Source organism: Sus scrofa, chromosome 13 (genome assembly GCF_000003025.6).
Source record: "Sus scrofa isolate TJ Tabasco breed Duroc chromosome 13, Sscrofa11.1, whole genome shotgun sequence".
Taxonomy (NCBI): Eukaryota; Metazoa; Chordata; class Mammalia; order Artiodactyla; family Suidae; genus Sus; species Sus scrofa.
In genome coordinates, this window is record NC_010455.5 from 140,836,818 (window position 1) to 140,965,534 (window position 128,717).

At 44.0% G+C, this 128,717-nt stretch overlaps 1 protein-coding gene across 2 annotated transcripts; it reads right to left on the reverse strand.

The window, feature by feature from the left end:
- On the reverse strand, positions 261–111,687 carry ARHGAP31 (Rho GTPase activating protein 31). Of its 2 annotated transcripts, none has more exons than XM_021070330.1 (12): positions 110,830–111,687; positions 47,147–47,249; positions 44,414–44,558; positions 34,179–34,261; positions 32,874–32,981; positions 31,779–31,921; positions 26,695–26,893; positions 24,170–24,294; positions 17,266–17,328; positions 14,608–15,183; positions 10,359–10,639; positions 261–7,212 (listed from the first exon to the last, which is right to left on the reverse strand). In XM_021070330.1, exons 1-12 carry the CDS (start codon positions 110,927–110,929, stop codon positions 4,777–4,779), a joined length of 4,362 nt encoding a protein of 1,453 aa, XP_020925989.1. In that variant the 5' UTR covers positions 110,930–111,687; the 3' UTR covers positions 261–4,776. The 2 variants fall into 2 exon arrangements, with proteins under 2 accessions (XP_020925989.1, XP_020925988.1); XM_021070329.1 differs by having other exon boundaries at positions 10,329–10,639; positions 110,830–111,686.

Below are 128,717 nucleotides of genomic sequence, written 5' to 3' on the forward strand. Positions count from 1 at the left end.
GTATAATATCCATTGATTTATATTGGGTATCTTGGGTGGGATGTTTGATTGCAACAGTAAGAGAGAAGTTGCAAATATTTGACAGTTATTAAGATGTAACAAAAACAAGAAAGCTTTGCTGAAGCAAACCTGGAGGAAATAAAAAATGACATCAAACAGAACAAACTAGAACAATGAGCCTGAATACATATAATCCACTTTTCCTATTATTGGTTTTGATGACCCCCGTGTCCTCTAGTTCATAGTGCCATCATGAGCATTATATTTCATATCATTTATTAGAGTACATTTTAAAGCATACAATCTGTTTTTACACTTAAATGTCTCTATGGATAGGTTTAATATTTATGCTTTTTTAATCAATAGAAAAACATTTTGATTATATCTTTGGAAACATATTTTGTCAAGGTCAACAAACAGCTGAAATCATGTAGCTTTCTAATAGATCCCTTTGAGAAAGTGCTTTACCTTGCGGTAATATAAGCCAGGAAGTACTATGGCATTAAGTTAATGCAAAGCATTGTGATTCACCCAGTAAAACACATGGCTATGTACTTCATGGATTTCTTATACCTAACTACATCCTCCATCCTCATAGAATTGATCCCTGTGTTATTCATGAACTTCAATGCTACTACATGATTTACTGTATCCCAAGCAATCAGTGGTGGCTCCAATTTTACACTTTCTGGGCTGAACCTGATCTTATGCAGTCACCCTTCTTCCGTCTATTCCTCTCCATGCCTGGAAAGGTGCCTGCTCCCTCTACAGGCTCGACTTTGCTAGGAGAGGTGTTGACAAAGTTTCTTTGTCACTCCACATTTTGAAACTGACCTTCCTGCTGGAAATGCCGTAAATCATACTCCTAGCAACAAGAAAGAGTCTGTTGTCCTCATATAGGACAATCTGTGATAGAATGTGGCCCTAATCAATCCTGGAGAGAATTGGACCCACCCTGAAGGTCTCCGATTCCAATCCTGGACAAACGAATCTTATGTCTCCCAGTAGCTCTTCAGGCAGAAGACAAGGCCTTGTGTAGGCAAATGACTATCCCACTCAACTTTAGTCAAGTGCAATTATGTGCTAAATAGTAGACATGAAAGTAACAATTTACGTTGACTTCATCATCAGCAGGAGTTAACCCATTTTGTGATGATGGTGTCTAAAACCCCCTCTCAAGGAGTATGGAAACTTGATATTACCTGGCTCATCTGCAGAGATCCAACAGGACTTCACAACCAAACCAAAAGGCCATAGGAAACCTCAGAACTATTTATTCTTAGTTTCCACTCTCTGATTTTTTAAGTGACAAAACCAAAATTCTCAACACCTGAATGTCTTTCTAGCACCTTCTACTGGATTTTTAATTGTGTTTAATTTGATTAAAGTCAGTGGGTAACTTGAACACTATCAGCAATCATATTAATAGATGCTAAGTTGCTACCTGTTTTACCTCTCTGCTGTGATTTGGCAACTTAATGGTTCTAAATCTTGCTCCTGGTTGCTTATAGGCTGTTTCATTTGCTGCCATCCTGCTCTCCTTTTTCATTAGACTCTTCAAAAACTTCAGAGTTCTAAGGTACCCAAGTGCAGTGTCTCTAAGTTCTTGATAAATATTGTCTATTGAGGAGGATGTTTACATTTTTAATCTCCCCACAATCCAGAATTTTGAGTTGGCCAATATTTTGAATTTTACGACTTAGATTAGGCCAATAGTGTCTTGATCAGGTTTTTGGTCAGGCCTCTTCATATTCCATTTGAACTAAAGAATAAAGACCAAATTCCCTCTACCTGGTACATTTTGGCAAAAAAGGAAAAAAAAGAAAGCTTGCCAATAAATATAGATTATTATCTTCTTAAGCAACCGTTAACACTGAAAGAAATATTAGAATATGCATACATTGTACTTCAACATTTAAAATTAGGCACCCCCATTCTGAGGACTGATAGCTGATTTGAAGGCACCCTTTGAGAAGATGATTCTGTAGCCCTCTCTAGGGCACCATGTGGAACCTCCTGTAAAAAGCAGCACCTCCTTTCTCCTTACCCTCGATGGAAACAGGCAGCCTGATTCCCATCCAGCCATTCTCAGGGAGTTCATTTTTCAATCCCAAGTGGATGGCCAAATAGGCAATCTCAGGAGATTTGAGGGGATCAATTTTGGAGGAAAAATGTAATGAGTTTTCCTTGTCATGCAATGGAATTTCACCACTGCCAGGCTAGCCCCAGCTCACAGGAAGTTTACGAATAGGGTCCACACTTTAGCAGCAGGACACTGACCAAGAAGGTGAGTCAGCTTCCAAGGCCTTCTGGGTTGATCATCTGGGAAAACTCAGAGTAGGAATTATCTCCAGACAGTTTTCATCTCATGATGACATACACACACACACACACACACACACACACACACTCCTGAAGATGATTCTACGAATGAAAGATGGCAGAGTCAAGGAACATGGCAGCCATTTAATAAATCTACACAGGCGCCTCAAGTTCAACTCACTTGTTTATGTAAATGGTGGCTTCTTAGTCTATCCCCAAATAAAAATATACCCTCTAAGTGTTACAAACAAAAATTTAAAATAATCATAAAATAGTTTAAATATTTCATTACTCGGCTCAGAGTTCTGATGGTGAAGCAAAGTGCGGTTCCCTTCCTCTCTCACATTCTCACTGGAACACTGTCTTTATCAAAGCATAGACAGCACAGTGTACTGAGATTGACTTAAAGCCTATCTGCCACATTTGCTGATAAGGCAGGAATGTACTTTTCAAATCTCCCAAAAGCAGCCTTCCTCATCTGGCACCACTATATTTCTTCACCTTGCTTCCATAGAGGGAAAAACTCTATACCCTAGGACTTTTCTTATGGGTTTACATCTCATTGGCTGTTGGTCCAATGTCTTGCTCATCGAATGAGAATGCAAAAAACACTGACCAAAGGCCTATTAACTCTTCCCTTGCTCACTCATCTCAGTGCCATCTGAAAGCAGAACTCATCAGCTGGCCTGCCAATTGTTTCTGCCATAGACACTGGCTTAAATGGTACAGGACAAAATTTCAAAACTTTACAAGGCTTATCAGGGAAGAAGGGAGAGAGGAATACGTATCCGTTGCAGGGCATCACCTTCTAATTTCTCACTGGAGGAGGTAACTTCAGTTCAGCCCTTACCCAGCCCAGCATCAGCCCTGGTTGTGAGATCTGCCCAGAGTTAACTGCTAGCCCTTCAAGAAATTTCTGCAGTGATTGAGCTTTTGGACAGTTTAGCTAGCCTTGAACCTCAGAAGAGGCACATTAGGGGCTAAAAATAGATCCTGTCTTTCTGTTTCTCAAACAAGACAGTTATCTTAGAAAGTTTGAAAGTGTTGATACCTGGATCGGTTTTGCCTTGAGAAGGGCTTCTGTGAAGCCCTTTTTGGAAGAGCACCAAAAATCTGCCAACAAGTTGTGTTACTTCTCCTTCCTCTCTCCAGCTGAAAAGAACCATCTGAAGTTCTAAATAACTGAAATAAAACCAGATTGGTTTATTGCATCTGCTTGCATATAGATAAAAGAAGAGCAGGTCTGAGTGCCTGGGGTGGGTGGTGGATGAAGGGGATTAAGGAAGGGAGAGGCGAGCTTCAAGTCTGCTCTTGAGCAATGGAGGGCGGGGGAGGAAGGAAGGCAGCCCCTGGCTAAAACGAAATACATTTTCAAGAAAGGCAGCTCTCACCAAGAAGGAGTGATGGCCACCCTGCAAGGGCTCTTTCCTCTAATGGTAAGGCTCCCTCCTTCTCCTGTACTCTGGTCCCAGCTTAGTGTGAATGGAGCGTGAAGCTGAGCTAGAGATGTTTTCTGCTAATACACCACTGATTTCAAACACTTCAAGTCTGGAGTATAGTTCTGCCTAAATATGAGGCTTTTCTCTACGATGACATCCTGTCCTTGAACGCTGATGTTAGAAGGAGAGCAGATCAGTTCACCGCTGCATACCTAACTGAAGATTGAGCACATCTAAGTGAGGTAACCCTTAGCTCAGCTCCTATCCTCTCTGGCTACCGGATTTATAAAGCAAAGGGCAGGACAATGGCAGAGTCTCAAATTAATAAAAGCCAGAGCCAGAAGGTCTTCTTGGGTTGTGCCAGTCTCAGAGTAGAGATTCTGATTTTCTATGCTGGTACATGGTGCCATCTGGGACGGGTCAGCAGGGAGTTCAGGGAAAGAGCCTGGGTAAATTCACCCACTGGATATCTAAGTGTACGTTAGTTTGCATTTCCAAATCTGCTTCTATTCTGGATAGTATGCTTTTACAAAGCTTATCAGAAAACTGGTCTAAAAGAACACATACTTTAGAGAGCATTAAAAAGCATGAAGTAAATAGGAGGTCTTCAAACCTCAATAGCAACATTTTCCAACACAGGCATAGGATTTCTCTCTTTCGAAATAGATTACCACATCCAGCTCTCACGGTAGTAGATCATGGCACTGGGGGAATGACGCAACTCATAAGCCCCAGGTATCACTGGAGGCCAGCATCTCATCCTTTTCCCTCACCTGACCTTTCCCTGCCTGCTCATATAGGCTTATTTGTGTTTCATCTTTTGGTCCTTTACTTGACCTCTCTTCTGGCAAATGGCCTAATTAATACATGGTCAAAAGGCAGAAGAAAGAGAAGAGGCCCAAATAAGACCAAACTTGGATAACCTCTGCCTGGAAAAAGGCAAGTTGCCCCTATAATAACTTCCAGATGAATCATGAATTTTTTTTTTTTTCAGACACCAGTAGGTGAGCTGCTGTCATTCTATTTGCCTCCCACTTCTTGCATCCAGAATCACTGATCTCCGCTGGGGCTGGTAAAAACAGCTGGTTGAGGTCTCTAGTCTCTGGCCATTCTTAGGGATGGTCATTTTATTCCTAAGTGTAACCCCTTCTGGTGTGACCCATGTGTTTTCTGCCAACTCTCCACAAAGAAGCCCAGGGGAAATTGTCTGAGTGGGACTTCTGATAGGGGACAGCAGGACCTTGGAATCTGTCCCTGTAGATGAGGTGGGCGGGTGGTCCATAATGGGGAAAGGAGGACTGAATAAGATTAGGCTCTGAGGTCTTCCTGGTCTTGACCTGTGGAAAGGCTTAGAACTCCCTGACGGGCGCTCGATTTTTGAAGAAAGAAGGTTGTCTCCGGATGGCTCTGTCTCTGATGTGCGCTTTCGACATTGCACGACTGCATCCTGGGAGGAGAGCAGGTTGGGCAAATCTGGTTCTGGAGAAAGAGTGGGTCCCTCGCACATGTGAGGTGCGGTGGAGTCCAGAGGTGAGGACTCGAGGGGTCCTATATCTTGCTTTGGTTTCTCTTCCTGGGGGCTTTCCAAGGAGGAGAGAGAATCATCTTTGGCACGTTTCTGAGAGGTCCCACCAGTTGAACCGGGTTCCTCTTGGCTCCTCTCAAGAGGCTGAGCTCCATTCTCCTCTGAGCTCTGGGAGGGCAGGGGCTGTGGGATCTGGGTGTACTGAATTTTGGGTGGGATGACCGGGACGGCCCTGGCCTGGCACATTTTGACCATGAAGGAGGTTCTCACAGCTGACACACTCACAGGAGCTGAGTTACGGCGGCCTGTCAGGGCATGAGTGACAATGTCCAGGTCCTGAGACTCTTGGGAATATACCCTCCAGGGGTCTACTTTACAGTGCGATGGGGTCATCCACGTGACCTCTGGGTCTCCTGGCTCAGAGAACTGCATTTCAGGTGAACCAAAGGAGGCCACATTCTCAAACCGGAATAGGTCAGTGATAGGAACGGCAGAGTCCAAGTTGAGAGAAGAAGGCCTATTTTTCCCCTTTGGGGGCCCACATTCAGTGCTCTTCAGCACTAACTTTGGGGGATGCTCTCCAGGTGAGATGCTGTCCTGCATGCCAGGCGAATACTCCCTGCTGCTCTCTGGCCCAGGAACACTGTCTTGCTCAAGTTGAGGGTTGTGGTGCCCCAGGTGTGGCCCCAGTTCCTCTCCCTCTACTAGGCTGACAGGGCTGGTTTCTGCTGATTTGGGCGGCAAACCACCTGGTCCCTTCTGGTTGGGAGGATCCTCTGTCCTTTTCAGGCCAGAGAACTCTTGAAAGGATCTCACAGCTTTCTCATCCCATCCAGTAACATCTCTGCTGGGTGCCAAGGGCTGCAGAGGTTCGGAATTCCTCTCTGCTTCAAGATTATCACAACTGCTGGAGGAGGGACCCTCAAGAGTCCACTGGCTCTTAACCATGATTTTGCTGTCTAGAGAATGGCTCTGGCGAAGGCTGGGCCTGTGGGAAAGCCTCTTCTCCAATCGGTGGCCCTGGGAGCCCTGCATCTGTGCCTCCTGCACATCTTTCAGGGTAGGGGAGTGCAGGGGACTTGTCACCCACTGGGGCTCCTCCCAGGGCTCCACCATCTCCAGGCCATGCTGGGCAATGTCTGTCACAGTGTCGTCTTCATCACAGTCTGAGGGCTCCTGTACTGAGTGGGTTACATCCCCTTCTCCTTGTACAGAAATCTCAACCTCCCTGGTTGGGCTTGGATAGCTAGAGCCTTTACCTTCAGGAGCAGTAATCTTTGAATTTTGCTTTTCATTCTGTTCTGGAGAGGCCTCCTCTTCCTGACAGAGATTGGGGATCCCAGGGCTGCCTTTGGACTTCAGCTGGTCTGTATATGGATTTGTTCTCAAATTCTCAGATGAATCTTCTCTCTCAGGGCTACCCATCAATAGCTGGACTAGAGGTGCCTCCTCCATAGGAGTTGGAGGGGGAGGAGAAGGCGGGAGCAAAGGAGACAGATTCCCTGGGCCTCCCCCCTCCATCTTTGCTTGTGGAGAAGCCATCTCAAATGTAACTATTTCCAGAGGAGTCAGGCTAGCAGGGTCTGGGCGCAGGCCCTTCTCCAGCTCGCATCTCTGGAGGATGCTGGTTGTCTCTACCCTTTCTCTATTGGCTGCTGCAGAGATTCCTTGTGTGCTCTGATTGGTTGGATTCTTAGTGCACTCCTCCAGAGGGGCTGAGATTGGAGCTGGGGCAGAGCCACAAGGTAAGCTCCTGGGAGACTCTGGGGAAGCAAAAGGCACGGGACTAGATTCGAGAATAGGCTGAGTTGGGCTGATCTTAAGAGCTGGTGGTGGCAACGAGGAGAGTTCCTCCTCAGATTCAATAATTTTCAGCTCCTGTTGTATCTCAGGCCATATCAGGACATTGGCCAGATCGTCTTCATCCTAAAAAATATCAAGAAACTGATTACTTAGAACCAAAGACTCTTGGTGCTGACATGTAGACTATTTCCCAGGGAGAGTGAAGGGACTGGAACAGTGCCCAGCCACACCCCCTCGCTTACAAAGGAAGAAGCATTAATAATAACTGTGGATATTTATTTATGCTTAGCATGTGCCATAACATGTTTAACTGTATTTTCTTAACTTTCCCAAGAACCCTAAAAGATAAATACTACTGGAATTACTCCCGTTTTAGAGATGAGATTTATGTTGAAACAGATTAAACAATTTACCCAAGTCACACAGTAGCAGCTCAGGATTCTAATCCAATTCAATCTACCTCAGAACATAAGCATGGAATCTTTGTGTACTGCTATCTTATAAAGCAAATCAATCTCTGATCTCATATAACCTTAGGCTGACCCGATGGCTCACAAGAATGAGATCCTCCCAGTAGAATGAAAATGTTAACTCTTGCCCTGACACCTGCTTTCCAAATAGATAAATATAGCTCCCCCCTTATAACCAAAGAAATACATATTCCATATGGGAAAAAGATTTAATGCATATTGAAAGAAAGAAGAATGAAAAATAGCAAAATGCAACACTCCTACTACCCACAATAACCGCCGATAATGTGATGGGTGCCTCCTCCTGCATCTTGTTTGCTGTTCTTGTCTCACCTCAAGTCCAGCTTTTCTTTGTCCTTGGCTCCTCCCTTTCCCTACACAAAGCCCAAAGCTGTAGACAGGAAAGGGATGAAGGGAGGCCTGGTCAGGGCCAGGGAAGCAAATTTCAGTTCCTTTCCTTTCTCGTCTGAAAGCCTTATTCTGTCCCAAGGAGAAGTCGTTTGGGGAGGCATTTCTCTCCTGGCGTGGGGGAGGGATGTGGGGGGTGAGGGTGGGGAGGGCCTTCTTGAGAGGTCTAACCTGCTACCAGCCTGCCATCACTTCTCTCCTGGCTTTGATCACACGTCATTTCATATTACAGTTAACTGGATGCCAGTCTTGCCTCTCCCAACAGACTGTGAGTTCCTTAATCAGGAACTGTGTTCATCTGTCTTTGATTCCTCAAGGCCAAAAGATGCCTGGTATACTGCGAATAATTGCAAAATAAGGATCTGTGAATTAAAACGGATTCATTGTTTTCTTTTGACTTATTTCTTTCTGATAACTCTCCAGGAATAGGATTACTTCGTTAGAGAGCAGGGGCGTTTTTGAGATCTGATTCCCCTTTTGCATTTATCTGTGTACACTTCTCTTTCGCCTACTCGACTGTGCCCTCCTTCAGGGCAGAGGCATCTCTTTACTCTCTGCAGCACCTACATGATTGATCTCTTGCTAAGAAACACTACATTTAGATGAATAAGTCAACATTGAAACTTCCGTCCACCCCACTCACTCTGCCATTTCAGTAAGTGGACTGTAGTGCATGTTTTGTTTAGATCAGATGTCCTCGATTCTTCCTTACTCCTTATCCAGTCCTTCACCAAGTCCTACTTGGCTGTTCACATAGCTCTTAAAGTCTTCCATTTCTATCCCCAGTGCCCACACCCTAGTCTAAACCACCATCTTTTCCTCATCTGGTCTGCTAAAGACTAGCCTTCTAAGTGGCATCTCCACCTCCTCTCTTGCCCTTCTCCAAGCTATTCTCCTCATAGAATAGAATTATTTTTTAAAAGATAATATTCTGTACAGATTAGAAGTTTCCATTGTCCTTAGGTTAAGCTTCAAATCCCTTCCAAGCATCCCTGCCTGATGTGGCTCCTGCTTCACTCTTAGCCTCACTTGCTCTAGTCCATGTTCCCATTCTCTAGCCTTGTTCCTTATCTCAGATTCATGGCCCCTCTTACTCTTTCTGCCTGGGAGTGTCTCCCTTTCTACTCTTCTCCCTACCCCTTTCTCCTAGCTGAGTTCTCCACCTAAATATCTGTTCTTCAGAGAAGACTTCCCTGACCCTTCTGACCCACCTCCTCCCTCTGACTAGGGTGGGCCCCCCTCCTATATGCTCCCATAGAACCCCTACTTCCATATCAGCCTAGAAAAGACTTGTTTAATGATCTTTCACCTCCTAAGCTGTCAGCTCCAAGAAGACAGGGACGGTGACCATCTTGTACACTGCAGTGATCTCAGTGCTCAGCAGAGGGTCCGACACAAAGCAGGTGTTTCATACATGTTTATAAATGAATGAATGAATGAATGGATGCCTTTACTTGTTCCCATGAATCCAGCCTGGTTCTCCTAGCATTAACTTTATCTGCTTCTCAAAGCAATGTCATCATACTCGATCCCTCCCAGAATTCAAGGCCCACAATAATCTTTGCATCATTCTCCTTCTACAAATACAAACAAATCTTACAGGAACCCTTAGTCAGCTCTCCCAGGGCCACTGTGGTGTCCCAGCACTGCTCTAACTCTAGTCCATATGACTTTTGTGCATGTCCCAGAGACCAAGTTCCTGGAAACAAGTTAAAAGGCAAAGAATTTCCTTTTCCCCTCTGGCAACTCCTCTGGGTCAAAGAGCTGTTTCCCAAATGCAAGACCCCTCCCTGGATGTCCCCAGAAAACCTCCTCACAGCTTCATCTTAAGCAAGGATACCGCCCCCCTGAAGTCTTGGCAAATCCTAGTTCTAAAAAGTGGAAAAGGTTTAGTATGCTCTGGCATCATGTTTTCAGTTCTCCAGAAGCCACAGGAGAAAGGAATCCATCCTGGAAATCTTACAGAAGATTTCACAAACAAGCATAGGCAACTGTCTGTTCAGGATATCTGAGAGAAGAGAGCTGTCCCCACGAATGATCATCATGTTTGGGACCGGGGCATGACAGTCAGGTTTTGTGCTGCTTCAAGGATTGAATGGCCTTACGTTCCCAGGACATGTTACTGGTTTATGGTGATTTCAGGTCAGAAATATTTGGAGTTGAGTCTGTCCTAGGGAATCTGAGGTGCATGGTTCCTTCCTATCACCACAGGATCCCTGAAAACTTCACCACAAAAAACCCAGATCTGGCCAGAAGGCTATGCCCTGAAGTCCCTTTGATGGAAACTGGCTCTTCAAACAAACAACAGCAACCAAAAACTTTAAAATGTGCCAAGAACCCTTAGGAAAAAGAGGACCCTACTGGCTGGACAAGGCAGTGAGGCCATCTTACCATCTCATGGAGAAGCACTGCTTCAGCTCTGGCCCTGGTGTTCTCCTGCAGAGCACTGGACTCCACCTGGCCAGGCGCTTCATCCTCCTCTGCTGCTGCCTTCTCTGCATCCAGCTTCTCCAGTTCACCTGCATGGTGAGAGCCTAGGGAGCCTTCTGAGGCTTTCTTCTCCTCCAGTTGGGCACCCAGCTCCAGGGGAAGGCCTTTGCTACATTCCACTGTTCTCCCTGCATCTGGTCCTGGCTTGCTGTTCTCAAGAGCCGTCTTCTTAGGTACAGATGCTGCAATGAGGATGAGAGTTATCAGATGACGGAGACTCCATGTCAAGAGAGGTCAGTCCCAGCAGTCATTGTCCTGGACTAGTTCTTCTTCACAAGGATGGAGGGCATTCTCCCAGCTCACTGCTCCCTCACATTCTTTACCCTTCCCTCCTACCAATGGTCTGTTCTCAGATCCCTGAGTCTTAGACTGTCGGAGATGAGAAGGATCTGGCAAATTATCTAGTCCAGTGGTTCCCACCTGGGGACTATTTTCTCCTCCCCTCTCCAGGGGACACTTGGCAATGTCTGGAGACAATTTTGGTTGTCATAGCCAGGTGTGGGGAGTGGCTACCAGCGTCTAGGGGGTGGAAGCCAGGAATGCTTCTAAATAAACGCCAAAGCACAAGACAAAGAATTACCCAGTCCAAACTGTCAACACTGTTGAGGCTGAGAAACCCTGATCTAATCGAGTCTTTTGCTTGTTGCCTAAGAAATCTGTTATTACACCAAGCTGCAAAGATGTATTATGATTATGACTGCAGCTTCCTTGTGACTCTTCCCAGGGATGATCTACACATCAATTTGGATATATCTTTTTTTTTTTTTTTTGTCTTTTTGTCTTTTCTAGGGCTGCTCCACGGCATATGGAGGTTCCCAGGCTAGGGGTCCAATCAGAGCTGCAGCCGCCACCCTACACCAGAGCCACAGCAACATGGGATCTGAGCCATGTCTGCAACCCACACCACAGCTCACGGCAACCTTAACCCACTGAGCAAGGCCAGGGATTGAACCCGCAACTTCGTGGTTCCTAGTCGGATTCGTTAACCACTGAGCCATGACGGGAACTCCCAATTTGGATATATCTTTATATCTAAAGTGATCAAGCTCTGATCTGAAACATTTACCAAGACAGTAGAGAGGGAGGAAGACCCCACATTTGACCCCTACTGCCTTGCGTGAAGAAGGTCTTAGGTAACTGTATATGGTTGTTTCCACAGTGCAGGAGGAAGAAAATGTCATAAGAAAAAAAAAATCTTAAAAGAAAAAGCTCCAAGGCAGAAAACTAAAAACACAAGGCAGATAGTTGAGATAGGATGCCTTCTATGGGCAAAGAAACCGTCCCCCACAGGGACACAGGAGTTTGAGGAAATGGTGCGGGGCCTACAAAGCTATGGGCTCAATTGTGCAGATGCAGCTTAGTGCATCAATCCATCTCCTAAAGATGGACATTTGGATTGCTTCCTGTCTTTTGCTATGACAAATAATCCCATATTTGTATTTGTGCAGCTACTTATTTAGGATAAATTATTGGAAGTGAAACCTTTGGGTAGAAGGGTAATGCATCAGTCTTTTTTTTTTTTTTTTTTTTTTTTTTTTGCTTTTGCTTTTTTTTTAGGGTGGCACCTGAGGCTTATGGAGGTTCTCAGGCGAGGGGTCTAATCAGAGCTACAGTTTGCTGGCCTACACCACAGCTGCAGCAACGCCAGATCCCAGCTGCATCTGTGACCTACACCACAGCTCACGGCAACACCAGATCCTTAGCCCACTGAGTGAGGCCAGGGATCAAACCCGCAACCTCATGGTTCCTGGTCAGATTCGTTTCCGCTGTGCCACGACAGGAACTCCATCAGTAATTTTTTTTAACTTATTTTTTTTCCCCCCTAATTTACTAAGATCTCCTCTAGTTGGCTGTTTGGGAGTATCTCTTTTTTGCAAAGCTCAGGGTCTTCCATTCGTTGACTGTGACCATGACTGTGGACTCTTAAAGTGAAAGTGGAGGAAGGGCCTGCACTAAATGTGAGCTTGCTCAGATCACTCACTGTCCTGTTCCAAGCCCTCCTCACGCTGGATCAGCCACACATCCGCTCTTCTCCTACTGCTCACCTGTGAGACACAGAGCAGACACACTGCCCCTGACAGGCCTTACACTCCTCTGCTCTGGTCCTTTCTGAGGCTCGAATCTAACTCATTCTTCAAGGCATACACCTAATAACATCTCCTTTGGAGCCTCCCCAGTCCACAGTCTCCTCCCTTCCACTTACCCCAGCACCCACTGTTAACACCCGGGCAGTACCATGCCATCAGGTTACCATTTTCTTTTTTTTTTTCTTTATTATGATTGATTGAATGATCCTTTTTCTTTTCATTTAGCGTGAACAATAATCTAACGGTCAACACTTTAGTTGTAGTGCAGTACTTCCCTGATATCTCTTACTTTTGGGGGTACCGTGGAATTTCGCTTAGTTTGGCCAAAAGCAAAAGAATGGGCTTGAGCAGAGTAATTAAAAATATGAATCAAGTAACCTGGAAAATTGTCTTTAGATCTTTTTCTTTTACTTATTGCTACTGGACAAAAGAAAGAAAATCAGAGCTGCAGCTTCTGGCCTACGCCACAGCTTGTAGCAACGCAGGATCCTGAATCCACTGAGGCCAGGGATTGAACACGCATCCTCACAGACATTATGTTGGGTTCATAACCTGCTAAGCCACAGTGGGAACTCTGCTGCTTCTTTTTGATATCCTTGAAGTCCCTTCTGCACACCCCTGTCATGATACTTTGGGTACCTATCCTCTCCCTCATTCAAAAAGCCTGAATAGGCTACTTCCACAGGTTGACCCTGTGCACAGGGTGGGTGCAGAGTTTCAGTTTCCCTTCCTAGTTTGTGAGCTTGCTGGGGGAAGGGATCGTGCCTTAACAATCTATGTAAGTCCACAGCCCATAGCAAGCATGTGAGGGAGAAGGGCAGAGTGCTTAAAAACGTGGATTTTTTTAAATCTGGATTCAAATCCTGGCTTTTACACTTCCTTACTAGGAGTCCTCCCTCACGTTAACAGATTCCTCTCTAAGCGAATGGAGATAATAGTAACTACCCATGGTAGGTGTGAGGAGAAATGAGATAATACATGGAGAACACTTAGGACAGTGCCTGATACCATGATAGGTGAGCCAAAAAAGTTAGCTAACAGTAATGGAAATAAGAATATTCTTTTTTTCCTAAATTTTCGTTTTTTTCTTTTTCCCTTTCTCTTTTCTTTCTTTTTTCTTTTTCGTTTCTTTTCTTTTTTTTTTTTCTTTTTTGGCCCCCCTGCAGCATATGGAGTTCCTGGGCCAGGGATCAGATCCCAGTCACAGTTGCAACCCATATGGCAGCAGCAACCAGATCCTTTAACCCACTGTTCTGATTGGGGATCAACCTGTGTCCTGGGGCTGCAGAGATCCTGCTGCACCACAGCAAGAACTCTGAAACAGAAATATTCTTAAACCACAATGAGCATTCATTGGTTTGTGTATCAGCCTTCCTTTCTTCAGAGGTTCTCATTACTTCCCTTTTGTGTGGCTCAAGTTGTTGGTTCTCACTCCAGGGACCACCCAGAGACTCAAGCTTATTAGTCTGGCACCAGTGATTGGTCCAAGGCTGGGCATGTGACCTGAACAGGCCCAATCAGAGTCCTCCCTGTATTTAATATAAGAAGACTGGGAGAAAGATGTTCTTTCTCGTTGCTAGGGTTGCTAGCCACATTCTCTACAGCTGTTAAGTAGAAAAGTGGGACGGATGGAGAGATTGAGACTGGAAGAGTTGAATCCCCAATTCCAGCTCTGCATTCCATTCTTTGAGCTTTCCCTCCTGCCTTCTCACTACGTGAGTAAATAAAATAATAGTAAAGTGTAAAGTAACATTTTTTGAGTACTTACTATGTATTAGACCTTGTGCTGAGAGCCTTAAACCTGTATTAACTAATTTAATATTCCCAAGAGACTTATGAGAAAGGTGTGAATCATTAACATTATTCCCATTTTACAGATCAAGAGGCTGAGGCATGGAGTGGTTATGCTAACTTGCTGAAGACTGTCCAGCCAATGACTGAGCCTGGACTTGGTACCCAGGCAGTCTTAACCACTTCACCACATTGTCTTACAAACTCTGCTTAAGTAAGTTTAACTCTGGCTTTTCTCTTGCAATGGAAAGACACCCTCTCCCCTGTCTCACCTGTAGAAGTCTCAGCTCCCAGTGGCTTCTCTTCTTCAGGCCAGTCTCCACTATCTGAACCCTGGAAAGAAAACTCTTCTAGGCTGGAAAGGGACTGTAGCTCCTTTGGAGGTGTTCTGCACGGGGTGCTGTTGGTGCTGATAACGGCCGACACACGGAGCGGCACGGACACAGCAAAGGGCTTGGAGATGTTCAGGGCCTTGCGCTGGTGACGGGGAGAGGGCTCCATCTGAAAGAGGCTGCTGGTAAAGACAGATTTGCTGGGGCTGTCGTTTGAGGTGTAGAACATACCCAGCATCTTCGGGGCTGTTTGCTCACTCTCGGGATCCTCGATGGGCCGGAATACCTTCAGCTGCTCCGGTGGCGGCCGGGCCTGAGAGCCCTGCATCTGACTTCGGTCATTGCTCACGTCAAAGCCCCCCTCCGCCCCCGCTGGCATCCCCTCCTGGCCCCATTCGCTCTCCTGCTTGCTGAGGTCACACGAGCTGCCAGTGCTAGTTGAATGCATTTTCACCGCTGGAATGAAAAATCCACCAGTGGTGACTGTTCGATTGAAATTTCCTTTGGTTTCTTTCCCTGGTGAAAAAGCAAACAAACATGGTCAGCAGCCTGGGCACACACACCTCACAGCCTTCTGGTAAGAATACCTGAATTCACACTATTCACAAGACTTGAATCTTGGAAAGGCACATAGCATGCTAATTAGGGCACAGCCATGCTAATAAAAATAACATCTGGTTGACAAGAGGAAGCATCTTCTTATGTGCACAGAATTCTGTTATGATGCCCTCATTTGCTGTTGAATCATACATATTTGTTTTAAGCTTTGCAGGTAAAGCAGTTTCCAAAAGAAAGTCCCTGCTAAAATTGCTAAACAGGGCAGCCATCCACCAAGCTTAATATTAAATGTAGATCGAGAAAAAATTAAAAGACAATGGGAGATGGTAGGAAAATGTTTCCTCAAAATGAAGAAGACCAATGGGCTGAAATAACAGAATCATGTTTCATTTTCAAACTTTTGAACTTCTTGTTTTAAGTCTTCTCTGGCAGATGGACCCAAACAGGGGTTTGATTTCCTAGCAAGGAAATAAATGCTGTTCTCAGCTAGACCTTTCCGCCTTTTTCCAGGCTTCCTCCTGCTGATTCAGAGGATGAGAAACTAGAAATGTAAATTAACTAAATGTTAGAAAGCCCAGTTATGAGGAGTGAGTTCCTGACTGACTTAGAAGTGTAGGCAAAGAAGAGAAAAATCTGCATGGGAAATAAATAAACTGAAGAGACTATGACTGAATTGCTGGGGATCTGGAAAATAATTCCCAACTAAGCATGAAGTTCTATGCCTTGGGTAACATTAGGTTTAAAGTTCTTGGCCCATTCTGTAGAAGTGTCATTATCTCTTAACACATGAGGAAACTGAAGCTTGAGAGACTCGATAACCTGCCCAATGCCCACAGAAGTGGTGACCTAGCTTCTGAAATATTAAATCCTGCAAAACTGGGCAAGGTCTGCCCCTGTGAGGTTTCAAAACCAAGCACATTGGTGAATATAAAGGTGAGAAAATGTTAAGAAGATCGAGTTAGCTTTAAAAAGACCTCACTGAATCTTCTACAAGTTTAGAATTATTTTTTGGAAGTTGTCCTGAAGATTTTCCTGCATTGTTTCAGGCTGCCTCACTTATCAAGGAACAAAATATCCTGTATTAAAGGAACTAGAAAGTCGTGGGATAAATATGAGGGACTTTAAATAGTCTGCTGTTAGGAATGCCCCATGTCTTTCTTTTTTTTTTTTTTTTTGTCTTTTTGCCATTTCTTGGGCTGCTCCTGCAGCATATGGAGGTTTCCAGGCTAGGGGTCGAATTGGAGCTGTAGCTGCCAGCCTACGCCAGAGCCACAGCAACTCGGGATCCGAGCAACCTACACCACAGCTCACGGCAAAGCCGGATTGTTAACCCACTGAGCAAGGGCAGGGACCGAACCCGCGACCTCATGGTTCCTAGTCGGATTCGTTAACCACTGCACCATGACGGGAACTCTCCCCATGTCTTATAAGTTGTAGCAGTGCTCATTGGCTGCTTAACAAAAACAGCAGAGAGGGCCACAGACAAGACAGCCCTTAAGGCTGGAGCTGTAAGAACTGACATGGTGAGGTGCACCTAGCAAGCACTATACACACATCTACTCCAACAAGCAATGATCAGCTCATGCCAGGCTGGTGCCCACCCATGAAGGTTTATTGATGAATGAGGAGTGGATCTACCAACTCAAAATCATGACCTGACAAACACAAATGAAGCTAATTCCCCATGGAAACACTTAAATTCACAGGTCTATGCCCCAGGGGGAGCCTCTTCTGCTTTAGTTTTCAGGTAGCGACCTTTTACCTCGTTAGGGTTTGAATGTAAAGAGGCTGCCATCTCCAGCTGTGGTTGATGGAAGGCTTGGAGAAAGATACCTCAGGGAGGGGCTATTGCCAGGGCTAGGTGAACCCCTGATGTTCAGGAGGGGTCAGAGAGGGATTTGGCTTGGGGGATTGTGCGAGACCGTGACAGGAGGTGAGCAGGTTCTGTGGTTGATGAAAGTGAGTCTGCTGTGGGAGCGCCTGTCTCTGGTCTCCCCACGTTGTAATCCCCAGTCCCGCCTCCAACTCTAAAAATCTCACCTTCCACAGGCACTGAGCACAGCGAGTCCATGCTTTTGGCTGGTCGGATAGTAGCCTTTTCCACTACAGACAAAAGAAAAAAATATTCCTGGTGAATGCACCTTAGGAGGAAGTGTTTAGAACAATAGTTCAAGCCATAAGTACAAAAGAGAAATTTCTTTAGGAAAGTTTTTCAAGTGTTTCTACTTTTCCCCTTTGGAAAACATTCCCCATTCCAATTTAGATGTTCCTACTTTCTTGAAGGGACTGCCCTCATAAAAATAGGGTATTTATCGGGTCATTGCTTGGCGAGGGTTCAATCCCTGGCCCAGGAGCTTCTGCATGCTGTGGACATAGCCAAAAATATATGTGTGTGTGTGTGTGTGTGGCATTTATAGATCAAAGGTTTATTCACATTTTACAGATAAAGATAAACTGCAATTTTGCCACATGGCTATTAGCAAATGAGGAGTCCTGAGTTCAATTTTATTGTACAGAAAAGATTCAAAGATTCATCTACAGGGTAGAATCCATGGAGCTCCAGGCAGCCCCTCCTATTTGGCTGGCCAGAAAGCAGTGTTCTTGGCTGCAGCTACATCTCTCAACACTGGGGAATTTGGTATGACAGGTGAGAGGGCCCAGGCTGACTTTTCTCTCTCTATCCCAGGAGTCACCTTCCTCCCACAGGCAGCTCTGCTCCTTGAGGTCTTCACACTGGTTGCTCCCTCAAGGCTCTCACCCACCAACCTCACTCTGGAGCAGATCCCAACCAAACCTTTTTTGAGCACCTGCTATGTGCCTGGCAGGTTCTAGGCATCTTTGTAAGCCTCCTAAGCAGGTTTTCAGAGGAGTGTGGTTTAATAAATAAAATGTTATTATTCCAGGCACAGGATTAAGCACTTTCACAAACATCATGTCTTTTCAGGAAGCCAACTTGGCTGGAAGGTAAGCTGTGGTGAGGATTAAGTTAACCCAGATTGAGTAAATGCTCAAGAAGAAGTAACTATGTTAATTGCTGTGATGTTATTCAGGATAAACTAGAGTTCAGCAACAAGGGGGAACCTAGGAGATGGTTCTAAAAGAAGCACTGAGTTAATTGGCTCTAACTCACATTGGACCCTAACATTGGGCCCTAACTCGCACTTGTTTTGGCCCTCTTTTAAAGTGCCCCCCTTATTCTTTTCTTTTTCTTTTTTTCTTTTTTAGGGCCACACCTGTGGCATATGGAGGTTCCCAGGCTAGGGGTTGAATCAGAGCTGCAGCCACCAGCCTAGGCCACAGCCACGCCAGATCTGAGCCACGTTTGCGACCTGCACCAGAGCTCACAACAATGCTGGATCCTTAACCCCCTGAGTGACACCAGGGATCCTCATGGATACCAGTTGGGTTCATGACCACTGAGCCACAATGAGAACTCCCAGTTCCCCATTTTTTCTTTCTTTCTCCACGCCCTGCTCCTTCTGAGAGGCTCTCAATCAGCCCCTTTGCCTCCCTGTTTTGGGGCTTCTGGGGCCCACTAGGCTATGGAAGGACACAGCAATATTCATCCAAAGCCCTGACAATGACAGGATCACCTTCCACCTCCTTCCATATGTAAGCCAGAATTCCCATCCTTAGAAGATCTACTATTCCCACAAACATACAGACTTCTAAAACAGCCTGGCCAGCATCCCTTCATTCATATATTCTGAGAGGAGACTCTGCCTTTGTTTTCCAGAAGCTGCATTTCTGGACTTCCTCTGGGTTTCCTGTATCAGCCTTTAGGGGTAGAGAACAGGTGACCCTAAATGTCGAGGAAGATGGACCATAGTTCTGCCTGCAGGGTCATCAGTATTCACCAGCTCCTGGTGGCCCTGGTGGCCCTGGTGGCCACAGCAGCTGCTTTTGGGAATAGCCCCCAGGAATTCCCTGGCTCCTTTTCTGGAGAGTAACTAAGCACTCAGGGCTCCTTGGCTTGTGACTATATGGGTGTCCCTTGGTACTCATGGGGGATTGGTTCCAGGACCTACACGGATACCAAAATCCACAGATGCTCAAGATCCTTATATAAAATGGTGTATGTACTACAGCCGGCCTTCCCTAACCATGGATTCTGCATTTGTGGAGATGGAGGGCTAACTGTATTTAGGTTATATTTTCCTGTCTGAGATCTTGGCCTCATGGAAATGCATCCACCAGTTTTATCTGAGTCCTTGAGGCTCCTCTTATTTATTTACTTATTTATTTATTGGTCTTTAGGCCCTCACCCACAGCATGTGGAAGTTCCCAGGCTAGGGGTCGAGTCGGAGCTACAGCTGTTGGCTTACACCCCAATCACAGCAACATCAGATCCGAGCCACATCTGCGACCTACACACAGCTCACGGTAACACCAGATCCCCAACCCACTGAGCGAGGCCAGGGATCAAACTGGCAACCTTGTGGTTCCTAGTGAGATTCCTTTCCGCTGTGCCACAACAGGAACTCCGAGGTTACTCTTTTAGATCATCTCTGTGGTTTTATTTCCCTGCTCAAAGGAGTTCACTTTGGAGGGTTCCCTAGAATCTTTCTGTTTGATAACATACAAATTCCAGTACACGAGTCTCTGGGAGACTTCAAAGTTTACAGATCTCGATTTAGTCAATACCCAAGTCTTTCTTACCTTTAGTATTTCTATTTCTGTTCCATTTTCTAAACATGAAATATCCCTTCACCTGAGCCACAACTGGAACTCTTAGTTCCCCCTTTTTTCTTTCAGCTGCCTCCCCCCTTGCTCCCCAACCCCCCAATACTGTTGATGGCGAATCAATTTTTTTTTTTTTTTCTGTTTACAGCCATACCTGTGGCATGTGGAAGGCCAGGAGCTGAATCGGAGCTGGAGCTGCATTGGCAGGCCTATGCCACAGCCACAGCAACACTGGATCCAAGCCACATCTGCTATCTATGCCACAGCTTGCAGCAAGGCAGGATCCTTAACCCACTGAGTGAGGCCAGGGATTGAAACCTGCATCCTACAGACACTGTGTCAAGTTGTTAACCCACTGAACCAAAATGGGAACTCCAGGCTTTTAAATGCTCTTCATTATGGAGGGTTTTTTTTTTTTTAAGATTTAAAAAATTATTTAAATATATTAACCCACCGACTTCCTTTTTTCACATGCGTGTTTCAACAAATAGCAAGCCCGTGTGCCACTTACAGTGACCATGCTGGTGAATTATGGCCATAAGGTTCCCTCTGCCCCTCAGTCTTTAGTTTCTAGGGTTCCAGCAACCCTCTTCTGGTGAAAGTGGCCACTCAGGCAATATTAAGGCCACAGAGAGCCACTTATATTGACACTGATAGTTCTTTATCACCCCTGAGTACCATCAAAATTCAGCCAGTTGGATGATCTGATTAGCTTGTACATGAGATATGAGACCAGTGGTTTTTAACCCAGGCTGCATATCAGAATTCCCTGGGGGAGCTTTTAAAACTGATACTCTGACTTCACCAGAGCACTCCTGAGGCAGAGCTGCTGTGGGTGTGAACCACACTGTGGGTGATTCTGAGGTGCCGCTGAGCTGAGAGGTCTGGCCACAGATATCCTGTGCATTCTGTGAGTTTACCACCATTTGACCCAGCACCTTAGGCTTCTTCCTTTTGAAAACTACTTGGGGGTGGAAATCTTCCTAAGTCAAGATCAAAGCAAATCATTTATTCTATTTTTACTCACTTGTTTTGTTCTATTGTTTCAACTTTTCGTTTCTTGGCGAACCTCTTTGTGCCACCGATTCTGTAACTGCAGTTCTCTCTGATGTGCTTCAGCAAATCTATTCTTAGAACAGGAGTTTCTTGCCAGGTACTCCTCCTTTTAAATTCTCCTTGGAGGATCCTAATTTCTGATTTGTATCTGATCTATCATACCTATAGCGACCTGCCCTCTTCACCTGGGCTATCTTTCCATTTTGTGAAAGACATGTTTCCCCACATAATGAATATTACAGATGCCCCCCCAGAATCCATTTCCCTTCCCCCTTCTCACAGAGCCCTTGTGCTTCCTGGGGGCATCTGACTGTAATCCCGTTCCTCACAGCAGGGTTGGCTCAGGAACCCAGGCCTAAGCCCATCAGCACAAGGCACTCCCTTGGCCATAGTGATTGATCTATGTGACTCTTCAAAGGCTGATACTGGAGCAGGGGGAGGTGGACAGACACTTAATGGGGCTTTCTGGGACTTTCTGGGAAAGAAGGGTCCCTGCCCTTAAGAGCAAACTACCAGAAATGATGTTCTTTCTCCCTCTGGACATAGTGATAGTCAAAGACAAAGCCTAGAACTACTATAACCACTTTGTTGCAGCAAAGGAAGCCAGGCTGGGGATAAAGCTGATTCACCAAAAACAGCATAGCTTGGGAAAACTTAGGAAAAAGGAGACAGAGCCACTGTATTAAACCACCCCTGAAGCCTCCCTACATCTGGCTGTTCCAATAAATTCCCTCATTGCATAAGCTAATTGAGTTTGGTTTGCTATTATTTACAGCCCAAATTTCTGTAACTGCTATACCCTGTGACATCCCTCATTATTCCAATAGGCAAACACGATTTCTAATATCTGTGCTTTATGATCCTTGGTATACAATTGTCATAGGGGTTGAGTAAGGCTTTTAAAAATATTATCTCATTTTCTCCTATAGGCATTAGCTTTTTTTCCCCAAATCTTTATTATTAAGAATGTCAAATATTCAGAAAAGTTGAAGACCTCTAAACCTACCACCTAGATTGACATTTTGCCAAAGATTCACTTTATCTATTTCTACCTATGTACCTATGTTTTGCTGTATCATTTGAAAGAGAATTTTAGTACTTTGACAATTCATCCTTAAATACTTCAACTTTAGTATATGTCTCCTAAGAACCATCAGCACATTATGAAAATTTACTATTCTTATATATCATCCAAAATCCAATCTATTTGTCCCCAAATTATCTTCTGTAGTCCTTTTTTTTTTTAAAAAACTAGGATTCAGTCAATATTTGCTCATTGCATTTGTACATTTACCTTTTACTACTTCTCTTCATAACTACTGCCTCATTCTTTTTTAGGGCCTCACCCATGGCATATGGAAATTCCTAGACTAGGGGTCGAATTGGAACTACAGCCACCAGCCTATGTCACAGCCACAGCAATGCAGAATCTGAGCCATATCTGTGCCCTATACCGAAGCTCACAGCAATGCTAGATCCCCAACCCACTGAGTGAGGCCAGGGATTGAACACTCATCCTCATGGATACTAGTCAGATTCGTTTCTGCTGTGCCACAACAGGAACTCCCCTACTGCCTCATTTTTTTTTTTTTTTTTTTTTTTTTTTTTTGTCTTTTTAGCTATTTCTTGGGCCGCTCCGGCGGCATATGGAGGTTCCCAGGCTAGGGGTCGAATCGGAGCTGTAGCCACCAGCCTATGCCAGAGCCACAGCAACGAGGGATCCAAGCCGCGTCTGCAACCTACACCACAGCTCACGGCAACGCCAGATCGTTAACCCACTGAGCAAGGGCAGGGACCGAACCCGCAACCTCATGGTTCCTAGTCGGATTCGTTAACCACTGCACCATGACGGGAACTCCCTGCCTCATTTTTTAAAAATCATGCTTTCAATCTATAACCTCAAAGTCATTATGATACATTTTTTTTGGCTTCTGTTTCTGACACCACATTCAGCAGGATTGGTTATATTCCCTATTATATAGTGGTTCCCTCCTGTATCAATTCCTATTTACTACTCAGATATCATTCCCACAGGGCAGCAACCCTGTTTAAAAATCATGACCTTGATCCTGGGGGGAAAGAAACAGATCTTTCACACAGCAGAGTTCAATGAATAAGATTCAAATTCATGGATGAAACTACCAGGGGAAAAAAGGGCATTTGCATAGTCTGAAACTATCTCCCACAAGATAACTTATTAATTGCAGAGGAAAAAACAGTAACTTTACAGGGACCAACCTTGTAGATGACACTTTAACCAAGTGATCAAAGTTAACAACACCAAGGATAAAACAGTGACCTCACATGCCCTGCCCACTCCCCACCACGATGCACTGAGTCAGGCACAGAATTCATAACCTGAATCTAACCATGAGGAAACATCAGACAACTCCAAACTGAGGTAGAGTCTGCAAAATAAATGGCCAAACGCTTCCAAAGTGTTACGGTCAGGAAGACTGAGCAACTGTCCTAAGTTGGAGGATTAAGGAGGCATGACATCTAAATGCCATGCGGGTTCCTGGATTGGATCCTAGGCCGGACAAAGGACATTAGTAGAACAACTGGCCAAATATAATTAAGGTCTGTAAATTATTTAATAGTATTATATCAACATTCGTTTTATGGTTTTGACCATTGTATTACAGTTATCAATATGTTAACATTTTGGGGAACTGTGTGAAGGTTTATGGGTTCTCTGTGTGTATTTTTGTAAATTTAAAATTATTTTCCGACTAGGAACCCCAATGGCGAGTTAAGGATCCGGCATTGCTGTGAGCTGTGGTGTAGGTTGCAGATGCGGCTTGGACCCCACGTTGCTATGGCTGTGGTGTAGGCTGGCAGCTGCAGCTCCAATTCAACCCCTAGCCTGGGAACCTCCATATGCCATGGGTGTGGCCCTAAGAAGACAAAAAGACAAAAAAACAAAAAACAAAAAACAAAAAAACTCTTTTAAAAAACCAAAAAGACTCTTTAGTAAATTTATAAATTACTCTTTCAGGGTTAGTGAGTTTGATGTAATCAAACCAAAGACTTAAGAAACAGAACTGAAAAAAATAATAGGGAAATTCCTTTATGGTATAGCAGGATCCTGGCGTAGGTTGCAACTACAACTTGAGTCTGATTCCATATGCCACAGGTGCAGCCAAAAAAAAATAGGTTGTGCATATGTATATATCTTATAAACATAACTGCTGTTGATTCTTACCTGAGAGCCTCTGTCCTCTCACAAATACACTCCCATTTCTGCTCAGCTTTGATTTGGAGTCTGATCCAGAACGTCCCAGGTTAAATATTGATTTCCATTTCTTTGACTTACTGGAGAGCTTTCTTCTAAAAGAGCCAAACCATAGGGGTTAATTTGGTAACTGGACATCTCAATGGGACTGGTTTTTTTGGTTTTTTGTTTTTTTGGTTTTTTTGGTCTGTGTCTTTGACATGTGGAAGTTTCCTGGGCCAGGGATCAAACCTGTGCCACAGCAGCAACCTCAAGCAGTAAACAGTGAAGGCCTCTGCACTACAAGGGAACACCATCAATGGGACTTTTAAATTGAGAAGGAACACTCCAAACATGTTCTTAGTTATGAACAGCTCTGACATGGCAAGAAATTTCTCTCTAGGAGTTCCTGTGGTGGCGCAGCGGAAAGGAATCCGACTAGGGACCATGAGGTTGCGTGTTGGATCCCTGGCCCTGCTCAGTGGGTTAAGGATCTGGCATTGCCATGAGCTGTGATGTAGGTTGCAGATGTGGCTCAGATCTGGCATTGCTGTGGCTGTGGTGTAGGCTGGAAGCTGTAGCTCCAATTCGACCCCTAATCTGGGAACCTCCATATGCCGCAGGTGAGGCCCTGAAAAGACAAAAGCCAAAAACAAAAAGAAAGAAATTCCTTTCTAAAATCCAAGTTGAGCCTGATGCTCACCCTGTCTGGGGATGCCACTGGTGAATCAGCATGAAGGACCATATTCCCCAGAGAAAGGGGCAAAGATGTTCTATTACAGGCGGGGTGAGGGCTAACAGAGGCAGGGGTCAGTGGGAGACTCAGAGATCACAGACTACCACAGTTCTGGGAATTCCAGTAGGAATTCTGGGAAGTACTTTAGTCCCTGGTTTTCAAAGACACCTAGCCCTTACAGGAGCAAACAGTGAAAGCCAGAGACCTCAGTCCTGTTATGCTCCCTGCACTGCTGCCACACTGCTGGGACCTCATAGGGGAGGAGAGGGCTGGTGAAGGCCTTTTTGGACTGAAAAGGGGGTGGGTAAGAAAGCTGCATGGAAGAAAGCCTGGCCTCGGAGAGTTATAGGCTGCTGGGTGTGGTCAGCGGTCATTGCAGAGAAAGGCAGAGGGCAGTCACTGTTTTTCTGGCTTTGTCTCTCATTTCCCTGATGAGGCAGGGTTGAGTGCTAGATTGGGCCCAGAGGGCCTGGTGCCACCAGAGGTCACCACAATGGCCTTGTCTGGCTCTGGCTCACCCAGCCATCAGACTTCATAAAGTTTGGGATGAAACTGCAACTTGTAGGTACCACAAATGCAGGGTTCTCACAGAACATCCAGATCTCAAGCCCAGCATGTTTTCACGATTCCTCTGAGATAGATCTGCAGTGTTTAGTGGTTTCTTTAGGATCTGGTCTGATGTTTTCAAGCCCTTGGCCTTCGGTGGATTTTATAAGATCGAATACCTTGAGGTATAGTGCACCCCGGATGTAGATGAAAGCTCAGGGAAAATGCACTTGATGGTCCTTCCGAGGGACTCTTCTCCCTGATCCCTGGAAGTCTTGTTCTCCAGGGATTTATGGGGAGGAGCAGTGGGGCTCAGTATTGAGAGAGCGCCATCCCTGCACTCCAGGAAATGGAGGGGTATTTCGCCAGGTGAGTTCCAGGTGCCTTTCCCAGAGCACGCAGTGTGGCAGGTGCCCCCTACAGCTGTGCAATGTGGCAGTGCCCTTTCTCCCTCCTGAGAGGGAACCAGCCACGCCACCATGGGGAAGACTCTGACAAGGGGTCTGTTTCCACACCCCCTTTCACGGACCAAACAGCAGGATGACACTCTTCAGTGAAAAGATTGCTGATCAGCCCTTCCACCTACTATCTGCCTAGAATTTAGGACTCCTGCTTCAGTCACTGCCTCCTTTTCACAGTGGGTTGGGATGGGGAGGTAGGAGGGGAAGAGGGGTGTATGCAGACCAGGGTTACAACAGAGGGAGTGAGAAGGAGAAAGGAGGAAGGAAGGACTCTGACAGGTAAGAGAAGAGGAACAGAAGCAGGGATGCATGTCCCCAAGTGCCACGTGCTCAGAGCTCTCAGTCAGAGTGGCGCTCTCTGTCACCTTGTCTTCTATCCATCTCTGTGCCTTGTGTCATGTCCCATGGAGGAGTGGGTCAAGTTTTGTTTTTAGCAAATTTCCTCTTGAAAATGCCAAGCCTATTTTTGCCTAAACTAAGGATTAAGGGATTTTAATTATGATTCTTAACACCTATGAGCCCTACCTCCACCATGGTACAGGGTGGGGGGGTCTCTAGCGGGAGATGAAGGTCTTGATGACTTTGGGGCAGTGAGTGAAGGCATCAGTGACTGTTATGGAGACAGCTCCCTTCTCTTCTGGGAGGCTTCGTTACACCCCAACCCAGGCCACACACCCTGTCCATGCTGCCATCACAGCCCAGAAACCCTATCACTTCTTCCTCTATCCCTCACCATCCACATATCTCCCAGAAATTGAAAGTAGGCCACTTACTTGTTGTCTGGTAACTCAAGGACAGTGTGGAAGAGGGTGCCCATGGGAGGGACAATCTCAGGCAGGCTATTCTCTCTTCTTTCCTTCCGAGCAGGATGGTTAGTGGCCAGGCTCCGGGCCTGAGCTTCCTCCAGACTCACCAACTTCATGGGCAGCGAGAGGGCTGGCAAGGTCAGGCTCTTCATGATGGGCCGGTTTTCTGTAAAGGGGGAGAAGATCCCATTGAGTTCATGGAAGGAGGCCTATGTTCCAGGTCCAGCCAGAACCCCCATCCATAGCCCCTCTATTCCTGACTTCCTGTCAGGGGCTTCTCTTGGGCATGGTGGGGTCTGGGACAAAGGCTGCCCACAAGAATATGACAGCCGTCCTGGCCAGACCGGCCAGAGGGCACACAGGCGCTTCCAAAGGTAGCGGGCACTTCCTATACTTTTCAGAGATGGACCATTCATTCATCCATTCATTCACACAAAAAGCATATTGAGCATGTACTGTGGGCCTAAGTAATAGCAGTGGGTATTTACTCCTGGAAACTGCCTAGTGCTTTGGTCAGGTGGGAATGTGTGCTGAGCCACAGAGGTAGCCGCACTCAGCTATGGTACACCAAGAGACTATATACCACTCTACTTGTGTTATGTGTAATAAAAAACATACAACACCAGAGAAATTACAAAGTATATAATAAAACCAATGGAAAAAAAATTCTAACAGTCTCTTCCAACAGCCATACATTGGTGCTTTGGTCTTTGGCACCTCCTAGGGTGGGGCGCCCACTTTGGAGGCTGTGTTGCCTCTCGCTACAAGGGCTGACTTTCTACAAGGCAGTGAGCTCCTTTCCACCTCAGAGCTCTTACACAACCAGGTCTCCATGCTTGGAACATTCGTCCCCCAGATCCTCATATGGCTGGATCCCTTCGTCGTTCAGGCCTCAGGTCAAAGATCACTTCCTCAGAGACCATGTCCACTCTGTACCAAAATTATACCCCAAGTCACTGACCATTGCATTACCCTGCTGTACTTTCTTCACAGCATTTATTGTCTTTGAAGTGATAATTAATTAATTAACTAATTAATCTTTTTAGGGCTGCACCCTAGGCATATGGACATTCCCAGGCTAGGGTTCGAATCGGAGCTGCAGCTGCTGGCCTACACCACAGCTCATGGCAACACTGGATCCTTAATCCACTGAGCAGAGCCCAGGGATTGAACCTGAATCCTAATGGCTATTCGTCAGGTTCGTTAAAACACTGAGCCACAATGGGAACTCCGATAATGTATTTATTTGAAAACTCATTTATTGTTTGTCTTTCCAACCAGGCCATAGCTCTCTGCAGGGCAGGGCCTTTGCCGTTTGGAGCACTGATGTATCCCCAGCATCTGAACAGTGCCCAGAACCACACAGGAGGTGCTCAATACATATTTATGGCTTAATAAACCTTGGGTATATCCCAGTCTCTCTGGCCTCATTGCTCTCATTTATCAATTAAAGGTGTTGGATTCTATAACTTCTAAGATCTTTTCAATTTAAAATAGAACCCTATTTCTAAATCTCAAATTCCAGAGGGTATGGCTTATTCCCTTTTGCGTAAACATTAAGTATGGGACCAAAGTCAATAAAAATTCACAACAAGAACATTTAAAAGCACTGAATGGTAAAAATTGGAGGCAATCAAGAGTTAAAGGCTCATGAGGAAACTGGATTTCAATATGTAGGATACAAGCTGATTCAGGCAATGGTCATAAAGGGAACAGGCATTTCCAGGTTGGAATTAGGAACATCCTTAACACTAACAGTTACGAATGGAATTTGCTGTCAAGAAGAACATTTCCCCAAAGTCATTAATTCTTCACAATGGTTTATTTATCGTTTTTCCTCACAGAGGAAGCACAAGGTAAGGAAAACAGCACAGGCTGGAAGATTTAGGTTCAATGTTCTGCCTACCAGTGACCAGCTTGTGGCTCTGGGCAGTTACTAAGCTTTTCTGGTTCTCTGGTTCTTAATGTATAAAATAAGGTTGATAACAACTTTATGACAGTTGTTGTGATAAGTCAATGAGATGATGTATGTGGAGTGCCTGCCAAAGGTCTGGGCACAGAATAAGTCCCCACTAAATTGTTGGTTGCCTCAAAATGATGAGTGAATGAATGTATATTATTTCTCATTTACTTTCAGAAAAGATTTATATAGCTACCATAAAAAATACATCTGTAATGGGAGAGTTAAAGATAAAAGAAATATCAGCCACTCCTAGGCATATAGCCAAGAGTATTAAAAACACATTCACATGAAAACCTATACATGAATGTTCACAGCAATATTAATTAGTCACGACAACCCAAAAATAGAAACAATCCAATTGTCCATCAACTGGTGAATGGATAAAATGTGGTATATCCATACAATAGAATATTATCCAGCCATAAAAAAATGAAATGCCAACACATGAAAACATATGCTAAGTGAAAGGAGTCAGTCACCAAAGACCACATGTTATATGATTTCACTTATATGAAATGTGCAGAAGAGGCAAATACACAGAAACAGAAGGCAGATTAATGGCTGCCAGAGTCTGGGGGAGGGAAAGACATGGACTGACTGTTTAATGGGTGTGGGGTTTCTTTTTTGGAATGATGACAATATTCTGGAATTAGATAGTGGTGGTGGCTGCACAATTCTGTGAATACACTAAAAACCACTGAAATGTACACTTTAAAATGATTAAAGCAGTGAATTTTATGGTATGTGAATTCTAAGTCAAAAAAAATTTTTTTAAAGAAAGATCATAAACCACACAGAGGACAGGATAGGGGTGGGAACAATTATACAAGAAATCGAAATTTGAGATTAATTTCAGTTGAATACTCTGATGGCTAATTGACTTTCCCAAGTATTTTAGCTGAACTGGAAAAGAACACTTTGATCAGCTAACACAAATATCTTGCAGATTTGGTTCTCCCACATTACGGGTTCTCCAAGTGTGGACCCTGACCAGCAGCAGCAGCATCACCGGGAAACTTGTTAGAAATAAAATTTTCAGGAGTTCCCGTCATGGCTCAGTGGTTAAAGAATCTGACTACAAATGACAAGGTTGCAGATTCGATCCCTGGCCTCGCTCAGTGGGTTAAGGATCTGGCATTGCCGGGAGCTGAGATGTAGGCTGGCGGCTGCAGCTCCAATTGGACTCCTAGCCTGGGAACCTCCATATGCCATGGGTGCGGCCCTAGAAAAGACAAAAACAAAAAGAAAACCCCCTTTGGAGTTCCCATCGTGGCTCAGTGGTTAATGAATCCAACTAGGAACCATGAGGTTGCAGGTTCGATCCTGGCCTCGCTCAGTGGGTTAAGGATCCGGCGTTGCCGTGAGCTGTGCTGTAGGTTGCAGACACGGCTTGGATCCCGGGTTGCTGTGGCTCTGGCATAGGCCAGCGGCTACAGCTCTGATTAGACCCCTAGCCTGGGAACCTCCATATGCCGTGGGAGTGGCCCTAGAAAAGACAAAAAAAAAAGAAAAGAAAAAAAAAAAGAAAATTTTCAGCAGCACCGCAGACATGCTGAATCAGAAACTCCGGGGATGAAGTCTAGTGATCTGTGTCCAGGTTATGTGACATACACTAATGTTGGAAAACCACTCTTAAACAAATGGCAGTTAACCAGGCTCCTTGACAGCTGGATTTTTTATTTTTACAAATTAGGCTCATATGAGTTCAAGGTGCATAAACGAATTCATCCTTAGGGTTAACTATGTTATTGTGAGGACTAAAACATCACATCTTTCTTCTCACTACCTCCAGCCTGAAATAGCTGTATTTTTCTCACATTGTGGCTACTTCGGGTTTCAGTGCTAGCTAGTACACGCCCACAGGCACACAACCACACACTCATTGTTGTATGCCTAGTGCCTAGTGCAGGGCAGAACAAAGTAAGCACTCAATAAATTCTTAGGAAGAGAAGGCATTCTGAATATACATGTGAGTATGAGCAGAACGCCTCTTGACTCATTCACTTAAGACTTCTCGGGAGTTCCTGCTGTGGCTCAGGGGGTTAACAACCCGACTAGTATCCATGAGGATGGAGTCTGATCACTGGCCTCACTCAGTGGGTTAAGGATCCTGCATTGCCACAATTTGTGGCATAGGTCTTGGATACGGCTCAAATCTGGCATTGCAGTGGGTGTGATGTAGGCTGGCAGCAGCAGCTCCGATTGGACCCCTAGTCTGGGAACTTCCATATGCCACAGTGTGGCTCTACAAAGCAAAAAAAAAAAAAAAAAAAGACTTCTGAAATATCATACTGAAAGTAAAGACGAAATTTAATAATTAAAGATAAGAATATCACCAGTGCCTCTAGATATAATAGTAGGATGAGTTTAAGAACTCACTAAGGGAGTTCCCTTTGTGGCTCAGTGGAAATGAATCTGACTACGCATCCATGAGGATGCAGGTTCAATCCCTGACCTCACTCAGTTGGTTAAGCATCCGGAGTTGCCACGAGCTGTGGTGTAGGTCACAGACTCAGTTCAGATCTGACGTTGCTGTGGCTGTGGTGTAGGCCAGCATCTATGGCTCCAATTCGAACCCTAGCCTGGGAACCTCCAAATGCTGCAGGTGCACCCCTAAAAAAAGACAAAAAAGAGAACTCACTAAGGAGTTCCTTGGGGTCCTAGTGGTTAAGGATCTGTCGTTGTCACTGCTGTGGCTCAAGTTTGATCCGTGGCCAGGGAAATTTCACATGCTGCGGGCATAGCCAAAAACAAAAAAACAAAACAAAAAACCCACAACCAAAAAACCACACCTCATTCAAATCTGAATGCTATTGAGTTCACCACATTCATGGGATAGGCCATGTCTGCAACTTGTCAGAAACATGCTACAGCCACAAGAAAACACATCACACTTGTGCTGTATAGGTACACTTATAAGAATGAACAATCCCCAGACACTGACATGCAGTGTAGTCAGCACACACACACACACAGAGAGCTGACAACTGGAACTAGAATCCAGCCCACCCTAACTTACTCTGGGGCCCTGTGACTAAGGCAAGGAAGGAGGGTAGGCGGGCATGGTGTATGCCAGGAAGAGCCATACCATCGTTATCCAGAGACCCAGGTGAGCCGTTGTTAAAGATTTGATCTACATGATTCAGTATGAATTCAATCACCACCTGCTGAACCCGGACTGCAAGGAAGGCTGCATCTCCATTGCAACCAGTGGCTTCAATTTCTTTGGACCTGAACCATGAAAGAAACACATTCAGTGAATGAGTCTGTGCTACCACCTGAAGCCTAAGGGGGAGTCAGCAGGCCTTTTGTATAAACTCCAGCTCCTTAAGGACTACAGTTTTTTAATCTGTAGAGTATTTTAAATATTTAAGATACATTAAAGGGACTTTTCAAAGGCTGTGAAGCCCAGCACACTGGACATAATGCAAAGGGTTGCCAGGAATTATCCACTGCCAGACTGCAAACACTCTATTAGTGATATACAGGAACTGATTTTTTTTTTTTCTTTAGAGCATCCCCTTCCACCTCAACCCAATTATTCTAAGGGCAGGTCATTATTTATGGAGTTATATGAAGCAGTTCATTCAGGTTATGGTCAGCTGGGAACCCACCAAAACCAACAAAAGCCAAGGAGCCCCAATGACCAAGAAAGTCCTTTTCAGGAAATTATAATATAGACCCATAACATTGGCCACATCTCAGTTGCAGCCAGAAAATACCTCTGGGTTCCAGAATTTCCAAGATTAGCAGGCAAAGGCTATTTAAAAATCACCTTGAGGAGTTCCCGTCGTGGCCCAGTGGTTAACGAATCTGACTAGGAACCATGAGGTTGCGGGTTTGATCCCTGGCCTTGCTCAGTGGGTTAAGGATCCCGTGCTGTGAGCTGTGATGTAGGTGGCAGATGTGGCTTGGATCTGGCATTGTTGTGGCTCTGGCGTAGGCCAGCATCTACAGCTCTGATTCGACCCCTAGCCTGGGAACTTCCATATGCCATGGGAAACGCCCTAGAAATGGCAAAAAAGACCCCCCCCCCCAAAAAAAAAAATCACCTTGAATTCCCATGTGTGCCAGATAACCACTAAGCCAAAGGTTTGTCTTCAAGGTGTTTCACTTTTGAAGAATCTAGTCTTTGTTTGAACTGGGGACTGGGGTGGTGAGAAGGTCAGGGGTTGGTGGTTACCTGAGGAGATTTGGCGCCCACACCAGGGCCAGGTTCCTGGCATGCATGTTGGTCTTGCTGCTGAAGGAGGCGATGTGGGCCAGGTGTCGAATCAGGTATTCCAAGGTCCTGTAATGGTTCATTTAAAAAACCAACCGACCAAAATCCAAAGAAACAAACAAAAAACAAAGGAAGAAACATCAGAGCCTGTGTGAAGCCTGACATCTGGAGATAATATCTAAGTTTGAATTTAAGAGACTCTGAATGTTTCTATCTCATGAATTTTGGAGGACTATCAAGAAGATGTCAAGATGGATGAGGAGTGATTTTCTTGGCTCTGGATGTGCTAGCTACGGGTGGGGAAGAGACCATCACAATAGAAATCAGCTGAGGCCCTTGAGGCACCAGCCAGGGACAGAACTGGGACTCACAGCACTGGAGCCTGTGCCTCCTTCACCAGGCAGCATCTCCACCACGCTGTCTGAAAGCTCATCTCAGCTCCCACTGTAATTCTTCTAGCTGCAGGTACCTTGGTGCTTGTTAGGGAGTTCACTTCATGGGTGAATGATGTCTATTACCGCCGGGAAGTTCTTTCTTGTTCCACATCAAAATTTGCCCCCTTGTAAAAGATGGGCAGGAAGTTCCCTTGTGGCTCAGCGGAAAAGAATCCAACTAGCATCCATGAAGATTCGGGTTCGATCCCTGGCATCCTCAGTGGATCCTTAGTGGGTTGGGGATCTGACATTGCTGTGGCTGTGGCATAGGCCAGCAGCTGCAGCTCTGATTCAGCCCCTGGCCTGGGAATTTCCATATGCTGTGCATGTGGCCCCCAAAAGCAAAAACATGGGCAGGCTTAGAGAACAGTGGGAAAGGTGGTACAATTTAGGGTAAAACTGTGAGTATGAAATGAAAGGATGAGGGGATGTAAGGGATACCACTGATGAGCATGTAGAGACTGGTCAACCAAATGCCCGAGAGCAACACTCAAACCCTATTTAAAAACCATCTTGCTTTCCATAGATTCAGTTATGCTGTGAACTTGAGTAAGAATCTAGAATATCTCTTTGAGGCTGGCTTGTGTGATCAGAATGATTTCTTGTGGGGCTCTGAGGGGTGTCCCAAAAGTAACTTGGACATGGGCTGCCCTTTTCCGCCAATGTCTCTGGTCAGGCATCAACTCACTCTGATAAAGTGACCTGTTCACTCACCTCAAAATGCCCCGGGAAGGTCACTGTCCACTGATTTGTTCCCTCTTATGCTGCCAGCTTGTGTCTATGGTATTACATCACATTGAGAGGCTGAGTTGTTTCCACCAAGGATTCTTACCTGTAATGGGATGGGGGGAGCTCCTGGATAACATTTTGGATTCGGGCCAATTGGCCTTCTTCTGGGCAATGCGACACCGCCTCCTGCGGAGAGGAAATGCAGCAGCCTGGTGAGTGCTCCAGAAGGTGGCCACCCGTGTCTGCGGGTTTCATACAGGTTCCTGGTACTCCAGCCTCCCAACCATGACTAGAGGTCAACCTTCCAACAGGCAAGATCTTCTAGGAAAACGGCTAAAATTTGAGGGTTCACGATGGGAAGCGCATAATAGTATGGCACATGGGGTCTCTGTGCAACCTCAGATGGTGGGTAAGTAGGTATCTGGTAAAGAATAGGTGGAATCTGGGGTGTGTCCTGTGTAACAGAGTCACAGAGACTCCCACGGGGAGAAACAGAGACAGGGAGATGGAGTGAGATGGAGATGACAGGGTGGCCCCGCTTTTACTCAGCCAGCTGTCTTTTGGGGTGTAAAAGCCCCTCCCTACCCAGCCTGAGGCTATTCCTTGACACACACACCCCCCCGCCCCCCGCCCCTCCGCAGCCTGATGTTGATGCTAGGAAGAAGGGAAGACCTAAGGACGTGCCCTCTCAGCAGGATAAGAGCTTTGCCTCTGAGATCTAATGACCTTGTTCTCCCAAGGCTGGGAGAGCCTCATAAGGCGAGTGAAGGAAGAGAGTTCCAGAGGAAGGAGGGGTGGAGGAAAGTGGCATGGACCCTCCCACAGTCTATTCGGCACAGGGGGAGCGAAGGAGGCTTCTCTTCCTCTGCAAAACTAGGATGAGCGTGGCAAAGCTTCACATACACCCCTGCCCCAAGCCTCCTGCTCTTCCCCTACTTTATAAAAATGTGTCTGGGGAATAAAGGTGTAGATCAATTTAATAGCCCTCATGGAAAGTTCCTTTAATGTTTTAGGAAGCTGTTAGTCATCTTTGTTCCAAGAGGCTGGGCAGGCTCACCCCTGATGCCTGCAGTTCCACTTGGGACTGGTGTTTATTTCATTATTCACAGCCTCTCCCCATCACACCCCAATCCTATTTGCAAGCTCTCTAGATCTTCATTTTTCTCCCGGAGGGGTCGGCTCACTGCAAAGCTATTTTTCGCTCTCTTTATATTCCCCTATTAGAAGAGAAGAACTCATCGCTGGGGAATTAAGGGAAGGGAGTGGAAAATTTGCCTACCCCAATTTTTGGCCTGAAAGAGAATTTCATTCAACGTTGGCTAAGCCAATCCTTTATTTGTTTCATTTTTTTAAAGTTTTATGGAAGTATAGCTGATTTACAATGTTGTGATAATTTCTGCTGCACAACAAAGTGATTCAGTTATACGTATACACACAACTATTCTTTTTCAGATTCTTTTCCCATATAGATTATCACCGAATATTGGGTAGAGTTTCCTGTGCCACACAGCAGGTCCCTGTTGACCATCCATTCCATATATAATAGTGTACACATACCAAGCCAATCTTGCTAATGGTTAAATCTTAAAAGACCTAGGTTGAATATTTGTTCTCTTCCAATTAGTATCAGTAAGACCAGCTTCCTTCCCTTTGAGGAGTCTGGCGAAGGCTGGACTCTGGGGTCCAGGCTCTTGTTTCCTCTGTTTACCTGACACTGCCTCAGCCCCTGTAGCTCAAGTCCTGCAGTCTAGGCAGCTCCATCACGAGGATGGACAAACAACCTGTGGCTCTCCTTTCCAACTGCACTCCAGGCACAACTCAGTTTTTACCCTTTATTTTGTATTAATTATTTTAAAATTATTATAAATCTACTTTTTCATTTTTAATTATTTTAAGCTATTAGATTAAAAAGTAATCCATGCACATGACTTTTAAAATGCAACGCAGTCAAAGGAATACCGAGAAGAAAATTAGCTTTCCCTCCAACTGCAGGCCATCAGTCTCCAGAGATAAGCACTGTTGTCTTCCAGACAGTTGTAGCTACCTGTCTGTCACACCCATGGTGGCAAGCATGACTACATGACATGGCCCATCTGCAAACTGCCTGTCTCCTATCATTTCCTCCTGGCTGCTCCCCATGGGCCAGGCTGGCCTCTATGTGTTCTCTCAGGCATGTTCAGCATGCCCTTGACTAGGGCCTTTGCCCCTGCTATTTCTTCTTGGTACCCTCTTCCACCAGGTATTTGCACTCTTTGTTCCCTCACTTCATCCTTGTCTCTGTTCAAATATCACCTCAGAGAGTGATCTTTGACTATCCTACCAAAAAAAAGCAGTTCCCATCATTCCCTGTCCTTTGCCTTGCATTTTCTTCACAGTACTTATCAACAGGTCGCATTATAGAGCTATACTTTATATTTATCATCTATTTCCTTCATTACAGTATAAGTTTCATGACAGCTAGGATTTTATCTGTCTTGCTTACCATTAAATTCCTATCCCTTGGAAATGTGCCTGCCTGATATACATAGTAGGTGATCAATAGACCTTGGTTGAATGAAACAAATGAATGAGTCCATGTTTTGCTTTGCATCTGAAAATGCCCAACATTCCCATTTTGACCACACTTCCAGGACAGTACCATGCAAGGACCCTACCTCCACCCTGAGGAACACCAGCTTTGCTGAGGCAGCTCCCCTCAACTTTGCGCTCCTGGTAGGGTGACCAAGCAGCCTGGTTTGCCCGAGATTGAGTTTCTAGGACACAGGGCTTTTCAGAGCTAAAAGTGGGGGAGTCCCTGGCACACCAGGACAGCTGATCACTGCCCCCTTGGCAGCCACCTTGAGCCCAAAGCCCATTAGCTCTGCCTGTTGCCACACACCAGTGACCCATCTCCAGTGACCCTTCAAATGATGTGTGTAGGTCAGCCAACCTACTAGCAAATGTTGACGAGGTGACAGTCACATTCCCCTGTAGCTGGAGAGCAGAGAAAGGAAGCACAATAATGAATAAAATTAACACTGTTTCTGTCCTCAGTGAGCTTACAGTTTAATGAGGGAGACTGAAACATAAAGACATGATTTCAACATAAAATTTAATACCTCAATACCTTCCTTAAAGCCCTTACATAAGCCACTTTTTTGTATCTTGGGTATAATAATTTTAGCTGAATCAATCTGACCCAAATTGAATTTTTCCTAAGATAAATTTTTTTTTCCTGATAAAAATTAAAATGTAGGATAGTAGGCTAAATTGTTATTCCCAAAGAGATCAGGTCCCAATTTCCAGAACCTGGAAATGTTACCTTATTTGGAAAAAGGGTCTTTACAGGCGTGATTAAGGCTTTTGAAATGAGGAGAGTCTCGTGAATTATTCAGGTGGGCCCTAAATCCAATCACAGGTATCCTTAAAAGAGAGAGGCAGAGGGCTATTTGATACAGACGAAAGAGGAGAAGGCAGTGTGACCACGGAGTCAGAGACAGGAGTGATGTGGCCACAAGCCAAAGGGTGCCAGCAGCCACCTGAGGCTGGAGGAGGCAAGGAACACCTTTTCTCTAGAGTTTCTGCAGGGAGCATGGCCCTGCTGACACCTTGATTTCAGCCCAGGGAAACTGATTTCAGACATCTAGACTCTAGAACTGTAAGAGCATAACTTTGTTGTTTAAGCAATAAAGTTTGCAGTAATTTGTTACAGCAGCCACATGAAACTAATATATATGTACTCAACGTTAAAATGTGAAATCTGAAGGAAATAAAAATCATTTGCTATCCTACCACCCAGGCATAACTACTATTAACCTACTCCCATGTGAGGCATAAAAGAAGCGATTTGCCCAGGCTTCACAGCACCAAATACAAACATTGGTGTAATTTCCTATTTAGTTGCATGTACTGCTTTTCTCCATTTAACTTTCTATTGTGGCCAGCATATAGACTTCAGAAATATGACTTTCCATGGCTACACAGGATTGAAACCAATAGATTCATTATCATTTATTTAACCCATCCCTTACTGTTAGACATGTAAGACTCCCCCAATTTTGTAATTGTAATGTAGCAGGGAAGTATTTCTAAATCAATCATTCATACGCAATCTGATTATCTTAAAATGAAATCCTAGAAATAGAGTTACTATATTAAAAAAATGAGCATTTAAGGATTCTTGATAATTTCAAATGACTTTAGAATTACCAATTTACACTATCAATACAAAGCCATGAAAGAACCAGTGTCACAACAGGCTCATCAGCATGAAACACTAACATTAAAAAAGTGTTTAATATGTAAAAATATTTTTCTAATACACAGTTATTTATTGATTGATTTATTTGGCCATGCCCAAGGCATGTGGAAGTTCTTAGGCTAGGGATCAAACCTGTGCCACAGCAGCAACCCGAGCTGCTGCAGTGGCAATGCCGGATCCTTAACTCACTGTGCTACAAGGGAACTTCCCATACATTTTAAATAATTATATTTCATCTAAAAATTGTCTGTTGAGGTTTTTTGCTCATTTGTTTAGAAGGGTGCTATGTGTGTTTTACTTTTTTATTTTATTTTATTTTTTTGTCTTTTTAGGGCAACACCTGCGGCATATGGAGGTTTCCAGGCTAAGAGTTGAATCGGAGCTGTAGCCGCTGGCCTATGCCACAGCCATAGCCATGCCAGATCCGAGCTGTGTCTGCGACCTACACCAGAGCTCACAGCAACACCGGATCCTTAATCCACTGAGCAAGGCCAGGGATCAAACCTGCAACCTCATGGTTCCCAGTCGAATTTATTCACCACTGAGCCATGATGAGAACTCCTGTGTGTTTTACTTTTTATTGATAGATAGGAGTTGTATATAATTAAATAATGTTAATTTCCTGTATCTTTATTGTAAATGTTTTCCACAGTTGGTCATTTGCCTTTTAATTTTGTTAATGTATTTTTTTAATATAGAAAGGATAATCTGTATGTAGTTTAGTTGTTAAATTTCATTCTTAGTTGTTTGCTTTTATTCTTAGAAGGCCAGTCTTCATCCTGAAATCTGCTAAATGGTAAAAAATGTAACTTGAGGAGTTCCCGTCATGGCGCAGTGGTTAATGAATCCGACTAGGAACCATGAGGTTTCGGGTTCGGTCCCTGCCCTTGCTCAGTGGGTTAACGATCCAGCATTGCCATGAGCTGTGCTGTAGGTTGCAGACGCAGCTCGGATCCCGCGTTGCTGTGGCTCTGGCGTAGGCCGGTGGCTACAGCTCCGATTCAACCCCTAGCCTGGGAGCCTCCATATGCCGCGGGAGTGGCCCAAGAAATAGCAACAACAGCAACAACAACAACAAAAAGACAAAAGACAAAAAAAAAAAAAAAAAAAAAAAATGTAACTTGACTTTCCCCTTTCCTGATAGCTAGCCAATTTTCCAACACTATTTATTGAATTTTTTGTTCATTTGTTTAGGATGATTTCTTTATTTCATATTAAGTTATTAAATACATGAGCCTATTTAAGAGCTGTTAGTCTATTTTATTTATTTATTTATTAACTTGCTTTTTGGGGCCACACCAGCAGCATATGGAGGTTCCCAGGGTAGGGGTCCAATTGGAGCTACAGCTCCCAGCCTACACCACAGGCACAGCAATGTAGGATCCGAGCCATGGCTGCAACCTACACCACAGCTCACTGCAATGCCAGATCCTTAACCCACCAAGCAAGGCCAGGGATTGAACCCGCAACCTCATCATTCCTGGTTGGAACTGTTTCCACTGTGCCATGACGGGAACTCCTATTAAGTCCATTTTAAAATAGTGAAGGAGTTCCCATCATGGCTCAGCAGAAATGAATATGACTAGCATCCATGAGGACGCAGGTTCAATCCCTGGCCTTGCTTAGTGGTTTAAGGATCCGGCGTTGTCATGAGCTGTGGTGTAGGTGGCAGAGGTGGCTCAGATTCTGCATTGCTGTGGCTGTGCTGTGGGCCAGCAGCCACAGCTCCAATTCAACCCCTAGCCTGGGAACATATGCTGTGGGTGTGGCCCTAAAAAGGCAGAAATAAAAGGGTAGTAGTTATGAGAGTATTAAATCTTCACTTCCATTTACTAGCTCTACAACACCAGCAAGAGTCACTCTGAGCTTCAATTTACCTATCTAAAAGAGATATTAAACCTACTTCATAGAGTAATTTTGAGGATTGAATTAAATAATATTTGCAATAAATTTATCATATACTAAGCACCCAATAAGTGGTAGATATCATTATCATTACACTAATTTTTTTGTATTTCTGGGAGTTCCTCTCATGGCACAGCAGAAACGATCTGACTAGGAACCATGAGGTTGCAGGTTCGATCCCTGGCCTCTATCAGTGGCTTAAGGATGCAGCATTGCTGTGAGCTGTGGTGTAGGCCAGTGGCTACAGCTCTGATTCAACCCCTAGCCTGGGAACCTCCATATGCCACATGTTCGGCCCTAAAAAGACAAAACAAAACAAAAAAAGACAAAAAAAAAGAAGTTTCTGAAGTTTCTAGACAAGAAATCCCATCAACCCCCAACTATCACAGAATCAAATATAGTTAAAATAAATTAGACTCAATCAATTGTTTAACATGATGACATTCTAGTCTTACTCAAGGATGAAACTACCGCACTGATAAGAAGATTAAAACTATATATAAAACAAACAATAAAATCATAGGCACAAATTAAAACAATAAGATACATTTTTGGTTGATTGAAATTGGCAAACACTTTAACAGACTGAAAGTAACCAGTGTTGGCAAGGCTGCAGGAAAAAGGGCATTCTTGTCACTCTGGAGAACAATTTGGCAACATGTAACAAAATTTTATTTTATTATTTTATTTTATTTTATTTTATTTTATTTTATTTTATTTTATTTATTTTTTTGTCTTTTTGTCTTTTTAGGGCCATACCTGCAGCATATGGAAGTTCCCAGGCTAGGGGTCGAATCAGAGCTACAGCTGCTGGCCTATGCCACAGCCACAGATCTGAGCCACATCTGTGACCTACACCACAGCTCACAGCAATGTTGGATCCTTAACCCATGCAGCAGGGCCACGGATTGAACCCACAGCCTCATGGATACTAGTTGGATTTGTACCTCTGAGCCATGATGGGAACTCCTGACAAAATTTTAAATAAGAACTTTTTGCTCAATAAATCTACTTCTGTGGTTTTTTTCCCTTAAGGATATAAACAAAAGTATAAAGATATATGTACAAACATGTTTATACTATACTTCTATTTATAAAGGCAAAGTGTTAAGAAACAAAAAGCCTTGGGAGTTCCTGTTGTGGCTCATCAGAAACAAATCTGACTAGTGTTCATGAGGATGCAGGCTCAATCCTTGGCCTCGCTGAGTAGGTTAAGAATCTGGTGTTGGAGTTCCCGTCGTGGCGCAGTGGTTAACGAATCTGACTAGGAACCATGAGGTTGTGGGTTCGGTCCCTGCCCTTGCTCAGTGGGTTAAAGATCCGGCGTTGCTGTGAGCTGTGGTGTAGGTTGCAGACTCGGCTTGGATACCGCGTTGCTGTGGCTCTGGCTAGGCCAGTGGCTACAGCTTTGATTCGACCCCTAGCCTGGGAACCTCCATATACCGCAGGAGCGGCCCAAAGAAATAGCAAAAAGCCAAAAAAAAAAAAAAAAAAAAAAAAGAATCCGGTGTTGCAGTGAGCTGTGGTGTAGGTCTTAGACTAGGCTTGGATCCCTCATTGCTGTAGCTGTGGTATAGGCCCGCAGCTGTAGCTGCATTTTGACCTCTGGCCTGGGAACTTCACTATGCCGCAGGTGCAGCCTGAAAAAGCAAAAAACCCAAAACAAAACGTTGTGGATATGAGAGACTACTCTGCAAAAGTAGTGTCTTTCTCATGGAAAGATGGTCACATTGTTGAATTAACAGCATTGCAACATATCAGTACATAGTATTGAGGAGCAAAAGTGGGGAGAAAGAAAGGGAACGACAGAGACAGATCTGTAAGGATGTCTCCTGAAATTTTAATAGCAGATATGCGCGGATGTGATATTTCAGGTGATTTATACTTTCGCCTTTATACTCTTCCAGATTGCTTTAATTTTTTTTTTTTTTTTTTTTTTTTGCTTTTTTAGGGCCACATCTGTGGCAATACGGAGGTTCCCAGGCTAGGGGGTCAAATCAGAGCTACAACTGCTGACCTACGCCAGGGCCACAGCAATGCCAGATCTGAGCCACGTCTGCAACCTACACCACAGCTCATGGCAATGCCGGATCCTTAACCCACTGAGTGAGGACAGGGATGGAACCTTCAACCTCATGTTTACTAGTTGGATTTGTTTCCCCTGAACCACAACGGGAACTCCTTTAATGATGTTTTAACATGCAGTTGTCTATCTGCTTTTTCCAGTTATCATTATGAGTATTTCCCCGTATCACTGAAAACTCCTAAATATGTTTTAATGATCCACACTCAATTTTTAAGAAGCACTCATTTATTCCTACATAATTTCAAATTGAAGAACATTTATATACTCAAAACAGGCCAACTACAGGAGCCATGAGAAAGATTTACTCCTTTGGTTAGTGCCTAGGTTTGGTCCTTAACTCCTTCATAATTTTAATTTCAAACACCCCCTCTGACCTCCCTATTCCAACAGTCTACTGACCTCACTGAGAGAAATAATCCATTGATCTACTTTTTCACCTGTCTTATGCCCCATTTCTCTTCTTATTCAGACAAAATTCTATAGTCAGTTATTTCAATCACTTCTTTGCAAACACTCTCATCTCCCTCTCCTTCTTTTTCAAGCTGAGTCTAAACTTCAACCCAACTCTTCACCTACTCAGTACCTCCACCCCTGCAGCCAAATGCTCAAGCCCTATTTTTTTCAAGCCCTATTTTTAAAAATATTTTCATTCTTTTTTTTATTACTCAATGAATTTTATTACATTTATAGTTGTACAATGATCATCACAACCAAATTTTATAGCATTTCCATCCCAAACACTCAGTGCATCCCCCCACCCCCCAACCTGTCTCCTTGGAAACCATAAGTTTTTCAAAGTCTGTGAGTCAGTATCTGTTCTGCAAACAAGTTCATTGTGTCCTTGTTTTAGATTCCACATGTAAGTGATAGCATTTGATGTTGGTGTCTCATTGTCTGACTAACTTCACTTAGCATGATGTTGCTGCAAATGCCGTTATTTCTTTCCTTTTAATGGCTAATATTCCATTGTGTATATGTACCACATCTTTATCCACTCCTCTGTCAATGGGCATTTAGGTTGTTTCCATGTCTTGGCTATTGTATAGAGTGTTCGAGCCCTATTTTTAATGCTATCTCATTTATTCTGCTTTCTCCTCTTCCTTTGGTAACCATGCAGCTGCTATTTAGGTGTTCTGTTCTTGCTCATCCATCCTCTTTCACCAACCCAGCTCACTGGCCTATCCTGTACTCCCTCTTGACTGCTTTTCCCAGAATCTTTTCTCTTTCTAGATTTCTTTTTCTTTCTTTTCTTTTTGATTTCTAGGGCCACACCTTCAGCATATGGAAGTTCCCTAGGAGTCCCATCGGAGCTGTAGCTGCCGGCCTATGCTACAGCCACAGCAATGCCAGATCCAAGCTGCATCTTCAGCCTACACCACAGCTCACAGCAACACCAGATCCTTAACTCACTGAGCAAAGAGTCCAGGGATCGAACCCTCATCCTCATGGATACTAGTCGGATTTATTTCCATTGCGCCACAACGGGAACTCCCTTTCCCTGGATTTCTGACTACTATTGCGTGTTCTCTCTCCCTTCTTTATCTGCCCACTTCTTTACCCAACCCCAACAAGAAACAAAAGGAATAGTCTGAAATGAATTAGTTGTGGGGGTAGCATCTGGAGCCTCAGGTTCCTGTCCTGCTTGGGGACAGAGTGACCTTGGGCCAGTCATTTCATTTCCTGGTTCTTAGTTTCCTCTCTATGTAACAATGCACATTTGCACATTTGCTTACATAAATATGGAACTGACCTAACTTAGCTCTTTTTTTTTTTTTTTTTTTTTTTGCTGCAGGAACTCCTGGGCCAGGGATTGAAACTGTACCACAACTGTAACCAGAGTCACAACAGTGACAATGCCAAATCCATAACCCTCTAAGTCATGGGGGAACTCCTAACCCAGTTCTTCAAACACACATGATTCTGAAAATCAAAGAAAGGAACAATTTAGCAAATGCTCCCACTACCCTACTTTCCTCACTATACCATCCTATTTCCATCACCAAGATAATGGCAACCATCTGGTGAGTATTTCGATTTACTGCTAAAACTTTCCTTGGCCCATCCACGCGTCCCGCCCAGTAATGGAAATGGAAATCCACACACTCACCGTGAATTTCTCATAGAGCTCATACGTCAGGAGGGGGTTGGGCAGCTCCCGAAAGTAGAGCTTGCAGAGGGAGCCCACACAGTGGATGTCCTGGAGGTACACTTCCCTTGTCAGATTTGGACATTGATCTGAGCCGAACTCTTGCCTGAAACAACACAGACGGAGACATAACAATCCCAGGAACATGTGTTTCATGTCAGCAGCTACTTGGCTGCTTAGGGGGTAAAAATACCCTAAACTGCTGATCTGACCAAGTCACAAGGAATCTATAGGAAGATTTCCACTTTAAGATTCAGTCTTCCAGATTCAGAAGCTGCTGTCATTAGAAAGATATAATCCCATTTACAAATGGATTTCTCATGACATTATGTCTATATTCTCAATTATGAACAGTGGGGAAATAAAATTTTTTTTCCAAAAACCCTGTCAAGATTTCAGTTTTCCCAAAATATTGTTTTAAATGAACTTCTCTCTCTCGGAGGAGAGGCCAAAACCAGAGTGAGTCGAATTGTTATCATTTATATCCACATGTTCATGTCAGCAGACTTGTTTTATCTGGAGACTTAAACCCAAGGTTTGAGAACTTCAGTCAACTCTCTCTTTGATGCTGAATGGAAACATCTAGGCTGCCTGATAGTGACTCCCCCAGGACAGATGAGCTTTATGAATATTTTCTTCAACAATCTATAGTGGGGTGTTTGGGCACATTGTCACATTCTAGGCCTTGTCTTTTTTTTTTTTTTTGTCTTTTTAGGGCCACAACCATGGCATATGGATGTTTCCTGGCTAGGGCATCGAATCAGAGCTGCAGCTGCTGGCCTAACCACAGCCACAGCAATGCCATATCTGAGCCACATTTGTGACCTACACCACAGCTCATGGTAATGTCGAATCCTTAACCCATTGAGCGAGGCCAGGGATCAAACCTGCATCCTAATGGATACTAGTCAGGTTCGTTACAACTGACCCACAGGAACTCCTAGGCCTTGTTTCTAATTTAAAAAATATTTCCTAATAAGTTTACATGAATATATTACCTCAAATAATATACACTTATGAGTTAAAAATCTATTCAAAAGATGATATATCTGAGCTTTAATACCAAAGAGAGATTAGGTTTCTTGAGAGTCTTCATTTGGCCAAACAAGTAGTGACAAAGTCAACCAGAGTCTGGGAGGCAGCATCTTGAAACAGCTGGCTGCCCATTCTCTTGGAGTCTGGTTCTGCCCCTTTAATAAAGGGAAGGGAAATCCCTGATGCTGCCAGAACCTGAAACGAACTGAGTGAGGCCTTGAAAAGAAAGCCATGCAATGGCCTCATAAATTTATAGGCATGTGTTTTTTTTACAAGAGCAGAACAAAAACAATCTAGAGCTTATTCATTTTGTTAGCCAAAAATTTCCCTTGTCAAGGCTAAGGTCAATCCTTAAATGAAAAAGAATTGGCCATTGTCCAAGTGTCCTTCCATGATACCAGCTACCGTGTAGTATTATTTCAGAGCTAGGAGTATACCATTAAAAATGCTAGCTGTTGAAACTCAGAAAAATGTCACATAAGTAAATTAGTGAAATTTTATAAGCACATACACAGATCTGTTAAAATCTAAGGTTGCAATAAACCAGTTTTTTTTTTTTTTTTTTTTTCTTTTTAACAGCTATCACTGCTCCAGGAGTGAAAATAACGTTTTGTTCCTTTGGTATAGCTTCATGACAACTGGGATTTGAGGGGGAGGGGTATAGTAATCTTGTAACAAGAATGTTTTATTGTCTTAAAAGGCTACATTATAGCTAAATGTATAATAAGTATATTAAAATAACAATAAATTATGTACTTGTGGTATTAAAGAACAATATTCAAAATACCTAAACCTATTGTTTCAGTCACAAATGGTATATATTTTATACATAATGTATATATTCTATACATACACTAAATACATATATTCCTTTTATTCTATATATATAATACATATAAAATACACACATATCTGTGTTTTGTATGAAGATTATTGGCCTCTTAATTTAATGTGATAGAAATTTCTTCCAAAAAAATTCTAGGATACATTATACAACTATTTACAATAAATCCATAAATTGGAAATAGTTCCTCTATGAATAATTTCTTTTTTTTGACCACGCATGTAGAAGTTCCTGGGCCAGGGATTGAACCTGTGACACAGTTTCAACTTGTGCCACAGCTGCTGCAATGCCAGATCCTTAACTCACTGCTCTACAAGTGAACTTCCAATAATTTTTAAAACACAGGCATCAGTTAAAGAACTTCTGACTTCTCAATCAGATGAAATATCAAATGTTGACTGTGTGCCAGTAGAAAAAGTCACGTTGATCTCCAACTTCTGAATACCATGTACGCTTGGTATTCAGGGGATACCAAGCTTTGAGTAGGCAAGTGAATAATAATAAATCATTTTTCCCAACTTGTAATTTAAATCATTTGAGTTCAATTGAATCCACCCAAGAAGGATAAATCTGGTGCAAGACAAACAGATTAAAAGCCCTCAGGAGCTTATGTTGGAAAGAATTACATCAGACTGGGGAGCTTCCTGATTAGATTAAGAACAGTTAGGCATCTGAAAACATCAGCACTTGATCTTCTGCCCTGCCATCCTTCCCTCAATCCCTTCAGTTTTTAATACTCCCAACATCTGCAGATAGAAGTGTGGACAGGAGAAGGATCCTGGAAGAATTCTTTGGGGGGTTATTCTTTGGCTTACCTTAGCCGTTGTATGTTTGAGGTGACTCCGGAAAGCCGATAAATTCCATCCACGATGCCGTGAGTCTCTATAAATTCTGCACAGCTCTTCAATACATATGGAACTATGTAAAGGAAAAGAAAAAACAATGAAGTATTTGATATAAGTCTGACTGTCTTTTAAAGATAGCCTGTTAAAAATTCAGGTAACTTCAAAGAGAAATGAGCATGGAACACATACAAGTTACAAGTGGAAACAATTACTTGTAAGTGGTAGATGATGTTCTTTGGTATTTAAAAAAAAAAAAACATAGGGCTTTGTTAAAGTTTAGAAAACTCAAGTGTTTTAAGAATTAGGTTTTTTTTTTTTTTTTTTTAAGAATTTGAAAAATATGCAAACACTTAGATTTGAAACCAGCAGTGACCTTGGAAATCTCACAACTCCATCTCCTGGTTTCACTGGTTTTCCCAGTGTGGCCTCCTGACCAGCAGCATCAGCATCTCCTGGGAACATGTTGGGAATGCAAATTCCCAGGTCCCACTCCAAACCCAAGAATCAGAAATTATGCAGGTGGGGCCCAGCAGTCTGTGGTTTTAAAACACAGGTGACTGCTGTATGATCAGATTAGAGAATTGGTGCCTAGGGGCAGGTAAATTTATTTACCTCACTCAAGAGTACTTGCTGCTTATGAAAAGTAATTAACACATGGAAAAACGCTCATGATATAGGTAGATAAGAGAAAAAACAAGGCACAAAATCAAATCGACATTGTGAATTCAGCTATGTTAAAAAAAATTGCAAAGGAAAAAATGACTGGGAGAATATCTGCCAGATTGTTAAAGGTGATTTAAAGGTTAAAGTTGTTTATTTTATTTTTTTATTTTTGGCTACCCCGAGGCATATGGAATTCCTGAGCCAGGGATCAGACCCAAGCCACAGCGGCACCCCACTGAGAAGCCAGAGCCTTACCTCAGTGTGCTGGGCTGGGGATTGAACCTGTGACCCAGTGCTCCAGAGATGCCACTGGGAACTCCTAAAGTGCTTTTTTTTTTTTTTTTTTTTAATGTGAGAACCACCCCTAACCACACACACCACCAAATGGGTCAAACCAGTCATTGATTGAATGGGCCATATAAAAGGGACCAACATGGCCTCTTGAATTCCTACCACTCCAGAAGTCCAGTGCCTGGATAGAAGAGTCTGGCTATGCTGTTCTCTTCTCAGGGCTGACCTTGATGAGCTCAGCCAGCTCAGCGACCCAGAATGGCAAACATAGGCCTTTTGGATGGCATGGAGAGAGTGGCAAGTCACCTCATACACTGGTCCTTGGACAGATCCATCTGAGGTCCCTCTGTGAGAGTGTAGTGGATGGTATGGAACTACAAAGCCTTGGGGCTGAAGCCTTCAGGCATGGAGGTGGTATAGAAACTCCATGAGCTGGGGCTTGGGTTAGCACCATGCTCATTCCCCCAAAATATACCCAGTCTGTTAATGCCTTAAACTAGACAAATGCCAGTCCGTTAATGCTCAATGCACATGATCATACCTGCACACAATTCCAACCTGGACTGGACCTTTACATGGGTGGACACTAGGTGTTCAGACTCAACACTCTTCCTGGATTCTCCACTACAATACTCTGAATAACTCCCGCATCATTTCCTTCAACTACTATCATTTTACTGCGTAAAATTCATCATAATTAAAATATTCCACCCACCTCTCAAAGGCTGTGAATCCCTAGAGTTGTTCCCCTCCAGGACACATCCATATTTTGCCTCTGTATTACATGACCAAATCGTGAGAGGCTTCTTAGCTGAGGTGGACAGAGGGCAGGGAGTGGACTTGGGATTGGAAATACTGAGGCCAGAGACCACAGAGGTGGAACTACTCCCTGTGAGTGAATTCAGGGTAGGAGCAGGGTGTGGTGGAGGGGGGGATGTGAGAGTGGACATGGGTCCAGAACTCCCGCCTGGCTTCAACCAGAAGATCTATGCTTCGATCTGATTTATAAAATATGCTTTGTAGTGAGATTCTTGTCTCCCACCCTCATGCCTCTAAATAAATTTAATAAATAAATAAGCAAACAGTGCTCCAATGCTTTAAAAAGTTGTTTTGTTTAAAGAAAAATCCCTGATGTGCACAATAGGTTGACTCTTTCTCCACCACACCAAGCTGTTGTGCTATCACCTGCCACATGTGGCTATGGTTGGGAACACAGCTTTGGACACTAAGCTGCCTTTGCAACCTTGGGCAAAATGTACAATACTTCTGTTTCTTAGTTTCCACATCTGTAAGATGAGGATAACATGATATTAATTTCATAGCTAGGATTGAAGTTAATACCTGCAAACACTTAGCACAGACACTGCTATGTAATAAGCATTCTACAATGACCATTACTATTTCTATTGAAAGCTTTTCTAGGATGTAAAATTAAAATCTGTGAGATGCAAGCTCCGCAAAAACAATTTGCCACCTCCCATCTGATGGACTATTGGGGTAGAGTTGACCAAGCTTTTAGCAGTCAATACTCACCTCCACTATTCAGAATGTTTTTTTTTTTTTGGTCCATGCCCATGGCATATGGAAGTTCCCAGGCCAGGGATTAAACCTGTGCCACGGTTGCGATGTGGGCCCCTGCAGTGATGAGGCCAGATCTTTAACCCACTCTCCAGGAACTCTCCAGAATGGCTTTTGTGTTCTCTAGTTCACTGTTTCTATTTGAAGGTAAGTTTGCTTGCCCGAGGTCTCTTTTCTATGCATTGAGGCATACCTTCATAATACAAAGGCAGCCGGACCCAAATCAGTGTACAGATTTTGTTAGAAGTTCTGGAACTATGTTTGATCTTGATGCATTTTGAAATGTGCATCTATACCAGGGTATATGGCTGTTGTGCTGCCCAGGGCACAGGTGGCCTTAAGAGCTTGGCGCATTCCCAAGAGGGACTCAAAGACAAAAGCCTCTGCCTCAAAGAGACTTTATAAAGAGACTTTATAAAGAACACTCCACACAACGGGGCAGTGCAGGGTCACTCATCTGTCCTACCCTGAACTCAGAGAGTGACCTCCCAGGACCGTGGCTCTCAGCTGTAGCACCTCAGACTCCATTTGCTTTAAAGGTGCGGGAAACACACTCCCGGATGGAGCCTCTGCCATAAATTTACTCTGGCTTTGGTACAGAGGCCCTAGAACCTCTCGTCCACAGCTCTGTTTAAACAGGAGGTAATATTAAAACAACCTAAGGGAAAAGGCCATGGTCCCAGTCCCAGAGAAGTGTTAGCTTTCCTGGAGTCTCATCTTTGGCCAAGATGGAAGACATGGGAATTCTCCATCATATGCAGTAAATGGGAAAAGAATCACTTGATCTCTGTAATCACCCAGCTCTGGACCCAGACCAGTGGTTCTCAAATTGTGGTCCCCAGATGAGTTCCAGTAGCAGCAGCTGCTTCCAGGTGATTCTGAGGCTGAAGTTCAAGAACCACTGGTCTGGAGCAGAGCTTCTCCTACTTTCATGTGGATGTAAAGCCCTGCAGTCTTATCAACATGCAGATTCCAATGGGAGAGTGGGGGTCAAGAATTTGCATTTTTAACAAGTTCCCAGGTGATATAGATACAGCTAGTCTGCAGCCCACACTTACGGTAGCCAGGCTCTAAAGGTAATACTGGCTGGTGGTGTTAAGAGTTTAGTCTCAAAGGTCAGAATTCTTCAGGCTATTGTCCCTGGGGTCCAACTAAATAGGGGACACTCTAGGATTCTGGACAGGATAGAGGCTAGATACAAAATAGCTGAGTATTTGTAGATGGAAAGAAAGCTTCCATTGTGTATTTAGGCATGGGAAGTAGTGCTGCTGGAGGTCGGAGTCACAGAGCTAGTTCTGTGGGATTTATCATAGACCCAAAGAACTTCAAGTCTCCTCCTACAGAGGTACACACAGTTGCTGATTATGATATAACATTATAACTTCTTTGGATTGTTGCACTGATGGTTCTCTAAGTCCCTCTTTTGTTTTGTTTTCCCTGGATCAGCGATCTTAAACGTTAAATTTTAATCTGAGCAAAAAATAAATCTTGATGTGGTCTCTGATGGAAAAGAAAACTTCTCCTTTGATTTACAATTTACATATTATGAAACATTTTAAAGTTCATTGGTTCATTTACTCCAACCTGGTACCAAAAGACATTTTCTATTTATAAATAACATGGGGGTTCATTTTTCCCTCAATTCCTAACCTCTTTGAGGGTTTAAGGGCAGAAAAGACCAGCAGTCAAATTTTCTCTGCATCCCTCAGAAGTAATGGCTGCTAAGCTGCCCCAGTTCCCCATGTGGCCAGGATCTGATCAGATCTGGAGATTGAAACTGGAACAAGCACAGTTTTATTTGGTCAGTTATGTGGTCATGGCAGCTGCCTTCTTTCACTGAACGAAGTGCATTTGTGCTCTAGGGAAATATGGCACTCCTCCCTCCCCATTCTGGATTTTTGTTAAGGTCTTATATTGTTCAAATTTCACCCCCTCTTTGAGTTCAGAACTCATGAACTGATATAAAATGGTCTCCAACATACACTGTTAAGCAAAAAGAATGAGGTGCAGACCAGTGTAATAATATGCTAGCATTTGTTTTTTGTTTTTTTTTAAAGAGAGAATAAAAGAACAGCTATAAATTCCCTTGTGTATGCATTAAACATCTATGGAAGGATGCATAAGAAGGTGGTAACCAAGAGTTCCTGCAGTGCGGCAGTGAGTTAATGATCTGGCTTGTCCCTGTGGAGGTACCAGTTGGATTCCCAGCCAGGCACAGTGGGTTAAGGTTGCTGCAGCTGTGGTGTAGGTCGCAGTTCTGGGCTCAGAGTCTATCCCTGGTCTGGAAACTTCCATATGCCGCAGGTGCAGCTGAAGAAAGGAAAGGGAAAAAAAGAAAAGAAAGGAAAGTGGTAAATTTAGTTGCCTACAGGAAAAGGAATGAGGAAGCTGGGGCCGAGGTATGAGTGAGAGGCAGGCTCCTCATTATATACTCTTTTATATTTTTGAATTTTGAACTATAAAAATGTATTAACTTTCCCCCCAATTTTTTTATTAAAAAATCCAATTCAACAAATACTCATTGCAAACCTGCTCTTATCTAGCACTAGGTGCAAGGTGTTGTCTGTATCTATGTCATCTCCATCATTATGCCGTGAGCTCTTTAGGGACACTGAGGACAGTACTATCGCATTCATCTAGAATAGCCTTGAAAACACAACCACTTGAAACGTCTTGCTGAACAGGAGATTGGTCATCACTTTCCATATGGGATTTCAGTGCTCCATGGAGATCTGGGTCCTTCAAAGAAAACACTTTCTATGTCTCAGGCAACACATGAGGTGCTTTTTTTTCTCTTTTAACGGCATTCTCTATTCTATAATTATAGCCAACCCATGAAAGAGGTAAAATTCCCCATTTTGAGAATGTGAAAGCTGGTTCTCAGAGAGGTTAGGTAAGTTGCTCAACAACACACAGCTAGTAAATGCCAGAGTTGGGATCCAAACCTGCATGACTCCAAAGTCCATGCTTTTTTCATGGTACCACACTGAGGAGGAATAGAAAAAGCCCCAACCTACACCTGCCTGACTCACACCTTCCTGTTCAGGAGGGCAGGTCCCATGAATTGGTGGCCATGTATGGAGGCACTACTTAAGGAAAGCTGTTTGGTGCCTTGCTCCAGACTATCCAAATGCCTGAAATTCCACCACTGCAGTTCCTGCTTTATGGTGGTGATGGCTTTTAGGGGTTCAACACCTAGTAGTTAAACACCTATTTTTAAATTTCTTTTGAAAAAGTTATAGAAGCAATATACATTAAGAAAAGAAAAATGAAAAACACTTCCTGACTTCAAGCTATACTATAGAGCTATAGTAAACAAAACAGTATGGTACTTGCATAAAAACAGATAGAGGAGTTCCCGTCGTGGCTCAGCAGAAATGAAGATAACTAGTATCCATGAGAATGCAGGTTCAATCCCTGGCCTCGATCAGTGGGTTAAGGATTTGGCATTGCCTTAAGCTGTGATGTAGGTCACAGATGTAACTCAGATCCTGAGTTGCTGTGGCTGTGGTGCAGGCCAGCAACTACAATTCCAATTTGACCCCTAGCCTAGGAACTTCCATATGCCATGGGTTTGGCCCTAAAAAGACAGACAAACAAACCAACCCAGACAAAGAGAGCAATGAAAAAAAATCAAGAGCCCAGGAGTTCCCTTGTGGCACAAGGGGTTAAGGACTGCTATCACTCTGATAGCTGCTGTGGCACAGGTTTGATTCCTGGCTGGGGAACTTATGCATGCTGTGAGTATGGCCAGAAAAAAAAAATCAAGAGTCCAGATATAAACCCAAGAATATGTAGTCAATTGTATTTGATAAGAAAGCCAGGAATTCCCAATGGAGAAAAGATAGTCTGGAAAACTGGTGCTGGGAAAATTGAATATTCACACATAAAAGAATAAAACCAAATCCGTATCATATACTCTCATAATTATTAACTTGAAATGGATTAAAGACTTAAATATGACCATGGAACTCCTAGATGAAGACATGGGAAAAAAATCCTTGACATGGGTCTTGGCAATGATTACAACAAAATAAAAAACAAACAGGCAGGACTATATCAACGAAAAGGCTTCTGCACAGCAAAAGAAACAATCAACAAAGTGAAAAGACAACCTATGGAATGGGAAAAAATATTTGTAAACCATATATCTGATAAGAGGGTTAATATCCAAAATATATAAAGAATTCATTCAACCTACTAGGAAAAAACCAAATAATCCAATTTAAAAATGGGCAAAAGATCTGAATAGGTATCTTTCCAAAGAAGATAAACAAAGGACCAACAGGTACATGCAAAAATGTTCAATATCACTTGTCATCAGGAAAATACAAATCAAAACCACAATGAGATATCACCTCATGCCTGTTAGATCATCAGAAAGTTAAGAGATAACAAATGCTGGGTGAGGATGTGGAAAAAAGGGAACCCTTGTACACTGTTAGTGGGATTATAATCTGGTGTAGCCACTATGTAAAACAATCTGGATCCTTGAAGAATTTAAAATAAAACTGCTCTATGATCAGCAGTTACACTTCTGGGAATATATACAAAAGAAACAAAACCACTAACTTGAAAAGATATCTGCACCTCCATGTACATAGCAACGTTATTTACAATAGTCAAGACATAGAAATAACACGTGTCCATCAACAGATGAGTTGGTAAAGAAATTGTGGCATTGGTATACAAATGAATAATAGTCAGCCATAAAAAATAAGGAAATCCTGCCATTTTCAACAAGACAGATGGAACTTAAGGCACTATGCTAAGTGAAATAAGTCAGACAAAGACAAATACTTTATGACTTCACTACAGGTTGAATTAAAAAAAATTGAAATTCATAGAAAACGAGATCAGATTTTTGGTTACCAGAGGTGGGGATGGGAGAGGTGGGGAGCAGGAACTGGAGAAAAGCAGTCAAAAGTTACAAACTTTCGGTTACAAGATAAAGTACTAGAGCAATAATATACAGCATGATGATTATAGTTACTGTTCTACATTAGATGTGAAAATTGCTAAGAGAGTAAATTCTGAGTTCTCATTACAAAGAAATTTTTTTCTTTCTCTTTTTATTGTATCTATATGAGTTGATAGATGCTAACTAAACTTATGGAAATCACTTCACAATATATGTCAAACCATTATGCTATACACCTTAAACTTATACAGTGAAGTATGTTAATTATATGTCAATAAAACTGGAGGAAAAAGAGTAGAAAATACACAAAAATGAAGAGGAGAGTGACTGTCTCCCTTTTATACCGCCCTTCCCAATACCCTAAATGATAAAAAAGACAAACACTGAAAAATTAATGGCATGTTTTTGCTTTTCTATAGTCTTAATTTTGCTTTTCTGAATTTTCTGACTAGGTCACAGCTCAGATTTGATCCCTGGCCTTAGAATGTCCATATGCCACAGGTGGAGCCAAAAGTTTTGGAGTACTGTGGCACAGCAGGTTAAGCATCTGGTGTTGTCACTGCAGCAGCTTGTGTCACGGCTGTGGCATGGATTAATTCCCTGGTCCAGAAACTTCCACATGACACTTGCACAGACAAAAAATTAAAAAAATAAATAAATAAACAAACAAGTGTCCAGAGGACCTTCTAAAGTGAGTGATGCAATTTCTTTTTTTAATTTAATTTTTATTTTATATTGGAATGTAATCAATTTACAATGTTATGTTAGTTTCAGGTGTACAGCAAAATGATTCAGTTATACATATACATACATCCATTCTTTTTCAGATTCTTTTTCCATATAGGTGATTATAGAATATTGAGTAGAGTTCCCTGTGCTATCCAGTAGGTCTTTGTGGATTATCTATTTATATATAGTAGTGTGTATATGTTAATCCCAAGCTCCTAACTTATCCCTCTCCCCACCTTTCCCCAAGGCAATTTTTATATGTTTGTTGAAGTCCTTTCCAGTGACTCTGTGAGGTAGAAGTATTTGTCTGCCTAACCTGCTGGCCTGGTGTGGCCATGGACTAGCTCTGCTCCACTGCTGGGCAAGGCTCCTAATGGCAGACTGCATCCCGAAGTGCCCTCCCCTCCTCACTTCCAGGGTCTCAGATGCCAAGTCAAATCTGCTCTTTCCTGGAGAAGTGCCCAGGTCTTCCTTTAGTCCATACCTGGACCCATCCCAGCTGAGCCCTTAAGTCTCTGCTATCAATACACCCACTCCCTCTGAATGACAATGATTCTCCTATCAAAACAGATGTACTGAGGATCTATCCAGCCCAAGGGCCAACAAGGTGAATAAGACCTTTGCCCTCAAGAAGCCAAGAACAATTACTGTGCACCTAACTATGGGCCAGCTCCTGAGCTCTACACTTTCATGCATTATTTGTCCCCAATGCAATCCTCACAACCACTTTCTGAGGAAGCTATTTACCCTTGTTTTATAAATGAAGAAACTGAAGCTCATAGGTATTAAGTAACTTGGCTAGTATGAAAAGATCAAGCAAAATATGTTAAGGGTCCTCGAGAGGCACAAAAATTTGATAGAAGTTCTAAAAAGATTACACAATGACGGGGAAGTCAGGCAGAGCTCTTAAGTGTTGAAAAAGAACAGGAAATTGTGTGCATTACAGAGCTGACAATATGACAATATAAAAGAGACCTCAGAGAGGGCTGAGGCAGGACCCTCACCCCAGGGCCTCACGATGTGGTGAGATCAGTGGATAAAGAAGGACCTATGAAAATCAACTATCCTTCAAAAAAACTTAAAAAAAGACATATGAGGCTATGCAATAAGAACTCTGACACTGGTTCCTAGGGGTGATTTGAGGTGCTATGTATAATATGATACAACACGATGCAACATTAATGGTGATACACGCAGAAAACTCAGGTAAGCTTCTGGTGTATAATAAGCACTTTGTAAATAAACATCACCCACTTTCGGATGGAGCTGGAGCAGGGAATGGTATAAACCAGGTGGGAAGACATGAAATAATGTGGTGAATTCCAGGAATGCTGACTAGCCTAGTCCGGTGAAAGAGGAGGTAAATTCAGGTAAATTGGGGGCATTTTAAAGACAGCCTAGGAAGATTACCTTCTATCTTGAGTTCCACTGCCAGATAGATCTCTGTAAAACACTATGATAAAGCTCCCCTACTCCAACACACTCATTATTCAAACCAGGCAGCAGGGGTAACCCTGGAATTCTTCCCTTCAAGGGACCAGACCATTGAGAAAGGTGGTGGTGGTGGGGTGTTGATAATGTGAAGGAAAAGACTTGCCACAGACATATCACTCCAACAACAACAACAACAACAAAAAAAAAAAACAAAAAAAAAAACAGTGTCCCTTCAGGGTCAGTGTGGAGGACTTTTGCTGAGGATGAACGGGGTTCGTGGGACGGCTCACTCTCTTTCATCCTAAAATTTGTTTGAGGAAGGCTAGTGCCTTTCTGATTCAGAAATGAAAGGCTGGTTGTGGGCAGTGAAACATCACCAGTTAATGAGCAAGTAGAAACAGCCTGGGAGGGACTGTCACAGGGGCCTCTGGGGTGTGCTTTTGGTTTGGGGGAGGGGATGCTTGTGACCACGAGGAAGGGTGGAGCCCCAGTAGAGAAAACTGGTGGGGTGTGATGAGGCTACACCAAGAACAAACCTAAGGAGAGCTCCCCTGCACCCTGCCCCCCCCGCCCCCACCCCCGCCCTCACGGCCTTGGCCTTAGAAGCTGGTCCTGTTAACCTTGTGCACAGGAGCTGTGCAGAAATTTCCTCTTTGCTGAGAGAATGTCCATTTTATCCCTTGCTGAAAATGGAGGCTGCTAGGCTTTGCCTAATTTATGAAGACTTTTTCGGCTCCTCCTTCCTACTGTCTGATTTGATTCTCAGGGGAGTTGTGGGGCAGACATCACTCACTTCAGAAGGCTGCTTGCGGCTGCCAGAAAGATCCTTCAGTCATGTCCCAGAACACTCCCAGGCCCAGCTGTGAGCTTCAATTTCCTTCTCAGTGCCAAAAAATTGTTCAAATCCTCAATTTAACTTCACAAAGACCATAGTCAGCTTGGGTCACCTGATCAAGATTTTATTTCCTAGACTAGCTGCCCCTCTCTTTCTTGCCACCTGCTCCTTGAGGTGCTAAGGATGGAGGCTCTCCTGCAGCAATGGATAAAGAGGATGGCCACATCTGCCTCCAGAGAGAGTCCCAGAAGGAAAAGGGATGGATTTTCGCAGGTTAATGAGAGAGAAACAGGGAAATGCAACCAGTTCCTTGAATTGTATGCTTCACTAACAACAATCATCTTAAGAATGAGAACAATGTGAATTTTTTTCTTGTCTGAGTGTGTCCAGGACACTTTTTTTTTTTTCCGCACACCTTAGTAGGTGGTCATGAGATGCACTAACCAAATGCCAGGTGAGGTCTCATGCTTAATGATCATTATTCATTTAAGTCTCACAATTCTGAGATATAGACTTTACTATTCCTGTTTTAAAGATGGAAAACTAAGGTAAGGTTGGATAGCTTGTCCAAACCTCTAGTGGCAAAGCTGGGGTGCAGTGATAAGTCTGTCTGAATTCAAGTCCATGTTCTTTCCAGTACTTTGTATAGGCATAACCTCCACACCAGGGGAACCCAGACACAGACCAGAAAGCACCAGAAAGTGGAGGTGACATGTCTAAGAGCAACTTGATGAGAGAGAAGGACAAGGAATTAAGAAACCTGGGTTCTAGTCCTGACTCCAGCTACTAGATTGGAGACCTTTGAGGAGAGTAACTGTTCTCTTTGAATTGCCCCCCAGGCATCTCTCAAGTATTAGGTGCTGGGAACACAGCAGTTAAAGCAACAGGAACCAGTTCTATGTCCTTGAGCAAAAAACAGCTACTCCCAGCCTCAGACTTTCATCTGCACTGGGTTCAAGTTCTGGATCTAGATGATTGCTATGTTCCTTCCAGGTCTAATATCCTGTGACCTGTGAACTTCCTGGATGAAGCTGGGGAGCAGCTGGACTAGAAATTAGGAAGGCAGATCTGACTTCTACCTACAGCCTTCAGGTCCTCACTCCTACTTGTTCTAGGGCAAACCATTAGTGTTATTTTTTTGTTAGTTTTGGTTTTGTTCCCCGCCCACTGACCCATCTGCATGGATTTTCTTTTTAAGTACGGTTGACTTATAATGTTGTGTTAGTTTCAGGTGTATAACACAGTGATTCAGTTACACACACACACATATATATCTTTTACATATTTGTATAACTGTGTATATAACATTATATATATTTATATATATTCTTTTTATATATAGTCTTTATATATATACATATTCTTTCTCAGACTCTTTTCCCATATAGGTTACTACAGAATATTGAGTAGATTTCCCTGAACTATACAGCAGGTCCTTGTTGGTCATCTATTTTACGTACAGTAGTCTGTATATATTAATCCCAAACTCCTAATTCATCCCTCCCCCCACCTCTCCCCTTTGGTAACCACAATTTGTTTTCTATGTCCGTGGGTCTGTTTGTTTTTGTTTCTTATTTGTATTGTTAATGACTGCCTAACTTGCCTCACCCATATGAACAGAAATTTGTGTTAAATAAATATCAACTTCAATCTCGGGAGGTTTACACGTATCTCCTTTGGTATGGCTGGACTCCTATTAACCTCAGCGCTATTTTTATTATTATACAGGCTGAAGTCCTCCAGGGACTTGGCTTGAAATGGTGTAGAGTTCATCTGAAGGTCCCCCAGACCGACGGGACCATGCCCTGAGAGCGAGAAATACCTTCTCTTGCTTATTGTACCTTCTGGTTTCCCAGGAGGCTCAGCTTCCTAATGGTTTCCAGACCTATGGCACCATGGGTTCTTTTCCTTTCTGTATTTTGCGAATGAAAGATAGGCAGCATTTAAAAAAAACAACTTCATCGTTGGCCTGCTAGCCTAAGCGAAGAACAGCCAGGTAGTGCTTATCGGCTCCTCCCTGCACAGCCCCCTCCCAGCATCCTTTCATTTCCTGCCCAATATTCCTGAGCCACAGGCAGCCATTGTTTCCAGAACCGCTTTGCTTGGAAGCCTGGGTACCTCGGCCTCCCAGAGCTTCCTGTTGTTACAAGGCCTCTCTTTCCTGCTGAAAACAACGGCACTTCCCTGCATATGTAACCCTTTTGGGGCAACACATTTCTTCCATGAAGTTGTTCAGTGATTGCAAATACTGGATGCTCATTAAATTTGTCTTATTTAACAGCTCTTCTTTTTCTTATTATACAAGTACTGCAAGTAGAAAAAGTTTTATTTCTTTATTTTGGGGGCTGTGCCCAAAGCATGGGGAAGCTCTCACTTCTGGGGAAACTGTGAAAGAGATCCTCTCTTAAAAGTTTATTTAAAGATTTTGGCAGGAGCGCTTGGAGCGAGTGAACATGAAGGGGTTGGGGAGGTGGCAAAGAGGTGACATTGCTGGGATTTTTAGGACTAGGAGTTTCCTCAATCCATCTCCCTGCTGGCTGTCAGAATGTGCTTTCAAAGATAGAGATGTGAGGAGTTCCCTTTGTGGTGTAGTGGAAACGAACTAGGAACCATGAGGTTGTAGGTTCGATTCCTGGCCTCACTCAGTGGGTTGAGGATCCGGTGTTGCCCTGAGCTGTGGTGTAGGATGCAGAAGAGGCTCAGATGTGGTGTTGCTGTGGCTGTGGCATAGGCTGGTGGCTACAGCTCCGATTAGACCCCTAGCCTGGGAACTTCCATATGCTGCAAGCGTGGCCCTAAAAAGCAAAAAAAAAAAAAAAAAAAAAAAAAAAAAAAAAGACAGAGATGTGATTGTGTTTGTTCCTAGCCAAGAGGGAAGAGTGAGAAGCACAGCCAGCAGGGCACACTCTGTTCTTGGTGACCCCTCCCCCAACACTACCCTCTCCAGTCACATCAACCTCCCCCACTGTTCCCTGCACCCCACTCCCCAGGCCTTTGCACTTTCTTCCCTCTGACTGAGATGCGCCCCCACCCAGATGCCCCAGCGTCCCTCAGAACACTTCTGTAGAGCCTTCCCTGTAACCTCAAATAGAATAAATGGACAAGAGCAGGGCACCAAAGCTCTGCTGTATCATCTAGAATTCTGGACATTATTTTATGATGCAAGTCAAGATAGTTTGATTTCTAAGACTTTCTGCTTTGGGGCCTCCGGGAACATAGTTGAGGGAGAGGATGTATTTTGGAGACTAACACTCCTCCCTTCTCCAACTTTCTCTCTAAATGTCTGACATCCCCTGCAAAAGACAAGCTTCTGCAGGGACCACACCTTTACCTTTACAGGAAGTGTATTTTCTTTTCTTTCCTTTTTAGGGCTGCACCTGTGGCATGTGGAGAGGTTTCCAGGCTAGGGCTCCAGTCAGAGCTGCAGCTACTAGCCATAGCCACGCTGGATCTGAGCCACGTCTGCAACCCACACCACAGCTCATGGCAACGCCGGATCCTTAACCCACTGAGCAAGGCCAGGGATCGAACCCACAACCTCATGGTTCCTAGTCGGATTCTTTACTGCTGCGCCAGGATGGGAACTCCGGGAGTGTATTAACCTTTATGTAAAATCAGGCAAATTTGGTAGCGATCTGCAGTTTGTTAAAACAACGAGGGATGGTATTATCCTGAGATTTTGCAGCCCATGATTTACTCAGTATTCTCTGAATGTCTCCTACAAAGAACCAGCTTCATTTAGAGGCCAGATACTGTAATCCCCAGAACCTGGTCACTCCTCTCCTTACTCACCACCATTAGAACCCACGTCTCGTTCTGTCTTTAGAAGTGAGACTCACCAGACACGTTTAGGACTAAGGCTAAATGATGAAAATGGCACAAAGGCTTACTGCCAAAGTTCCGGGCACTTTCTTAGAGGAGGAAGCAATCATAAATAACATCCAAAGAATGTAGATAACTAGCATTCCCACTGTGGCCCAGTGGGTTAAGAATCTGACTGCAGACACTTGGATCACTGCAGATGTGCGGGTTCCATTCCCGGCCTGCCGCAATGGGTTAAAGGATCACGCAATGCCACAGCTGTGGCTCAGATTCAGTCTCGGGCCCCAGGGACTCCCATGTGCCTCGGGTGTGGAAAAAAAAAAAAAAAGAGAGAGAGAGAAAAAAGAACATAGATAATTAGTAAAGAAAGTGCTAGTTTACCACATAGACACCATTATTTCTAGAGTTAGACCAGTCAGGTATCAAATAGCTCTCTATGATTTTAACTTTTATTCTCCTCACCTTTTCCTTTACAGCCTCAGGACTGGAACTTTCTGTTGGTTGCTTTTTGCTATAGAAAATGCCAGTGGTCAGATCCGATACAAGGGTAGCCTAAGAATGGGCAGCTTTTAAATGTAAAGGTTTGGATTCTGATCCCTTTTCTTGGGTACACAGAAGGCGTCAGGAAAGGAGTCAGGGATACCCCCAGGGTTTTCTAGGCACCAGAGCCCATGCTGGGAGTTGCAGCCTAGAATGGAGATGGATCCTCTACCCAAACTTGCACACAAAGAAGCCACTGTAAAGCTTCCATGAAGAAAATAATGGCAAGAAATTGGTGTTTTAAAAGATCTGTGAGTATCAGTACAGTGAGGAGAATCTAAAGGCAGGGAAAACTTCTAGGAGACAAGCCAGGAACAGGGTGACTCACCTCCAGGTCACCTCCTCTGGGAAGCCATCCCTGATGCCCAAAAGGAATGAGTTCTTTTTACATAGTCTTAGAGTAACCTGTACAACACAATTCACACCTGATTGAGTAGATTTTGTTTTTGTACGTCTGCTTGTTTTCTTTTTTTTTCTTTTAGGGCCTCACCCTTGGCATATGGAAGTTCCCAGGCTAGGGGTTGAATTGGAGCTACAGCTGCAGGCCACAGCCACCGTCACGGCCACACTGGATCCGACATACGCCTTTGACCTACACCACAGCTCACGGCAATGCTGGATCCTTAGCCCACTGAGAGTGGCCAGAGATTGAACCCGAGTCTTCATGGATGCTAGTGGGGTTCATTACTGCTGAGCTATGACAGGAACTCCCTAACCATCTACTTCTTTTCTATCCCATAAATTCCAAGACAAGCTATGTCTCTCTGACCCAGCTTCTAAGAGCCACCCATGATCTCAGCTTTCAGTCTAGTAACTGTCCTCAAGCAGCACACAGAACAAGGCAGAGCACACGCTTGTACAGATGATGAAGAGAAAGGCTGGGCCAGGTGTGTGAGCATCAGCTGGACCTTATGCAGGCCATGGCGAGATGACATTTTCCTAGCAAGGATCAGACTGGATGTCAAGCGCACAGTGGTCCCAGGGCTTTTTTCCTTTCTAACTCGGCACTTATTTTCTCCTTCCCAGCCATCCCATCTCCCTCTGCTCCATACTCCATTCCTGCTTTCCACCGGTTGGTCAATGGGAAGCCTGGAACTTTGGAAGGTCAGAGCTGGAAGGGACCTTAAGATCATCTGGTTGAACCTGCCTGCCAGGAACCTGAGGCTCTAGGAAGTTTGGGGACTTATCCAAGGTCACTCAGCTGGATAGCGGTAAAGCCTTAGAGTTAGAAGGAGACTGAGAAAAGGGTACGGGAGTGTTGAAAAGTGATTAGGATTTCCTTTCTTTCCAGTTTTGAGGATTAGGGTTTAAGAGCCTGATAGGCCTCTCCCTGGCCCAGACTAACACTTTGGTGTCAGGAGTAATTTAGGGTATTTAAGCCTCGGCACACCCTTAGCAGTCAAGTCAAATTAAGTATGTTTACTGCATCTGCATGTGTAAAACACAGTGCCAGATTTGGGGGATTCAAAGAAGTGTCTTATACTTAAAAGATGCTGCCCATGACCTCAGCTTACAGTCCAGTTAGCTCAATTACATGCAGTTAAATTGTGGGTAGAACAAAAATGTCAGGAAGAGCCCTTTCTTGTTCATTCTCCAAACGACTCCAGGCAGAGTCAGTTGGGTTTAATGATATCTTTCTGGAGAGAGAGGAAAGGGAGTCGACTGCCAGAGGCTGTCTTTCCTCTTCTATACCTTTGCTTTCTCTTCTTACAAAAGTTAAGTAGCTGATCCTCCCCCTCAGAGGAGGGGTTTGTTTATTGTTTTTAAAACTCCCTGATTTCTGTTTAAAGAGGGAGGGTGTGGGTTTGCAATGGCTTAACTTCCCCGAAGAGAGATGGAATAGCAGGCTTTGAGGGTTCACTCAGAGCAGTGTGGCAGGTGTGGCCTGGGGACACAGAGCAAAGCAAGCCTGAGCCGGTTGGGGAGATGGGGCACCTGACTGGGAGGATCGGCTCCACATGCAGGATGGAGCAGCCCGGGAGCCACAGGCCCAGGTCCTCCTGGGTGAATGGAGCCTTCCTGCCAGGGCTGTTTCACTCCTCTCTGGACCCCTTGAACCCTCACCAGGCCCTGCACGGTGAAGATTCTGACTCCATGTGCTGCCAAATGGATTGGGCCAAGGCCTATACTAGGTTGCACCTGCACAACAGCAGATTGGTGGCTGTCCAGAGATGCTGCTATCTATCTGGTCCCAGACAGAAGCAGAGGAAAGTGAAGGATATTCTCCTAAGTCCCCTTCTGAGTTGCCAGAGAAAATACAGACCATCTGGTTAAATCTGAATTTCAGAAAACAACGAATCGTTTATTAGTGCAACTTTGTCCCTAGTATTGCATGGGACATATATTAAAACATGATTTGCGATTTACCTGAAATTCAAATTTAGTAGAGTGTCTTGTATGTTTATTTGCTAAATAGGGCATCTTTCTTCTTCTTTTTTTTTTTAAAACAAAATTTTAGAATCTTTAATTCTAGGGCCTTTGGAAAGGGTATTGTTAGCTGCTTATTCCAGTGGATTTTGTATCTTCCATTGTGAACCCAGGACTGTGAAATGACTTCTATTCTGTTGGGTTATTAAGACAAAAAATGAAATAATAGCACACACACACACAAAACCAAGATGTAAAGCTACTAAGTTAATTGTTCGCTGCAAAAAAAAAAAAAAAAAAAAAAAAAAGAAAGAAAAGAAAAGGAAAACAATTCTTTTTTTAACCCACACTTGGCCTTTGTGTAAGCTTTTTTTTTTTTTTTTGGTCTTTTTAGGGCCACATCTGTAGCATATGGAGGTTCTGAGTGAGGCTAGGGCTCCAATCAAGAGCTGCAGCAGCTGGCTTACACCACAGCCACAGCAACGCTGGATCTGAGCTGTGTCTTCGATCTATACCACAGCTCACAGCAATGCCAGATCCTTAACCCACTGAGTGAGTCCAGGGATTGAACCTGCGTCCTCATGGATACTAGTCAGATTCGTTTCCACTGAACCATGACGGGAATGCCTCTGCAACCTTATTTCTGAGTTCATCTCCTACTCTTGCTGTACTTTCCCCCACAGCAATGTTCCCTTTAAGCTTCATCCTCATAAAGCCACACCCACAAATCATCCCAGGCTCCTATTCACCCTATTGACCAACATCAGGCCTACCCATGGGACACCTGATTCATCTCCCTCCAACAGGAGGAGGAACTGAGAGAGGAGTGGGGCAGTCCCAGGTATGCATGTGTCAGGATGTCAGACCCCTTTCTGGGCCAGAGGCATCTGGATGTCCAGAAGTGTCCATGGGCTTCCCATAAGTTTGTCTTCTAAGACTGCCTCTGCATGGTCCCACCTTTTAGGAAGCAAGAGTTCCTTCTCCCTGGCTACCAAGTCTGTTTCTAATTGTACCAGTGTGAAGATGGGTGAGGACATTTTTGCAGCACTCTTAGATAAGGATGGAGCAAAATACTAAGGTATTTCTGAGTTTAGGAAGTATGAATTTTTGGAAGGCTGCCTCCCTCATTTCTCCTTTTTCCTTAGAATATTTTTTAAGGACTTAGTATCCCCTAGGTATTACTTAATTTAATCCATACAACCCTCTAAGGCACGTACAACTACCCTCACTTTACAGATGAAAAATCAGGGACTGAGAGTTTATTCCCTTGCTGAACATCATTCGGTGTACAGGTGGTGGAGCCAGTATTTAAGATGAGTCTCTCTGATTCTGAACCCCGCTCTTAAATAGCTTACTACTGGAGTTCCCTTGTGGTGCAATGGGTTAAAGTTCCCACATCATCACTGCAGCAGCTTGGGTCGCTGATGTGGTGCAGATTCGATTCCGGGTCTGGGAACTTCTGCATGCTGTGGGCAAGGCCAAAAAAAAAAAGGCCTACTGCCATGTTGTTGTTGTTTTTGGAATATACGCTGGCACTAACTTAGTGCTCAATCACTATTTGCCCAAGGAACGCTTGACTGAATATCTAAATGAACATACCTAGAGCTGATGAGCCACACTTATCTCTGTAGACTCACTGGACAGTGATCATCAGGAGAATGATTTGTCCTGATGTATCTCTACATTTTTGATTTTGAAAATTCATCAAAGTATAATTTGTGATGAAGTATTTCATGATTACTAATCTCATTACAATATTTGGTGTATTTGTTTTGAGGATGTTTTGTTTGTGGGTCCAGAGTTCCACAGACCTTGATGCTCCTAGTTATAGTTTGCATTTATTACAGTGTTTGGGGGGAACATAATCCCAGTGTAATTCAGGAGGCGGCTGGCTTTTTGAGAAATCATCCTTGTGGGATTCTCAAATCATAGCCTCTGGCTCGTCACTGCCTTTTTAAGAACTTTACTGAAACATGCTCTGACCTTCAATTTTATGTGAACCAGCAGTAACCAATGGTCTCTGCATAGCTCTGAGTATTCTATTGAGAAATTTATTTTTTCTTTTGATCTTGAGGTACATTTGGTATTAATTTTTTTCTTGGTATGTTTCCATTTACACACGAATGACCTCAGTCTGTTTTTAGCAGAGCATTGTTACAGCTGGATGAAGATACAGGGCTTATTAACAGAAAAAAAAATCCTTGAAGCTGCTGGCCTAGGATAGAACCACTTTTTAGTCATAGCACACATTCTGTTACACACACACACACACACACACACACACACACACTGAGTCATAGGACATCAGGCTGTGAAACTTAGAGGGACCTTCCTTTGAGGAATGTGACAATGCATCTAGAAAAGTAAAACAACCATCATCATAAGAAAAAAAAGTGGTGGGGACCTAGTTGGGTAGAAGCTGTGATATGCAGTCTGGTATGGTTTAGATCAACATTCCAGGAGTGCCCAGAACTTCTAAGTCTTATGTGATGAATAAAGCACATCTGGGAGACCCCTCAGTGGTAGCAGGAATGTCTTGTGCACAGATTTCTGGTTGTTACATAACATCAGTGATGGGTTTTTCAATCAAGATATGTGCTTGGAAAAGCATTAGCATACTTAAGAGAAGAGCAAGATAGAATAATAAATATGGTGTTGTCTCAGATATTCTTGGCCATATGGTCAACAGAATTAAACTGCAGAAAGAGAGTCACCTAAACTTCTCCTGGAGACTGCAGCCTTAGCTTGTGTGTGAGAACACCCACACTCACACTGAGAACTCGGGTGGATACCTCACGTCTGTGGGTTTTGATTTGACCCAGCAGTAACCAGAGCCACCCTGAAGGTGAGAATCATCATTCTCATTTCCACAGGAGGAAACTGAGTATCCAAGAAAGAGGTCCCTTGTCACATCACATAGCTGGTAAGTGGCCCAGACTCTGTCTAGTCCACGTAGCTGTTGGTATTCACCTGTTGAAGAGGTCAAATGGTACCAGTTTTTTTTTTTTTTTTTTTCTTTTGTATTTTTTTTTTTTTTTAGGGCTGCACTCGCGGCATATGGAGGTACCCAGGCTAGGGGTCTAATCAGAGCTACAGCTGCCAGCCTATGCCACAGCCACAGCCACGCCAGATCCAAGCCTCGTCTGTGACCTACACCACAGCTCATGGCAGTGCCGGATCCTTAACCCCCTGAGTGAGGTCAGGGATCAAACCCGAAAACTTATGGTTCCTAATCAGATTCATTTCCACTGAGCCATGACAGGAACTCTGGTGCCAGTTTTTATAGACACTTCAGTTACCCCTACGTTAAGTAGTCACTAAATCCTACTGGAATTATATGCCGCATTTGGGAAAGATATCTCTGGAGACCTTTGTGGAGTTCCAAATTTGGAGATACGATTAGAGTACTGAATTTATATGATAAAATGAGAATAACTTCCAATAGCATGTGGAAGTTCCCGGGCCAGGGATTGAACCTGCACCACAGCAGTAACCAGAGCCACAGCAGTGACAAGGTTGGATCCTCTCCTGTGCTTTTTTTTTTCCCCTTTTTTCATCAATTTTTTTCTTTTTCTTTTTTTTTTAGGGCTGTCCCCGTGCATATGGAGGTTCCCAGGCTAGGGGTCGAATCAGAGCTACAGCTGCTGGCCTACACCACAGCCACAGCAACTCGGGATCGGAATCACATCTGCTTATGCATCTGTCCATCCTCTTCAATGAAATGTCTGCTCATGTCTCTGGTATATATTCTAATTGGATTGTTCGGGGTTTTTTTTCAATTGCCAAAGTTTGAAAGTTTATATATTCTATACACTCATCCTTTGTTGGGTACATGATTTGCAAATATTTTCTCCTCCCCTGTAGCTTGTTTTTACTTCTTAACCATGATCTTTTGTAGATCAAAAGTTTTAAATTTTGATGAGGTCCAATTTGTTGATTTTTACCTTTCATGGCTCTTGCTTTTGGTGTGACGCCCAAGAACTCTTTGCCTAGTCTCAGATCCCAAAGAGTTGATTTTTTTCCCCCAAAAGTTTCATAGTTTTGCATTTTATGTGTAAGTCCATGATCCTTTTTGATCTAACTTTTGTGAAAGGTTTAGATAGAGGCTCATTTTTTGGCCAGTGGATATCCAATTGCTCCAGCACCATTTTCTGCATTGCCTTTGCACCTTTGTCAAAAATCAGTTGGGTATAATCATGTGGGGCTATTAGTGGGTTCTCTCTTCTGTTCTGTTAGTCTCTGTGTCTATCCCTTTGCTCATGTCCCACTCCCTTTATACTATAGCTATGTGCTAGGCCTTATTGTCTTCCCATTTTCCTCTGCTTTTTCAAGATTTGTCTTGCTACGTTAGGGACTATGTCATTCCATATAAATTTTAGAATAATCTTGTCTTTGTCTATTTAAAAAAAACCTTGCTGGGATTTTGAAAGGAAATGCATTAATCCTATAGATCAATGTAGGGAGAAATTAATATCTTTCCTATGGTGATTTTATAAGAACCTTTTGATTTGTTACTTCTCCATTCCTGTAACCACCACCCAAAGGAGGATATCATTACTTCATGCTTGAATTACTTGACCAGCCTTATAACCCTCCTTTGGATTGTGGTCCTCTGTTGTCCCCATTCATACTGCATCTTGCTCCTGAGGTAATGGACCTCAAGCTTTCCTTCACAAAGTTCTTGTCTGAGAGTCTCAAATGGCTTTCTACTCCAGACTCAGGCCCAGGTTTACCCTCTCTGCAAACTCCCCAAACTTCCATCTCATTCATTCTTGATATATCCGGTAATTCTTGACTTTGCCCCTTTCCCTATTCCTAGAACTTAGCCAGGAATTCCTTCCACACTGCCAAGCTTATCTGTTTCCATTTTCTTCCACCAATTCAAGCTTACTCCACCAAGAAACAGTCCCTAAATAACTTGGTCATCTTGTGTGGCACATCCAGCACATCGAATATCCAGAACAGATCATTTTTTTTTTTTTTTCGCCACACCTGCGTCATGTGGAACTTCCCAGGCTGGGATCAAACCCACACCACAGCAGTGACCCAAGATACTGCAGTGACAATGCTGTATCCTTAACCCACTGTGCCAGAAGAGAACTCCAAGAACAGATCATTTTTAATGCCATCTTCCTTTATATAATGGAAAATTATTTTCAGTGATAAGCCTGTAATAGTAATATAGCTATTATTGCTATTTTCTTATTTTGTTCTCCAGTTTTATTTTTAAAAATTTTTAATTTTATTTTTTATTAAAGTATAGTTGATTTACAATGTTTCCTCACTTTCTGTTGTACAGCAAAGTGACCCAATCACACACAGTTCCCTGCGATGTACAGTAGGACGCAATTGCCCGTCCATTCCAAATGTAACAGTTTGTATCCACCAATTCCAAACTCCCTATCCATCTCACTTACTCCCCCCTCCTCCTTTGTTCTTTAGCTTAAACCAATTTACTTGAAAAGGAAAATAATATTTCTATATAAATATATTTAAATTCAATAAGATATTTCATGCATGAATTAAAATTTGCACTTATGAAACAAAAACATTATACCTTGCAGTTTATACTCTATTTCACTATTTAAAATTTTGACCACAATTAAAAACCTCAAGTGCTCATACAAATGACTTAAGTTTTGTTTCCTCCTATTTGCAATCATTGTGCTATTGTTGTTTATTTGACATCTACTGTTTAAATGCAGGAATGGGTAGAAGCACAGGGGGAGGGAGACACAAACTGCACCTGAAACAAGCTCAAACTATTCAAACCAGTATGAACTATTAAAATGAACACTTGTAGTTGAGTCCGCATGTTTAAGGGGATGGCTGTACAAGTGGGAGGTCTCTAAGGCAATGCCCAGGGAGAATACAATGTTTATTAAAGGATAAGTATTAACAATGTATTAACATACTACATACTTTTTGCATATATATTATTCAACTCACAGTCCCTCAAAATGTCAAATGTAGAATGACCACATGACCCAGCAATTCTACTCCAAAGTATATATACCCAAGAGAAATCAAAACATACATCTGCACAAAACCTTGTACATGAATGTTCACAGCACCATTATTCCTGGTAGCCAAAAAAGTGGAAACAATCCAAACGTCCATTAACTGATGGATGGATAAATACATGGTGGCACGTCCACACAAAGGAATAGTATTGACAATAAAAAGGAATGAAGTACTAGTTAGTACATGCTACAACAGGCATGGACCTTGAAAACATTCAGTTAAAAATTAAATAAACCTTTATATAGTTAAGTGAGTCTTCTGTAGACTTTTTGCTTAGAAATCACTGTTTTTAAACTCAATCCCAGGATCTAGAGTCCCTGTGCAGTTGACCGACACAACGCACCCTCGACTGATGAACCATGAACAATCAATAGATAGAAACATTGGCTGCTATTTCCAAACCCCAAAGTAGTAAGAGCCCCTGTTCCCCTGGCTTTGGAGACTGGCCCTGAGGTCCTCTCACCCCCCGGCCATGGCTCATCGCCTCTGCTCCTCAGCATCTGGATCCCCAGGCAGCATGGCAACCACATACTGCCCTTCTCCTGACTGAGCCCCCAAACCATGTGGGAGCCTGTGTGTTCTTCTCATCCAGCCCCCTTTCCTCCTGGATTCCTCTTCTTCCACTCATAGTGCCACCAGCTCTTCCTCAGGAAGACACATTTCCCCAGAGGCTCCTGGACCTGCCCACTACTCAACCTGGCTCTAAAGAATTCTTGTCTCCACTTTGAAGGTCAGAGTTAGGGTTCTTGGAAACCTGACTTGCCCCCTGGCAGTGTCATAAGTGGTGGTCAGTCCTTATCGTATTATAAGTACTATTTTTAAAGGACTTTCACCTACATTGTCTCCTGTGATTCTTGTGGGTTTTGGAGGCTATACATTTTCTAGCCCCTAGAACAATTCCTAGACATTTTCTCAATTTTGATGATAAAACAGAGGCTCACAGAGGTTAAGAAACTTGTCCCAAATCACACAGCCAGTAAGTGAAGTAACTATGATAGAAACTTATGGTTTCTGCTTCCTATTCCAGTTCAGTATTACATAGAGAAGTAAACCACAATGAAATTACAGTCTACATAGACTTTTGTTGGTTGGTCTTGGAGCCTGACCACCATTTTAGACCTTTTTTTTTTTTTCATGAGAAAATGCATTTCAAATTCCAAGCACTCAAGGTACAAATGTTTCTCTGGAACATAACTCATTTTTAATTTGGGGGCTGACTCTGTCATCCCTCAGCCAAAGTTCCATTTTTATTGATTCCATTATTACACTGGTCAGGACCCAAAGGGAGGAATTAAGAAGAAAGTCTTTGAGGTCAGGCTAGGATCCACACTTATTAAATATCACCTCAAGCAAATTATTTAGCCTTTTTGAGCTTCAGTTTCCCTCTCTGTAAAATGAAGGTAACATCAAACACAAGGGATTATCATAAGAATTAAGTGAATAGGCAGGCATGTAAAGTGTCTGGTGCGGTGCCTGGCACAGAACCCATCTGCAATAAAAGCGTAATGTTGTTTTAAGGGGGGAGTCAGCCTGACTATAACCTGGGATATGTCCCCGTTGGCCAGGGGGGCCCTTGTTCACCTGTTGTGCAGGTGAAATTATTAATGGTGCCCCCTTCCATTCTTTTTTTTTTTCTTTTTAGGACCACACACATGGCATAAGGAGGTTCCCAGGCTGGGGTCAAATCAGAGCTGTAGCCACTGGCCTATGCCATAGCCACAGCAATGGAGGATCTGAGCCCGTCTGCAACCTACACCATAGCTCACGGCAAGTCCAGATCCTTAACCCATGAAGCAAGGCCAGGGATCGAACCTGCATCCTCATGGATGCTAGTCAGATTCCTTAACCGCTGAGCCACGACAGGAACACCCCTCTTCCACTCTTAGTTATCCCAATATGGATGATAAATTATTTGGTCACCTTACCTGCAAATGGCTGGCTGGCAGGGCACAGGAATGGTGACTTAAGGGGATCACACAGCCCTCAGGCTGCAGCTCCCTAATTATAGGAAAATCTGGCCTTTGTCAAGAACATCTCACTAGGGAGCTGAGAGCTACTGTTTGGATGTTTCCAGAAGCAGAGTTGAGGGTCTGAAGCCAGGAAGAGAGCTTGCAGGGATTAGGGAGCCCAGCCAAAGGAACTGACACTCATGCAGTGTCTGGTCAGTTAGGACTCCTGCCAAGGAGCCAGGTCACAGGGCAGGGTGGGGGCTGGAGATTGGGCCAAACAGGAGGTGAGGGTGAGCCAGGAGACAAAGTGTCAGGGACACCAGTAAGGGAGGTCAGCAAGGTGCCGGAAGGGCGATGGGTCTTGTTGAGCACAGGAGGGGGGTGCCTGGGCATCAGCGCCCCATGGCATCTGGTTCCGTACTTCCTCATCTTTAAAGAGCTTGAGGAGCTGTCTACGGTACATCCGGGTTATACCAGCCATGATGCCGCACATGCGCCAGGTTTGATCAGTGACTCCGAGAAGACTGCTGGTGATAACAAGGACCAAATATAATGTAGGTAGTGCCATTTAAACCTTTTTTTTTTTTTTTTTAAATCTTTTTAGGGCAGCGCCTGAAGCATATGGAAGTTCCCAGGCTAGGGGTTGGATGGAGCCGCAGCCACCTGCTTACACCATAGCCACCTGCTTACACCATAGCCACAGCAACTGAGCCGCATCTGCAATCTACACCACAGCTCACACTGAATCCTTAACCTACTGAATGAGGCCAGGGATCGAACCCGCATCCTCATGGATACTGGTCGGGTTCATTACCACTGAGCCACAACAGGAACTCCTCCTCTGTTTGTGTCAATTTGCCACCTTCCATAAATAGAATTGACAGCTTATTTCTGTTTCACCTGAGTCCTGACTTCTCACAAACTAGCTGTCTCATAAATGAGATGTAATATCGGAAGCCCTACGAATCAAGAGGCAAGCTTGAATGGAAAGAAAGGAATAATGTGGTGGCAATCAGAATCAGGTTCTATCCTGGTTCTGCTTCTTTGTGACTCTGATTCTTGAGATGAGTCATTGCACCTCCTGGCCTCACTTCCCCCAACTGTCAATGAAGAAATAATTGTGAAGGTAAACAGAGAGAATGGGGATGCAAGCATGACAGACTGCAGAGTGCTATACAAATACAGTCCAGACATAGCTCCAATATAATGCGGCAGTATTTTCTAAAACAAACACTTAAAATTTGTATTAAGAAAGAAGCTCAGGAGGTCCTATTGTGGCTCAGTGGTTAACAAATCCGACGAGGAACCATAAGGTTGAGGGTTCGATCCCTGGCCTTGCTCAGTGGGTTAAGGATCCAGTGTTACCGTGAGCTGTGGTGTAGGTCACAGACACAGCTTGGATCCTGCGCTGCTGTGGCTCTGGCGTAGGCCGGTAACTACAGCTCCAATTAGACCCCTAGCCTGGGAACCTCCATATGCTGCGGGCATGGCTCTAGAAAAAGACAAAAAAAAAAAAGGGAAAGCAGCTCAGGGAGTTCCCGTTGTGGCTCAGTGGTAATGAACCCAACTAGGACCCATGAGGATGCAGGGTTGATCCCTGGCCTCTCTCAGTGGGTCAGGGATCTGGCATTGCCAATAGAAAGAAGCTCAGAAAAGGAACATTTAGAAAATAATATTGCTAAGATAGATGTCATGAACAGATTCTAGGATATTAGAAGTGGGGCAACTTCAAACACTAAAGAAATACTCCTTGAGTACGTTAGTGCAGTTGCTAACCTCACTGCCAACTAGAAACACGTAACAGTTAGAAAACATAAATGTCTCTGCCCAAAGTTGGGATAGATAAAGGGATGATAGGCCCATACTAGAATATTAATACTAATGGAAATTTGGAGTCCCCGTTAGATGAAGGAAGGACAACATTTTCTTTCCAACAAACACTCCTGGTTCGAACCAGAATGATGAGTTGATCTGTTTTGGTCCAATGTTGCCAACTGATGGAACAAACAGCACTTTTGATCAAGGCAGCGTAGTGGTATAGAAAATGTGTGGGCTCTGGAATCTGACGAGCCTGGGCTCCTGTCCAAGCCAGTTCTGACTGCTTCTCTATGACTGCAGGCAAGTTATTCAATCTCCCGAGCCCTGGGTGCCCTCACCTGTAAAATGGAATTGGCAGTAGCTACCTAATCCAGTTGCTCTGAGGGCTGAATTAAATAACATCTAGCATACTTCAAGTATAGCGCCTGGCACAGAAGAGGCGACTCATTGCCACCACGAAAGCACCTTGACCTCTGCCTTGAACTACCAGGAAGCCAGGGACAAAGACCATGGCAATTGCCTGCTACTAGTCAGTGTGAGTGAACAGTGAGATGAGGCTGCCAAAAAAGCTAACTCACTCCAGACTTTGTGAATGGAAACATAGGGGTTGGAACCTGTGTGTGTGTGTGTGTGTGTGTGTGTGTGTGTGTGTGAGAGAGAGAGACAGAGAGACAGAGAGAGACAGATACAGAGAAAGGGAGAAAGGGAGAGCCATGTAGTCTGCTCCAGTTAGACCACATCCCACATCTGGAACTCTGGGTGCAGCTTGTGGAAGCCCATCTTAAAATACAGGGCAACCAGAGGAAGGTGAGGAGGAGTGCAGAGGCCTGAACACTAACTCGTTTGGAGAGTGGTTCAAAGAGCTGGGGGTGGGAGGCGGCGGTTGAATCTGGAAAAGGAAGTCTTAGGACAAAGTGAGAACTGTTTCCAAATAGGTGAAGGGTTTCATGCAGCAGTAGCTGAAGATATATTTTTTTGTGGCTCTGGAAAGCAAATTAGGATCCAGAGATCAAAATGACAAAAGCACAGTGTGGCTCAAACGCAGGAAGGACTGGGATCGAGAAGGGCTCTTCACCTGGGCAACGTCACCCAGGCAACCCCTGGGGTCCAGGATTTCTGCCCTGGGCTGGGTGGATGTTAGCTGCCCTGTGAGGGCCTTTCCGAGTCAACTGGTCCTTAACAGAGAGAGCCCTGCTTCTTATAATCCTGTTACAATGTTTTGGTCCTTACTAAATCATATTTTATAAATCTCACATTTTCCAAAATGGTTGATTGAGGTGATTGTGGAGACATGTTAAAAGCCAAAGGAAATAATGAATACGTTAGAGCTGTTTTCCTTTGGCTACTAGATTCAGAATATTTTGACGATTTCCATTCCAGTTAGGAATTAAAGAATATCTCCTCAAGTTCCCAAGACACCATACTTCCCTAACTCCTCCCCACTCAAAATCCATCCTGGGGTCAGAGCCCTGTTTATTACTGCTTTATCCAGAAGTTAAATTATTTTCAAATTTAAAATCTAAAAATAGTTTATATCACTTTCCTTAAGCCCTTCCATTTTTATTCTTTTCTCTCAAATTGTTCTAAAGTTCAGAACATATTTATGCAGAAATAGTATACACACACATAGAAGGAAACTGATTAAAGGGTGAGTTTTGATCCTCTTTTTCCTCCAAATACAACCATGTAAATGATATATTTTTTAAAATCTCATCTCAAGCATGGAGTGCTAGAGCCATGTGATTCAGTGCTCATACAATGTTCAATTATTCAGTGTGGGACCCTGGGGCTAAAGGAGATCTGGGCACCCTAAGGTCCCAGCCAAGTACCCCTTGAACTCATTCGAGCAAGGACACACCATCAGAAGTGGACATTTGAAACATGTCAGCAGTTCCAGAGGAGCGCCCGATGACATTTTAATCTGAAAAATTATAAACAACCCCACTCCCACCACCAGCGCTGCCACCTCCTGAGGAATGTGCAGCGGGGCGGATCTGAAGGAACCATTGATAAGCAGAGCAGCTCTAAAGTGCCCTGGGGAGGCCAGAGTTTGACCGTGGAAATGATTTCTGATGCTTTCAGAAGCGCACACCTTATGAATGTACCACACATATATTGGCCTAGGTCTATTTCTATGCATCATGTACATCTATGACTATTTAAAAGTATTTCGAAGCTCATTTAGTCATGGCTTCTCCTAAGTGCTGTGGGGTAAGAGATAAAGAGTTTTAAAGAGGGCCAGGTCTTTCCCCAAAGAACCACAGAATGTCCTATCTGCCAGCTACCTCTGCACCTTCTCCATCTTCCTCCTTTGACAGATGAGGAAACTGGGATTCCAAGAGGGGAGGTAATTTGCTTTAAAGGTTGTCAGAAAGTTAGGCCTGGGCCCAGGCTTCTTGCTTCCAAGACCAGTTTACTATGTGATGGTGGAAAGAAAATAATCTCATTGTAAATCGCAAAGCAATGCCAAAACCCGGCAAAGGCACTGGGGGCCGGGAGCCCTGCTTTTCATCCCAGCAAAGGAAGGCACACCCTGCCCCATTTTTTTGGCAGCTGCAACACAGACCACGGGGTTCTCACCCCCGGGGCACAGAACAGTCATGCCGCTGGCATGCAGTACAAGACGGCGAGTCTTTCCTATGAAGCCAGCAGGCTGAGTTGCTGGCATCACCCTGTCTGCAGACAGTAGAACTAGCCATGCCATGTTCCACCCACGGGGCATCCCTGGGTTCTCTGTGATTGCTGTTTCCATCCACTTTGGATAGGAAGAGGCAAGCGGGAAAAGACACAAACCCCATCTCCTACATTTCCCCAACATGAAGCTCTTGCCTTTCAGCCTGGTTTGCTCCTTTCCTAAAGGCCTGGACTACGATACTGACTGATTCTAAGTGGGGCGATTAGATCAGTGCAAACATCATTCAACAGAGTGGAAATATCTACCACACCAGTTGGCTTTATGAAGTAACTGGTGGAGTTGCTGAGGACAGTGGAAAAGGCTCTCGCCTTCGACACAGCCTCATTCTCTTCTCCGCTGTGACTCCCTCTGTCTATTTACCCAGATGGGGTCTTTGTTTATACCGGTTTCTCAGTACCAGCAGGGACCCACATGATGAGGGTTGGGGACACTGTGGTGGGGACGCTGCAGACGCCACAGTCTCAGAACAGTCCGTCCTTTCACTGGCCGCTGTGGGATGAGCAGGCCGGCGAGCGGGCATGCAGGGCATCCTCTCTTGCCGGCCAAGTCCGGTTTCCAAGTTCCCCATGGTAACCTTGGCTACGGCTGGTTGGGGGTGGCAAGGCCCTGAGAGGGGCCTTTGTTTGTCACTGAAGGCTCCTTGGAAGGAGAGTGTGGATAGCTGGGTTCTGGGCCTGGCCAAGAAGGAGGGAAAAGAATGGGAAAGAGGGAACAGAGCTACTGGAGGCCCACAGAGAAAGGTCCCTGGCCAGGACAGGAGCACCGCAATGAGCTCTTCAGGTCTCCAGCTCCCCTTCAGGACCACTTGTGTGTTTCCTCTTAGCTGTGAGGATTTTAACCCAGGAAGCGTGGGAGCCTGTGGGGTTCATAAGGCGCATGTGTGCGGTTTGGGCACCGCACTGGCATGGTTAGGCCACCCCCAGGGGACTCTAGCAGGTTGTGCTGACATGTGGCTCCAGAAACTAAGCAGTAGAAAAAGATGAGCTGGGTGACCATCTGCCAGCATGCTCTAAAAGGAACTGAAATAGCAGGGACCCCCTAAAATCCCTAGTTCAGTGGAGCCCTTGGGGACTCCACACCCTGGGCTCCTGTTCTCAGACAAGACTTCCTTGCCATTGGATTGTTAGGTTCCTTCCAAGGTACCAGAGGTGCTATGTGATCATATCATGAAGTCCCATCATGGGTGATTTAATTGTCCAATAGATACTTCTTGGAATAATAACAATGATTATTATTTTTCCAGGAGCTATCATTTCAAGCTTCTTTATATGACAGACATCTACATACACTACATATATGATTTCCTCTCCCCAACCATCCTTGAAAGTGGGTTTTATTATCCTCTTTACTAAATGAGAACATAGAGGTTCAGAGGTCAAGGCTGCACAACTAGGAAGTGGCAGAGGTAGCTTGTCTGACCCCAAAGCTTGTATATTTATAATAATAATCATGGATGAGAAAGTAATAAGCAAAAGCCACATTCAATTTTAACCCATTAAAACACGCACACACACACACACACACACACACACACACACACACACACGTATTAGTGCTTTTTTTTTTTAAGGACGCAGCTTGGACACAAGGAGGTTCCCAGGCTAGGGGTCAAATCAGGGCTGTAGCTGCCGGCTTACACCACAGCCACAGCAGTGTGGGATCCCAGCTACATCTTCGACCTACATTGCAGCTGACAGCAACACTGGATCCCCAACCCACTGAGCCAGGCTAGGGATCAAACCCACATCCTCACGGATACTAGTAGGATTCATTTCTGCTGAGCTGCAACAGGAACTCCTATAATTATTTTTATTGCCATGTAATGTGTATTCAATCTTGAGTATCGCTTTTTCATTTTCAAGGGCTGAACTTACTGTCCTGCTGTTTATATCACCCAGGGAGCAATGAGGTTCAAAATCTAATGTTGCTGCGAAGGACACTGCAATTTCTCAGGCTGTATTACTAGAGGTATACAGTCTAGAAAGAGGGAAAACACCACTCTGCACTTCTCAAATGACATCTGGCGCATCACCTCTTGGGAAAACACAGTAAAAGAGGGGCATAGGTGAGCAGGGCCAGGTTCAAAAAAGGATGACCTTGAAGGTAAGTGGACCCTAAACAATGTCCTGTGCAGGTGAATGGAGGAACTGAGGTTATTTGGCTTGGAAAAAAGTTGGAATTTTAGCAACTTGCAGGAGTTGGGGTGGTGGGGAGAAGGGATACAGTAGATATCTTCCAACTTTGCAATGCTGTCCAGAAGAACATCTCCAGTGTGGTGGTAGCGAGCAGTTAGTTCTATATACTTGTAAAACTATGTAAGAATGTTGCCAACTGCTCAAAGAAGGAAGGGTTTCTGATGTGTGGAACTGTTCACAGATGGAGATGTCTGCTTTGTGAGGAAGGAAGTAAGTTTACCACCACTGGAAAAGCAAGCATCAGGACTCTATGACCTTTAAAGTCTCTTCTAACCTGTCAAGCACACTTTTTTTTTTTTTTTTTTTTTTTGTCTTTCAAGGGCTGTACCCGTGGCACATGGAGGTTCCCAGGGGTCCACTGGGAGCTGTAGCCACTAGCTTACACCACAGCCTCAGCAACTCGGGATCCAAGCCTTGCCTGCGAACTACACCACAGCTCATGGCAACACCAGGTCCTCAACCCACTGAGTGAGGCCAAGGGACTGAACCTGTGTCCTCATAGATACTAGTCTGATTTGTTAACTGCTGAGCAACAATGGGAACTCCCCTAAGTCCCACAATTAATTCACCAGTAAATTCACCCTCAAAAAATATCTCAGATTACATATTTCTCCTTCCTAATATCTCATTTGCATTTAATCTATTACACTTTTTGGCCTTTTTCCTTTCACGTGAATTAATTTTATTTTTAAATACTTCAATAATAAACCAATAATTGATGGTTTTAGGGGGTATTCTTAAGAAACTTTTTTTAGATACTTGACCTTTTTGATCAGCCAAACATTTAATCCTAGATTTCTAACACAGGACCTTTAAAGCAGATCTCTCATCTCTCAGGGAAGGCAATTTATCTTTATGAACACATCATTCCAAATTTCCCTACCTAGTGACCAAATACTGTCACCATTTCTCCTAAAATGGAACAGTAGTAGCAAGATCAATTCCTTTGGTTTCTTCTGTCCCAAATGTTGAATTGACTTGTGTTGGCAACGGCATTGTAAACGCATTCAATTCAGTCCATTCATTCATTCAATAAATATTTGTGGAGTGTCTAATATTATTCTAAGCACTGGGGAAACAGGAGTGAACAACACAGATAAAATTCTCTGCTCCTGTGGAGCTGCCTTTTAGTGGAGGAGACATATAGTAAGCAAGATTAAAAAAGTAAATATATACAAGATAAACCAAATGTATATTAGATGGTTCTCTTTAGATTGTACTATAGTAAAAAATAAAGCAGGAAGAAACGTGTGTGTGTTGGGGGAGGGGTAAAAAAAGAGGATATTTCAATTTAAATAGAACAGCTAAGTCCTTTTACCTATTGTTTAAATAGTAGGAGCCCACTAAGGAAGGTGACAGTTGAGTTTAAAGTCTCAGAGGAAGTGAGCCAGTGAGCAGGGACATTCCAAGCAGAGGGAACAGCAAGCCCAGATGCAAACCTTTAGTCATGTTCTGGGCACCTGCTGAGTATTTAGCATCATATGCGACAAAAAGAAGTAAAATACAGTTCTCTGTACAGGATCTTGAAGAGGAAAGAACACACCTGCACCTAAAACAATAGGCAGTCAACTGCCAAGGGCTAAACTGTGTAGATTTGTTCACTGAAAAACTTCTCTTTAGTTACACTGGACTAGTCATTGTCTCCCAAAGCATACCTTGCATGCTTCTACCTGCAGGCCTCTGATTGTCCACCATGCAGGCCAGAATGCTCGTTCCACACTTCTAATTTAGATCTTTTATTTTTCCTTTTTCTTTCTTTCTTTTTTTTTAGGGCCACACACACAGTATATGGAGATTCCCAGGCTAGAGGTTGAATTGGAGCTGCAGCTGCCTGCAGCCTACCCCACAGCCACAGCAACGCAAGACCTGAGCCTCATCTGTGACCTACACCACAGCTCATGGCAACGCTGGATCCTTAACCCACTGAGCAAGGCCAAGGATGGAACCTGTTTCCTTGGGGATGCTAGTAAGATCTATTTCCATTGAGCCACAATGTGAACTCCTGCTTTAGATCTTATGCAACCTGCCAAGCTCAGCCCAAACTTGTCCTCCATGGAGCTCTTCCTGACCATTTGATTGTCTGACTCTAAACAGCAGAAGGCCTCGCCCTCCACCCAACTGTGGAAAGTAACATAATGTCTTTTCTATCAAAGGAAATCTTAGTTACTCCATTTTGCTCAGCTTTCGCCTTCCTGCGACCCCCCACCCCTCCCCTTTCCCTCTTCTCCCAGTAACAATTTGTTTCAAATTAGCCAACCAAGAAGAATGTGCGCCCTGACCTGACCTATAGGATGGGGGCAGGTAAGTAACCTGCATTAGGGATAAATAGGGGAGGGTCCTTTGTTGGGCGCTTGTGCTTTTTGGAGTACCTGTGCCCTTAGCAGAAGTAAAGAGCCTTGTGGAGATCTCCCCGTGTTCATGTGTCTCATTTTTTGACACTGACGATCCCAGCCATGTCCCCAACACGTTGGATCAGGACCCACATCTTCACAAGATCCACAAGCAATTGGTGTGCACATTACAGGCTCAGCTGTAAGTCACATATTTTCAAATGTGGCCGCACAAAGTAAAACCCTGGGGAGCTTCTCAAAATACCAAAGTCTAGTTCCACCTTCAGAGATGCTGATTTAATCAGCATGGGAGGGTGAGAGCTGGGTATTGAGTTTTTAAAACTTCCCAGGTGATTCTAATATGCTGTAAAGTTTGAGAATTACTGGTAGCTTTTCTCTGTTTCCATCAAAATCCTCTCCCCACTGTTTTTCCCTGGCTGTCAAACAGCCTGCCCTCAGGCTTGGCCATTTTTTCTTGAGGAGGATTCTGAGGCAAGTGGCACCAGAAGTGGCTCCTCCTCTACCCTTTGTCCTCTGGCTCAAGGAAGGGCCCTGTGCTTGCCTTAAGGAGCGAAGATAACAGCAGAAAGAGGCAGGAGGGCAGTGGGAGGAGGCAAACAATGAGTAGACTCCCTACCCAGTAATGTAGTCTTGGGCAAACTGCTTAAATTCCTTCTCTGTAAAGAGGGAGCAACAATATTTCTCCAGTCTGCCTCATGGAGTCACAGGGTCTTGGGGAAGATCAACAAAGGTCATGTGTGAAAGTGTTTTTTAAATAGCAGGGTACTAATGTGCATGAGAGCTAGCATGGCTTTCTGGCCAGTAGTCCTCATGTTAATTTCAAACTTAAAAAGCCACCTTTTCCCTACTTCCCAAATCTAGGCAAAAAAAATTTTAGCAAAATTTTATCTTAGTATCCAAAAGGGATCATATATCACTGTGTAGTGTCTGTACGGATGTGGGTAGGTGCAATTCAAAGTTAGACCTCACTGTACCATCAGTTACCAGAAGGCAGTGATTCTGCTGCTTAAGAATGTTTTGATTAGCACCGAACACCCTGAGTGTTCAATAAATATTAGCCACTGAAGTGGAATTTAAGATGGTAGAACATAAGACCACAGCATGCCACTACTGAAGAGTACGGCTTATCGCTTACCTAATTTTCACCTTTTAAGGAAAAGTATAGCATTTTCATTAGCCATTCTGCTACTGTCCAAACTGAAAGACCAAAAGACCCTGGCACAATCAAAATACATTCTCTGTTTTACTAAAAGGAGTGATCTATTGAAAGTCACGAAATTTCTAAATGCCGGAAGTTAAGAACAGATGCAACTGCACTGCCTTTCACTAGACCAAGTGCTGACTGTCAAGAGTGTAGAAAGGCCTCTTTACCCAAATATATTTTCCTCATATCTCTCCTTAGAAATTTTTTGAGGTTCTTTCTGGCAGTTGCTTTGATAGACCCAAATGCCCTTGGGAAGAGCAACAAGAAAGCCCTAACATCTTGGCGTGAACCAGATGTTGAACAGAATAATGATGCCCAGGATTTCATGAACCAATTTTAAAAGATTTTGGAGGACTCCCACAGGTTTACTGATTTTTAAAAAATTTTCTGAGGGAGGACATCAACTAAAAACAATGCAAACCATTATTATTTCATAGTAGAATGGACAGTTCAAAATAAATAAAGTTATAAAGAACATAATTACAGAATAAACAACTGTTGTTTTCAAGAAGGGACAGCTGAACTCTTACAATTGCGATGACACATACAGATAAATATATTACGTGATCTTGACTTTCCCTATGGCTCTGCATTTGAGCAAGGAGAATTTCAAGTGAACTGAGAATATTTAGTATCCTGAAGATGGCTGGGGGCTAAAGAAGGTGGCATGTTCTAAAAAGGTGGAAAGAAAGAAGAGAGGAAAGCTCTATAGCAGTCATTTTGCCTCGGAATAAATGCAGATACCGTTAACAAAGTTCTACCATGTTGGACCTGCAGGGAACTTCATCCCTTGGTCAAAAAGCTGGGATGGCAGGAAGCTCACATATTGTACATGTAGAAAGAATGCTCACAGTGGCAGAACATCCCTGGTGCCAACTTTTCTTTTTCACTCATGCATGTACCTGCTCTGTCCCCTTGGGAGACCCACTTTGAGGGAAGGGCAAGGATGAAGGAGGGGAAACATGGAAACAGCATCAAGAGTTTGAACCTACATTAGCATGTAACTAAAATGCAAGGTGGGGAGAGGAAAAGGAATTCTCTCATTATAGTTGAAGACTTTCACAACGAAGTCTTTGAAGGTAAGGATATGAGCCACAAAAGTGATAGAAACATTTTCTGGTAAAGATTCGCTCCATTTTGCCAGAGACCCTGAAGCTCAGACGACCTGCCCAAGACTCTCCAGCTGGTGAGATCCAGGCCTGGACCCCACCCCGCCCTAGATGGCCAGGCCCTGAGCTAGCCCCCACTGGTGTTTCCACCAGCTTCCCTCTCTTAATGATAGTATGTCCCGTGAGACAATTAAAACAATTTTCTAAAGTTCTGATGTATCCTTTCTGTTTCTTCCTTTCCTGTTACCTGACAGGTTTCCCTTTTTCCTGGATGTAAGAAAACAAACAAACAAAATTCATGTTTGATGTTCAGGGCGCCCCTTCTCCCTCCGTTCCTGCCCGGTGTGCGGGTCTGCACCCCGGCCCTGGGCTGTGAGGACCCCACCCTTTGCCGGGGCCGTACAGATCCGAGCTGCGGGGTGAATAGGGCCTCTGGTTGCTCGGGGATTCCCGCACCCAGGAAAGGGGCGGGCGCGAGTGGTGCGGGCTGTGCCTCGGGGTCTGCGGGGCGACCGGTGACTCAATCTAGTCCCAGGCATTTGGGGAAGCGGCTGGAAGCGCGCGGGGGCGCAGGGCTTTCCCGGCAGCCGCAGGGGATCGGGTTCCCAACACCAAAAGGGGATCAGAAACCCGTGGGTGGAGCGGCCGGAGAGGAAGCCGTAGCACAGGGAACAGAGACGCCAGCCAGCCTCGTGGGTTTTTTTGTTTTGTTTTTTGTTTTTTTTCCTTTCCCCCGAGAGGGATCCGAGGGAACGTGGCCTTGACGTCAGTAAAGCTAAAGATGCCTTCCAGAAGGGGCAGAGAGCTGCTCCAAGGGCAAGTTAGGCAAGATTCCGCGCCTCCCCATTTGGCCGGTGGGGTGGGGGGAGAGGGTGCAGGGTTGAGGCTGGGGATTGGAGGAGGAGGAGGCAGTGAGTGGCAGAGGGAGGTGGGGGCGAGGAAGGGGTCACAGGACCTGGCCGCTTGTCTCACCCCTGACTTTGGAGCCCAGTGCGGTCTGGCCTGAATCCAGGTCAGCAAGCAAATGACAGAGGATCAGGCAAAGAGGGAAACGGGGTGAAGTAAGGGTTGCGCGAAAGAAAACCCCGCCCACCTCCCCTTCTGTGCGGGTCTTTCCCGGATGAGCTGGTTCTCCTTCAGAGATTCCTTTGTTTTCCACGTTGGCTGCTCTGCACTGTGGTGGGCTGCTGAGGTGGGAGATGGTTGGAGAGGGACGTGGAAGTGGAGACAAAGGTGGGGGTGTGAGGTTCAGGAGCTGCCTGGACTGCACGAGGGAGACAGCCAAGTGACACAGACGGCTCGCAAGGAGAAAAGGCGACAGGAGGAGTGATGGGTGAAAAGCTCAACCACCAAGCAAGATAAGTTCATAACAAAATCTTGCCTCTAAAAACAAGATGCAAGATGATGTGTGGGTTAGGCATTTGAGTTGCTTTATCTCTGTTTTCCCTTATCTCTGATTCCAAAATCAGAAAGCTACAATTCCAGTCTCAGGTCCTAGCTTCCTGAAGCCAGCAGCCCCACCCCCACCCCCTTGCCTTTGCCCAGGTTTGCACATGTGAATCCATAACCACCAGCTCCTTTTTTTCTCATGTAGTTTGAGTTTCTTCACTCCCAACCAAAAAAAGTCCTGACTAATAATACATCTTTCAATCCAGTAATTTTACTTCTGGAAATCTCTTTTAAAGAAATGTTATAACATAAGAGACATATGCCTCAAAATATTCACTGTGGCCATCTTTATAGTATTAAAAAACATAATCTAAACATCCAGTAATGGAGAGGGGTAAATAAACTGGTACAATTATATGATAAAATATTACAGGGCCTTAAAGGAATGTCAAAAGTAGGGTTTGATAACGAGAATAAAGAAGTAGATTATAATGCTAAGGGAGAAAGTGAGACACAACATTAGATATATACAGTATAATCACAATTATGTGGAAGATATATGTAGAAAAAAAAAATCCTGGAAGTAAATTATATCTTTGTGGGGTAGAATTAACCCAAGCACTTTTTTCTTTCTAAAGCATCTATGTGTTTTCCAATTTCTGTACAATGAGGATAAGCATGTATCATTAATTAAAATACTGAAAAATTTATTTCAAAACTTTACATATATATGGAGTTCCCGTCGTGGCTCAGTAGTTAACAAATCCGACTAGGAACCATGAGGTTACGGGTTCAATCCCTGGCCTTGCTCAGTGGGTTGAGGATCTGGCGTTGCCGTGAGCTGTGGTGTAGGTTGCAGATGCGGCTCAGATCCGCCATTGCTGTGGCTCTGGCATAGGCCAGTGGCTTCAGCTCTGATTAGACCCCTAGCCTGGGAACCTCCATATGCCGCGGGAGTGGCCCTAGAAAAGACAAAAAAAAAAAAAAAAAAACTTTACATATATTATGTATATTTTATGAAACTGTATTATATATATATGTATATATAATTCAATATATATATATGAATGAAATCACTGCTGAATAAGATACCACTAGGTCTGGATGAAAGAACCTAAGAGATACCTGAGCAATTCTTCCATTAACTGAAAGATTTCCCATAATTTTAAAGGTATGTGGAAGTTAAAGCAGATGGGCATTAATGAAAGGAAAGAGCATGCCTTCAGTGGGCCAGAGGAAGGACAAAACTGAGTGTCCGAATACACAAAAAATGATGAAATCACAGCTGATTCCTGATTGGCAAAAACATGCTGATTCAAGGGCAGAAGGGAACAAGATTGGAAAAGAACTTTTAATAGCAAAGGAAAGAATACATTCATAAACATAATTACTTAGGAAAGGAGATAGGGAGTAAATGGTAAAGTAATGGCACCATGAAAAGTTTCTTTCACAATAAATGTATTTATCAGAAGAACATTTTCTAATCATGAAGATTACATGTGCAAAATGCACTCAGCCTGTTCATGTTTGGTTCAAGGCTGTTGATGGCAGTATTTTGTATCTCAACTCAGCAGATGATTTATGCTCATTTTTGGATCAGGAAATGCTTAACAATGAAGTGGCCCCTTATTGCATTCCTTTTCTACGGGAAAGGGGAATGGGAGAAACCCAAGAAAGCTTCATATCTACATGCTATGTGAGCCTGAGATCCTTATGTAGCAGTGAAAATATACACTAATTAATACAAGCAGGTTTCCTTGGGTTTTGTTTGAGGATCTGGCAGACTGAAGAATACAGCAGTATCCTTCAAGTAATCTAACACTAGATACTGTATGAAAACAACTGATGGAGCTGGAATTATGTTGAGAAACTACGTTATGGTAGAAGGCCAAGCTCTTGCTCTGGTCTTGAAATCTAGGATTCCCTGGGTGGTGAACATGGGATTTACCAGACCATACACAGAGTGCTCTCTGTCTGGGCAGAATGATGTCTTGGTGATTCCAGTTCCCCTCCCTCGATTCTTCCCCTGCCAGGGGAGATCCCCTGTTGATCTCACCTCTCTTGCCGAGCTCATCATTTGTGAACTATTTAATATCTGCCCCCCCACCATGAGGTGGGAGGACCCACTCATCTGAGGGCTAAAACCTGGACCTTCGTAGATTTTTTTTTTTTTTTTGTCTTTTTTACTTTAGGACAGTACCCACAACATATGGAGGTATGGAGGTTCCCAGGCTAGGGATCAAATTGGAGTTGTAGCTGCTGGCCTACACCACAGCCTCAGCAACGGTGGATCCTTAACCCACTGAGCGAGGCTTGGGATCGAACCTGTGTCCTCATGGATGCTAGTCAGATTTGTTTCTGCTGAGCCACGATGGGAATTCCTGGAGCTTCGTAGATTAACTGCCTTCCCCTAACAACACTCTAGCCTTCCCACCATCATCACCCTCCAGGCTCCCTAACTTTATCACTCTATTTCTAATCACTGGAGTATATTATGGGAGGCAGGAGAGTCAATCATGGTTCTTTTCAGACTTTTAAAATTAAAGGCTATCTAGAGCCAGGATATAGGACATTTCAGCACTAGGACAATGCTAGGATTTCTACAAATACTTGGTTAAATGAAGAAATTGGGAGCATGATGTTTGGGTTGCATGTGACTTTGTATCTACATGGAAGATGGGAACTGTTCGCTTAATATCCTGCAACTCATGAACTGCAATGAACTTATCCTAAAAAGTCTTATGCTACAGTGTGCAGTGATTTCTTACTATCTTCCATCAAAAAAAGCTGCAGAGAAATCACCTTATTTAAAAATTATAGTAGCAGAAAGCATTCCTATTACTTCGCCTAAAATCCAAACACCAAATTTAAGCATTTGTATGATACTTGGGTTCACAAAAATGGGATAACTTTCTGGCACTGCCCTAAAACAAACAAATAAGCAAAAAACCCTCTAGAGATTGTTTTATAAAAATATGTGATGAAATCCAGAAAGTGCTTTTATCTCATAACATCCATACCAGAAGATTAATCTCTGTGGTTGGTGTCTTGTTCTTGTGGGGAATATGTTTGAGCCCAGCTTTGGAATCTTCTTCAGTTGGAACATCTGTTCCACAGTTGTTAATGTTTGTTTGGTATTGCCCAAAAGAAGGCAGCAGAAGGGAAGGATTTTTTAACAAAGAGTCCCAAGATAGACTAGATCAGCAGCATTGCTTATTTTGAAAAGGCATTTTTGGGGGGAGCAATGTGACCTGTACGTTAAAAAAAAAAAAAAAAAAAAAAAAAAGAGGCATGTCATTGGACCAAGAGATGGATGTCCATTGAATACTGGAATGTAGTTTAGCTTGTTTTCATCACTTCTCAATTTTTTTCCCAGAAATATTTGCTCATTGAATTATTACTACATTCCACACTAGCTGAGCTTAGTGTTTAAATTTTTTGATAGATATTTGAATGTTTAATTCAAAGTAAATCATAAATGAGAGACTAAGTCTACAGTATTCAATCAGGAGTATGCAAGTATTAAAAAGGTTCTAGCTGTCTTAGGAAGTCTAAATAAAACATGTAAGTAGTCTATAGCATTTGGAAATTTGCTACATTAGCCAAGAAAAGAGGAAACTGTCATTTCTTTAGACTCTGTGAAACTGGATCAAATTAGTTGACAAGTGAAATATCTCATTTTTCTAAATAATGTGAGCATGAAAAATCAAGCTGACCTGCATTTACAGAGTGGAAGAATTATATTCAATGCAAAATTCAGATGATCAGATATTTTTTAAAAGATCAGAGTACAATGCACTGTCAATAGTCTCATCTTAAATTATTCTTATCTCAAGAGCTATTATTTGAGAGTTTCAATAGACGTAGTTTATATCAATTCTAAATTTTACCTGGTGAAAAGCCATTGAGACTTAGCATTTGAAAACTGTAGAAACAGCTGGGTTTAGTTTCAAAGCTCCAAAATTAAATTGAAAGAGGGAAAGACCCTAATCCTTCAAACCATCTGTTCAAAGAACAGTGAAAAAAAAAAAAAAATGACAGAGCCTTCAGCTGGGGAACAACAGTGGCCTCTTAACTGAAATCTGAAAGTCCCCTTCCTGCTCATGGTTTCAACTGATTCACAACATCCCTATGAGGTCTATAAAGTAAATATTTTTATCCTCACATAACATATATATGTTACCCCATGTGACATACGGAGTACTTACTTTATGTCACACAAAACATCACTAGTAGCAGAGGCAGGGCTTCAACCTAGGTTGGTCTCTTTAAAAATTCTAAAGTTTGGGAGTTCTCATCATGGCTCAGTGGTTAACAAACCCAACTAGCATCCATGAGGACGCAGGTTGGATCCCTGGCCTCGCACAGTGGGTTAAGGATCCAGTGTTGCCGTGATCTGTGGTGTAGCTCGCAAAAGCGGCTTAGATCTGGTGTTGCTGTCACTCTGGCAGAGGCCAGCGGCTACAGCTCTGATTGGACCCCTCACCTCGGAACCTCCTTATACTGAGGGTGTGGCCCTAAAAAGACAAAAAAAAAATTTTTTTTTCTAAAATTACTTTTCTGTACCAGCTTCCAATTCCATTCTTCCCTCCTATCCCCTTTCCTTTCTCTTTCTCTTTTCTTCTTTCTCCTCTTTGATCAAACATTAATTGGGATGCATCTGTAAGTGCCAGAAAGTATTCTCTGTTGCCAGTGTTCACGTAAGAAACATTTCTACCCACAATGGCAAAAAAGGCCAAGAACTATTCATAGAAATTTAGAGAAGTGGCATTAAAGCCAGCCCTTCATCTCTGCCTCATTTCTTTACTGTTCCCACTGAAAACGGAAACTTCTCACATCACCTAAAACGTAAAACTACACGTTACATATCAGAGCTGACTCCCTCCACCCCCTCCAAGAACTGACTATACATGTGTATTCTGCAGGCTCTGTGAAATGTCTTCTCCCCAAACAAAACAAGACAAAACACAACACCTGGACTGCCCGGAGGAAAGGCTCCAGGGCAAACTTAAGGGTAACAGATCTCAGTGAGGTGGGGAGGCAGGGCATGGGAGATAAATGGTTGACTGGGTGGGTGACCATGAGACAAAAAAAGTTTGCTGAATTGCAGATTTATATAGTACTTGTTTTAGACTTTTGTTGTTGTTAAGCCAGAAGTTCTCTGTTCAGATAAATTTCACCCAGAAGCATAAAAGAGCACTAAAGAAAGTAGAGTGTTACATCTTAAGCAGGGTGGGGGACCCCAGAACCCTCCCTCCAGGCCTCTCTAGTGGCCCCTGCTAGGAAGAGCAAAGCACAAGAGTTCCTACTGTGGGTGAAGAATCTGACTGCAGCTGCCCCAGTCACTGCGGAGGTGTGGGTTTGATTCCTGGCTGAGCCCACTGGATCTAAAGGATGCAGTGTTGCTGCAGCTGTGGCTCAGATTTGATCCCTGGCCCAGGAACTTCCATATGCCATGGGCGCAGCCATAATATTAAACAAACAAAACTGGAAAAGCATAGCACAGATTTAAAGTACTTAAATACCCCTCAAAAAAATCAGGCAAGGAGACAGCTGGTCAGGGATGCCTCTCTTTCCTGGAAAACTGATTACTTATCTTAAAAGCTGAGAATCTACCCGAAGCAGGACAGGGGGTATGAAAATGGAAGGTTTGGGTTCCTAGGGAGCTGGCTGAGGGGTATTGGATTGTTGTGGGCTATATTAAGTTTATCCAATCTTAAATAACAATTCCATTTGGCAAAAGTTACTCTCAAACACATATCCCTCAGTACCAACCAGGAAATTAATCATACTTTATAATGCTTTAGCAATTCACTGTTCTCAATGCACACTATTTTCATGTCCATTGTCTTGTCAGATCCCCACTCCATGAGGCAAGCTGGACAGGTATTATTATCCCCATTTTAGAGATGAGGAAGTTGAGTTCAGAAAGATGAAGGGAATCCCACAAGGTCACATAACAAATACCTAGGTCTTCTGATTCCCAGTCCAGAGCTTTAAACCTGTTTGCCACATAAATCTTGCATCCCAGTAAGTGGTAAGTAAAGGTCGCAGATTTGGCATTACTGGTTTTGTGTCCTTGGGGGAACATCAGTATCCTCATTGTGCAGCAGGTATGATAATGACCTGCTTCCTCTAACTCATAATTCTGTGAAGAACAGAAGAGATGATTTGGTGTAAGCTCTTTGTAAGGTGCCATCTAAGGGTTAGTTACTCCCAACCCCCACTCCACTACAATCTTGGCCGGTTCTCTGTCCTAATAGGTTGGACCTCACTTTTGCAAACAAACAAAAATTATCTCACACTCCACTGGTATCGTGCAAGTCTCTCAAGAGCATCAGCCAGTGGCCAGAGAGGCCAGCCAGCCATGCTTCTGCACAACCTCAAACTAACCCTCTCTCTCTCTCCCCAAGACAGAGATTCTGGGATGTGCTGCCTAAAGTTTCCAAGACTTCTTTACGTGAACCTCAAGCATAAGGACCGTGGGTCCAGCTGATATTTGGGGAAGACTAACATCAAGGGGTCTGTTCATGGGAGAAGCTGGGCCTCTGTGGAGTCATCACAGGTGGGGGCTTTGTCTTCTGGGCAGAATCAGAACCTAAATGTGGTGCGTTCATCTGAGGGTGATCTGTTCTCTATAACCAAGTTCTGAGGGGACAACTTTGTAAGTTCAAATGGCAGTTTCATCACTTCCTATAAGAATTCACAAGTGGGTCCAGGCGCTGTATAGATGAGGGCCTTACACAGGAGGGCAAGCTGCAGATGACAAAAGATGTCTGATGAAAATAAAATCAGAATAAAGAAAGTTGGAATGATTTAGGGAATGTGTATGCTTTCACAAAAATGAAAACACCTTAGTGTTTTTTCAAAGTATAAATATTGTACCTGCTCATCATTTAAAAAAATATGCAGGAGTTCCCGTCGTGGCGCAGTGGTTAACGAATCCGACTAGGAACCATGAGGTTGCGGGTTCGGTCCCTGCCCTTGCTCAGTGGGTTAACGATCTGGCGTTGTCGTGAGCTGTGGTGTAGGTTGCAGACGCGGCTCGGATCCCACGTTGCTGTGGCTCTGGCGTAGGCCGGTGGCTACAGCCCCGATTCGACCCCTAGCCTGGGAACCTCCATATGCCGCGGGAGCGGCCCAAGAAATAGCAACAACAACAACAACAACAACAACAAAAGACAAAAGACAAAAAAAAAAATATATGCAGACAACACTGCAACACAGCAAAGCATGCAGAAGAGACAGAAAAGGATCCATCCAGAGAAAGCCATTAGTAATGTTTTATGCATATTCCTCCAGAATTTTTTAATACATATTATTACCAAAATGGAATTGTGTATACTTTATATGCTGTTTTGTAAAGTTCTCCACTTAAGTACTATTGGGCATCTTTCCATGCCAGTACATACATGTCATCCTTTTAACCAGCTCTATAATAAAGGATGGATATTACCCTCAAGCTCTGCGATCACCTTATCAATTCTCCTTCTCTCCTAAAGTCATCATCATCTGAGGCTCTCCCCCATATTTCAGGGATCCCTGATAATGGGTGGCTCTGAGAAACATCCTGACCTGTGATTTCTGGCCAATACCAATAAGCAGCCAAAAAACATCACTGGGCCAGCTGCATCTTTTCAGGCAAACGACTGTCTTCTCTGGGGCCCCAGGTTCTGTGTGTGTTAAATGAGAGGTCTGGATAGTGATTTCCTAAGATTCTTTCAGCTTGAACATGACACATTAGCTTCTGGCTCACTTATCTCTGTGTTTGCCTCAGTACAGGATGATCCTGGTGCTGGGCGAACGGGGTGCCACAGGAGCCCTGGCTGCCCACTGCATGATGTACTAAAAGGTCCTAGAGAACCTCTTCTGTAAGCGGACAGTTGAAGCTGGCATGGCTGGGGGAAGCACGAGGGTGTGCGGGAGGGTCACGCAAGAGAAACGGTGCTTCTGATTTCCTTCCAATATAGCAGAGGGTGGTGTTTGCAAGGATGCCTCTGATTCCCAGCATATCAGGAAATACAGCCTTTGAGGCCATTCAGCCCTTTCCCAGCACCAGTGTCTAAACTCCAAGTTAACTATGGTATTTGCTTTCCATTTTATTTATGTATTTATTTTTTGCTTTTTTTTTTAAGGCCGCACCCACGGCATATGGAGGTTCCCAGGCTAGGGGTCAAATCGGAGCTGTAGCTGCTGGCCTACACCATAGCCAAAGAAACACTGTGGGATCCAAGCTACGTCTTCGACCTACACCACAGTTCACGACAATGATGGATCCTTAACCCACTGAGCAAGGCCAGGGATCAAACCCTCAACTTTATGGCTCCTGGTCGGATTTGTTTCCGCTGCGCCACAATGGGAACTCCTCCTTTCCATTTTAAAAGCCACTTTGCATATATTATCTCATCTAATTCTCATTCCTGTCTTTTAGATGAGGAAACTGAGATTCAGGCAATGTGATGACTTGCCCTAAACCAGATGACAACAATTTGCTGAATGAAGACTCAACCCTAAGCTTCACTAGAGCTTCACCAACTCCTCCTCCACCTCCATAGTCTCCACATGGATACACAGAAACATGATGGATGCACACACGTGGGCAAGATACTCATGGAGGACACATCCTCCATCCCCACTCCACCGCCACGCAGACCCAAGACAGCACTGCCCTTCCCTGAATCCATCCATTCCTTCAACACATATTTATAAGGATCATGCTAGGCGCTGGTGATAAAATGATGAACCAGGAGATGTGGTTCCTGACCTCCCAGTGTTGATCCAGGGTCAGTCAGACTCTAGAATGAGGCAGGGAGAAGGTGGGGGTGAGAGTGGTACATGCAGTGTGGTAAGAGCAGTGCTGGGGCATACAGGGTGCAAGGGGAGCACATAGGAGGGACCCCTGACCTTTCCTCAGAGGGATCAGGAAAGGATGAGACATCCAAGCTGAGACCCAATAGATGGGTTGGAGTTGGCAAGACTGAGGTAGAGCTTATAAGAGAGATAAAGCGAGGGTTCTACACAGAGGGTGGAGCACGTTCAAACACCTGGAGCAAAAACAGCACAGCAGGGAGTTCCTGTTGTGGCGCAGCAGAAACAAATCCGACTAGGAACCATGAGGTTGCAGGTTCCATCCCTGGTTTCCCTCAGTGGGTTAAGGATCTAGCATTTCTGTGGGCTGTGGTGTAGGTCACAGATGTGGCTCGGATCCTGAGTTGCTGTGGTTATGATGCAGGCCAGCAGTTGCAGCTCCGATTTGACCCCTAGCCTGAGAAGCAACACATGCCGCGGGTACAGCGCCGCCCCCCCCCAAAAAAAGGAACAGCACAGCAGTTCTGAGGAGCCACAAGAAGTACAATGTGGCCAGGGGATCTGCTCAGGTGGGAGGTGGTGTCCATTGAGGCTGCAGAAGATGCAGGTGTCTGAGTGTGATGGCTGGTAACCTTGTTCTTTTCTATGGAGTTGATATTTGTCTTGAGGGCAATAGGAAGCCATTGAAGGAGGGTTAAGTGAGGGATGATGGTGATAAGTTCTCATCAAAACATTCTCCTTTCTCCCATTGTAAGAATCTGTGGTCATAACTAATTTCAATCCGATTTTAAGGTATACTCTGGCTTTAGTTCCTGCAAAAATATAGCTGATCAACTTTAAGACACTTTCCTATTAAGGCTGTCACCTCCGTTTCATCTGCTTTTGTCACTCTTTCTGGGTCTCTGTGGCCTGTGCCAGGTTGGCTAAGATAACCAGAGCACAGCCACCAAGATGCCACAGATATGCCAGAAAACAGCATCTCACTGTTCCCTGCTCCCTGCCTCAGCCTTGACCTGGGGCCTGGACTCCAAACTGACGGAATATGGACTGACCCACCAACATCCCTCAGGAACACTGGAAGACACATTCAAAGTATAATGAGAAGTAAGTGAGCTAGGAAATTCTACCCTCATCATAAGCAAAGAGAAGCAGTATTAATATTCAAAAGTTATAGATAATAGAAATTGTCAGTGAAAATGATGCAAGGTCCATACAACCTATTCAATAAATACTAAATCAATCAGTACTTAGACACTAAGAGAACCCTTATAACAACTTGTAAAAATAGAAAGATTTCTATACGAAGAAATGGTTAATTACAGTATCTTATAAAAAGTATATATATATTTGCTTGTACATGCACAGAATATTTATAGAAAGATTTCCAAGAAAATTAATACCAGTTGCTTCTCAGGTGAGGAACAGGGAGGCCGAGGAAAGGAATGAGGAGAGATTTTTTGCTATACCCTTTAAATACTTTTATATTTTGAACAACAGGAATGTGATACCTGATTTTAAAAATAAAATTAACATTATTATTTGTTTATGTATTTGTCTTTTTTGGGCCACACCTGAAGCATATGGAAGTTCCCAGGCTAGGGGTTGAATTGGAGCTACAGATGCTGGCCTACACCACAGCCACAGCAATACAGGATTTGAGCCGTGTCTGCGACCTACACCACAGCTCATGGCAATGCTGGATCCTTAACCCACTGAACGAGGGCAAGGATTAAACCCGAGACCTCATGGATACTAGTCGGGTTCATTACTGCTGAGCCACAATGGGAATTCCCAAAAATTAGCTTTAAAAACCATCCATTCAGCAGAATCCCATGCAGTGACTAAGAAGAGTGAGATCGAGCCATAATTACAAAAATGGATAGTTCTTCAAGATCTGCTGTTTTTTAAAACAGCGTATTTCAAAACATATGTATGTTGTAACTATATCTCTGTGGAAAAAAAAAACAAAATCATTCAATGTGTGTATTTTTTTGTACGTACACAGAGAAAGGTCTCTGTGCTATTTGATATAGTAGTCATGAGCCACATGTATGTAAATTTAAATTAATTAAAAGTTAAGGTCCTGGGTGGCACTAGCCACAGTCAAGCTCTAGCAGCTGGATGGGGCCAGGGGCTGCCCTATGGGACAATGTAGATGGAGTGCATTTCCCTCGTGAGAAAGTTCTCCAGAGAGAACTGGCCTAGGTGAATCCAGCCCAGACTGTGAACTGAAGAATGGCACTTCCAGGATGTGAGAAGGGACTTTGTACTTTATAAATCTCTGTATTGTTTAATTTTTTTTTACAATTAGTCTCTAACTTTACAAGAGAAGAGGCTGGCTTGTGTCTGCGGCAGATATTTATTCCTCATTAAAAAACTGCATTTTTTCTGGAGTTCTTTTGTGGCTTAGCAGTTTAAGGATCCGGCGTTGTCACTGCGGTGGCTCAGGTTCTATCCCTGGCCCAGGAACTGTACTGGGGTGTGGCCAAAAAAATTTGCATTTCTCCCTGACTCCTGCCAGTCCACTCAGCACTCAGGAACCAAGGGATGGCAGTGCACACTAGAAGAGTTACTTGGCAAAGAAGGAATGGAGATGCCCACTGCCTGCAGGGAACACAGTTCTGGGAGGGGCACCTCAGGCAGCGGCTGACCATCCTGCCAGCCAGTCTCGCTCCCCTCTGGGTCTCTGCTTTTTGGTCACAAGGGGCAAAACCAGTTTCAGTGCCTGCCCCTGGGAGAAGCAAAGGCTGAAGTATTTTTAGTTCTTAGAGTTCTGGAATCTGGCAAGAGCGAGGCGGGCACTGGGCAGGGAGGCCCATCTCCCAGGAACCCTGTGGTCTCCTTTGAGACGGGGGCCTAGGAGGGTAGGGGAGGACACGGCTCTGGGGTGGGGGCCAGCTATCCCAAGGTGGGAGGGGTCCAAGCTCAAGGGAGAACCTGCGTGTACAACTGGCAAGAATGAGAGATCTGACACCTGCTCTGTGGTTTCCTAAATTGGGGGAATGACAAGGATGACTTGGGAGCAAACAGAGATGGGATGGAGTAGAAGTGAGACTGGCAGACAGATGGGAAGGGATGTTACAAACATTTTCCACCTCAAATAAACTTGGATTTGAAGGGTTAAACATCACTCTGGTTCTCATCCACAGGACAGAGAGAAACGAAATTTCCTAAGATGGAAAATAAATAGCTGAAATAAACTCTGAAACTCGGAGTTACAGCTGTTCGGGGCACCTCAATTTTCCTCCACCTGGAGGAGGTTTATTCTCAGACGGGTCCAATTTTTTCTCAATAGCAACAAGAGCAAAAAGAATACAGTTGCTTTAAATGTGGCTTCTTCCTTTCTCAATCTGGAATTTAAACAGGCACATCTGTCCTCATCACTCTTTTCTTCTCTGAACAATGGAAACTGGTCATTGAAGAAGCCATCCACTCCTGTGAGCCTCGTCCAGGCAGGCAAGTGGCTCCAGCTTCCACCTTGTGCTCCTTGTTCCTCTCTGGAGAGTATGGATCCTGCCATACGGTTTCCACCTTGACACCTTGGCTTGTGTTGTTCCCTCTGCCTGCACTAGCTTCCCTTTAGGCAGAGCCGATTCAGGTGCCACTCATCTTAGAAGATCTAGCTCCTCTGAGTCAGGACTAACAACATCCACTTCCTCTTGTGATTTGTGTGGGACACAGAAGAGGATGTGTCCATCTCCTGCATGGCATTGGAAGCCCCTACAGGGACAGAGCAAGCCTGTTCATCCCTGTGTCCTGGCTGACCCTGGGCCTGGTGCTGGTGAGTGCTGAGTAAGTGCCGATGTCCATCCTCTCTTCCCCTCCCACAATCACCATCCTATTCCCTTCGTTCACCTTATTATCTGATGACGCAACCATGTGCTGTGGGGAAGACTGTGGTAGGTTGAGTAATGGTGATCCAAAGAAGTCTGTGCCCTTATTCCTGGAATTGTAAATGTTGCCTCACATGGCTACAGGGGCTTTTGTGGAGGAGGTCAAGCTAAGGATCTTGAGATTAGTTTGGATTGTTTGATATAGTGCTAAGGTCCTTATAAGAGAGAGGCAGGGAGTTCCCATTGTGGCTCAGCAGAAACGAACCAGACTAGTCCATGAGGATGCGGGTTCGACCCCTTGCCTCACTCAGTGGGTTAAGGATCCAGCGTTGCTGAAAGCTGCGGTATAGGTCGCAGACAGATTTGGCGTTTCTGTGGCTGTGGTGTAGACCAGCAGCTGCAGCCCCAATTCAGCCCCTAGCCTGAGAACTTCCATATGCTGCAGGTGCAGCCCTTAAAAAAAGAGAGAGAGAGGCAGGAGATCAGACAGAAGGCCATGTGAGGGTGGAGCAGAGGGAGCAAAGGCCATGTGATGAGGACCATAAACCCAAGGATGGAGACAGCCTCTAGGACCTGGAAAAGGCAAGGAAATGAATTCTTCCTGAAAGTATCCAAGAGGAACCAGCCTTGCAGACACCTAACACATAGATGATCAGAGAATGGTTCCTCGAGGAGCTTATTTTCAAGGAAAGAGGCAATTTAGGAAACCATGACAGCTGTTGGAGGTGAGAGTAGGGAAGGTCCAGACTTCACCATCCTGATCACCTTCCTAAATATACCTCTGTGTATAAGCAGAGCACTTCAAATAGAACACTGAGAAATGAACAGAGTGCAGTGTGGATCCCTCAATCATACACTTTTCAGCCTAAGATTCTGCTCATACAGCCTAAAATTGAGCCAGATATACACCTCATTCAGTCAACTGCCAAAATGCAACTGTGGAGCAAAGAAATAGGCATATGTGAAATGTCGCACAGGCCAGCTAAAACCCTGGCTTTCCACTGTTCCATCAATGATAAAAACAGGCTCATTTTCCAGATTTATAACTCTCCTGAAATACAAATGGAAACTAGAAGGTCGGATGACTGTCGCTATGCTTATAGCCTCTTGCCATAACCTATAACCCTCACTTTTTTTCTTTTCGGTTTTGTTTTTAGGTTGTTTCCTTTTGCTGACTACTAAAGCAATATAAAACTTAGAAAGTTTATCACACTCCCACCCCAGAAATATTTATCAGCAGATAAGAATCTTAAAAGTAGCATTTTTACACATTCAACCAAAGAAAATAATTATGTGTACATAAGATATTTTTTTTTTTAAAAGAAGAAGCCCTTAGGGATACATGGGAGCCTTGGAATTTGTTCTTAGTTCTCAACTTCCCCGTCTGTAGCATTACTCAGGAACCACATTCTGAGTAATGAGGCTGAAACAGATTTCCAATCACCAAGGAAATAAGAGCCATAGTTAACACTCGCGGAAGGTTAACTAAATTCCAGGCGGTGCACCAGTTTATGTAATCCTCCTGCGGACCCTGTGTGGTAGACACTATTATTCTCACAATCCCCACTTCATAGATGAGAAAGCTGAGGCACAGAGAGGTTCAGTGGCTTGTGCATGGTCACAAAGCTAGCATATGGTAGAGCTAGGATTTAAACCCAGGCAGACTAGCAGCATAAAATCCATGTGCTAGCCACTTTGCTGCAAGCACCACTTCTCAGAGTGGTTAGCTGATTTCACTAAGCTGCATCTATTAAGGCAGGAAAGCAAACCAACAGACTTTACGAAGCTCCTTTTTTTTAAAAAAGAGGGATGGGAACAAAAGGGCTTTATGAAAAATTCAGCGAATCAAGACACCCCATTCCATGATACTTTCCAAGGATTTTTTTTCACCTCAATTTAAATAGTAAAACTACATGTTCACTGTTCAAATTTGGGGCAATATAGAAAGTATAACAACAACCAAAAAATCATGTGGTTTCAGTTAGCTGCTGCTTTTTACAAGCTAGTCAAAGTGAGATCAGTAGGCTGAAGATATGACAGTCACCTGGAGCTTGTCTTTATAAAGATGTGGATTCCTGCCCCCCCACCTCCCAGAACTACAAGAGGAGAATCTCTTGGGGGCTGACCTCAGAATGCTGACTTGCAGCGGCCCTTTACAGTGTGTAGCCCTATAAACTGGGGAATTCATTTAGTGGGCTTGCATGTTCCCCACAGACCCAGACACTACGGGACCTATGCCCATCTGAAATTCTGTCCACTTTGTTTCAAGGAGTCCAAAAGGGAATTTAAGGAGTATTTCTAATACTCCTTATAGTGTACTAAAATTTAACCCCTATTTTGTAAATTTTGAAATTTTAAATAAAATTAAATTTCTAAAGTAAACATGATGTTTTTAGTCATCCTTCTGCCCAGTAGAGTATCATTGCCAGAGGCTTAAAAAGAGAGGTCCAGAATTCTTGGACCCAAAACTCAAAACTCATTTGCTCCCCTCCTACCTGTCCCCAGAACAGTCCCCCTCCTTCTTTTCTGAATTCAAGTTGTATTTAGGGGCAGTAAAAGAAGGGGGGGGCACTGAAGAAACCAAGTTTTGTATGCGAGTCAGCCCTTGATGGGTATATTTTCTTGATTTTCAGATGCAGGCTCTGTGCCCAGGGTACAAACAGCTGCACTGCAGCCCCTGAAACCCCTGAGGTGGGGTTTGTGTCCTCAGCTTGGAGCTGCATTCAGAACCATGCATCTAGCTTTGCTTTTCCAGAAAGCAAAATGGCTTCTCTCCATTAACACCAGGTCCATATTCTAGCAATTAGCCAAACAAAGGATTTTCCAAATATGGACTCAAGAAAGCATGTGCACTTTGAAAGCCACAATGAAGCTTAAATAGCTACAACTTATTAAAAAGAAAGCCAACAATTGACGCCGAAAAAGCGTGAGTCCTTAAAGAACAGAACAGCAAGACAAAAGCCAGAAAGAGGAACAAAAATATGCATTGTAGGGGAGGGACCAGCAGGGAGGTGTAGATTTATATGGAAGAGTTGACATCATTGTTTCCCAGTAATACTCAGCATGCAGGAAACAGATGGGAAAGCAGTGGTAGAAGGGGCTACTTATGGTAACAGGGCATGCTCTGTTTAGAATCCTGCTTTGGAACTTAAATGTTTGACTCTGAAAAACTGGGGATGGGTACTCCATTGCTGGCGGTTTTATTAAAGTCTAGCTAAATCCTACTGAACTTATCACCTTGGCAATGCATGGTTAAATGGAGCGCTGGATATCAGACCTTGATTTACTGCCAGCATAACTCCAGCTATCTGGGTCCAGAGGAGACAAAGCCTTTGTGGTGTTGGGGTTACCGAGGGGGAATTTAATGTTGGACAGACATGGTTTGAGTCCTGGTTCTCTCAATTCCTAGCTGTGTGATGTTCTGCAAGTTGCTTAACCTCTCTGAGTTGGTTTTCATATACACCACGGGGGGCAAAACAGAACTTTTCATACACAGTGGGGAGAGGTTGGGGTTGCACATTTAGGCCATACTGTTGGATTTAATCAAGAAACATAAATTAGGGTGATTGGTTAACATCATTTTTAAAAGTTTTACCTTTTAACAGAATCTCCCCTTCCCCTTGCTCTTGGGCAGGGCACAGACAGAGTCAAGGCAACTGCTACCCTTGTTATGATCAGCTCCAGTGCCTTCTCCTGGGGGTAGGATCACTCTCCTGCCACTAAAGACAGCTTCCATCGCCCCAGCCAGGATCCACCCCCCAACAAGGCTGGACATTTACAAGTCACTCAACTACCTTTCCCACAGTTTAAGCGTCTTCTCCCCCAGGGTGCAAGAGGGTTTGACCAGTTCTAAGTATCAGGCAAAACCATGTGGTTTCCTGTCTGTAGAAACCAACCACCATATTTTACCATACCTCCGACATTCCTCACGAGTCAGATGATCTTTATTGTTTTATTAATTTCCCCCCCTTACAAACAACCCACTTTGACAGTTCTCTTTCCCTTGGCTGCCTTGCATGTCGACATCCCTGGCTTGCACCTTGCCCAGAGCCCTCATTTCATTCTTTTTAGTACTTTGTGTTCTCATCTTACGTCATTCTAAAAGGCTGAGAGCAACTGCAGAGCATCTTTGTAAACCCAAGAGTGTCTAGCACATGAGAGTCCCATTAAATATTTGTTGCATTGAATTGAAAGTCCATACAAGGTGGTTTCTGAATATAAACACAAAAAGAACCAGGAGAAGAAACATGCATATTTACACATTAGCTCAATTGACAAAGGCTATAGATTTATTTATAGGTTTCCAGACTCCTATTTTAAATGTCAAACTGTTTTATGCTATCTGTAACAGTAAGAGCTGGTATGTGTTGCTTTTCAGGAGGGTGACATTCATCCCTCTACCTCTGGGGGTAGGGGGCCCCCAGAAGCATTCTTGGCTAGCATCAGGCCATGGGTGTGGCACCATGGCCTGGTATGCATCAGCCAAGCTTGAACTAGAACAAAGAGTGCCTGAGACTCGATCCCAGAAACTCACTTTGGTTCTGGGGCCGCACCAAGAATGTGGTTCATACCAAGGAGTGACTGGTGAAGCACTGGGAAAAGGCAGTGTTTCAGGGGCACCCTGTGCAAAGCCTGGGTCAGTTTCTATCTGGGAGTAGCTATGCACCCTCCTGGGGAACCTTGAACAATCTTGAATTCCTGATACTCTAGCACATCAGCAATGTCCTAGGTCCTGAGCTTCCTAGAAGGGCTCCAACTCTGGCTTCCTGGAGGAAATAGGGTCGATCAATCACCTGCTGTGTATCGGTTGCAGAGAGGCCAGTGAGCCATCCAATCTGTGTGAGCTGCCCAAGGCCACCCAGCCTTCAGCAGAGCTCACTGTCCACTTGCAAACACAAAGCCGGTGAGAAACAGAATAACCAGGTAGAATGAAGACCAAACTGGGTGCCTCTGACTCTAAGGCAAGGGCTGTTCCAAGAAGAAAGGAGAATTGTGGCTGCAGTAGGCAGGGAGGGGCCTGGGAGGAAAAGGTTAGACTGGACAGCTGGTAGGTAGGGTGAGAGTAGGTGTGTGTGAAAAGCGCCTGGCAGAAGGTGAAGCCCTATACAAACGTTAGCTGTTATTATTCCTATTCATGGTCTAGGCTGGGGAAAGAATAACTCGAAGGGAGAAAGGCCACTTTTTGCAGGTTTGTTCTTTTTTTTTGTTTTTTTTAGGGCCACACCTGCAGCATATGAAAGTTCCCAGGCTAGGGGTCGAATCAGAGCTGCAGCTGCTGGTCTACACCACAGCCACAACAACTCAGGATCCGAGCCTCATCTGCAACCTACGCCACAGCTCATGGCAACTCCAGATCCTTATCCCACTGAGCAAGGCCAGGGATTTAACCAGAGTCCTCATGGATACTAGTGTGGTTTGTTACCATTGAGCCATAACTGGAACTCCCTCTTTTTCTTTTTTTTTTTTTTTTAACAAAACTGTAACATAAATGCCAAATTATGAAATATGCTATTTTGGGAGACTGTGCCTAAAACTGGCCTTGCGAGTAAGACAGATCTGGATTTAAATTCTGCCTCTCTTATCCCTATAATCTTGGCAAGTGATTTAACCTCTTAGATCTCAGTTTTTTTTTCATCTAGAAAAGGAGAGGAAATGCCCAATTTTTACAGATTTTGAAAACATTACTTTGTATGCATCGAGTGACTGGCATATAGTAAGCAGTCAATGCAGGTTGTAGCGCTACGAATAAAAATAATAAGCAGGTGTGATCTGGGATTCAGCTTGCATTTCTGGGTCCCTTCTCTCCTTCTGAGAGACCTTCCCTTCCTCCTCCTCCTGTTAGCCATCCTGCAGCCTAGTGTTCTCATTTCTCTACCAGAAGTTGCTCTTACAGAAAATCTAGCAATCTCTTTTGAATTGAGGTCAGCATGTTTCCTCAGGGATTCTTTATTTTAAGCCTTACCTAAAATTGCATCCTTGCAGGGGGGCGGGGGTTGCTGATTAGAGGGACAGGGGGTGGTATCTAGACTCTTTAAAGTTCCATAAGCTGGGGCTCCACCTCAATCAGGATGCAAGACCAACCCTTTGAGGAAGGAACACCAAAACCAGATAAACTGAAGTGTAGCATTTGTGCTGGGGCATAGAGAGAAACAGCTCAGAAAATCAGGTGGGCCATGCGCCCATAAGCAAAAAGAAAATTAATTTGAAGTGTGATGATAAGTGGGAAAATGCCAGTTTGGCTTAAATACACGGCAAACAATGAGAGAGAAAGAAAACACAATAGAAAATCAAAAGAGCACGTAGCCCCATGTTCCTGGGTATGAAGGAGCCACACAGAAGGACTCAGCATCCTGAGGCCCAGAGGCAGGAGGTGGGGTGCAGCTCACCCTGACCAGCCTGTCCTGGGGGAAATGAGCCCTGGGTAGTCCCAACGGGAAGGGTCTATCACTACTTTATTCCAGAAATTTTTAGCCACCATATCTAATGGAAGAGGAGTTGGGGAGTACTTCTCGTCCCCAGACTGAGTCCTAGACCTCTCAGCCCTGTCCTCTTCTCCTACCCTCTGCCACAAAACCCAGAAACTTTCTGCAGTGTGTTGACTCCTGGGGACAAACAGTCCCCAGCAAGTGCTTCAGAACTGCCTTGGTCAGTCAGCTTCTGGAATTCAGGATGTGTTCTCCCCTCATTCCCACTCTCACAGAAAAAGGTTTCCAGGCTAGCCCACAGAGGCCTACGGGATTAAGGGGGAAAAGAAAAGAACGTGCATCAAAAACTGCTTTAGGAGTTCCCGTCGTGGCGCAGTGGTTAACGAATCCGACTCGGAACCATGAGGTTGCGGGTTCGGTCCCTGCCCTTGCTCAGTGGGTTAAGGATCCGGCGTTGCTGTGAGCTGTGCTGTAGGTTGCAGACGCAGCTTGGATCCCGCGTTGCTATGGCTCTGGCGTAGGCTGGCAGCTACAGCTCCGATTAGACCCCTAGCCTGGGAACCTCCATATGCCATGGGAGCAGCCAAAGAAATAGCAAAAAGACAAAAAAAAAAAAAAACTGCTTTAGTGGCATGGGGAGCTTATTCACCATGTACAGCATCATCTGTGGGAAGATGTGTTCCTAGTTTCCATGCTTCCCTCTGGCCCAGCAGACAGTCTGCTGGGCTCCAGGGTGGGTCTGGAGCGACAGGGCCGAGGGCTTCCTTAGCAGTCCCAACGCCTGGGCCTCCTGAGGCAGGAAGGCATCTGGGTGGCTGCCAGTGGGGGTGGTAGGGGTGGAGGTAGGGCGAGGCTATGCCTGTGGTCAAGGGGCTCTTGGCAGAGGTCTAGAGAGTGGGCAGGAGGGAGGGATGTGTGTGGGTGGAATGGCTGATTCCATCCTCAGTTTGGGTTTGCCATATCCAGACCATACAGAGTAAGTTGCAGTTCGGCTTCATGCTATCAGTTTGTTGCAGGTTTAAAGCCTTAATTGTCCTTTTTTAGTTCTTTTGGTTTCACTGTGGGAGTCCAGATTTGGGGATTCCCACTCTAAACTCAAGCCTATGAGGTGGCTGTTCTGTTTCCACAAACTCCACCTCCAGGACCCGACTTCTCTTTCAGTTCTCTGTGGGTCCAAGAGTAGCTGGGTATCTTTCTTTAAGGTCTTTTAGTTTCAGGTTGATATTCTGCTCTCCCAGTGGCTCTGGGAAATCCCTGTGTGAACCCTCCATCCAGTGGGGCAAGCAGTCAGCTTCCTGTCCCCTTTGGTGAGTGAGTAACCCATCGAACATATCATTTAGTCGTTTCATTGCAGCCCTCATTCACTCAGTCCTGGACAGTATGTGGTTATGCCAGGGCAAGTCCAGGGTGTTATGATAACAACAGCTACATTTAGACCTTACCTTGTGCATGCCTTCTGCCAAGTGCTTTGCCCACAGTCACTCATTTCTCTTCACATCAGTCCTCTTAGGCCCATTTCACAAATGAGGAAACTGAGACCCAGAGGGGGTAAGTAACTTGCTCCAGGGTCACTCAGCGGGGAACAGGCAAAGTCAGGATTCTATCCCAGGCAGTAGGCTTCCAGAATTCCTAATGGGAAAGTAGCTGACTAAAGAGGGTGAGGGAAAGTTTCCAGAAGCTGCTGAGACCCAAAGGATAAGAATTAGGTGGAGTTCCTGTCGTGGCTCGGTGGTTAACAAATCCAACTAAGAACAATGAGGTTGCAGGTTCGATCCCTGGCCTTGCTCAGTGGGTTAAGGATCCAGCATTGCTGTGAGCTGTGGTGTAGGTCGCAGACTCGGCTCAGATCCCGAGTTGCTGTGGCTGTGGCTGGCATAGGCTGGTGGCTACAGCTCCTATTTGACCCCTAGCCTGGGAACTTCCATATGCCTCGAGAGCGGCCCTAGAAAAGGCAAAAAGACAAAACAAAACAAACAAACAAAAAAAGGTAGAGAAAGTGCCAGGCAAGACATTGGGGAGGAAACAACTAAGCCAAAGAGAATCCCTCTGTCCTGGTTCTCCATCATTGTTAAATTTTCTCTGGAACAGAAAAATATTCACCTTCCTTGCTAAGACTTAGATCCTGTTTATGTTTAAGTGTCTTGTCTATTTAATTGAAGATAAAAGCTTTCATATTTTCTCCTGTGGTTATGGCAGCTAACTTCAGGACTCAGTTCACATCCCTCAGACTGTAAATTTCTTGAGTCTGGGGTGCCTGCTTCCTTCTTGCCCATAGTACCTCTCCAGTGCCCTATGACTATTTGTGAAATGAACAAATAAAGTGAAAGAATGAGTTAGCTTCAGAAATGTAGAAAAGTGACATCTCAAAGTTCTCACTACCTTATCATTGTTCTTTGAAATCCTGGAGACATCTTACTCTCTTCAAGCTTAAAATTCTATTTTGTAATGGGTGTTTATTTATTTGTTAGGAAACTTTTGTAATCCCTCAAATCAAATATGCACACACACATATTTCTTTTCAACCTTTTAAGAAACAGAAAAAACCTTCAGGAATAATGTCCTTATCAACATTCAGACAGTACATTCTGAATAGTCAAGTCTGCTTATCCAGGGAGAAAATAATCTATGAATCGCTGCATGATAAGCAGAGGTTCTCAACTCTGTCTACATATCAGAATCATCTCGGAAGATTTTAAAACATACCCATGCCTGGTCATCAAGACATTCTGACTTTTTTTTTTTTTTTGGTTTTTTTTAGGGCCGAACCTGCGGCATACGGAGGTTCCCAGGCTAGGGATGGAATCGGAGCTGTAGCTGCTGGCCTACACCACAGCCACAGCAAAGCCAGATCTGAGCCACATCTGCGACCTACACCACAGCTCACAGCAACAACACTGGATCCTTAGCCCACTGAGGCCAGGGATCGAACCCACATCCTCATGGATACGAGTCGGATTCATTTCTGCTGAGCCACGAAAGGAACTTCCTTGATTCTGACTTAATTGTTTGAAAAGGGACCTGAGCATCAGCCTTTTTTAAAGCTCCTCAGGTGATCCTAATGTGCCACCATCAAGCAAACTACCATGCCGATAATGATCACTTTTTACCAGGGAGTGAGTCAAAAGGCTGAGATTGTTGGGAAGGGTGAGGAAGTCCTCAGCCCGTAGAGTGGGACCAGCATGGAGGCAGAGACAGCTTTCCTGTAATGCTCTCTTCCTGGTCTCTTGACTCCTGGCCCCAGCATTTCCAAGCACTGTGGGAAGATCCAGAGCACTCGGCTCAGAGGGGAGAGGTAGGAAATGCTCATGGATGCACTCTGGCCTCACAGGGCTTCACCCACTGCCTTCCAACCGCAGGCGACACAATGATGTGGTTTTCATTACATAGCTCTGCAAGCAAGGGTCTTCGTACTCAGTGGTCAAAAAGAAGACAAAGAAAACGGTACTATTTTCAGCATCAGCAGCTAGGAAGGGATGATCTTCTCCCTCTATTCCAGACAGGAAGAGAAAGTTATCTGGTTCCCAGGGGAGAGCTGGGGGTTGGGGCAGCAGCCACTGTGCTAGAGGGGAAGTGAAAGAAAGGCTGGCCAAGTTGGCCAGGAGCAATTTCATGCCATTCTTGGGTGATCTCACCAGCTGGAGAAGAGTGGTCAAAGAAGCAAAAAGAGGGAAATTGGCCCTTCACATCAGCCCTATGTGCAGCTGGGGATGATCAACAGCAGGGTCTGAACTTGGCATCTGTGTGGATGCCCACAGAAACTGTATACATGATTTGTGTGTGTGTGTTGGTGTGTGTTTCTAAGGGAAAGGTTTCTGGTTTTCATCAGCTTCCTAAAGATTAAGGATGACACTGGCCTCAAGCAACGTCTCCTTTAAGCTGAATATCTATTTGTCACCTACACACCCTGCCTCAGCAGCCTTATCCAACTGAAGGTAGCAGGGCTTGGCTACAGCAAATTGCAGAAGCTAATGACACTCGTCCTCTGTGCTCGGGCCTCACATGGGGAGTGAGTATTGCTTCCCCATAATCAGGTGGGCTGAGTGCAGATAACTGTCACCAGCTTTGTTCTGCACCCCAGCTCAGGGCTTTCCCTCCCTCTCCAAACTCAGCAGTTCTTTTGGCATCTCTGTCCTTTCCTTCTGCCCTTCCTGCTCCCAGACCTGGATCCATTTTTCTCTGTCTCTCCTCAAGTCCGTCACCTTATCCCCGACCTCCAAAGCTGAGTAACCACGATACCAGTCTTATAAGGCCCTCCCCAGCATTCCACAACCTATTACCACGATGACTTGTCATCCTCAGGATTCTGGGCTGAACTTTCAGCTGGCAGGCAAAGGGGCACTGCCCAGGTCAGCTTTTTCTCCCTGGGGACAGAGTCCAGGCCTTGCCTATTAACCAACACGTTCCAGAAAGCTCATGAGGAGGACACATGAAATCTCATGAGGACACAGTGTTTTAGAGAAAACCATTAGCACTGACTACTTACTGATGCTACACTATAACAAAAATAAAGAGAAAAATGCCTGACTAGTTCTAGATGTGGGAAAAAGAGAAATCCTAATTACCCTCATTTATATAAGCTAGGTATTGTGCACGCCAATTCCCACGTGGCACAATAACGGTGTCTGGATCATTAAGTGGGTCAATTTCCTTCTGTTTCAAAGCTGAACTTTATTCAGGTATGTCAGTCTTGAAAGTTCGCTGATTCTGGGGCAGGACTGTCTGCTTTCAATTTAGGGGGAGAAAAAAAAGCATTAGAGGAGAATGTTGGCCTAGACAAGGAAGCCGGGGAAGGGAGAGGAGCCTAGTGGGCCAGAGCCCTCTGCCTCCTTCATGACTGAAGATATAAGGCAGGTCAGTTTACCTCTTTGCACTGCCTCCTCCCTTCCCAGGGTAGGTAGCACTGGGTACTGGTTTCCATTTTTTTCCCCTTTCAGCAGTAGTCCCTTTTCTTTTTCTTTTTTTCCAAATGAAACATATATGAAAGCCCAAAATACAAAGCAGGTGAAAGAGGGATTGTCTAAGGCTGCCTTTGAAGTGTCTTTACAGAACCCTGGGATTCCTGGCTCATCCTATGACCTGTGACATTGTAAGAAGGGGCAGGATTGATAAGCACCTCCACGCAACTCTAAACTTTGGAGTGAGGGCCCAGAAGAACACCTGCATGGTAGGAGGTGGTATCCACAAGCATTCATTAAGTGAACCTGGATGTGAACCTGAAGGCCCCCCTTTGCAAAAACAGGTGGAGGAAAACATTTCATTGCGAACTTCTGAGGGTAATGGTTAAGCTGCATACTTGGCGTTCTCTCACACTCAAAAAAACTCAACCCCATGCGATGTTATTTCAAATCTACCTCTCCAGATTGTTGGAGAGGATTAAATGAATTGACTCTGCTGTGTCCCAGTTGCAAAAGAGGCAGTTTTGAAATGTGCGGTCCCCCAAGCTGTAAAATACCAAGCTATTTGTCCTAATGACACAGCAGACTCTGAACTCAAGAATTCCGCAGGAATATCACACCACTGCAAATTACTAGGTGGTGCTGAGTCTTTGAAAAAAATGAAATAGAAACAAAAGCATTGCTCTGTTTTTGAGATGCACATTTGATATGAGCTAATCAAATAGCTTTTGAGATTATTTTCCTGGAGGCAGAATTATTCTGCATAGTTAGCCCTTCAGTTTCCCCCCTTTCTTGTATCTATGTATGTATAAACACAAGGCCCATATAGTAGACTTTTTTCTCTCTCACTGAAGTTTCTGAAGACAAGGCCTTTTTGTCACGGATAAGTACAGGGCCAGTCAACCTTACAAAAGGAGTCATTTAATGCTCAATTTCTCCAACGTTCCTATGATTAAAAACTTCTAACCTCAAATGCTGTTATTGTGTTCTGGATTGTTTTCTTTCGCCCTCCCCCTAACAAATGTTTAAATTGTCTCTACTCTGGAGGATCGGCTTTTTTTCCAATCTGACCTTGAAAGCAGAGACTCTCTCCTTAAGAAACGCTCTCCTAAACTATTTTCAAGGCAAGGCCCTCTGACCTTTTTACAACACTCTTCTTGTCTGACACACCAAACGCTAATCTGAAAGCCAAGAGGAGGTAAAGGGTCTGAGGGGTTGGGAAGGGGAGGGAGGGAGGTACTATATATTTGGCATCAGTTCAGAAATTCAGAAAATGTTTGTGCAACCACTCCCCCAGCCAGGATCCACCGCACCCCCTGCCTTCCAGCACATTAATAAAAAAAGATGTGAGCTGATGAAACTGGAGAAGCCGGGAGGGACACCTAAGGCGGTCATAATTATGTACCCAGAGAAGCCCAGTGAACACCATCCCACAGGTCCAGTCCTCACCCCTCCTCTCCCACATCCAAAGTTGGGGATCGGGATCTCTCCAGCCCCCACCCCAGGCCCCCAGGGGTAGCCGCTTAAACTTGCAGCAGCACCGCCCATTAACGGCTTGTGTGACACAAACGGAAGGACTGACACAACCTCTACACGTCGGGGTGGCAGCGCTATGCACCTCAAGAATTGTGTATATTCTTCAAAAAGAAAAAAAAGTAGAAGGAGCGCACAAGCCTGGAATACATTAACTTGTGAATTGAATGTAACACACCCTCGGAGAGTCCCTCTTTCTCTCAAACAAAAAGAAGGGGGGAGGGGGGTAGGCGAAGGCACTTTACCATCCTGTCCTGAGCTTTCCAGATACTCCGTGAGGTCACAGCCAAAGGCGCTGGCGGCTCCCTTTCGTTTCAGCTTCTGCTTGGCACCCTTGTTCTTCATGAGTTAGTCCCAAAGAGGTTGCCCTCCGTCTCCCCCTCCCCTCTGCTTGGCACCGCGCCGACGGTGGTCTCCGGGGTGGGGGTTAGATCAGTGGCTGCGGCGCGGCGCTGTGGGGCCGCATGGGCGTCGGGAAGAGTTTGGGCCCGGGACAGAGCGCATGGAGCCCGCGGGGCGCTGAGCCCGGCGCGGGCGCGGAGCCTGAAATCCACCGCGCGCTCCTCCAGGGCCGCGGTGCCGCAGGCCGTGCGGAGCTGGCAGCGGCGGGCCGGCTCGCTGGGAGTGTCACTTCCTCACTTGGAGTCCCAGGGACTTTCACAGGTTCCCGCGGTGTCTTCGGTTGTCTTCCTCCTCTTTGGAGGGAGGGCGAGCTCTCCGGTCCGTCTTCTCGAAGCCCGGGAGTGGCCGAGGGCGCGGGGAAGCCGGCGGCGGGCGCGGAGACGGCCCGGGGACTGCGTGGGTCCTCTGCCCGGCGCGCGCTGTCTTGCCTTCAGACGGCTTTGGTAGAACGAAAAACAAGCATCCTGTCTCTCTCGCCCGCCCTCACGCCTTCCTTTTTTTCCTGTCTTACAAATCCTAGGATCATCCAGCTCAGGAAATGCTGGAAGGAAGTTAGCTAGGGAGGGGGGCGGAGGGTGGAAATTTTTGGCAGCTCTGTGCTCATGTGTGTATGGAGCCGGAGGAAGTAGGTGGGTGGGTTGAGGAGTACGGGGTTGGGGAGAGAACGCGCTCTTCGCAGAGCTGCTCGGCGACTCTAGAGATAACTGGCCCGCCCGGGAGGAAATCGCCGCTCTCCTAGGAGCACCCACAGCCCGAGCCACCCGCTTCCTGCCCCATCGACGGCTCTTTGAAGACGGCGGGAGGAGGCGCGCTGGCACTCTGGATGGAGGGGGCTAGGTGGGACTGAAAAAAAAAGTCCTCCCTTGTATTTTATCTTCATTGTCATCATCTCTTTGACAATTTCTATTTCGGTGCCTGTCTGCTCCTACACAAACACTTAAAGAGTAATGACAGAAACAAAGACAGGGATTCCAACGGAGAAACCTAACGGGGAGCAGTTTTCGCCAACCACTCCCATTCTACTGTCCCGCGCCCCAGTACCCCCAACCCAGCTAAGTCCCCTCCAAAGCTGAGGGAGGGATGGAGGCTGCCACTTTTTAACCACTGCCCTGGAAATCAGATTTCTGATTAGAGATTCAAGTTACACACACACACACACACACACACACACACACACACACACACACACACAGAGGCATTACTACAAAGTTTGCTAAATGGAAGTGATGCGGGGGGTGGGAGTGAGGGGACCAGGACTTAAGGTGACTCTGATATTCTAACATAATCTGAAGAAAGCAGTCTCTCAGGTTATTTCATAATTTGTCTCAAGTTTTCAGGAGGGCATGTTTTTTCTCCAGTTAGATTTGAAATTCTTTGACTTCTGTGTACTCAGCACACAGTAAGCACTCAAATTCTGGTGATTTCACCATTTGAGGATTAGATTAAACTTCCTGTATAAATTCAAATCCATATATAGGCTTAAAGGGTAGAGACAGTCATAGAGCTCAGAATGCTGGAAAAAGCTTTAAGTATAGTATTTTAGTTACTGAATCCTGTCACAGTCTCTTATCTCCCTATGTATCACCAAGACAGTGTATGAACTTTGACCCTTGACCTTCTCTCTTTGTGAGTACTCACAATTGATAGCCTGCCTGCTGAATCTGGCTCACAGATGTGTTTGGTTTGTTTGCCATTTTAAATATTAAAAAAAAAATTTTTGCCTTTTTAGGGCCGCACCCATGGCATATGGAGGTTCCCAGGCTATGGGTCTAGGTGTCAAATCAGAGCTGTAGTCTCTGGCCTATGCTACAGCCACAGCAATGCCAGATCCAAGCTGTGTCTGTGACCTACATCACAGCTCACTCATGGCAATGCTGGATCCCCTCCCCACAGAGTGAGGCCAGGGATCAAACTTGTGTCCTCATGTCCTCATGGATCCTAGTCAGATTTGTTTCCACTGAGCCACGATGGGAACTCCTTAAATATTTAAGTATTAAATATTTAAAATTTTAAAATTAACTGCCAACATTAAAGAGTTAACATTTTTAACTTAAAAGATCTGGATTTCTAGCTTCTCTTACAAAAATAGACGATGTGGTGACACCGAAAGTGCATTTCCACGTGTCAAGGGCCTCTGATGCTGAGTTGTAGAAGCTCCATGGAGGTACCACCCTCTTTAGAGAGATGAGTCCTCCAGTTTTGCAGCTCCACTTCCTGTTTTCCCTCCTTCCCTCCTTCCCTGCCTGGCCTTTGGAGCCACTGGAGTTTTCGGCCCAAGCTGTGTATGGTCTCTCCTTCCTTCTATTTGCCATCTGTCTCTTAGTGACACCAGCATTGCCCTAGTCATCTTGGCGAGACATCTTCAAGTAACCACTGACTCATTTCTCTCTTTCCGCCCCCACCCCCAGCCTAGTTCTGCCTGGCCAGACGGATGAGTCCTTCAAAATGCCTCTCTGCTGGGCTTCTTCCTTCCAGGCCCATTCAGTGAGGACCATTCACTCCTGAATTATTAGAATAACTCCTAGTGGGGTTTGGTAAGTCCAGTCTTTTCCCACTTCATCCTATGCCCTAAAGGCCTGTTGAATCTTCCTAAAGTATCGCTGTTGTTATGTGCCTGCTTTGCTCAAAATCCTGTCAATGACTCCCTGTTTCCTACTGCCAGGACAGCAGTTTCTAAGCATCTTAAAAGCTACTTGGGGACCATTTGGTAGGGTATTTCATATAATGGCTTGTTCCGTCCTTTATTTATAGAGAAGCATCTCCATATGAGATTATAATTATTACTATTAACTCTTGCTTAGGAGTTTACTGTAGCAAAGACTTTCGTATTCATTATTTCATCTGACCTACAATGGATTTCATCATTTTGGCAGCAAAGGAGAGAGGCTGAAGGGTTGCTCTTTTCCTGGGTCCAGGCCCCCAGGCACAAATTATGGATAAGTTGTCAAGCACTGTGAATTACCTTTCTAAAGGTTTAAAAAACATTCTTTTAACTATTTATGTTGAAATAATTTCAGCTTATAAAAATTTTACCAGAAAAATAAAAAAATTTAAAAGAAGAAAAAAAAATTTGCAGGAAAATAATCAGAATTCCCATATACCCTTCAACCAGCTTTCCCAAGTATTAATGTCTTATATAACCAGAGTACAATTATCGAAAGTAGGACATTTATATTAATACAATAATACTAACTAATCATCAGACTTTATTCAAATACTATTTTTTAATTATATAACATTTTATTAAATATGGTATTTCTCACAAGTTGACCAGCTAAAAAACAGTAACTCACAACTATTTCTCAACACACTTCACATTATAACCTTAGCTATGAACCAGATCCCCTTAATCACCATCAAACCCAGCAAGTGTAGGCTGTCACAAAACAGGACTGCCCAGATGAACTATAAAGCTAGTGAGTGACTCAGCCTGAAGATTCTTCTATGCTTTACCAAGAATTCCCCAAAGGGACTCCACAATCATAGAATTTTTATTCTGGAACAGCCCGAGACCTTTCCACTCCTGCTTCATGATAAGCTGGATTCAAGTTGTTTAGGGTTCAGGGGCAAGGTAATACTGAACAGTGGACAAGGTGACCATTATGCCTGGGCTGATTGAACACACCTTATTTGAAATGTGTATGTTGTGGTTCTTTGTCTCTGCTTGATAGTTCTCAATGATCTCCTCATCGTGGGAAGAACTCACAGTTTATCAAGCTAGATAACGAAGCCCTATGGGAATAGCCTGACCCAGGGAGCTAGAAAGTGAGTCTCTCCCCAAATGCTCCCTGCCCCCTCGCATCGCTGAGTAAACCCTGTGATAGGTGCTGAATTTAAATCTTATTCTAGACACCATCTTGGTTTTTTGATTTTTTGGTTTGTTTCTGGTTTTTTTTTGGCCGCACCTGCAGCATGTGGACGTTCCAAGGATTGAACCCACGCCACACCAGCAACTGGAGCAGTGACACCACCGGATCCTTGACCTGCTGTACCACAAAAGAACTCATATATATGCTCTTTCTATTTTTCTTTATCTTCCCATTTTTCTTTTTCTCATTGCTTACTCTAAAATGTATACCTTTTCCTGGGTCTCTGGCAGGAAGTCAGGTTTGGGTTCCAATAGGTTTTTCCGTTGGGCTGAGGATTGCCCAGGAAGCAGGTTACATGGAGATGGTGTAGGAATGTCAACAGAAGGACTAATTAAGCTATTTGGTGATAACATAAATTATGTCTTTAGCAGATTATGATGGTACAAAAAGAACTTCACTCCCATGGAGCTCCTACAGAAGGGTTCTGTCCTTGCCTGTGATTTATCTTCAGTTGGTGAAGACTGATGCTTGTCAACGTGGGCCATCTGCTTCCTTTAGTCATGAAGGCTGGTAGCAATCTACTCTGCTATAAATAAACAGACTTGGGAGATTTTAATGTCACCTATGATTTAGCCTTTTCTTCCACCCAATTTGCCCCTAAGACTAGAGATTAGAAATCAGCATTTATTTTTTATTTTGCTTTTTAGGGCTGCACCCGGGGCATATGGAACTCCCCAGGCTAAGGGGTGAGTTGGAGCTGCAGCTGCCTGCCTACACCACAGGCACAGCGATGCCAAATCTGAGCCACATCTGCAACCTACACCACAGCTCATGGCAATGCCAGATCCTTAACCCACTGAGCGAAGCCAGGGATCAAACCCACATCCTCATGGATCCTAGTTGTGTTCATTAACCACTGAGCCACGAAGGGAACTCCCAAATCAACAACTTTAGAGTTCTCCCTCCTCTGCTCATGCCCAGTTAAATTCTCACACATGATTCCTTGTCCATGGACTGTGATTAAGATGTTCTGAATTCTTCATTCTGGGGTATGAGGATTAGCTCCTCCTTCTGCTAGGTTCATTTCCTCTCCCTCTTTTCTTTTCCAATTTTAAGACACCACTGTTGTCACTGATCGTTGGGTGTGATGGGCCAAATTGTGCCCGCACCCTCACCCTGACTCCACATTCATATGTTGAAGCCCCAATCCCCAATCCCTCAGAATTTGACTGTATTTGGAAATAAGACTTTTAAAGACAGGGTTAATATGAGGCTATTAGATTTGGCCCTAATCCAATCTGACTGGTGTCCTTGTGAGAAGCATTTAGGACACAGAGTGACAACAGGGATGTGTACCACAGAGAAAACACAATGTGAGGACACAGTGAGAAGGTGCTGCCATCTGCAAGGTAAGGAGAGAGGCCTCAGGAGAAACTTTTCTTCTTTTTTGCCTTGTTTTTAGGGCCGATCCCACAGCATATGGAAATTCCCAGGCTAGGGTTCTAATTGAAATGACAGCTGCTGGCCTACGCCAGAGCCACAGCAACACAGGATCAGAGCCGCGTCTACGACCTACACCACAGCTCACGGCAACGCTGGATCCTTAACCCATTGAGCAAGGCCAGGGCTTGAACCCGAATCCTCATGGATACTAGTCAGATTCGTTTCTGCTGCACCACAGCTGAAACTCCCTCAGGAGAAGCTTTGATCTTAGATGTTCAGCCTTCAGAACTGTGAGAAAATAAAGGTCAGCTGTTTAAGTCACCTGCTCTATGTTATTTTGTTATGGCAGCCCTAGAAGGCGATATACTGGGTGAGGCTCTTCCATGAGAGAGGTCTTGTGCCCCATCTGAGCCCAGCCACTGGTGCCCTGAGGGTCTGAGGCTAGCAGAGGATGAGGATGGCTAGAGCAAAAAGGCTTCTAGAACGTTATGTATCCCAAACTCCACTATTGTAGTTCCCTAGGTTGTCGGTTCCCAGATGTATGTTATAATGCAAATTGTTGCTTTTAAGTGTCCCAGTGAGACTGGATAAGCATCCTTAGTGGAATTAAGGGAAGTTCACGTTACCAATCCGTAATCAAACAGAACAGAGTGGAGGTGAGGTCAACTCCATGGGAGGGAAGGTACAAGAATCAGGATCAGTCTCCCTATCCTAGAAGCAGGGGTCACCTCTAGCCTGCTGTTGGTACATTCTGAAATGTAGCAAGTGACCTCCTACTGCTCCATCACCTCTGCAACCAGGAAAGTCACTTTTGGTTCTAAATAGGCTTCTAAGAGCAAACAGGTGTGGTGATGATAACAGAAGGCTTTAAATGGTCCTACTCCCAGCTTAAAAGTTGAAAGACAGACATCATTATCATTACAAATGCTATTCTCTCTCTCTTGGTCTCTGAAGCACTGTGTATTTTATTTCCCATTCGGTTCCTAGAGTTGCAAAACTGTATCACTCAGGGTAAAAAATACATATATAAATGAAAAAGCATTGGGAAACAGCTTTACAGCCTTACTTTCCCAGCTGCACGTGGGATTCTGTTGTTTCCCCATTAACTCAAGGCATTTTGCAGTAGAAAGGGTGGCAGGTGAGGAAATAACGAGAAAGTAAAAGACTTGGTTACAAAAAAGGATGCCTTACTAACTTTTGATAAGATATCATTGATTGGTGCCCTGCTAATTCAGAACTTCAGACTCTTATTGAAAAGATTAGATGTGGGAGGGAATAAAGTCCAAGATGACCCCAAGTTTATCAGACTGAGGGCTGGTGAGGGTAAATGCTATTTTTTGGAGAAGGGTAAATAAAACACACCTGTCAAGGGCCATTTCAGTGCTTTAGGGAGGAAAAGCCCTTTGCTAGTGTAAAATGCAGGACTCGGTAGACGTTGAGAGGATAGGACTAGAGATTGGATGAGACCTCTGCACACAGTGTTTGAAATTATTTGAGAAATAATTTTCCTCCTTTAATATTCTCGCTATGTTATAATTTCTTTGCATTGAATGTTGTTCAAAAACAAGAGGTTTGGAGATCTTTTGGGTCCTGCAGAGTGCTTTAAAAACTGTCGCCACATTTAATCCATAATACACAGCATAGCACTCAATGAATCTTCAGTGTTTCAGAAATGATGAGCAAACCAGGCAGCACAAGACCCTCTTGTCCCATTCCACATTGGCACTGGACATTGCCAAACAGCAGCGGGAAACTTCCTTCCTAGAGTCACATGCAGAGAAGAGACTTCACAAGGCCAGAGGGAGAGTCAAGTGCTATTGAATGGCTATTATACCAACATCGGTATCCATGCAGGGTCTGGCCTTAGTTTCTAAGTCTGAATTTGGATCCATTTCGATGGAGGCGTCTGTTCCATGACCAGAGGTGCCAGAAGCAGCAGCACCTCCCCTCCCCTGAGGCCTGCCTGAATCTGTCCTGAGGGTCTAGCAATAGGCTTTGGGGTCCCTCTCAGCCAGTGAGTTTCAGATCATCTCTGTCACTCCCCATTTTGTATCTTGGGAGTCCCTAAACTGCACAGAGACTTTGGGAAGAAAAAAGCTGGATTCCTCATAGAATGTGGGAGTCCTCAGGATAGGGGATAACTTGGCTATCTGATGTCATTTTTCTTGGTGTCTTGTTTGTTTTATTTTGCTTCCTCTTATTCTGCTTCTGCTTCCCATTTTACTCTATTCCACACCCCTTGGGAAAGCTGCCTTCTTTCTGGCTCTGATAAAGCCAATGAAAAGAGCAGAGACGTGGCTCCAAGCTCCATCTGTCTCCCCCAGGGTCTCTGAGTACTGGAGCAAGAGATTTTCTTAGGTGGGTGGGGATCTGTCTCCGCCCCGTTCATTGTGTTCCAGAGTTTCCTGTGCATTGCCTGTAACCCTTTACCAATCTGCCAGGAGCCTTTTAACACAAAAGGGAGGAGATGGGGGGAGGAGGGAGTACTGAGGAAAAACATCCCTATAAATAGCCCTCTTGAACAAAATTGTTTTCCCAATACACAGTTGTTGTTAGGCCTTGATGCCCTGCAGTCTACCTCTGCACGGTCCTCCTGTCTATTCCAGCCTTCCTCAACATGCCTGCTGTTCCTACCCATCCTCTCTGGATGGGGCTGTTCTAGAGGCACTGGATAGAAGCTTCCAGCCCCCCACAAGCCCCTCACCAGCTCTGGGTGCCTGGGCTGTGGGCCAAGGCTGACCTGGGTTCCATGCCTGCTTCTGCCACTTACTGGCTCCATGGCCTTGGTTGGACAAACTAATCTCTTTGAGCCTCAGTTTCCCTACCTGTTGAATCAAGATGATAATAACTACCTTGTAGGGTTGTTGTGAGGATTTAATAAGTAAGTAGCCTAGCATTTGGCCTGTAACTAAGCCGATTTTTATTATCTCCTCACTGAGCAATACTGCTTTTTCCTCCATCATTATACAGTTGCTTGGGATTTTCCCCCCATTTCCCCATCCTGGTCCCTTGTCCCATATAAAACACATTTATAAGACTTCAAGTTTATTTTTCATTTATTTATTTATTTATATATCTCTCCCAGTTCCAACATGGTTTGTGATGATTTATTTTACCTTGAAGTGTTTAGAGCCTGGAAATATTTTCAGAAAGGGTAAGACTGCCTCTTGTTAAATAGTTTTCTAACACGGAAGATATATTGCCTTTTGTGGACCATTTGGGAAGCAGCACTTTCTTACCTCTCTGGTGTCCCCAGACCTGTTTTTCCTCCTCTCTTGAGAGCACAGTATGCAGAAGGAAATTTGAGGACAGAGATGATAATAGGTTTCAGATATAAGTTACTCTCAATATATAATTATATCCCCCAGATTGTAAACATTTTGTAAGTTGGACATTATATTCTTATTGTTTTTCATTGTACCTTTTGTATATATGTTTCCAAGGCTGTGGGTGTTGGCATTGGAGGGGAAATGGTACCAGTTGGTAACAAAAATTATACTTGAGAAAACTTATATTGAACATTCTGCTTTTTTTCAATGCTTAGTACACAACTATTTCATTCTCCACGCTGATCCTGAAAAGACCTAGTCAAATGTACACAAATCTCATTTACTTGTGTACTTTTTCCAAGATAAAGTATGTGTGTGTCTTTGTGTGTATCTCCATCATCTATTTATCTAACATTAATTTGATTTCATGGGAAGTCTTCTCAGACTTCATGGGATCTGATTGATTGATTGAATGATTATTTATTTATTTATTTATTTATTTTGCTTTTTAGGGCCTCACCTGCAGCAAATGGAAGTTCCCAGGATAGGGGTTGAATCGGCGCTGCAGCTGTAGGCCTATGCTACAGCCACAGCAATGCGGGATCATTGCATCTGTGACCTACACCATGGCTCCTGGCAACACTGGATCCTTAACCCACTGAGCAGGGCCAGGGGTCGAACCTGCATCCTCCTGGATGCTAGTCCAGTTTGTTTCTGCTGAGCCACAGTGGGAAGTCCTGGGACCTGATTATTTAAAGCAGCCACAGGTTCCTGCTCTAATCCTATGTATTTAGAAGAACTTTTTCAATTGGATAGCTACATCATGGTGTTTAAAAACCTTTCAGATTAACATTAACATGCCTGGATTTACTCTCAAAATATCCTCCCTAGGAATTTCCCTTGTGACACAGTGACTGCAGAGTGGGTTCCATCCCTGGCTGGGAACTTCCACATGCTCTGGGTGCTATGAAGGCCAAAGGATATGTACTGGTTTTTTGCTTTAGAAAATATGGTCAATGTTTTCTGTGAATTACATCCCCTTCATCTCCCTACCCCCCAAATTCATGTTGAAATTCTAGGTTCCAGAACCTCAGAATGTGACCTTCCTTTGGAAGGAGGGTGGTTGTGATATAATGAATTAGAATGCCAGCAAACTGGAGAAAAATGAGTCCCTCATCCAGTATGAAAGGTGTCCTCACAACAGAGGGACATTTGGACACAGACAGGCACATGGGGAGTACGCCATGTGAAGACAAAGGCAGAGACTGGACTGATGCATCCACATGCCAAGGATCAGCAGGAAACAACCAGAAGCTAGGGGAGAGGCATAGAACTGATTCTTCCTCACAGCCCTTAGACGAAACCAGGCCTGCCCTCACTTAGATCTTGACTTCTAGCCTCCAGGACTGTGAGACAATGAAGTCACTCAGTCTGTGGTACTCTGTTACAGCCACCTTAGGAAACTAATGCAGCCGACATAGTAAAGAAGCAATGCTAGCCTCAGTGCTATTGGAATCTGTTACTCTAATAACAGATTGGTAAGAGTCTAGGTTAACTCAGAAGTCTCTTGGTGGAAATATCTGTATCTCTAGCTGGCACTAACATTATTTTATACAATGAATGCTCATTTCAGTAAGGTGCTCCAATGGAGGTCAAGGAGAATAGCTACAAAAGTAGAAAGGGACTCACATGGTTGTAGAGGATGGGTGGGATATGGGAGGTTGAGGGGACTCCTTCCGACATACTTAATGTTTTGAAGCTGTTGTTGGGGAACCAGAAAAATGAACTTCCATGGAGCCACAGTAATGGCCCTGTGGCCTCACTGAGTGGGCTGCTCCAGCCCCTTGCTCTTCCATCCCTTCCCACACCTCTGAAAGGGGTCCGTGAAGGAATTACCTTCCTAAAGGCTGGAATTTTTAAGAGTCTTCAAAGTCTGTTTACACTCGGCCTTTACTCATTTATGCAGCCATTCAATTTTTTTTTTTTAAAGGGGCGCACCTGAAGGCAAATGGCAGTTCCGAGGGCTAGAGGTTGAAAGGGAGTTACAGCTGCCACATCCACAGCCATGCCAGATCCAAGCTGTGTCTACAAACTACATTGCAGCTCTTGGCAATGCTAGATCCTTAACCCACTAGGGATCAAACCTGCATCCTCATGGTTACTAGTTGGGTTTATTACCGCTGAGCCACGATGGGAACTCCAAGCCATTCAAATTGAATGAGTGTTCTGGTTTTTTGTTTTTTGGGGGGGGCGGGGATGGGGGCCACACCCTTGGCACTTGGAGGTTCCCAGGCTAGGGGTCGAATCAGAGCTACAGCTGCTGGCCTACACCACAGCCACAGCAACTCAGGATTCAAGCCACATCTGTCACCTACACCACACCTCACAGCAATGCTGGATCCTTAATCCACTGAGTGAGGCCAGGGATCGAACCCAAAACTTCATGGTTCCTAGTCAGATTAATTTCCACTTCACCATGATGGGAACTCCTTTTTTTTGCAGGGGGGTCGGGTATTTTCTAGGGCCGCATCTGCAGCATATGGAGGAGGTTCCCAGGCTAGGGGTCTGATCAGAGCTGTAGCTGCCGGCCTTCGCCAGATCCGAGATTCATCTGTGACCTACATCACAGCTCACGGCAACGCTGGATCCTTAACCCACTGAGCAAGGCCAGAGATCAAACCTGAAACCTCATGGTTCCTAATCAGATTCGTTAACCACTGAGCCACGACGGGAACTCTGGGAACTCCTTAATGAGCATTCTTGACATGCCAGATACTGGATTTGGTGCTGAGGACACAAAGCTGAAAAGACTCCCTCCGTGCCCTCCTGGAATGCTCACTCTGTGGCAAGAGGGCCAGGCACACTGGCAATTGCTGTATCAGGAGACAGACGTCATAATGGGAGCCTTGAAGTCAGAGGGTGGATTGCCTGGCTAAGTCAGGACATCTCAGAGGAGGTGACTTTGGTGGATGCCTGAGGACTGACTATTGCTCCCATAGATAATAGGGGAGAGGATTTTCAGGATAACAAGGATAGCTTTTCTAGAGACACAGACATGTGTGAGACCAGGACTCATTCAGGGAGTGGAAAGAAAGTTAGCGTGGTTGGGTGGTGGGAGAGGCATGGCTAGTTTGTGTTAGTTGCTTGTGCTTGTGAGTTGATCCTGCAGTGAGAAGTCGCTAAAGGACTTGGAGCAAGGCTGTGTCAGCTAAGTCTGGCAGAGATGTGGGGCTCAAGAGAGGGACAGAGGCGAGTGTCAGACTCAGGGGAAGGGCATCAGCATCACTCCTCGTCACTCTCACCTTCGTAAGAGTGGAGCTGCAACCAGGTTAATGCCTAGTTTCTGGAGTTAAGCCACTTGGGGTCAAATTCTGGCTGTGTCACTTGCTTTAATTCCCAGTTAGTTCATTCTGAAGATTGAAAAGGAAATCAGATGATCTAGTAAGGGAATTTAATTTATCTGCATTAATACTCTATTTTGCATGGAAAATAAGTCACAGTAGAGCATAGACTCTGTGGAGCTACATAAATATAGACTCTATCCCTGGAAATTGTGAAAACATACTCACAAAGTTAATTTGCATACTCTTTAAACTATGTATAATATCATGGCCTTACAGCAATTTGGCTTGAATTATTAAAATGCCCAGAAGGGGCAGCCCACTAATCATTAACATTTGAGATGTGGGTTTGCCATCTAGTGGGCATCTTTGAGTGTGTATGCATTACAGTGCACGTACAACACACATACACACGCAGATTCCATCGATGGTTCTTAATCCTCCTCCCTCACCCTCAACACTTAAAGGCTGAAAGTTATTTTTGATACATCACATCACTATTTTTAAAAGTGTTTTAATTTATATGTGTCAGGAGTATGAGAATGTTTCCTGATGTGTGTGCTTGCACACCCAGTGGGGAATAATAGCCTCGAATGGAGAATTATTTCAAACTACATGTACTAATATAGATAGACACATACATATTTGGATAACTAAGTCACTCTACTGTCCACCTGAAACTAACACAATCTTGTAAATCAACTATACTTCAAGTTAAAAAAAACACGACAACAAAAAACTTTTTTTTAAAAAAAGCTACATTTACTCCTTCACATCTGCTTTTCTTGCCCTGTTTGAGAATAACTGATCTAACAGAAGGCGGAATGAGTTAAGGCTCAATGAGTTAAGGATCTGGTGTTGTCACTGCTATGGCTCTAGTTACTGCTGAGGTGTAAGTTTTCTCCTTGGTCCGGGAACTTACACACACCTCTAGTGTGGCCCAAACAAAAAGCAAACAAAAAAAGGAAAAAGAAGAAGGCAGAAATGTAGGCATAATGCCTGTCCCATAATAGATACTCAGTAAATACTAGCTTTCTTTCCATTCTTCTCCGCTATACTCTCCCATAAAAGCTATTCCAAATTACAATTCAACAGTAAAATGTGCATTTGGTGTGAAGCATCACTATGTGTGAAGCCTGTCATTGGCTCCCCAAATACAAAGATGACTAAAGCCCCACCTCTATTTTTAAGATGCTCACAATAGGGAAACATAGCTTTGTAACTAAATTCCAGCAGCCTATGTCTCAAACATTTGTTAGATTTTTGGGAACTGAGAATTTGGTTTTCTTTTAGAAAAAAATGTATATCAATTTTTTTTTTTTCTTTTTAGGGCTGCTCGTGTGGTATGTGGAAGTTCCCAGGCTAGGGGTTGAATCGCAGCTGCAGCTGCCAGCCCATACCATAGCCAAAGCAATTGCCAGATCTGAGCCATGTCTGCAACCTTCACCACAGCTCACGGCAACACACTGATCGAAACCAGGGATCAAACCCACATCCTCATGGATACCAGTCAGGTTTGTCACTGCTGAGCCACAGTGGGAACTCCTAGGAAATATTTTAAATAACATTACCATAATGCCAGTTTCCTCTGATTAAGAAGAAAGACACTTTTGGTAAAAGATGAAATGGACATTAGGGGAAGGTTGATTTATATTTGAAGGAGGAAAGACTTAGAATAAGCCCAGAAAGAAAAGGGAGGGAAGTGGGGAGCAAAGCAGAGTATAGTCAGCATGGGATGTATTTTGCTGAAGTTTGAAAAGGAGAAAGATTTGGGAGTAGCTATTACACAAAGTGAAACGTTGAGAGAGGGTCAGGGAAAGAAGATTTTAAGAGGTTTTATTCTGTATTGTAAGTGGAATCCCCCTTTGATGTTTTCATGACACTGTAGTAAAGATTTAAATTGTCTTTCTGTTATTTTTGGATGTGGGTTAGTGTTTTTTTTTTGGAAAATCAGACCGTGAGGAGACAGGCTGTGAAGTGGTTTAGATTTATCTGGAAAACATAAAGTTCAGACCATAAAATTTTGAAAATAGATACATTATAATTTCCTCATGTGCCTTAAACCTAAAATTAAACAAAACTAAAATGATAAAATTGGGTAAGCAATATTTTTTATAAAAATAACTACACACTTTGTTAAAAAATTCAAAAGTTACAGAATGGTATTCCATGGAAAAAGAAAAAAGTATTCTGTTTCATTCCTTAAATCTCTCTCTCACCCCCATGTCTCTCTATCCAAAGGTAACCACTTTCAACAATTTGTCTTTTTTTGTTTGTTTTTTGCTTTTTAGGGCCACACCTGCAGCATATGGAGGTTCCCAGGCTAGGGGTTGAATTGGAGCTGCAGCTGCCTGCCTATGCCACAGCCATAGCAATGAGGGATCCAAGCTGTGTCTGTGACCTACACCACAACTCACAGCAACACCAGATCCTTAACCCACTGAGCGATGCCAGGGATGGAACCCGAGTCCTCCCAGACGATAGTCAGGTTTGTCCCCAGTGTGCCACAATGGGAACTTCCTGTTTTTAATTCTTTTGATGGGTAGCACTATAATTATAAACTCTATGTCACTGTTTCTTGATTTATATACTTTATTCAAGTTCTGTTAACCCCAAACTGTGAATGATAATAAATATAGTTCATTGAAACTCTCTCTCCAATTCTTTTCCCCTTCATGTGCTTTGTTAATGATATTTCCCATTCATCTTTTGGTTATGATTGTAAATTTAAATACCATGCTTAACCTTTGAAGTTTTTTTCCATTAATTTTTGTAGTAACTCTTTTTTTACAGAAACAATCATATGATCTATGAAAAAGATAGTTTTTCTTCTCTCTTTACATTCTGGATTTAGTTTATTACTTTTTTAGAAATATTGCTTTATCTGATTTTTCCTTTTAGTTTGCTAATATGATGAATCACACTGATCTTTTTTGGCCATGCCCAAGGAGTGCAGAAGTTCTGATGACAGCGATTGACAACTGCACCATCCTTAACCCACTGAGTCACCAGGGAACTCCTGAATTACACTGATTTTTAAATTACAATGATGGATTTTTCATTCCTGGGATGAATCCCACTTCGTTACAATGTAGTATCCTTTTTTTTTTTTGACCGCCCCTCAGCATATGGAGTTCCTGGGCCAGGCATAAGATCCCAGCCACAGTTGCAACCAACAGTGCAGCTGTGGCAAGGCCAGATCCTTTAACCCACTGTGCCAGGCTAAGGATTCAACCTGTGTCCTGGTGTTGCAGAGACGTCTCGGATCACATTACGCCACAATGGGAACTCCTGTAGTATCCTTTTTATATTTTGTTGAATTTGACTGTTAAAATTATGTTTAGAGTTTTTGTATCTACATACAGTGTTGAATATAGGTGGTGACAGAAGACATCCCTGTGTTGTTCATGATTTTAGTGGGAAAGCATTATCTTTCATCACTGAACATGTTGCTAGCTACAGATTTTTGTAAATGTCTTTTATCAGGTTGAGGATGTTCCTTCATATTCCTACTTTGCTAAGAATTTTTTTTATCAGTAGTAGATATTGGATTTTGTCAAGTGTGGTTTTGCATCTATTGAGATGATTATATGGTTTTTCTGCTTTGGTTTGATGATATGGTGAATTACTATTCTATTTTTGAACCTAAAGCAATCCTGCATTCTCAGGATGAACCTACCCCACTTGGTAACGTTTTATTATCCTTTTTATACTGTTGGATTCAGTTTGCTAAAATTTTGTTAAGAATTTTTGCTTCCATGTGTATAGGGTAATGGTGGCCTCATAGAATAAATTGGGAAGTATGCCAAATTTTTGGAAAAGCTTGTGTAAAATTTGTATTATTCCTTCTTTGTGTAGAATTGGAATTTGTATAAATACTAATTTGTGTAGAATTATGCATTGTTTCTTATCCTGTGTAGAATCAGTATTATTTCTCTTAGCTAACAATTTCTATAATTCACTAGCTATTCGGGCTTTGAGTTTTCTGTGTAGGAAGGCTTTTAAGGACAATTTCAGTTGCTTTAACAGGTACAGATCTGTTTAGGCTAGCTATTTCTACTCCTGGAGCTGTAGTAATTTATGTCTTTCAAGGCATTTGTCCACTTTAAGTTGTGAAATTTATTGGCATAAAGTTATTCATAATAATCTCTTTTTATCCTGTAGAATATATGGTGATGTCACCTCTCCGATTCCTGGTGTTGATAATTTGTGTTTTTTTTTTCTTTTACTGATTAGTTTAGCCAGAACTTAATCCATTTTATTGATCTTCTCAAAGAACCAGCCTTTGCTTAGATTCTCTCTGTTGTTTTCTTCTTTTCTATTTCATTGATTTCTGCCTTGATTTTTATTATTTTTTTCCTCTGCTTACTTTCTGCTTAATTTGCTCTTCGTTTTCTAGTTTCGTTAGGTAGAAGCCGGACCATTGATTTGAGACATTTCTTCTTCCTCTTTTTTTTTTTGTCTTTCTAGAGCCTCACCCGTGGCATATGGAAGGTCCCAGGCTAGGGGTCCAATTGGAACTGTAGCCATTGGCCTACACCACACCCACAGCAACGCCAGGTCTGAGCTGTGTCAGCGACCTACACCACAGCTCACGGAACAACCAATCCTTAACCCACTGAGTGAGGTCAGGGATCGAACCTGAAACCTCATTTCAGGTGGTTAATAATTCATTAACCACTGAGCCACGATGGGAACTCCTCTTCTTTTCTAATACAGACATTTAGTAGCAGGCTGAGTTTTCACTTAAGCACTGCAGTAATGACACCTACAAACTCTGTATTTTTATTTTCATTCAGTTTAAAATACTTTTTGGGAGTTCCCATCCTGGCACAGCAGAAATGAATCCGACTAGGAACCATGAGGTTGCAGGTTCGAACCCTGACCTCACTCAGTGCGTTAAGAATCCGGTGTTGCTGTGAGCTGTGGTGTAGATCGCAGATGTGGCTTGGATCTGGTGTTGCTGTGACTCTGGGGTAGGCCAGTGGCTACAGCTCCAATTCAACCCCTCGCCTGGGAACCTCCATATGCCCCGGGTGTGGCCCTAAAAAAAAAAAAAAATAAAATGCCAAAAAAAAAAAAACTTTTCAATTTCTTATAGTAGCCCTACAGTGAGCACTGCTCCACCAGACCTTCTGGCTTATATGATATTGTTGTTATGCATTTTACTTTTCATCTCTACAAGTTCAGTTTGGGCTTTTCTTTATATCATCCATGTCTCTAACTTTTGATTGTATGGAATGCAGTTGTAATAACTGTCTTAATGTTCTGTGTGAATTGTAACACCTGTGTCAGTTCTGAGCTGCTTTTGACTAATTACTGTCCCCTATCAGTTGTGCTTTCTTGTCTCTGTATACCTGGTCATCTTTTTTGGATTTCATGCACTGTAATTTTATCTTATTCAGTGCTAGATATTTTTAAAGATCTATAAATCTTGAACTTTGTTCTCGGGGATATAAGTTATCTGAATATAGTTTGGTCCCTTTAGTGTTGTTTTTACTATATAGTAGAAAGGTCTGGAGCAGTGTTCATTGTCGGGCTACTTCTTCTCCATTATGGAGCAAGACCTTCCCGAGTACCCTCCCCAGTGTCCTGTGAATTGTGACTTTTTCCAGCCTGGCTGATGGAAATAGGCACTATTTCCAGCACAGTGTGAGTGACTGGAACTAGTCCCTCTAATCCTTATAGATGGTTCTTTCTCTGGCTTAGGACAGTTCCCATATGTTCTTGCATTGACCATAAATAATTGAGACTCTTTGCAGATCTCCAATATTCTGTCTCTCTGCATCTGTCTTCTCTCTGTGATTCTGGCCTGTGAAATCTGGCTGCTTTGGTCTTCCTGGACTCTAGGATCTATCTCATCAGGGAA

Coding starts and splice junctions, on each gene's coding strand:
- ARHGAP31 (XM_021070329.1), bottom strand. CDS start 110,929: ATGAAGAACAAGGGTGCCAAGCAGAAGCTGAAACGAAAGGGAGCCGCC. Junction 24,295..26,694: donor CTTGAGTTACCAGACAACAA/GTAAGTGGCCTA, acceptor TGGCTCTTTTAG/AAGAAAGCTCTCCAGTAAGT. Junction 17,329..24,169: donor GAGAGGACAGAGGCTCTCAG/GTAAGAATCAAC, acceptor TTTTGTCTGTAG/TGGAAAAGGCTACTATCCGA.